At 42.8% G+C, this 122,571-nt stretch overlaps 1 protein-coding gene across 1 annotated transcript; it reads right to left on the bottom strand.

Moving 5' to 3' along the window:
• Positions 1-970: 970 nt before the first annotated feature.
• On the bottom strand, positions 971-76,859 carry TOP1 (DNA topoisomerase I). The gene is made up of 21 exons (XM_035121457.3): positions 76,705-76,859; positions 75,732-75,756; positions 43,468-43,570; positions 31,937-32,072; positions 30,608-30,663; positions 28,323-28,409; positions 26,805-26,880; positions 25,812-25,912; positions 21,406-21,521; positions 17,540-17,661; positions 15,430-15,552; positions 14,816-15,003; positions 13,503-13,647; positions 12,874-13,017; positions 11,963-12,148; positions 11,155-11,223; positions 9,313-9,427; positions 7,748-7,875; positions 4,470-4,564; positions 3,703-3,852; positions 971-3,531 (listed from the first exon to the last, which is right to left on the bottom strand). Exons 1-21 carry the CDS (start codon positions 76,735-76,737, stop codon positions 3,429-3,431), a joined length of 2,301 nt encoding a protein of 766 aa, XP_034977348.1. The 5' UTR covers positions 76,738-76,859; the 3' UTR covers positions 971-3,428.
• Positions 76,860-122,571: the final 45,712 nt, after the last annotated feature.

The following is a 122,571-nucleotide window of genomic DNA, read 5'->3' as shown; positions in this document are numbered from 1 at the left end:
GCAAAACTGCTTTCAGAGAACTTATAATATTTGCTGCTCTCACCAATTTTATCACTAAAGTTAAAAAGAGATGGGAAGGGGGCATCTCCCGAAGGAGATTTTAAAGGTATTATTGTGGAAAAGACACAGCTAGGCAGAAAGCTTCGCTAAATGCTTCTAATGCAGTGGTTAGATGCAAGGTAACTGGGAAGGAATTCCCCATTAGAAACAGAGGGATGAGCACAGCACCTTGGCTAAATCTGTAGAAGTGATGGGGAGCTGATGCACTCCAACTCCATCCATCCCTGGCCATTGACTATCACTATTGAATTACCCAAATATAAACCATGTCAACTGCTCCATTCAGTCCAAAGGTCCTTGCCAGCAACTTGAGGTTGCTACTTGCACTGCATAAAGGTGCAATGCCACTTGCTAGCCCATTGGGCAATGCGATGAGTAACCACAGTGATAGAATATATTCTTCATGCTGCACCAAGTGGAATCTGGAACAGAGGTGGATAAGTGTGTGAGCTGTGAAGTCACTGGCTGAGTGGCTTGAGGCAAAAAAATTTATGCCTCGCGATTACAAAATGATTGCTGACCTCGCCACCTCTGTTGTGTCTCTTCTGTGTGTTGGGAGGAGGAAGGTTTGAGCTATATGCATGTAAATTTCCTATGTGATTTGGAACCCTTGTTGTTTGTGGGAGAACACCCCAATAAGGCTTAAAATAACTTCTCATCTACAACATGGAAGCACTGACCTACCTTATCCGAATGTTGTAAAGATTACTGATAAGGAGAATATACTGAACCCTTTATTAAAAGGCATCAAAGCAATCCAGTTCCAGTGGTCAAGAGGTAGACAGATCTCCTGCCTATAGTTTCTCCTTATACCGCCTTCATTTGTCCTAGAGAAGGCTACTCTAGGTCTTTTATGAAATTCTGACTAACAAGCAAAATGATCAAACCGAGCAAGCATCCATAAAAACACTTGGTGTATAAAAAATTTATTCTGTTCACAGGGCTAGTATTTCCTTGTTGTGTAAATGGAATTTGTAGGAAGGTGAGGGAGGTACACAGAATACATACGAGTCTCGTTACCTTTACCTGTTTACATTACCTGTGATTCTGAAACATTCATTTCAGTATCTGGTTTGAATGTGCAAATTTAAGATAAACCAACCTCAAACAGGGATTTAAAAAGGCCCTAGGAGCTGCTGTCAGGCCTGATTCATTTTGGAGTGGCAGTGCCAAACAGCAGCAAGGTCAATGGTCATAGAATGCAGATGTGAAAAGCCATTTAGCACCTGTAATACAGCAAACTGACTGCTACCCAAGATCTGACAGCTATATATGGTTAGATGTGTATGGCCATTATTTCCAATTATTCACACCTTTGAATATTGTTGGTTTTGAGGCTCCAATTTCTTGCGATTTCAAGCATACCCGATTCCTGATGCAGGCCATAAGTGCCAATTTAAGAAAAGTGAACATGTGTCCTGTCTTTTGTACAAAGGCACAAGATGACATGCCAGTCAACTCTGTCAAAGCAGGTGGACTAGCGTTGAGTTCATGTTGGAGAATGCCTTAGCTCTCCAAACTCTTGAAAGCAAGACACATATAAGATGCGGTATTCTGAGGCTCTCCAAGTCAAGAAAGCAAATGGTTTGATCTCCAGAAAAAGTGTAGCTATAGTCTTCTTGAAGAATATAGCGCTTCCTTCCTAAACAATTGTCCTTGTTTGCTTCTAGAGAAGAGTGCCAAGAACCAGCCATGAAAAAATGGTTTTGGCTGCGGATTGGAGCTAGAGGGAAATCTTCAGAACCAGGCTGCCCCTAGATAACTTGATATATATGCAAGATCCAACATGCAAGGCACTGTACAAAAATACCCAGAGAACTGGCAATCTACTATTTGGCTGCCAATGTCTACGGTGTTGAAGGCCACATGGAATCTTGACTGCGCCTCCGATCCATAGTTCCTCAGGCATTTCATCCTGGAGCACCTCCACACCCCACATCCTTCCCCAAGGCATCTCCTGACAGCTATTGGCCTGCAGCCAGCCATTCAGCTCTCTGGGTACAAGAACACACAGATGCTGGCATTGCGTTAAGTTGTAGGAATTTATTTTAAATAACCTACAGTTGATTAAAAGGGGATTCATGATAAAAATAGAAGATACTTGTTGAGGAAAGACTGCGGGAAACTTGTTTTTGCACCACACTAAGCTAACAATGCCTCTAAAACTAATGGATTATAGCAAAAAAGGTTTCACATTAAAATTCTGCTTTAATTTTTTTTTAAAGTTTTTGTACACAATTACAAAAGAAAAAAATAATAAAAAGACCTAAGATCTTGATTATTTTTCCTTTTTTTTGGACCAAAGCTCACTTCCCTCAAAATTTTATTGACCTGTGAAAGTTCTTTTTACACAATAAAATCTTTCAAGTAAAAGAGAGGAGGGTGGAGTTTTCTTTTTTTAAAAAAAGGAGGGAGAAAAGAAAAACAACCCTGCCAAAAAAAGCAAAACAAAACCCACAAATGTGGATATTCCTGATATATATATATCTATATATATATATTATGTACTCAGAACAAAGTATGATGGGAAACATTTTGTTACCAATTTATTTGTACTCATAATGCATCAACCTTCCGCAGCCCATTCCTTCCTACCCCCTACAAAACTACATGATCTTTAAGATCAAGAAGAAGAAAAAGCTTAAATATTTTAAAATAATTAAAAGTAGTAAAAATTCACATTAACAAAAAAAGAAAGAAAAAGAAAATAACACTCAAGTCAGGAAGGATCTTCCCATCATGCTTTGCTTTGAAGAGATGTTGTATTTTTATTATAGGTTTTCAATACCATGATGGTGGCAAGTAAAAATGAAAACAACTGGGTGTTTCCATGATGACTGTTGTGGCCAGAGCCAGTGTGCTGAGGGCTTCAGTTGTGTTAAATTAATGAGGGAGACGGGGCGGGAAATTAAGGGAATCCATTTTCTATTAAAATATAGAAGTTATTGCAAAACCCTAACTGTAAAAACACACCAATATCTCATTGGATTCTGTATACAGTAGCTAATGATTTCCAAGCTCCTCAGTGTAATGGTGAATTTGCCTGGCAGAAGGTTAACAAATTCCCCCATCCACTTGTCCTCCCCCTCCAGAGACAAAAACACAAACCATACAGCTAGAATTTGGGTTTCTGAAACAGGTTTAAATAAGTTGTCCATAGGACAACTGGCTCAGCAACTCTATAATATTTCCAGGCCTATCTTTTCTCAAAGATGTTGGGTATTTCATCAGACACTCGCTTCCCCCCCCCAACACCCCCCTCCCCTCCCCCAAATATAAAGGACAAGTAAGGCTCACAGTTTTATCAATCTCCCTAAAACCAAGCTATTCCCCTTCTCATTCATAAGATTCAGCCCATTAAAATCAGCTTAGAACTCAAAATCTTCATCTGCCATGTCAATTGCCCAGGCAAATTTCTCCCGTTGGGTTTTGTTATAGATCTTCTCTATAGGTATTCCAAATTTCTTGCACCTGGAGAGAGAGGGAGAGAGAGAGAGAAAGGAATAAAAAGGATGAACAGCAAAAGGTGTTTACAGCCAAAAAGTGCATCCCAGCAGAACCAATGCCTCTTTTCCTTTCAAAGACTGAAGCAAGGCAACAGGGTGGAGGCTGCACTTTCTTCCCCAACAGGCAAGAGCTTACCAGGCAACAGAAATCCTAGGATCCAGATAATTTAGTTTGGAGGTCCCCAAGGCAATCTGCTTGTTTTCCTCCCGGTCTGTAGCTTGGACCTCCAATTTCATCAGCTGTTCTGCAACCCTTTGTACTGCTTTCTTCTTACTTTCTACGGTCCTGTGAGGGGCAAGGAGATAGGGGGGAAAAAATCTCAGGTTGGAACTCTAAATGGATTTTCTTTCTATGGGAATGAAGAACACCCAAACAGACCTGCTAGCTCAGACCAAAGGCTAATCTAGTCCAATATTCTGTTTGCCACAGTGCTTAGCCAGATGCCTCTGGGAAGCCCATAAGCAGGCCATGAACACAACAGCCCTCTCCCTCAGTTGCTCCACAGTTACTGGTATGCAGAGGCATGTGGTCTCTGATCCTGAAGAAAGACTACAGCTATCATGACTAGTGGCCATTGATAGCTTTTTTTTCATGACAGGCATGAATCTATTGATTCTCTTTTTAAAACTGTCTTAAAGTTGGTGGCCATTACTACATACTGTGGTAGCCACTAGGCACTGTGTGATAAAGTTTTTTTCCTGACAAGTAAGGGGAGACATGGTAGAGGTATATAAAATTAGGCAGGAGGTAGAGAGAAGGTTTTTTTCTTCCCTTCACATAGTACCATCCCAGTGACAAGGTGAGCCATTTAAACAGAAATATCATTCTGGGCAAAGTTGGTTGCCCTGAGCGCCATGCAGAAGTCTTTGGATACACGCGAGTGCCACAGCAACGTGACTTACTTTTTAGATTTCTCATCCCTCCGGACCTTGGCATCGGCTTTGGCGCTTTTCAGTTCTCTTTTGGCATCAGCCAGCTGTTCCTTCTTGGCATCAATCTAGGGAAGGCAAAACACAAACAGAAAGCAGGAGATGGAAGGTGTGGAGCTGACAAGCTGCAGTAGACTTTTGTCTCCATTGGAATTCTAGATACCAAGGCAGCGTCTCTGTCCAACACACTTCACTGGGTGTCCACAAGCCTTTTTTTTTTTTTACCTTGACTAAAGTTTCACAGAAGAGCTGGTTGGGATTTACATTTTTAGATAGGCATGCAAGGATCAAACTTGCAGAAGTGATTACCAGGACTTTAGATAACAAACTTATGGCACTGCACTTACAAAGGAACATTGATTCATTTACTGTGAGTGGCATAAGCAATTATCCATTTAGAGGGCTGTTTCTATTGATTTGCCCAAAGCAGGGAAAAGTGACTTGAATAATCTCCTCACCCAAGCTCCTCTGTGCAGTTTGATCCATGGCTAAGCTTGAAGCAAATTGTAGATCAGGCAGCCATCACGACAGACAATGGTGTGGCAGTAGCTGCCGCCCCGTACCAGCCTAGAAAGCCCATTCATGGTATGTGAGCTATTATTTGTTTCTCAGGTTGCCACGGGAGACAGAGCAACATGGGGAGGCTAGGTGAGATCTAAGTACAGGTTCCAAAGAAATATAAATGGTCATCTAAGCTGGAGGCTGAATGTTCTGAAGAATGCCTTTACAAATGCATACAGCTCTAAATTGTAAAGTTGGGCGAGTATAAATGCAGACAACCATGTTGGTACAGTAACATCAATAATGTCAATGTTAGTGGATTCCTGGATGCCCTAGTGACATTTGCCATGATCTGCAAAGGTATGGGCAAATGCTGAGTTTCAAAGGCTACGGAAGAAAAGTATATGAAAGAAATAAAAAAGAGTAAACCTGAGCACAAAGCCAGAGAAGAGAAGGAAATGAGAAAAAAAAGTTGTCTTTGGGCAACGGCAGGGACTAAACTGAAGGAGGCACTAGGGTGAGGAAAGCCTATACAAAAGTCACATGTTACGCCTGGGAAAATCAGGAGACACAACTCATGGGTGGGGAACCTGTGCTCCTTTAGATGCTGATGGACTCCCAGCTCCCATCAACCCCAGCCAGCATGGCCAAAGTTCAGGTGTGCTGGAATGGGGGAGTTTCAATCCAGCAACATCTGGAGGGCCACAGATCTCCCATCCTGGGCCTAGATGGATGCTTCTCAGGCCAACCTGAGAAGACTCAAGGTTTTATCCAACAAATACCTGATGTGTCACAAGTCCAACACTGTCAGACTAGAAGCCCTGGCCGGGGTGCCAAGTTTGCTTCTGTTGGCAGGAGAATCCTCTGAGCGGGGTGCCCCTCAAAAGACCCTGCCAAGTTGCAACTTTATTAGATCTGGGGGGGGGGGGGACGGACGGGACCTAGGGCTCAGGAAAAGTTTAAGACAAAGATTCACATGTACAGCTACACAACACAGAGCTAGCAACCCTTCATATGAATAATGGAATTCAGGAAACAAAGTGTACAACACAAATAGTCAATGGGTGACTGCTAGGTCACGTCAGGAAACCTTCTCGGCCCAAGCAATCATGGGTTTGTTCTAAAACATGGCTTTGGAGATGCTCTTGGATGCCAGCTCCCATCAGTTCCAGGCCAACAACATTTGTAGAGCCACAGGTTCCCCATCTCTGTTCTAATGGAATGAAAAGCAGAAGCTGTGTCATCTGCGGCAAACTAAGTAAGATGACCTGAAGCTGAAGGTTCGCAGCTCCGTTCACCTGAACTGTGACTGACAGACTGTTCAGCTCAGCTAAGAATAATGGGACAAGTGAGGGGGGGGGGCGGGGCGGAGAGAGTGAAAGCAAACAAGTCGTTATCATTCTGTCAAAGCTGTCAGTCCTAACAACTGAAGCAGCCAGGTTAGATATTATGAAAGCCAAAAAGAACACCCCACTAATTAATAAAATAGATTCAGGCTGTAAACCAACCTAACCAAAATGACCTCAGGGTTTTTGCCAGAAATAACCTGAAAAGTAAAAAGGTGGTTTAGACAAGCAAAATATAATCAAATACTCGATATAGATAGGTTTGCAATTTTGTAGAGGAGGAAGGTGGATAATTTTGTGTTAAACCACACCATTATCCTCAAGCCATTGTATATGGAATCACAAGATAATGAGAAAGTCATAGCCTTTAAGGAATCTTTAGAAAAATAAGACCTGAGCCACACAAATAGTTCATCACACGGTAAAATAATTTTTGGATCTGACCACTTCAGACTACAGGTGGGAGAAGGGTTGCACGTTCAAGCTTTTCTCCAGGAATGTGGATACAGAAAATGAACACATCAGAGAAACTGCTACGATTGAAACTTTCTGAATTTCTATTTAATTTTCTAAATGCAAGGAACTTTAGGCATTTGGAAAAAACATTCACTCAAATGATTTCTCCACCTGTGGGTCCAAATACAGCTTTGCCATGTGATTGACAGTTTGTGCAGACAAGCTGGAAGTCTCCCCTGAGGTCAACTGGTCAAGAAGCTTTCGAATTCAACTATAAAACTTTTCTTCAGCATTGATCTTTATGATGTCTCAGAGAAACCTCAGGAAAGCTCCCAAGCCTCTTGTTCTTTAAATCAAGTTATTCCTTTCCTCAAGAGTGTCTAAATACAGGTGGCATCCAGAAAACCAGGAGCAGAATTTTGCTCGCACAAAGGGGCTTTCACACCTTCACCCTTCCTGAACAACCCCCCCAAAAACTGTTCCTGGGAGTTGGTGGTCCTTCTCAAGCAGCATGGAAAATGGCCCAGGAGGTTAAGGAGACTGTCCTTATATAAAAGAAATGCTTTCTGGTCATGTAAGGGACTCTCTGGATTTTGCCCAGTATCCTGTGAGTAAATCAGGATGGGAAAATGTATCATAACATCAGAGAGCTGTCAGGAGCAAAAAAATAATTATGGTACGTTTTTGTGACCCCACTAGAGATGCTTTATAGATATTTCTCCTGCAGGACTAAAAGGCGACTTGCCTGATGTGCAATTCAGTCAGAAACAGGAAGGATTTTAAGAATGATTTTCTGTAATAAAATCAAGCAGGTTTGTCTTTCTAAAAGTCACAGAAACAAGCTTCACTAGTGAAGTTAGAGGAGAGCTTGAGACAGGTCAGCTAAGAAACAGAGGTAGCCAAATTAAGTCTTGGTTTGGGTTTTAACGAAAGGAAGCAGTCAGTTACCTTGCTCTGTAAATTCATCATGGATTTCTCAAAGGTCTTTGGAGGCGCCCTCTGGTGATTGCAGAGAATAGCAACAGCTCTATTGGCACGGTTATAAGACAGGATCTTTGCTGGGACATTATCATCCGCTAGAAAAGTTCAAAATTAATAAGTGAAAATTGCATTTCTGTATGGAAAAGTCTACCTCTCTCTTGGGTAATTTCACTTTTTCATGGGGATGAGAAATGAGCAGCTTGGCACTCAGTCATCTGTACCATGCTTATAATGAGATTGGGCGCTGTAGCTTAATAGTAAATAACATGTTTTGCATGCAGAAGGTCTGAGGTTCAGCCCCCCGCATTTCTAGTTAAGGATCTCAGGCAACAAAGGGGAGAGATGGAGTTCAGAGGGACGACTGCATACAGAAAGATTTGCTCTTTTGAGGAGAGTCCACAGCTTAGTGGCAGAGCATATACTTTGCATGTAAAGGATCTAAAGTTTAATCCTTGGCACTTCCGCTTAACAGAATCAGAGAGCAAGTGATTGGGAAGGTCTCTGCCTGAGACCATGGAGTGAGTAATACTGGGGGTAGATGAAAAAAAATGCCATGACTGGATGCAAAGCAGATTTCTACATTCCTTATGCAAGCTTGAAAATGCTAACGGTTACAACTTCTATTCTAGTGTATCAGCTCCAGTATTCAGTTTAAACGCCTTGCATTTCAATAGTTATCCATGGTCTCTGATCTAACCATTATTTGCCTCTAGCATTCCTTCTCTGCAAGCCCTGGCTTGCTGGATTTTATACGATTTATACGAACACCACAAACAGAACATCTTTATCTGGCAAAGCCTTGAAGCCCAGGGTCAAGCCTGCCTTCATTGTGGACAGAACATTATCTGATTGAGGTGCATATTATAGACATCTACTGTGGTGGGAGATGGGTTATAATTGTTTTCTCCTGGGAACTAAGGGAACCAAATAAATCCTGGAAGGCTGTGAGAGATTTACCAAGTGTCCTGGCTAGTTGTCTTCTCTCTGGCCTGGCTAATTTAGGGCAGCCTTTGTCAACCTGGTGCCATCCAGATGTTCTGTACACCTTCTTAGAAGTTGTAGTCCAAAACATTTGGAGGGCACCAGGTTAGCAATGGCAAGTCACAGATGCCATTCCTATGCACTAGTAGCTTCCTATTTTAAATGTTTCAACACACCTTTGAAGATCTCTTGGAAACCACAGTTGTTTAAGAATTCTGCGGTCTCCTTTGACATTCTTTGCCACTTGGCACTGCCTGACAAGCTGCCTCTGACCTAATTCAAGGTACTGCTGGGCACATTTCAAATCCGAAATGGACTTGGAAAGGCACAGATTTCAGTTCCTTCCTCTTCAGAAGGTCAGCTAGCCACAACAGCAACTTTGGAACTTTGTTCAATGTGGTTCAAAAATAATTGCCTCTGAACAGAACATGGAACTGTGGAGAAGCCCCAGTAATTTCCAGCCAGTGGCTCTTAAGCCTGCATTTGGATCGATGTTACAATCAACACAGAAACAGAAAAGTATGAGGTGTGCTAATCCAAAAAGTACTTACCAGTTGTGAGCTCCTTTAGCTGCTGCTGTAGCGTAATGGAGGCATTATACGTTCGAAATACCTTGGCTGTAAGTCCTTCCATAAGGTCTTGAAGATGCTTATTTAAGATGCTAGTCTAAGGGGACGACATAAAGGAGGCTTAAATTAATTCCAGCATTCATCAGCAGAACACCTCAACCTGTGCACCCTCCTTACTCTCGTAATTTGAGGAGATGGGAAGTGGGAGGATAAGCCTATCAGTGGCTGGTAGCCACCATGGCTTTGTTCTACCTCTGCTGTCCAAGGAAGTATGTCTCTGAATACCAGTTGCTGCGAATCACAAGTGAGAAGGGCTCTGCTGCACTCATGTCCTGTATCTGGGCATGAGCTATATGACAATTCAGCAGAAGCGACAGATACACTAACAGATGCAACTGGGGAAAATGGTTGTGGGCACAGCGTGGAAGCAGATAATATTATTACTACTACAGCAACGAAAAGGGAGAGTCTGCAGTTAGGGAGGTTGGGGTATTTTGTACAAGAAAGACACATTTCCTTTTCACGTGACACAGATACTCCAACTAAATTCCAAGAGGGACAAACTCATCTATTTAAGCTAGTCTTAAACCCTTTTCAGAATTTTTTTTTTTTGGGGGGGGAGACCACCTCCAGCCTGTGTGTCAAATTAAGCCCACCAGGTGAGCCAATTTGGTCCACGTGGCCATCTTTGGCAGGCCACACCTCCTTGTCACTCCCATGATGACACATGTGTATCAGAAGAGGCAGCTGCCAAGGAACAACTGTGAGTGCACATTTTTGGCAACTTACCTTCAGCACTGTTTAAATTTGGCACTGCTGACAATGTTGCACTCAGGAGCTCTGGAACAGAACCAGATCCCTGTTGCTTTCCGCAAGGCATGGATCCACCCAATGCCATATGATGTCAGGCATTTAACGTGTGGTGAACCTTTCAGATTCCACCTCCTAGAGCAATGCATTTCTCCAACTATTACGTAGGGACTTATGAATGCTTGGTGGGTGGGGAGATCATGGGAAAGTGTTTCTGCCTCCAACTATATGCATTCATTAGTGCAGGCACCCCCAACTCGGCCCTCCAGCTGTTTTGGGACTACAACTCCCATCATCCCTGTTAGCTAGGGATGATGGGAGTTGTAGTCTCAAAACAGCTGGAGGGCCGAGTTGGGGGTGCCTGCATTAGAGTGTTCTCTTCAGATGCATGTAGATCAGAGGTGGAGCCTGCTTTCCTCCCCGCCCGCCTAGTATGCTCAGTGTCCCCAGAATGAATGCCTGAAAGCGGATTTAGTGAACTGGTAAGCTGGGAATAACAACCCTCTGGCCCTCTTTGGACTACAGCCAGCTCCCATCATCTCTGACCATGAGCCATACTAGCTGGGGTTGATAGGAGTGGGAGCCCACAATCCCTATGGTCAACAATGGAGCTTGTGTTACACATTTTTTATGTGTTTCCAATCTTTACAGGGCACCCTATAACAAAAAGTTCTCAGGGCAGCTTATAGGATAAACGAAAGAGGAATGCAATCAAATGTGATGCAGCGCTAAAAATCAAACCCCAAATTAAAATAGAGAAACAGAAACAAGCCCACAGTACTGTATCCTTCTCTCAAGGATACATGTCAGTTTCTATGAGGGCAGATTTCAGTTCCATGAACTCTTCTGTTAAATACAAAACTGTCTGCACCATAAGCAGCCTGTTAAAAATCACACCTTTTTCCAAGCCAGTGTAAAGGGAACTATAATCACAGCAAGAATTCCCATTTAAAAACCCAGCCAAGGTTATCATTTATGATTAACTGTCAAGTACCAGGTATGGAAGGCACTCACATTAAGTCTATCGAAGAGGTCATCTTCAGGCTGTTTGTTTTCCATGAACAACTGAAGATTCTTAAAAACCTACAAGGCAAACGGATGAGAGAGAAGACGACCATTACAGAATGAAAAAAAGAAACTGGATGGACATCATCCCAAATTGATGGCGGTATAACATGCTCCTCACTAATTCACATGTCCATGCTTACATGTACACAAAGCAGAAGGAACACTGTTCTCTACTGGCTTACAGGAAGTGTGTTGGTGGATCCTGCAAACAAGAGATAGGAGTACGTAGACTACTATTCATCAGTGGTGTTGGGGGGAAAGAAGCAACAAATATTTTCCTGACTGAAGAGGTAAATCAAAGAATTGGGGTGCCTTCCCAATAAGAATAGGCTGAAAGCACTGAGGTAGAGAAGATATTGGGGGGGGGGGGGAGCGATGGAACTTTATAAAAACAATTAACACTATGGAGACAGTGAAGAAAAAGAAAATTAAAGAATGATCCATTAACCAGGAAGGTTCTAAACCTCCTTGTTTAGATGCAGTTGGTAAGAGCACGAGCCTCTTAATCTCAGGGTTGTGGGTCTTTGGGCAAAACAATTCCTGCATTGCAGGGGGTTGGACTAGATTACCCTTGTGGTCCCATCCAACTCTACATTTCTATGACTCCAAGATGTGAAATATTTATGTTCATATGGACACTGTACTTACTCAGGGTGAGACCTAAAGACTCACCAGAAGAAAGACAATTCAGTAAGGCGACTGAATTTTCAGACTCCCTTTCATTAAATGATAAACGCACAAGAAAAATCCTTACCCTTTTCTCAACGGGGACTTTGTTGTAGTATCGTATGGAATCCTTTCCAAGGAAGTCAAATTCTACCACATATTCCTGGCCATCCAACTCCGGATGCAAATTAATATGTTCTACACGGAGGGAGCAGCAGCCCACTGTGTCAGCCGTCTCCCCTTCCTCTTTCTCATTACCAGCTCTCAAAGCAAGCTGCAAATATGAAACAATGAAAGAGAGCAGAGAGATGTCAGAAATAGCACTCAAAACAGGAGGAGGCATTTTTAACCCCATTGGTTAGCCAGTGAGAAGCTGCTTCAGGATTCCTTGTGCTAAGAAGCTATCAGTTGAAACTCCAGAGCTGAGATTATAGCATTTGTAAATGCAACTGAAAGAATACACTAGGCTTGGTCCCATGTTATCTATTTGCTTAGGTGACTGGGGGCTTGTCTGTGTGCCATCCACATGCCTTAATGAGCTAACACGGGGCAGTGCTTATGGGTAAGTTAGTGCCACTTTTACCAATGATGCTGCAGCAAAATTCCATTTATCATCATTTGACTCCAGAATAAATCTGCTCACTTTGACTGCCATCTCCTAACAGCATTACAAAAGGTAAATTGTGTGTGCATATGCAGAGGCGTCCTGAGGAAATTGGGCAGAATTTTACCTGCACTCACATTCAGTCAGCTCACAGTTAAGCAATCACAAAAAGCAGTGCATTTGCCAAGGAAAGCTGCCTATCTCTGCTTCGGGAATATTTCTGGATTATTCAATTCCATTGGCACCTACTTCAAACATCTCTTCAGCACATTTAGTACCGTTGTGCTTAGAAACTTATCAGTTTCAAACCAATGCTTCAACAAGTCTAAGCTGAGGAGCCCTGCCTAGACAATAAAAAAAAAAAGGAAGGAACTGGAAAAGTGACAGATTCTCACTTTGTCAATGAAGTACAGCGCAACCGCCCTCTGCCGCACTTTCATCTCTTTGGACTTCCAGTCTTCTCGATAATTATTTCGAATCTTATCTACACATTTCTTCAGTCTCCGAGCAGTCTCATATTTCTGCCAGTCCTTCTCACCCTGCAGAGGCAATCACAAGGAACAACATGATGACCTGCTCCAGAGCATAAAGGCTCCAGTTTGGAGATGGAGCATATTTTGAGAATACTTTCCCAAGATTCCCTCATTGCCACCATACAGACATTATTCGACTTGATCATTACTGCCTATTTCAGAAGTGCCTCAGGGGTTAAGAAGTTTTAAAGACCCACAAAGCTGGCAGAAGAGTCGCAAAAAAGTAATGAAGTACTCTTTGGATCTTCCATTTAAGGACACATTGATTCCTTAGGAAAGGTCAGTAGTGCAGTAGTCCCTGGTTCAACTCCAGCATCTCCAGGAAGGGCTGGGAAAGACTCCCGTCTGAAATCCTGGAGAGCTGCTTGCAGTCAGTGTAGATGCTGCCGAACTAGATGGAGCCGTGCGTTGGCTTTGTACAGGCAGATTTCTAAGCTATAGAGCATTGGGCATGTCAGAAGTAGCTTGCAAGTTTTCAGACAAACATTCACCTTGATTCTAGAACTGGGATTCAACATGATGTACTTAATAGATCCTTGGATGTTCTCTGTCCATGACACCAACCAGGTCACCTTGTTATCATGCCGGACTTCTTTCCATTTATGTCCAGGGGGAGGGGGAGGAACTTTTGAATCTCTGTACAAGAAAACAAACAAACAAGAACACAACAATGGTTTCAAAACTGAAAAAGACTACAAACTGTGAATAACAGCAAAATACAACCAGGAGATACTGGTAATTTATTCAGTTTAGTTCAGACAATTGAAGCTGGCACCATTAACTGAAATGAAAGTCAGAATACGAACTGTCTAGATTCTCCAGATATTTATAGGCCTCAAGCCTGGCAATCAGAAAAACCAAGTGTGTAAATGTTTGCATCAATTCTTGTATATATCTGCTTTAAGAATCTTAAAGGTTTTACAGTAAACAAGGCCTATGCTATTCTTACAAATAAAAACTACTATGCTATTTAGACACTGTAATGTTTTGAAACAGCCCTGTCGAGGTATGTTAAGAACTCTTCAACCTTTACCCTGCCCTCATGCTTCTATAAATCACTTTTGTAGAAATACCAAACTGCCTAAGCAGCTGAAATCTTACCTCACTCCATCAACTCTCACCATCACCTTCCCCAAACCTTGCTTACTGAAGAGAATATTCTGCTCCTTAGGCAGACCAGGCTATCAATATTCTAAGGTCTCCTGAAAGTGGGCATGTTGCAATTGCTCTTTTGCCTTAAAATATAAGCTACCATGTCCTGAACTGCAGATTTTTTTTTCAACAGGTCTGACACGGTAAACATTGGGCAAGAGAGATCCCATGTTATTACAGTATACCAGGGACCAAGTTTGGATGGGGCTATACCCTCTACAATCTATTAAAGAGCTACGATGTAATCTGTGGTCTGAAGTGATATAAGGCAAGTGATTTTTTAAAAGCTAACAAAGTCTTACGCTGAACAGTAGAATGCCTGTTTGTCTCAAAGTAAGCTGCTTTGAGCTTACCAAAGGAAAAGGGAGGGTGGAAATGCAACCACCATCTACTAATATTTTAAAATACTTTTTTTTTAAAAGAAACAAACTAATGATGTGACCGTTGCTTGTGAACTACGGTGAAAAGTTCACAAGTGGCACTTGACGTGGTATGTACTGAACTTCAACTCTTGGGCTGCACTTATGTCAAAGGAGAAACAACGGATTCTACTTGGCAGAGAGGTTATCCAGAGCGAAAAGCCTGAACACAGCTGTTACGCATTATAACCAAATGTCTCTCCTAGCTAGTGTGTTAAATCTCCCATGCTCACTTGCTACAATTGATGATGATGTCTTCTGGCATTATCCGCCTCTTCAGCATGCCCATTTTGGGATGGTTTCCACGCCCTCTGAAGAGACCCGGAGGCTCAATCTTAAAGTTGGCAATTCTTTCCTTATGGTTATCCATGATACAATAGCCATATTCTTTTAATAACCGCTCGTTCTCCTCTTTAATTTTCTAGGGGAAAACGAACACCCACAAAAAAGGGGAAAAAATTACAACACAGTCCAAACCACACTATAAATTATTCAGAGCCAGAATTACAAGAAATTCATTAGCTCCATCCAGGTTGTGCTGCAAGAGGCAATTTTACAAGTACAGGAAAGCACAGTGAAAGAAAGCAGCTGTGATCTCGAGAGCGTTAATAGTCACAGGCCTACTAAACACAGTTCAGAAAGAACTTGAAATATCCCCAGCATTTCAAGATCCCATCCTTCCACCATGACTAGCCCATCTCAACCACACTTCTCATTTATCTGAAGTCTTATCTCTGGGCCAGCATTTAATCTCTTCCTTAACTCACCATTTAGCACCCCATCATTTTAGATTGTACCCTTTTGTTTGCACCTTGAAACAACAACAACAAATTCTAAATCAATTTACCTGTTTTTCCTCCTTGGTCATCTGTTTTCTGGCTTCTGACTGCGCTTTGAAATACTGGCTCATATGGTTAAAGTCACACTTGCTGAGGCTGGTGATGGTACTCTTTTCTTCATGGGTCATTTCCTGCAAAAAAGAAATCTGAATCTGTAAAATGCTTAAAAAGGAAACTGCACTCCACCTTGTTTTCAGTAAAGTCAGTTTGGATACTGCTATCGTATATAAGATCAGTGAAGTTACAACAAGAGCTATAAACCTATAAAAGGCGAAATGCAGAATGGAAGAACATCATGGTTTCATCTTTGAGAGTCACCAACATCTAATTAAGAAAGAAGGCATCCTTCAGCAAACCATACTCAGTGCTGAGATGAAACCTTCTCAACATTCTACACCAAAGAAGTCTCTGAAGTCAGGGACTGTATGTCAAGTATATTCCTATAATTTCATGTTATTTTCAAGGGAGCTTGAAATCCTGATTTTAAACCCCTTTCAGGGACAGAATGGGGAGCGCAGAACTGAATGGAGAGAGGGAGGTAAGGAAGAATTCCAGATTGCTGTGCAGAGTCACACGCCTGGACTCGGGAAGCCCTTCTTAGCTTTCCTCTAATTATTAAAATTTTCACCAGGCATTGCCAGGATGGATTTGATATTCGAGCTTTTTTGAAGAATGCTAAGACTCTCAGGGTGCCAAATACTGCACTTGAACAATGCTCCTGCAGGCACTATTTATTACAGAAGTATCCCTGTCTCCTAGGAGTCCAGAGGGAAATATAGGAAGCTCTCTCAGTTTATCTGAACAATGCTGTGAGGTATCTAGGCTGAGAAATGATTTCTTCCAAGGGGCTAAAGGCAGAATATGATACTTTACTCCAATCATTTCATCTTCATAACAACTGTGAAAGATAGAAGAGGTTGAAAAACTGGTCTGATGTCATCCAATGATACTACACTAGCTATCATACATTATTTTGATCATACTTGTTCCATGTTCCATGTACAGAAGAGAACGCAGCCAGCCTGCCAATCCTGTGTCACCTGTGACAGCCTATTTAATATACTTCATCACTTGGCAGATTGATTCTAGTCAGGAAAGCTTTTAATAAAAGGTTCCTGGTCCGCAGAGTTTAAGTAGAACGTGCCTGTGATAGACACATTTCACTGTTTCAGACAGTTTGTGGCCATTCTAGGACAGCACTTCAGACAAAGTAAATAATAATAATAATAATAATAATAATAATCAAGCCATTTCAACTTAACCAATGCATTAGGCAGCACTGCTATCACCAGGCAAAAAGAGTGGCCTCTTCTTCGCACGACTGACAGCTCTTGTAGTTCCCAACTTTAGGATACAGGTACAACAATGGATACCATACAATATGCCTCTAAGGCATTATTTAAGCTCCAACTGCTTAAATCTTGGCAACCATGAGCATACACAAGCATAATATAATTTTGCTTGCAAAATATAGATTTATTTAAAATCTGTATTTTAAACATTGACTACAAACTGGGAGGCACAAAATTTCTTTGATTAAGAAACTTAGCTGTGCATTCTAAATTCCCCAAAATTCAAAAGCCAAATGTAAACGCCACACATAAACAAATCAACCCTCCTGCTTAAACACTGCAAGGAAATTCTCTATTTGCCAAATGGAGGAGGGATGACTTCATGTCTCTGGCTTAGATTTCCTCTTGACTCTCCTCTTGCCCCCTTATAGCACAAGTAGGAATCTGCTTTCTTCATTTCTCTTCTTCTCCTTCCTGTTGTAGGAGTTTCTCTCTTTTCTCAGCCAAACAAAATGTAGCAAATCTGTTCTATTCCTCCCCAGAACATTTCAAATTCTCTCTTACTCACTCACTCAAAGTTGCACGTGCAGTAATAGTGACTGGCTGTTGGGAAACAACTAAGGCAAACAGAAGCAAATTTCCTGCCCTTCCTCAAGCACAGAACCCCAAGTGTTCACTGAGGAAGCAAAGAAGCAAAGAGCCATCTGCTACTACCATAAAAGCAACAATTTAGCAGGTGTCCAGGCAAGTGGCAAACTGCATGCCTACTTTAGCTACGGTACCTACGGAACCAAACACTCCCACCCTTCCATAACATTGTCCATACCTTTCTCCAATCTTTGAAGAAGTTTTTCCTGAAGATGTCCTTTGTAGTGTATTCGTGATCAAGCATTTTTGCAAAGAACGTTGCTACTTCTTCTGCTTTGGGACTGAGCTTCATAACTTTACCTACAATGGAGAAGGCAATCCATGAGGAAACAGGAAAAAAACGAGGTGGCATCCTACAGACACTCAGCCCCTCAACCAGCCTACTCCTCTTACCTCAAAGAGAAGGGATCCAGGAACATCCCTCCCCAGCGTTGGCCCTCTGTGGATATACAATGCATAGCCAAAATAATGACCCTACAAACAAGTTATTGAACATCCTTGTGTTTCAGGAGAAGCCAGGGGTCAGGAGGAGGAGGGCTGTAACCAAAGTCACACACTGGGCTCCAAAAAATTTTATTGGCAGTACAATTTTACCTTACATTCACTAACCTAACCCAGCATCTCTATATCAGTTAGCATGAAAATAGTGTTGGGTCTGATCCTAAGTTTTTTCAGAAGAGAATGAAATCAGGTACTCCAATTTTGGGTTTCTGTTTCACTTTTAAAGAGAAAGAGCACAGGAATTTTTGCTCCTTTAAAGAGGGAGACTCTGGAACCGTGTTAATATGCGAAATGACCAACATACAAACAAGGAGAGGAGGAAATAGCTCCCAAAACAACCAAGGGAAGAGGCCAACAGTAGAAAGAGCACACTGAAGAGGAAAAGGCTAAGTTAAGAAACTCAGCAGTCACAGATCACAGGGAGAGCCAGACTGGAAGGGGAGGGGGAATTCCCCTGGAGAGGTGGTGAAAGGCCTTGAAGACGCTGCCTGTCTAATCCAGTAGGGGGAGCTATCCCACTCAGGAATGTGCTCCAGCTCTGTCCTTGGGAAGAAGTGCAATCTCCAACAAAGTATGGCATTAATGTTTTGAATTTATCCATTGAGTTTTATTAGCTCTCACTTCCTTTTCTGGGGATACTTAGAGTCACACCATCCCATTCCCACTCCCCTCAACTGTCAGTCTGCAGGCATTGAGCACATTCAGGGTTTGTTTGCAATTTCGTTGTTCCCGCAAGGGGACAATGACAATAAAGATTTATCTTATCTTTGGGGTTTTTTTGGAGAGGGGTGGAGTTATTCCTTCTTAGTTCCTCTGCCCAAGTCTTCTTGCACTTCTGCAAACCTCAAGTGTACCCCGAGTTTGCCAACAACATCCTCCTGTGTGTGGCTTTCACTATTTCCAGTTAATTTGCAACAGCATTCAGATAACTGATTTGGAATTAGAATACAGGATGATGGAATCTCTTAACTCTTCTCCTGTGGGTGTACAGTGAGACTCTTCTCTGACTACAGCGAGTTCAATCCTATTATTCTACAAGAGGTGAAGCAATCAAAGGATTCCGAAGGGTGAAGAGCATCATTGGAGTTCAGCTGCATGCTCCCGCATAACAACATTGGTTTGCCATGAGGCCTGGTGGGGCCGACCCCATTATATGCATAAAGCAAGGGATAAAGGCATTAGGCTCTCATGGCAGAAAAAGTAATAGCTGACATGCCCATCATCAGACTGTCTTCCTCTTTATCCTGTTCTTGAGGATCATATAACTGGCACAAGAGTCCTCCATACTGGGCTGATTTTGTGCTATGTGAGGGGACGCTGGTATTTCTAACTCCACTGGCTTAAAAAGTTGTTGTTAAAAGGCTGCCTGCTTGATATACCAGTGATTCGTGACTGTCCTCTTTCCCCTTGACTGAAGAATTGTAATAGAGGCTCAGCATGAAATAACTAGCTGTGCAGAAAGGCAGATTTTCCCACAGCTCAAGGGGGAAGCAATTGCTGCATCAATGTGATGCAGACCCAACATCTCCCCCTTTCTAACCAATGTGACTAATGTAGGCCCAGACCATGCTAACGTCACACCAGTCCTTCAGTGCACCCAGGGAAGGTGCTTGCCAGCATTCCACAGCAATACCAAACAGGAACAAATATTTCACTTGCCAGCAGCCTAAAGAGTTGGCATCGTTTCAGAATAATGGTTTCCTGTGAAATCCAATCCAGCCACTACTTGTACTAGTATAGTTAAGTCAGACAGAGAAGGCAATATGGAGTCTTCTTGATGCATAGGGTGTACCCAGGGTGAGGGTGGGGAGAAGAGGAATTTCCCATTAGCTTGAAGGAACTAGAAAAGTACTACAGAAAACTACTAAGAAGAGTATACTTCTGAATGTTGTAAAAGATATATGGCCATCTGATCTATTTTGGAACATCTATTTTGGAAGATTAGGAACATCGGAATGATGTTCACTTGACATTTTGTGCTCTGATAGGGATATCAAACTCACAAGGGCATAGAGGTACAATCTGAGGTGTGTCCTTTCGAATATTCAGAAGCACAATCAGAAAGGGACTGGTTCCCCTGCTTCTATCTATCTTTGAGCATGAAGGAGGTAGAAAGTGGAGAAGGGAGTGTACAGTCCAATGCCTGTGGTCTCATAGTGCTAAAACAAGGTTTAACATAATGTCTGGATGAGACCAGTAACTACATCGAGTGCCAGAAGTTCATGTGCTATTAAGACAGTTTCTAGGATGATTTGGTAGGGAGACTGAACATAAACCATTTGGGGATTTTATACATTAGTGGCAGCTTGGTCAAACTGCATTCAACTGATTTCATTGTGATAGGGCCAGAGGTGTTTATTCCCCCCAAAATATAAATATCAAGTTAATTTAAATTGCTCACAAACTTGCTTGGGGAGATTACTTGGGCATAGATGCCATAAGCTTTCAACTAACTCATATGGGCCAATTAATCTCTCTCACATTTCATATTTTAAAGGAACTTGAAAAGGTAGTTTCTAATGATGGCAGCAATCTCCGGAGCCAGCATAAATAGTCATGTCAACCTCCTTTCCAGTAAATTTAATCTCTCAAACACTGGAAAGGGTCCAACAGTCATCACAGATGAGTCAGAACCAGGAAATACAACAGGGATAGGGCGGGAAGAAGATATGGATAATCTCTGAATTGACCTTTGGTCAATGGGCAGGGAGAGTATGGTAAGTGGCAATACCTTGCTCTGGAAGCAAAGGACCCTCAACCAGCTTTAGCAGTACAGAACTAGAAGTGGCCGTCAATGAGAACATGCCTTGCATTCTAACTGGGAAGATGCATGTAGGCAATGAATGCACATCAGTTGCACATGACGAATCCCACTGCCAAAAATGGCACTGGGTCAGACTTGAGAAATAAAACCACTTTAAATGAAAATATTTTTTACCAGACAGCGCTCATTGTCATTTAAAAAAAATGAAAGGGAAAAAAAGCATTATCTCTGAACAACTTTCGCTGATGTGAGAACCCACCACTGAAATGCATTCCACTTTCTCAAAAGAAACCTCATTTAATATGACTGGATACTTCACAAGTGTCTTCCTATGCAATTCTTTCATTCCTGCTACTAATGCGTTAACATTTCTAAAGGACACTGCATTCACAGCTCTGAGAATGATCCAGCACTTCCGTGCAGACATCAGGGAGCACAAGGGAACACTGCATCCTGTCTCTGTACCAGTAACAGTTCACTGTCCACACAGGGGGACAAGAGGGTTAAGGATTGCCACATCACAAGCCTTGAATGGAGGAGGAGGAGGAAAGGGAGATGGACAGATCTTTACTCAGCAGCCTCCAGAATCCAGTACTGGTTGCATGGTTGTGCAGCTGAAATTCCAACCACCTCCAGAGAATATATAAACCACCAGCTGCATTTTACCAGCATGGGACGATCCTCCCTACAAGGTCTCCCAGTATGGGCTTTTTCTGCCTCATGAATGCTCATTATAAGACACCTATTTCTTCACCAAACACCAGCCTTTAGTAGCTTACCATCATAGTAGAATTTGACATTTTCAGGCACAGGTTCATATGGTGGTGCAAACACAGGGCCTTTGTGTTCCAAGAATTTCCACTTGATACCTTCAGGATAGCGCTCTTCCTCCCACCTTTAAAAAAAGGGGGGTAGGGGGTGGGAGAGAGAAACACATGCTCATTCAAATGCCACATGCGCGGATTCAGAATCTACAAACGGGGCATCATGAATGCTAAAATTAGTCAATTCAGCAAATTCAACAACCCATCCTTTCATTTACTCCATTTACTTACTTCATTTTTATAATGCCTAAGACACTCAATATAATTCAGCATATTAGAACAGGAAATGGTACAAAACACTCTCAACTTCCTTGCCTCTGACTTCCCTGAGAGGATATAGGCCTTTCTTAAAAAGCCCCAGGGAAGGCTGCGGTGGGGCTGCCCCAACAGTTCAGACTTGGTGGTTATATTCTTCCTCGCCTGGGCTCCTCGTTTCCACCTTCCCTCAGGGCACATGGGTTTTATTTTGTTTTATTTATTCACACAAAACTTCTACTATATTTTAATCTAGAAAGCCAACCCGTTGTGCTACACACATTACCCATGTCTGCTTTTATCAGCCAGCACTTTCTGACCACCTCACAAGCAAGACAATATATTCCAGGCTTCTTCACAACAAAGCTAGCATTGTTTTTTATGTCAGTTTAGATGTATGTCTTATTTGTATACACCACTTGGGGTGTTAGTAAAAGCAACAAGGAGACAAAATCCCCAGAGTAACCTGTACTAGGGTCAGTGACCTCTCCTGTGGTCAGCAGAGGGAAATGATGATTAATGTTGCTTGAGGTACAGAAATGGCACAGCCAAACTCATCCTAACTTAAAAGTCTATTGGGTTGTACTGGCAGCAGCGGATGACACTTTTCTGCAATAACACTAAATCCAAACCTGTAAGGCTCAAATTCTCAGGTAACGTACTTGTCAAGTTTCTACATAAAAACCTGAAACGGGCATTTTTCCTAAACCAGGTACAAGGATTCTCATATCTTTCTTCCTAGATTCACTCAGCAACTGGCTTATGTGTTTTCTCTATCTGTACTTCAAGCGGCGGAACTGAAGGTCACTTAATATCTTACAGCAGAAGCAGCCACTGGGTAAAGGGCGGGTAGATCCTATTTTTAAAAAGTTTTGTTTTCATTGCGTGTAGAAACATACAGAGAGCAGAGATGCTCCTCAACTTTTTTCTATGGTATATACCAGGCAGGAAGGGAGCGAGAAGGGGAGAGGATCTTTTAGCTTCCACTTTATTACTGTGTGGAAAGAGCTCTTAGTGACAGTTTTTAAGGTGTCCTGCAGCTATCACACACTGTGTGAAGTAGCTCCAAAAGAAATAGTGGTTGGATAGGGATACAGAAAGATCCTAAAATATAAAAAAGAAACATTGGAAGCAGCCCAAAGTATCATAAATTACCTCCATGCTAGTTTCACCAGCTCTACCACTTGGAAAGAGTTTGCTATGACTTAGATCTTAGCCATTTTCACCCCTAACTATGTGGGAATACAGAGAGACTTCATTATCTACCACTACAACTAGTGTTGAGAACAATAGCTTGGTTTCTCATATTACTTATCTGAGAGGAGGTTGGCATTACTCCTCTAAAATCCAATCCTCCCAACCAAACAGGTTTCTTTTAAAACAACTAGCATCTCTCCACCCCTGCAATAGCCCCTGGTCCAGAGGCGGGAAGCCAAGATGGCGTCGTTAGCAGCAGCCCCATTATGAGCTCTGCGTTAGTAATGTGGTTTTATCAATGTGGTACCCCCTGGTCCAGGCTTCCCCAAACTAAGGCCCACCGGAAATGGCACACATGTGGTGACCCGGAAGTGCATCATTTCCGGCACATCCGGGCTGGAAGAGGCCCATGCGCACAAGCTATTTCTGGTGTTCCGGTGACCCGGAAGTGTGCTGAAAATTGTGTGCGCGCCCATGTATGGGCGCGCGCTCCTGCGCACTCCGGCCCGCAGCACGATCGGCCCTCGGCGAGGCAAGTTTGGGAACCCCTGCCCTGGTCAGATCTGCTTGAGGTGGGCCGGGGGGGCATCACCAGCTGGATAATTACATGCAAATTTCTGGGAGTTAATTGGGCAATGTGGGCTAGCAGTTTTCATTTGAAAGCAGGATCACTTCAAAAGTGTGGCTGCTGTGCTCCACAGGGTACAAGGGTGGGAGTGGGCAATGGTAAGAACCAGCAATAAAGCACTCACTACTTGCATGGATGAACAACTCTACATTAAGCTTAACATATTTGCTTGGCCATGTGTTTGTTTTTTCCCCTAGAACTCTTACATTTATCAGCTGGTGTTAGGCTGTAAAACAGTGGTGGGCAGACAAAGCAGCAATGGCCAATCGTGGCTCCCTGACATGTGCACATATTACATTTTTTAAAAATATATTCCTTGCATTTGTATTTTTTTAAGTACACAAAAGTAAAGACAGAGTGCCCTGCATTGTAATGGACATTGTGTTTCACGATAAAACACAGAAACAAGAAGCATAAAGCGAAGAAAAAGTAAGGTGAATACCACAAGCTCTTCCTCAGAACTATTTTCTATTGAAACTGCCAACAAATTCTCAATGAAAATGATCCTCAGGTTTTGAAGCCATAAAGTATGTTTAAATAACTGCTGGAATGTTTTCACTTAATCAGTTTGTTGACACAGCCTCTCTCCAAGGAATGTATCTCGAAACACTGGGAGTTGGCTAGCCAAAAGTGACAGAACTAAAGAACAAAGTGACAGAACTAAAGAACAAACAAACAAAAAGTTATTCAAAACACACTGTTGTATAAAGTGGATTGCAATGCAATACACCATTACAACGCTGTTAGCATCGTGTCCATTTTAAGCAAAATTCAGAATCAAATCAGCCTTGATCCAGAAAAGCATGGAGGGATGCCATGCATGTAGTAAGGCCTTGAATTTTCAATCATAGACAGTTGCTTTCACAGGCTTCTTTTAAAATTCCCTGTGGTATGAGGTTGGCTAATGCTCAGGAATGTTAGTAAAAAAGACGACTAGCTTTACATCCCTGTATATGCCTAAAAAAGGTTGGTTATGTTTGTGGACTGCAGCCTGAAAGGGTTAACGTTTTGAAGGAAGGCTAAGCAGCATTTTCTTAACACAAAAGCAAGAGTCATGAAGACCGATTCTCTTGCAAAAGGCATACTAGTTTGGAAGGTAAGAAAATAAGCAGAACTACAAAAAGCATTAAGGTATTATGGTTCAAAGGAGGTAAGCTTTCAACTGTTAAGATTTGTCAACAAAAGCTTCAGTGGATTAATTAGTAGAGTCCAACTTTAAAATTAGGTGCCAGGCTATTTTTTTGCAGGGCTGGGGAATAAGAATGTTTCAAAAACCTTCCTTGGAAGTTTTTAAGCAGAGGTTGGATGGCCATCTGTCTTGGAAGCTTTAGCTGAGATTCCTGCATTGCAAGGAGTTCAACAAAATGACCCTCAAGATCCCTTCCAATTTCAAGATTCTATTATTTCACCTGCTCGAAAATGATGAGGCAGTGTTTTCTACCCCTTGATAAAAAGGTGTAGAGGGAGGGGGTCTACTTGCTAGTGTAATTCAAGGGACCATTGGTCTGGCTGCCTCAGCAACAGGGACACGCTCCCTTAGTCTAAGCAACTGCTAACTGGAAGAACAAAATGAAGGTAAGAGCCCTGATAGATCAGACGGAAAACACCAGCCAGTCCCAGCCTATGGGAAACTCAAAAGCAGAACCCGATTGCAGCAACACTGTTCACACTTGTGATTCCCAGCAACTGGTATAAATGAGAAAGGGCTAATAGTCCTTGATAGACTGATGCTCTGTGAACAATGGCATCATGAATAATGAACAGTGGCTGTGATGTACTTAAGTGAAGGGTAGAGGGCTTTTTGAATGAACATTTTCACTGCTCCTAACTGGCAATTTTTGTTGAGCAAATATAACTTTATGAAATCAGCACAGCGCTAGTTGTAAACTTCACTTATTTTTGTGATACTTTTTGCTGCTGGTGAAATTGATATAACAGAAAACAAAAAAAACTACAGTTAAACATTCCATTTAATAACAGATAGACATTCCACCTAATAATAAGAGAAACGAAAGTTATGACTTTAGTACCTCAGGACTTCTAACAAAATGGATACTAAATTTTTGTTCCAATGATAGATCAGTTGGTTGAAAGCCAATTATTAACCTAACAAATCCTTAGCTAGTTGAGAGCTCGAACTGGGGTTCTCCTTTTCCCTTTAAAATGGAAGATAATCCTGTTTGCAGCTTTGAAGTTCAACCACATAGAGCTTTCAGTCAGCATTTTTTCAGATATAAGAGGAAGCAGCCAGCCACAGGCTGAAATTTTAGAGGTGTGTTACCATTTCCATTTCTGCTCCTCTTCTTTTTTTGTTTTCTTCTTCTTCATGTCTCCTTCAGGAGGCTTCTTATCTTTGCTCTTTATTTTCTTGGGTTTAATATCCTGAAAAGATATTTTTTTAAAGAGAGAGATGCTATACAGGGAGTAGTTTTACAAGATACTCTTACATTTAAAAACAAATAAATTTTGTAAGAAACCATTTGAAATGTGCTTCTCACAAAAATGGCCCTTGGTCTGAATCAAACTACAGTGGTACCTCGGTTTAAGTACACAATTGGTTCCGGAAGTCTGTACTTAACCTGAAGCAAACTTTCCCATTGAAAGTAATGGAAAGTGGATTAATCCGTTCCAGACGGGTCCGCGGAGTACTTAAACTGAAAGTACTCAAACCGAAGCGTACTTAAACCGAGGTATGACTGTACAGTGGTGCCTCGCTAGACGAAATTAATTCGTTCCACAGGTCTTTTCTTATAGCGAAAAATTCGTCTAGCGAATCCCATAGGAACACATTAATTGAATTTCAATGCATTCCTATGGGAAACCGCGATTCCCTAGACGAATTTTTCGTAAAACGCATTCGTCTAGCGAGGCAACCTCCGCTCGAAAAATCCTTCCGTTAAGCGGAAATTTCGTTAAGCAGGGCATTTGTTAAGCGAGGCACCACTGTACTTATTCAGAGAAGTGAAAGAGCATAATGTAGAGAAAAAAGGAGATGAGTACCACTTAGCCCAAGGATGGAGGATGAGTTGCAACTTTTTGGTGAGCAGAGCCCAGGCACCAGTATGGTCTCTGCATGAATCTAGCCAAAAATCAGGATCTCTACATACTGATCTTAACATGTACTCTAGAACGAGACATCATGTGTTTTTTGGTGAATGTTTTCAGATGAATGCTAAATTAGATATTCTAAGCAAATTAAAGTATTCTTTCTCCACAGTTGTCACCACAACCTGTTATTACCCCAGAGATCCAGAAAATATAAATTCAACCAAACCTCCTCTTCTTCCTGTTTCCGCTTCTTTGATTTTTTTATATCTTCAGTTTTGATCTTCTTGGGTTTGTAGTCGACACTGAAACAGATCCAACAATTGTAAACAAATCATTTATTTCCAGTTCCGGATTTTATTACTCTCACCCTCCACCCACAAATGTTGCCGCTGTGCTGCTTGTAGCCTGTATTCCAAAAGCACCAACACCCCAATTCTTGCGACTCGGATAAAGCCTACTGCTTGACTTTATGAGTTATACATTTCCTGAAGCCCCTTCCCCTTCTGTAAGAACAGACACAACTACTTTCCAGCGTCTGTAGACAAATGCCAGTTCTCTACCTGTGCTACGCACACACTGACACCATATTACACATGGCTGCTGCAGAATACAATCAAGAAACATAATCTGCTATTTTTGTATTGACGCAACCTGTTGCCCCTCATTTGCACTGATCACTTTTCTTCTCTTTGCTGTTGCAGGACGGGGGTGGGGGGAAGAGTTTAAATTCCCTTTGCAGCAGAAAGGGGTTACAAACTAATAGGATGATTGATACTGGCCCTGACCCAGTGTGAATCCCAGTGGTCCCAGATGGAGTAGCGGGATCCAGATCACTGTGATACACACATCTGGTCCACAGTTGCTTCCATATTAACATCTCCCTTGCAGGATCAGGGCAATTCACTATAGAAGACAGCTGGGGTTCACAAAGTATTATTAGCACTCACTATTCATTCAGTCCTTAACATTTTGTCTCACTCATTATTCTTTTACAGGTAGGTAGCTGTGTTGGTCTGAGTCGAAGCAAAATAAAAAAATTCCTTCAGTAGCACCTTAAAGACCAACTAAGTTTTTATTTTGGTATGAGCTTTCGTGTGCATGCACACTTCTTCAGATGTGCATGCACACGAAAGCTCATACCAAAATAAAAACTTAGTTGGTCTTTAAGGTGCTACTGAAGGAATTTTTTTATTTTGCTTCGACTCAGACGAACACGGCTACGGTACCTACCTGTAACTAGAACTATGGAAGGCACCACATTGAGCCGCATGAAATGGAAGTCCATCAACCTCTGTGTATCTGAAGAAGTGTGCATGCACACGAAAGCTCATACCAAAATAAAAACTTAGTTGGTCTTTAAGGTGCTACTGAAGGAATTTTTTCATTATTCTTTTGTTTTATAAAAGCATTTGTCAGCTACCTTTCAAAAGATCAAGGCAGCTTACATACATAAAATGAAAACGAACAAAAAACTGCGCTATTAAAAAAAAGTACCCCCCCCCCAATGTGGCCCACCCTCAAGGGTAATTAAAAGCATTCACTTTTCACTGAGTGGCATGATGAAGTCTGAGTGACAACTGATATCTGGAATGGGCAAAAGAACTTAAGCCCTTAAATCCATTGATTTCAATGGGTCTACTCTGAGTTATGACTTAGCAAGATACTATAGTTGCTTCCTATAGAAAGATCCAAATGTCCCATTATTCCCACTTTTCACTGTAGGTAATGTTCACAAGCTACTCACTCATCATCCTCTCGGGGTCTCTTTAAGGGCTTATAGTCTTCTTTGTAGTAGCCGTCGTCATCCATTTCTTCTTTAATACAAGGTGGGCTAGAGAGAAAAGGAAATGAGTTTAGTCAAGAACATGAATACTAAGCTTCAGCGTGTAGCCTGACTTCACCTACCACTTCAACCCACGCGAGGAGAACTCTCTCATTATCCCTGCCATATTTAGAGTTGAACAGGATGTGTGACTTTCATATAGTTTCAGCTAAACTGAAAATGGAACACCATATTGCAGGGCTGGTGGGGTTCTGCCCCCCACCCCCACCCCGATTTTGGTGTTAGCAAAAAAGAAAATTTAAATAAACACATTCCGGAAAGTAGATCCCAACACCCTGATGGGGATACAAATAACTTCCCGCTTCTTAGCTGATCTGTTTATGGTTTCCTCCAAACTCTCTCCCATGACACCCTACTAGGTTTCTATTAAGGCTGCATAGAAAAATGAGGGGGGGGGGAAATCCTACAACAATGGGACAATGGATTACAAATCCTGAACACAAACTTGTAGGTATTGGCAAGTATTAAGTGTTAAAGATGTGCCAGATCCAAACTACTTGATTGCTTTTTAGTTACAACAATTCAAGTTTTAAAATTGTTTTAATAAATCTACTCTCCCTGAAATATTCACATACTGGATATTGGGGTATTCCATAATATAAATTACTAGTTCTATTTTGTTTTACCTACAGGTATGCATGGCATTTTTGTACGGTGTGTGCGTGTATTCTTATTTAAAGAGAATTTGTGGCTTGCCCTTTCAGTGAAAACCATGGTGGATCAAAGCATATAAAACAATGTAACAAAAAGTGGCTGTGTTCAAACATCACATTGACCCAGACGTCCTACCTCACCATGGTTTATCAGGAATGAGCAGCATGCTAATGCACGCTGCCTGATCGCAAAACTGGAAAAACTCAGCAGTGCTGGCAAATACACCTCTCTACAGTTACTGGGAACAAACGCATGCTGCTAAAGGAGCCATCTTGATGGAAGTCACTTTATAAAGCTACTCAGGAGACCACATTTCAGTCATTGAAAGCTAATTTATCGCGTTGACTCTAAAAACACACTTTTCCCAAAGGCTACAATTCTGCAGCTATTTTGCGCTGAAGATTGCTTTCTGTGGAATACAAAAGATCTTAGAGCTGCAGTCTGCTTGGATGTTTCAGTGCAGTGCAAACTCCACAAAACCCAAAAACACTGCAAGCAATGAGGTCACCTTCTGCAGTGCCATCTCTCGTCTAAAAAGATGTAGCCTGATCTGCTTTCCACTTCAAATATCTAACATTGATAAGATCAGCTGGTAATACAAGACAGCAGAGTAAAATACTTGTGCATGGAATGCCAGTATTTTAAAGTACAAAGGCACTGCAGATTTTTAAAGGCTGTGTTTTAAATCAATCCAGCATTGTGCCTCAAAATGCAGGCGATTGCTGGAAACAGGCTGCATGATAGTGGAAAAGTCTGGTGTCAGTTCCACAAGGTATTTATGCTGAGCATAACTGCTGCTGGCTTTTTTACAAGCGGGTTTTACATTCTTAAGATTGCAGTTCCAAGAAATACCAAAAGGGGTCCTTGCTTTCTTCTACTAAGAATCAAGTAGTTTATATATGCTTGAATACTGTTTTAGAAACAGTGCACAGGAGGAACAACTTTAGTTTGACCCTAAATTCCCAGTTCTTCTACTGAGCGTTTGATATTGATAGGGAACAACTTTAAAAGTCAATGTTATTTTAGAGGAGGAGTTTGGATTTGATATCCCGCTTTATCACTACCCGAAGGAGTCTCAAAGCGGCTAACATTCTCCTTTCCCTTCCTCTCCCACAACAAACACTCTTTGAGGTGAGTGAGGCTGAGAGACTTCAGAGAAGTGTGACTATCCCAAGGTCACCCAGCAGCTGCATGTGGAGGAGCGGAGACGCGAACCGATTATGAGTCTACCGCTCTTTACCACTACACCACACTGGCTCTTTATCAGGGCCAAGAAGGTTCTATGTCTACATTGGATTAAAAAAGAGAAGTGCATAAGAGAATCCTTTACAATCTTATTTCTGTCCGTATAGCTGGTTTTTAAACACAAAAAAGCTTTCCCATCTTTGATTTTAGGTTTTCTTTATGCCAACAGAAAAGAGGATCGCAGAACTCTCAGGGATCCCACTGAGAGAAATTCCACTCATCTTCTGGGTACAAGTCAAAACTAAAAATCTAACAGTCTTCTTCACACAAGGCTCCCAGTTGCATACCTGGAGAAGCCATTTTCTTTTTCCTTCTTTATTTTCACTTCACCAGATGATTTACTCTGAAAATAGAAGTGAGAGCTGGTTAGTAAGCTATAAAAGCACTGTCATATCTTCCCTGTGCATCCAAATGCAACTGACAAAAGACCCTTGTACCAGGAGCAAGTGCACCTCTAGCTATTCCTCAGAAATTATTGCATTATGAGTTATTCCTCAGCATTACTGGATCCGGCAAATCCCAAATACGTGCTCTATCCTGCTGTTTTCCTATCTATCTAGATCAGGCATCCCCAAACTGCGATCCTCCAAATGTTTTGGCCTACAACGCCCATGATCCCTAGCTAAGAGGACCAGTGGTCAGGGATGATGGGAATTGTAATCCAAAACATCTGGAGGGCTGAAGTTTGGGGATGCCTGATCTAGATGTTCTCCTCAAGTTTTTCCTTTTGTCTGGCCACAACTGCAGAATTTGCTATCAACTCCTTAGCCAGGTGGCGCTGTGGTTAAAACCACTGAGCCTAGGGCTTGCTGATCAGAAGGTCGGCGGTTCGAATCCCTGTGACGGGGTGAGCTCCCGTTGCTTGGTCCCAGCTCCTGCCAACCTAGCAGTTCGAAAGCACGTCAAAATGCAAGTAGATAAATAGGAACCGCTACAGCGGGAAGGTAAACGGCGTTTCCATGTGCTGCTCTGGTTTGCCAGAAGCGGCTTTGTCATGCTGGCCACATGACCAGGAAGCTATACGCTGGCTCCCTCGGCCAATAATGCGAGATGAGCGCGCAACCCCAGAGTCGGTCACGACTGGACCTAATGGTCAGGGGTCCCTTTACCTTTACCTTAGCTTATTTAGACAAGGCTTCTGCTCGTACTGTTACACTGCATAATTATGCACTTTGCCCAGACATGAACAGATGGGGTAGGAAAATTATCAAGGTACTGTCTGTCCCTCTTCCGTCTGTCAAGGCTGGGCTAAGGTGTGCACCTGCATCAGTGCAATGTTTGTAATATCCTGCATCAAGTTACCTACAGATTCAGAATCCCTTCTCATGTGGAACACAACGTGTGCTGAAATTCGGCTTGTAGCTGCTATGAAGTTTAACATGACTTTTATTATGACAAGTTTACAACAGCCATTTAAACAGACACTCAGTGATGTCATCTAACACCTAATGCCACGGCTCTTATACTCATAGCCTTGAGTTTCTGTTGAAACTGTACATGGGGTTTGACTTGCAAAACAGCTTTAAAATGTCAAAAATGTGAAGCTGCTCGTGTCTTTATCCACAACAAAAGCCCATTCCAAAGCAGTGCCATTCAGCCCCACCACCACTCTGTACCTTTTCTTCCTTTCGTTTCTCCTTGTCTCTATCTTTGTGTTTGTCTTTGTGTTTGTCGTGTTTCTCTGAGCTGCCATCTTTGTGTTTGGTTTTCTCCTTCTCTTTGTGTTTCTTCTCCGAGGAGTCTTTGTGCTCACTGGAAGATACAAGAGTCAGTTCAGAGAAGAGGCAGTTGGGACAGGATGGGTAGCAACAACCAAGCAGATTGAAGTGCCAAGCCCTAGGAAATTCTCTGTTAATATGAAGAATCACACAACCGTAGCAATAAGGAACATAGTAAAGTCAAGATGCCTCGGGGACACCACAGACTAATGCATTTTCGCCTGGAGGAGTTTCAACAATATACAGTCATACTTCGGGTTATAGCCGCTTCAGGTTGTGCACCGCACCAAACCCGGAAGTCCCGGAATGGGTTACTTCCGGGTTTTGGCGCATGCGCAGAAGCACCAAATTGCAACATGTGCAAATGCAGCGCTGCAGATTGCGAAAGCTGCGGGTTGCAAATGTGCCTCCCGCACGGATCACGTTCACAACCCAACCGTCTACTGTATATGCACTGTTCAGTACACCCTAATCCCAGTACTAACATCTTGGCATTTATGCTTTCGACAGCAGACATTAACTGGAACCTTCAGTGGATTTGCCCCCCCCCCCTACTGAGACAGGGGTAAGAAGAAAACAAATACTGTAGTTATAACACCAAACATCATATTTATGGCTCATACTGATATTGATTAATTTATTAGATGAGAGAAACAGAGGTACACTGCATTTAAGCAATGGGCTGTGATTCACTCAATTCAGCCACTAGGGGAGCCAGAAATTGAGTTCAGGAGTTCTTTCATGTCTAGTTACATGCTCCTCCTGTTAGTGCAATTTAGAAACCAATGATACATGTGCCATATGACCTTTGCCAAGCCTCACTTCTTCCCTCTCCCCACCAGTGGCCTGTGTCACTTATGAGGGAAAGAACAAATAGAAGATATATTAGGGCTAAAAAAATGGATGGGTTTTCATTACATCAGAAAGAAAATGGTATGTCTCTAATTCTATTCTAATGCCAAAATCAAAACAAAACCAGTCTCTTTAGAAAGTGGTCCATTTCCCAATTCAGTGGCTGCTTAGATCACAATAAGCAGAATTAAACTTGTAGATTACAGTGATGAATTGTTGAAAAACCCTTGAAGATGTGGTATATCCTGCTAGGGACAGATTTAAGGCTCATGTGTGATTACATTATATCCAGGCACATGATAAAGAAAGCAGCTCTTAGAGAACTCCAACATTGTATTTTGAGAAGTCAACTGCAGCCTTCTCCTATTACACTCATTAGGTTACCTTACTTCATTATCTTGCCCCTCAATGACTCTGCAAGCTAAGTACTCTGGATTCCCCTTTCATTCTTCCCACTTGCTAGTGCCACTCTATTTCTTATGGTTTGATTCTCAACTCCCACAAGCCCTTCCAATGTGACTTCCTGCTTCTTGAATCTGGAAAATTCTCCGTCCTTAATGTAGAGACATATACCACAATAAAGTCAAATAAGCAACTACCTATATTTATTACATTTTTATTCTGCCCATATCCCAATAATGTATTTTAATGTACTTTTTCTTGGTTTTAATGAATGTATGGTATTGTTTGTTTTTTGTAAAGTTGATTTAAGTTGCCTGCGACAAGAAAAAGCATCTAATAAACTTAAATAACAACAATATAGAACAAGTGCACGTGCTGCCTCCCCATATTTCAGCTCACAACCACGCTGAAAAGGTTAGACTAAGCGATAGTGACCATGCACATGAAAGCTTATACCCAGAAAAAACTTAGTTGGTCTCTAAGGTGCTACTGGACAATTTTTTAATTCATTTCGACTGCGTCAGACCAACACAGCTACCTACCTGAATCTAGTGACCACCTATGCTCATCAAATTAACTTCATAACCAAGTGGGGATTTGAACCTGGGTCTCCCCAGGTCTGGTTAAACACTATATAATACCAGCCTTCAGTGTCGTATATCTTTTCCAAATGCCCATAAAACATTTAGTCCTTTTAAAAATGGGGGTGCAATTTCTTCACGTTTATGAGTCACTTCATCATATGTATTTAAGACAAGAACCACTACATATAAAGAAATCATATTTACCAAATACAAAAAGATGGAATTTTACAAATCTTACACAGCAGGGGTGGCCAACTCCAGAGACTGTAATCTACTCACAGAGTTAAAGACTGGCAGTGATCTACCTCCTTTTTGGGGGTTCAGGTCAAAGTTGTTGAGCTTTCTTTAGGAAGGAAATCCATGTATTTTGGGGTTCAGGTCAAAGTTACTGAGCTTTTTTAGGGAGGAGGAAATCCCTGTTTTGGGGGGGTGCAGGGTGAAAATGTTGAGCTTTTTTTAGGGGGGCCAAACTTGTTGAGCTTCTAGTGGGGAGCCAGTGATCTACCACAGACGTCCAGTGATCTACCGGTAGATCACAATCTACCTGTTGGATGTGCCTGTTATACAGTATAGATATAAGTAATATTTTATTTTGGTACTTAAAACATAAAATGAGTCCTATTGGTCACGTCTATCTAATACAGGCACCCCCAAACTTTGGCCCTCCAGATGTTTTGGACTACAATTCCCATCATCCCTGACCACTGGTCCTGTTAGCTAGGGATCATGGGAGTTGTAGGCCAAAACATCTGGAGGACCGCAGTTTGGGGATGCCTGCTCTATAGCTTCAACAGAAAGAGAAAATAGGAAACAGAAAAAAAAAAGAAATTGTACAGGTGCAGTAAAGAATTAAGAGAGAATCAATACTGGCCTGACTAAGTATGCTAGTTTATTAACCAATGTTAAACCAGAGTTCTCTGATATACGGTAGTTTGGGTACAACAGGGAATAGGTTTAATGAAGTCAGGATCATTGCACCGAACAGAGTGTTTGATAGTGAAAGGGAAGAGACCTCTGAAACCATGGTTTATAAAACAATGGATACCCTGTTTCTCATATTTTAAGGCATCCCCATAAAATAAGCCATAGCAGGATTTTTAAGCATTCAAGGAATATAAGCCATACCCCGAAAATAAGACATAGTGATAGGAGCAGCAGCAATGCCGGCCGCGGCAGGAGGAGGAGGAAAAAAATAAGACATCCCTTGAAAATAAGCCATAGTGTGTTTTTTTGAGGAAAAAATAAATATAAGATGTGTCTTATAATATGAGAAACACGGTAATTAATCATCAAAACCTGGCCACTATGATTCAGATTAATTGCTACTATGCTGTGCTCCAACAGACATGGACACCACCAAAAAGTAAGTTTTTAATTGCAGGAACACAATAAATTTTTAGCCAGCTTTTAGTCATGGCACATTAAAGATTCTCCACATTTTTTCTACTGCCAAAAGCTCCTCTGATCTTTTCCCATTACTTCTACCTGGGTGTATTAAATACAACTGACACAAATTCTTGTCACCTGCAGCACTACAATCAGTTTCCCTACTTCAGTCACAAACACATGCACCCCACAACTATACAAATTGACAAGTAAAAAAGACAGACACAGTAAGAACTTTCCTGGTAACAAAATACTTATTTAGAGAACATACAAATACGAAACGTCACCACAAGCAAACTTCTCAACAGGAAAAAAAAGGAGATTTAATTTGCATGACAACAGAAAATAGGAAAAAACCCACCAACAAATGGTATGTGTCCCTGAAGAAAAAAACCTCAGAGACCAGTACAGCCTCTAATAAATGAAGGTAAGCAAATGGGTCATTTAACTTAATATCGTTTTGTAATCAGATAAGAAATATTTGGAGCACCTCACATAAAGACATAAGCCCTCATTTAAATGATGCTTGTTTGTCATGAATAAGATCGGTAAACTAGCTTATGTGCCAATAAAATCAAAAAATCAAAAGATTGCCATCCTGTGAAAGAGAGGACATAATTTCCCTCTTTTGACAGGTGGGAAATGGATGGCAACCTGGACCAATACAGTTGACTCAAATCTACACTGCAGTCCAGTTCTTACTTTAAAAAGCATGTTCAGCATGTGCAAGCAATCTCCTGCTGGCACAGACAAAAACTGTTCACCTAACAACTAAAAAGGTGGTGTTTTGCTGCCTGAGGCAAAAAGCCCCCATTCTACATACAGAAGCCAAGGAGATTGGCAGCTGGATCTATCAGTGGTAATAGGACAGTGTCTTCCATGGCTCTTGAGGACAACATGCTAATTGAGAGGATGCAGGACAGGCTGTGAGGCACACACAGCTCTGTCCTCCAACACAGGTGAATGCTGCCCCTCAGCATCTACCACCCGAGGCAGCAGCCCCACTCTGCCTAATGGTCGGGCCAGCCCTGGCTCTCCTGTGCAAGCTCTAGAATTCCTTCCTCCACCAATGTTAAGAACAAGTACCGTGTTCCTCATATTTTAAGGCATCCCTACAAAATAAGGCATGGCAGGATTTTCCTGAGGTGGAAAAATATAAGGCATACCTCGAAAATAAGCCGTACCGGGTGGTGGGAGAAGGTCTGTGGCAAAGAAGGGTTACTGCTGCCACGTTAACCCCCGAGACCTGGCTGAAGCCTCAGCGCACAGCGCGCGCAGCCCCAGAACCCGGCTGCAGCCTTTGCGCACAGCGCGCGGACACCCGGGACCCGGCTGTAGCCTCAGCGCGCGCAGCCCCAAGACTCGGCTGCAGCCTTTGCGCACCGCGCGCGGACACCCAGGACCCGGCTGCAGCCTCAGCGCGCAGCCCTGGGACCCGGCTGCAGCCTTTGCGCACGGACACCCGGGACCCGGCTGTAGCCGCAGCGCGCACAGCCCCAGGACCCGGCTGCAGCCTTTGCCTGCCGCGCCCGCAGCCCCAGGACCTGGCTGCAGCCTTTGCCTGCCACGCGCGAAGACCCGGTGGGAGCAGGTCTGTGGTCTGTACAGATACCGGTACCTAATTAAAAAATAAGACATCCCTTGAAAATAAGCCATGCTGTGTTTTTTTCAGGAAAAAATAAATATAAGACGTGTCTTATAATATGAGAAACACGGTAGGGAAGCTTGCAGTGCAAGTTAACGTATGAAATTACTTTCGCCTTTTTTCAAGAAGATAACATTGCAGCTGCATTCACTGCTTAATTCTCAACTTGGCCAACAGGCACAGACTACTCTTTTGGAAAGCAACAAGGACTTCCTTGCCTTCTCTAGTGGGCAAAGCAACTGGCCCTAGTGCAGGCTTCCTCAAACTCAGTCCTCCAGATGTTTTTGGCCTACAACTCCCATGATCCCTAGCTAGCAGGACCAGTGGTCAGGGATGATGGGAATTGTAGTCTCAAAACATCGAGGGCAGAGTTTGAGGAAGCCTGCCCTAGTATAACACAGTTATCTTCCCAGATGTAGGACAGCTGTGTGTTGCAACTACTTTTACTCCTCAGCCTGGGGCAGGATGATAATGAATGGTTAGTTGTTCTCTGAGAGCCTATCCTTCAGCTAGATCATAGGAAAGGACACTCTGCTCCCTTCAAACATAAGCTCACAGCTTGCCACCGAAAGCTGCATTATGTAGCTTCCCCTCTGAATCATGAAGGATGGATCTAGTCTATGCACATATCAGGTTTAGAGGCTGTTGCATGAATCAGTCATAGCTGAGCTGGGATCACAACTTATATCATTTTATATTTACACCTCACCTTTCCTCCAAGTTGTTCAAGACAGCGTACTTGGTCTCCTCTCCTTCATTTTATCCTTGAAACAACTCTATAAGGGCCTTAACAGCCCAATGTCTAATGACCTGGTTTTTAAGGGTTGCCTACGTTTCCATGTGCTGCTCTGGTTTGCCAGAAGCGGCTTTGTCATGCTGGCCACATGACCTGGAAGCTATACGCCGGCTCCCTCGGCCAATAATGCGAGATGAGCACGCAACTCCAGAGTCGGTCACGACTGGACCGAATGGTCAGGGGTCCCTTTACCTTTACAGAATTATTATTCCGACAGAGTGCATAAGACAACATGCAACTGGTGTAAAGATTGAAAATTGGAGGTGGCTCTTTTTTGGGTCCACCAAAGTGGAGACTCAGATTCAGCACAGTAATCTGAAAGGTTCTTTGGGCCAATTATGTGTGGAGAAACATGGTAGAGCTGGAAAATGATATTTTTGCTACTGTGGAGTGTTTTACTCAGTGTTTGCATCTGATTCTGCTCCATGTTCCTTGTTTTCATAAAAGCTTTTGATTTGATTCACAGGAAGCAAAGTATCTTGAAGATTTATTCTGAGATGTACTTAAGAAAAAAACCTCTGCAAAAAAGCACTTTACTTTATTAGTAGATTGATGCACAGCTATTCCTTCAGGAAGTGTTTCCTTCAAGTAGCCATCACTGTACTCTCTGGAAATTGCTCACAACATTAATGGCATTGCTAGAGTTAAGACGTAGCTCCTTGTCTGGAGACGAAATAAACAAAAAAACTGCACTGAATATGACATAGCAAGCCACTCTAAGCCTGATCCTTGTGGCACTTATGTATTGTACTGACTTTCAGCAAGCTATATAAAGAACCATATGGACTGCAATAAACCAAAACTGATTACAATAGTTACAGGCCCTAGTTATGATACCAGCTAAAATTATTTCTCCGAGTTTACAGGATGTGGGTGGCACTGTGGTCTAAACCACTGAGCCTCTTGGGCTTGCAGATCAGAAGGTCAGTGGTTCGAATCCCTGTGACGGGTTGAGCTCTCGTTGCTCTGCCCCAGCTCCTGCCAACCTAGCAGTTCGAAAGCACACCAGTGCAAGCAGATAAATAGGTACCATTGAGGCGGGAAGGTAAATGGCTTTTCCATGCGCTCTGGTTTCCGTTATGGTGTTCTGTTGCACCAGAAGCGGTTTGCTCATGCTGGCCACATGACCCGGAAAGTTGTCTGTAGACAAATGCCGGCTCCCTTGGCCTGAAAGCAAGATGAGCACTGGACACCATAGTCACCTTTGACTGGACTTAACCATCCAGGGGTTCTTTACCTTTTTACCTACAGGTAACTCTCAACTTACACATATTATACTTATGCTTTGTGCAGGGGTGTGAGTGTGTGATGAATAAATAAATGGAAAGCAGAGGAAACCCACCATTCCCTCTGCTCCCCATTTATTTATTCTTCCCTAGCCACCTGCACACAGCTACAATCGCAGGCTTACAAAACTTTGGGGAAGCAGTGGAAGGGCTCTGGGATGCTGCCAGAGCCCTTGCACCGCCTTCACAAAGCAGAGTAATTTTGCTCCCTTAATGGAATAACTTTATAAGTATGAAAACAGCTATAGTACCAAGGCAACCCACACCCCACCAAAACGTCAATATGGCTAGCCCAAACACTCTGGTTTGCCCATGATATTTTCTCACACTTCACCTTATGCAGACCTAAACTATTCTACAGGAATTAGGCCTGTCTCTTTGGCCAGTTTTTCCACTTCCTGGATCATATTAAGTCATAGAATCATAGAGTTGGAAGAGACCACAAGGGCCATCCAGTCCAACCCCCTGCCAAGCAGGAAACACCATCAAAGCATTCTTGACATATGCCTGTCAAGCCTCTGCTTAAAGACCTCCAAAGAAGGAGACTCCACCACACTCCTTGGTAGCAAATTCCACTGTCGAACAGCTCTTACTGTCAGGAAGTTCTTCCTAATGTTTAGGTGGAATCTTCTTTCTTGTAGTTTGAATCCATTGCTCCGTGTCCACTTCTCTGGAGCAGCAGAAAACAACCTTTCTCCCTCCTCTATATGACATCCTTTTATATATTTGAACATGGCTATCATATCACCCCTTAACCTTCTCTTCTCCAGGCTAAACATACCCAGCTCCCTAAGCCATTCGTCATAAGGCAGGAGTCCCCAAACTAAGGTCCGGGGGCCGGATGTGGCCCAATCACCTTCTAAATCCGGCCCGTGAACGGTCCGGGAATCAGAATGTTTTTACATGAGTAGAATGTGTGTTTTTATTTAAAATGCATCTCTGGGTTATTTGTGGAGCATAGGAATTCTTTCATATTTTTTTTCAAAATATAGTCCGGCCCCCCACAAGGTCTGAGGGACAGTGGACCCTGCTGAAAAAGTTTGCTGACCCCTGTCATAAGGCATTGTTTCCAGGCCTTTGACCATTTTGGTTGCCCTCCTCTGGACACGTTCCAGCTTGTCAGTATCCTTCTTGAACTGTGGTGCCCAGAACTGGACACAGTACTCCAGGTGAGGTCTGACCAGAGCAGAATACAGTGGTACTATTACTTCCCTTGATCTAGATGCTATACTCCTATTGATGCAGCCCAGAATTGCATTGGCTTTTTTAGCTGCTGCATCACACTGTTGACTCATGTCAAGTTTGTGGTCTACCAAAACTCCTACATCCTTTTCACATGTACTGCTCTCAAGCCAGGTGTCTCCCATCCTGTATTTGTGCCTTTCATTATTTTTTGCCCAAGTGTAGTACTTTACATTTTAACCCTTGTTAAAATTCATCTTGTTTGCTTTGGCCCAGTTGTCTAATCTGTTAAGGTCATTTTGAAGTGTGATCCTGTCCTCTGGGGTATTAGCCACCCCTCCCAATTTGGTGCCATCTGCAAACTTGCTCAGGATGCCCTCAAGCCCATCATCCAAATCATTGATAAAGATGTTGAATAAGACTGGGCCCAAGACAGAACCCTGTGGCACCCCACTAATCACTACTCTCCAGGATGAGGAGGAGCCATTGATGAGCACCCTTTGGGTTCGGTCGGTCAGCCAGTTACAAATCCACTGAATGGTAGCATTGTCTAGCCCGCATTTTACCAGCTTCTTTACAAGAATATCATGGGGCACCTTGTCAAAGGCCTTGCTGAAATCAAGATAGGCTACATCCACAGTGTTCCCTTCATCTACCAGGCTTGTAATTCTGTCAAAAAATGAGATCAGATTAGTCTGACATGACTTATTTTTCAGAAACCCATGCTGACTTTTAGTGATCTCAGCGTTTCTTTCTAGGTGCTCACAGACAGTTTGCTTAATGATCTGCTCTAGAATCTTTCCTGGTATTGATGTCAGGCTGATTGGGCGGTAATTGTTTGGGTCCTCTCTTTCCCCCTTTTTGAAAATAGGGACAACATTTGCCCTCCTCCAGTCTGCTGGAACTTTGCCTGTTCTCCAGGAATTTTCAAAGATTATTGCCAGTGGTTCTGAAATCACCTCTGCCAGTTCTTTTAATACTCTTGGATGTAGTTCATCTGGCCCTAGAGAGTTGAATACATCTAAACTAGCCATTCAGCAACCTGCCTCACTAACATGGGTGTATGCTACAGAGTTCTATGTAAGCAGAGACACTGCTTGAGCAGTGGAAGATTTGCTGCCGGGCCAAGTTTGAGGTTTTACTATTACTATATAAAGCCTTTTATTTATACAGGTTCCAGTAATTCAACTCTTGACATAGAGTTCTGGTCTCTCTCCCTCCTTAGTGCAGGACTGAGCGCAGGTATATTTATGAGAGGGAGGCATGTGATTTCAAAATAGAAAAGGAGGAAGATGGGAAAAAGTGACAGAATTTCTTCATTGATTTACCATATTCCTGTTATACACAGCAGGGAATGTGCACCTCCCCTACTTGCCCTCTCAGCATGCCTGTCCCACCTCCTCAGACATCACCAGACAACTTCTAAATATGGTACATGAATCCAACCCTAAAGCATGTGGGCCAACATTGCAAGAGCAACATCTTAGAAAAAATTCTAAATTAAAGGCATGATCCAAGCTATGTACTCAGTTCACGTCGAGCCTCCATACAGGTGATCTGCGGCATAAGAGGCACGATCCACTCATATGCTTGATGCCCTCCACACACAGGGTAGTCATCTCAGTATACACTTCCTGATCTAGCACATGAAGTGCTTCAAATTGCAAATATTATGTCCTCAATGAATCTATTATAATTGAATCATGCCCATTACACAGTGCATGCTTGGATGGGACAAGGCAATTTATTGTGTCTACTCAGAAGTAAGTACTACTGAATTGAATAAGGTAAAGGGGCACAGTGTGCTTTCTAGAAAGTGCCAAAGTATTGTGTTAGTCAGCGCAGGAAATCATCATGAATAGGTAGCCCGATAAGGAATATAAGGTGATTAGTATATAAATATGTTCATTTAAAATGCCTCTAAGGTTTAGGAAACTGTAAAATATGAATACAATTACTAAGCAATCATACTTGAAAAGCTCTACATACCATAATTAATTTGTCTGCATACAAATTCTAACCAAGAGCTCCTCACTTGGGCAGAACTGTCACTAAAGACAATTCATTGAATGGACACAAGTAAACATCTGCATGCTGAATAAGGTGCTAAAACCTGTGGCAATGTCCACCCCTTATCCACTGTGTTGTCACTAATAATAATTTATTATTTATACCCCACCCATCTGGCAGGTTTTGCATTATGCCATGCAAAGAGTCCCTTTCTAAAAGGCTGTAAGCACTACAATGTGGGTGGAGGAGAGAAGAGAGTTTCACAACAATTTAGGAACATTTAGAAGCACAAGGTGAAATACCACCCCCATTCCCTGCAAAGTGTGTTAACTAGCATTGCCGGGATTTAAGCAACCAGTAAAGTATGCAACAGCTTAGCCAATACATTTACAGCCTCTGCCTCCAAGGTCTATGGATGTTGTAAGTTTTGGAGTTATGTTGGCTCAGAAGTATCTCCCATCTATCACAAATTGGAAAATGAAACGGTTTATTAAAATGTATTCAAAGTTTAGAAAAAAGCACAAAAGGGATCAAGGTGTTAAACTTGTTAAAAGGTTAAATTTGTTTAACTGTTTAGGTACAAAATAAGGCTATGTGAATGAAAGGGGGGGCAGTCATATATACCATAGAATGGCAGCCCCATAATTTGATATCTGGAAGCTATTCACAGGTTTTACCTCGGTAACATTAACTTACATGTAACTTGGTTAACCTTCAAACAGTAAAACATAGCTGTCTTGAATTTACCATTTCAAGTGTCACTTTATGACTCGAGAAGATTATTAAAACAAGAGTTCCAATGAGAATGGCCACCAATTTATGTGGAGACCTTTGAAGTAGAGAAAGGAAGCCAGTACCAAAAGCACTGCTATGCCTATCAAGAGCAAAGCACTATTGGCTTTAATTTGTGGTGAACTAGCTTGCATCTCCTACAAAGTTAAAGAGTGTGTGACCAAAAGTGATTAAAGCAGGCTTCTTGCCTTGCACAATACTTAGGCAGCCAATGTACTGATTGGCATAGTAGACACAATATTATCTGACCAACAACAGCCTGACTGGGCTAGCCAATCTCTGAGATCTCCCCCAACTATGGCTGGAAATAGCTGAGAAGTATGCCAATAGCCCAATCAGATGGGATCACATGAAGCAAGTTCAATGTGTGCAACCTCCCCACTAGCCAGCTGACAAACACTCTGACTGTAATCTTGCAACCCCATTCACATGATTCCAGGCCTAGTTTTGCATGTCAGGACAACAAACCTGCTGACAACAACCAGCAATCTCACCTGTTACTGTGCTTCGATTTCTCTCGATCTTTCTCTTTGTCCTTCTTGTGCTCTTTGTGTCTGTGTTCCCGGTCTTTGTGTTTATCTTTATGTTTGTGAGAATCTGAAAGCAACAGAACAGAGAAACGAATTAGGAAATTGCTGAGAAGCTATGAAAATTTCTAGTAAGTAGCTTTGTATTTGCTGCCACAAATATGCAACCTAAACATCCCAGTAGCAGTGATAATAATAATAATAATAATAATAATAATAATAATTTATTATTTATACCCCGCCCATCTGGCCGGGTTCCCCCAGCCACTCTGGGCGGCTTCCAAAAAAACAGAAATTCTAAAATACAGAAATCCATCAAACATTAAAAGCTTCCCTAAACAGGGCTGCCTTGAGATGCCTTCTAAAGGTCTGGTAATTGTTGTGATGCACATCACTTCACTATATGTATGAAATTGGCATCAATTATCAAGCAAACCCATGTGCATCCTCTACTGCAGGGGTCCTCAACTTTTTGGGGGACAATGGGCCTTGGCAAGTGCCAAGAGATGGGTTTTTAAAATGGTTTTTAATGCTGTAGGCCAAAACATCTGGAGGGCCGAAGTTTGGGGATGCCTGCTTTAGACAGTTGTCTACGTAAGCATAATGGCGAAGTATAAGACCAATAAACAGCAAGGAGGAAGCAAATAGGAAAAGAATGTGAAAAAGAGAAAGGCTTGTGAAAATCTGAGATGTTTGGAGTACAACTTGAAGTGAAATACTTGACAGGAAATATAGTATATACAGTAAAGTTTACAATCAACTTTTTGTATTATGGGGTCAGGAGGCGCACACTCTTTTATACACATCATACATAGGGCTGAAAGTGTATTCTGCCATACAAACCGGGGCCCTCACAACTGATCAGACTCCATAATAGAGTGTTGACATCATCTAGTAGTAATTTTGAGTTAGGCTAGAGTGCTTGTACTACACTGCATACAAATATGCACATTTACATGTTATATACACACAGAGGGGAATCACTCACTTAAAAGTGGAATGACTCACCTTGAAATCAATTTCTGCCCTTCATTTATTGTAGAAATCATTGCCATTTTTTTTTACCATACCTAGATTAAATTTTGATACAACCTCTTGAAGCAATAAGAGTACAGGTGGGTGTTAAATTCTGCCCCCTTTTATACAGTGGTACCTCTGGTTAAGAACTTATTTTGTTCCGGAGGTCTATTCTTAACCTGAAACTGTTCTTAACCTGAGACACCACTTTAGCTAATGGGGGCTCCTGCTGCCACCATGCCGCCGGAGCACGATTTCTGTTCTCATCCTGAAGCAAAGTTCTTAACCCGAGGTACTATTTCTGGGTTAGCAGCGTTTGTAACCTGAAGTGTTTATAACCCAAGGTACCACTGTACTACCAAATAAAACGTAAAATGTGGAGACAAGGTGAGAAATGGAAACAATAACCACCACCCCTCACAGGTCTCAGTGAATCCTGTTATCCCTGAACAAAAGTAAAAGGTGTCCTCTTGATCTATAGTGCAATAGAAACAGGTAGGACACCCTGGAAACCTTTATTTCAGCATTTTAAAATAAACAAAAATGAAGCACATAGAAATGCACAAATATGCAATTTATGCATTCTGTACAGACAGCACAATCAAATGATTGTCTAATAAATGGGGAAGTGGAAAGCAAAAGAAAGTTAAGCAAGCTGAAAAATATTGTAAAGACTCGGGCGAATGGGAGGGAGGGGCATATGAAGCAAATGCTTCCAGTGAACACTTTTCAGAAAACCTTTTTGCAATTCCAAGCAAGGATCCCAAGCATTTCCTTCTTCCAGCTCTTTCTTATAATTGTTTTACTGGCCCAGTGCCCTATTAGGTATTAGAAACACTCATAGAATATTTTGAGAGTATTCTGGCACCTGTCATTAGAAAGTCTACGAAGGGAAACCATTTATGCTTATTTACAAATATAAAAATCACTCTAGAGATCTAGAGACTTTGAACTCAGATTGGATTCCAAGGTATCTTGTAAAATGGGGAGAGGGATTAATGGAATTATGTGAACAAGTTGGACTGAAGCTATGGGTTTGCAGGCAGTAGCACTGCCCTCAAAGAGTTTATTTTATTTTATTGTAGTTTAGTGTAGAAAACAAGCTGAGCACCTTTTCCCACAGAATTACACACTACACTGTATTTCGCCACCTTGTAATTTCATAATTATCTCTCCAGAACAAAGAGTCAATTTTGCTAGTGTATTCAGAAAGCATTTGACCTTCTGTAATTTCACTTCATTGTTTCAAGGTTCCAAACTCCTGGCCGCCAGCACTATCTGGGGGACACACTTCATTTCCTCTAAATGTTAGCCACACATTTGCAAGAGTTTTAGTCTGAAATATAAAAGCAGGAATTGCTTCTATTATGGTAGTTGTTATATGCATGATCTCCATGTTAAAACTACTGAAGCACGTCTCAAAGCAATCTGTAATACAACTGTTCTTTTAGTAATCTTTGGCACCCCTCCCCAGACAAAACTAGTGGCTTAGGAATCCCATCAATGGAATATCCAAGGGCTGCAGTATCCAAAGCCACAAAAGTGCCATTTCCTAATCCTTGTAAGCACTCAAATGTAAATAATTGTAATAAGTGTGAAGATTTTCACACAGGCACAGCTCAGATGCCAACAGGCCTGGTGCCTGAATTCCAACAGGCTAACCTCAACCCCAAAGGTGCACTCCTCCATTGTCTCCCAAGAGGCTAGAAGCAGGTGTTTCCATGATAGATTCCCCTCCTCCACAGTCAGGATGGAAACCCAGGCTACAAGCCTAACTTTAGTAAGCTAAGCATTTGGTTTTTTACTTCCCTACCATGCTCCTAATTTATTCTCTCTCAAACTTACTTGCCGGCCTATAAAGTGCAAATAACAGCAAATAGCTCAAGATGAGGCACTGCGATTAATTTGGAATCATCACATCAATGTTCTCTTGAGAAAGTATTCAAAGTGCAATTTGAACGTAAAATAAAAGTAAATTCCCAGAGGTATTATGGCTTAGGAAATGTAAAATTGCAGTGACGTTTGTAATCCCATCAGGGATAAGACTGTAACATAGAAAAATGGGAAGAGCTGTCAATGCCGACACTGAAGAAGTCTTGACCTTTGTTAAAAGACTTGTACAGAGAGAACAGGAACCAAACCCAATTGGATGTATTTTTAAACAAATCTTGCTGGATTCCAAAAAAATATATAGCTACATATAAGTACATCTAGGGAACTGCATGGAAATCAATGGGATTGCCTTCATTTACTTGTGAGGCTAAGGAAGGCACATATGGGTTGCCAGCCTCCCTCCCTCGTGCCTTAAGAGGATGTGGTGGAAGAGGTCAGCTCTATATTGATTTTTCCCATTATCTTTAGCATTGCCATGAATTTCTCACAATGTAGAGAAGACAACCATTTGACAGAGGAGCACTAAAACATGCAGCAAGAGATGTTCTGCATCCAGCTTATTGTGCTAATATAAATGTAAAGGTAAAGGTACCCCTGACCGTTAAGTCCAGTCGCGGACAACTCTGGGGTTGTGGTGCTCATCTTGCTCTATAAGCCGAGGGAGCCGGCGTTTGTCCGCAGACAGCTTCCGGGTCATGTGGCCAGCATGACTAAGCCGCTTCTGGCGAGCCAGAGCAGCACACAGAAACACCGTTTACCTTCCTGCCGGAGCGGTACCTATTTCTCTACTTGCACTTTGATGTGCTTTCGAACTGCTAGGAGGGCAGAAGCTGGGACCGAACAACGGGAGCTCACCCCGTCGTGGGGATTTGAACTGCCGACCTTCTAATCAGGCAAGCCCTAGGCTCAGTGGTTTTGACGATATAAATGAACTTCTCATATAATACCAAAGTTCTATGCTATAGGCTAGAAATATTTTTAAGCTAGTTCCTGCAACCTGCCACTGCAATACTATACAAAAGCTCTGTTATCTATCCTCCTTCATAAACTACAACTGTGTAATGCAACTATTCACAAAACAGTTTTCTGTTTGAATTGCAAGACTTTCTACATGGTTCTTTTATTTAAAAAAAATCCAATAATTTTACTGGTAAAAGTAGGCAAGATTATTTACACACATATTACAACCATAACTGAATGGTAGAAGAGCCCCTGGAGCAAACCTACACATATTTCACATACTTTCCCCCTGCCTTGAGTCCTGTCGGGAGAAAAGGTGGGGTATAATAAATAAAATAATAATAATACTTCAGCCAAATGGAAAACCTGCAGAGGTATTTGACAACTGTCATATACAAAACAATGGTGCCAGTACTGAACTTGGCAAATGATTTCATTCCCTGGTAGTGCAGCACAAGTTGCTTTGTGAAGCACTGCTCCTGCTGCAGATTACTGCCAAGCATCTTCTTAATGTACTCAGGAGCTGCCTGGCAACTTGTGTTTATCTACAGAGGCCTTCTTGTGGGCTTCTTCTCCCCAATCAGGAATTCCAATGAGACCAATATATTGCAAAACCTACTGAATAGAGCAACAGCCAATTTTAATGGGACACAACACTCAGGTGTTATTAATACTTGCTAATAATTCTCCCAGAGAGGACTGTGTGTTGGAGCTGGCTTTATTTAACAACACAGATTTAAGAGTGCTTTAAGGACTTAGAAAGAGTGCTATATAAATACTATATTCTTACTGTCTATAATCACCCTTCAACCTTCTATTCTTGAAGGCCTCATCAGGTTAATAATAATAATAATAATAATAATAATAAATTATTATTTATACCCCACCCATATATCTGAATGTTAAGGAGGAGGAAGTGCCATAGACCTTTCCCCTGAAGAAAGACATTTGTAGGCTGGAAGTACTCTTGGAGTCCAACTTATCACTGGAGTGGCTTCTGTAGCTAGGAGTGTTTATATGCCCAGCTCAAGCTTTGTCACCAACTGTGATTGTTCCTAGATTGGGATAGCCTTACCTGAGTTGCCCATGCTCCCGTGTAGACTAATGTTAAACACTATTATTTGGAGCTGCCCTTGAAGACAGTACCAAGTACAGAAAAGAACAACTTCCCCAATATCAACCATCTCAGATCTTATAATGGGCAAGTGAGGCCCTGTTGGTGCCACCATCACTGGATCACAGGCCATCTAGTTCAACATCCTGCTCTCACACTGGCCAACCAGATGCCTTTAAGAAGCCTACAAGCAGGACAAAGTGCAACAACCCTCCTTCTGCTGATGATTCCCAACAACTATATACAGAGGCTTACTGTCTCTTATAGTGAAAGTAGCCATTTAAGAAAGTGTCATTAAAGACAAGCTACAATTTAATTCCTTTTAATATGCACTGCCGCACCCTAGTGGAGCAGAACTCTACACTAATGAATTTATGAAGCCTGTCCCATTTAATTTTAGTGAAAGCAACAGCCCTATTTTCTGGTTTACAGAAAGGGAGGAGGTAAATATTCTGAGGTCTAGAACACTTTTTGATTAGAAAACAGGAACCCAGATAACTTGGAGAAAAAGATTCAATTTCCGAGGCTACTAACATCTTAAGCAAGTGCTACCTAGCATTACAGTGCAATTATTTAGCAATCTAAGAAAAGCAATTTAATCATGTCAGTTGCATCACTGCCTGAATCAGCTATACCCTGGGAAGAAAGAAGCAGAGGAAGTAAAATACTGATTTTCACTAAAATGCTTTCACTAAAGTAGACCTCACTTCACACTAAAACCTATCTTGCATCTTAAGTGTAAATAAAGGGCAAGTAAATGTTCAAACATCAAACAGAAATTTATGTCACAAAGGATCATTCCAATATCTCACACCTCAAGGAAGATATTGCATTACAGTTATACTTTGCACTTTTTAACCCTCCAGAAAACCTGAGGGAGTTCAAATTCAAAACTCCAAATAGAGTTCAAAACATGCACACCAGCTTTCATCCAGATAGCTGTCTTCAAGACAGACTGAAAACAGGTGTAGAGACCAAGGTAGTATGCAAACTTCAAATGCAGAAACAAACTGGAATACTTCTGTTATGGAGCAGCTATATAAATTAAGTAGGTAAATAAATAAAGATGGTGAAAGCAAAATGTCACTTTGGTGAAGAATCTAAATATTGCCCTTGAAGCTTCAATTTGTTTTACTCTGAATTGTTTTATTTGATATTTTAATGTGTTGTAAATCGCTTTGATTTTTTTCTTTAACATATAAAGCGGTACAGAAATGAAATTAATAACAATAACATTTAGATTTCCAGTCCAAATGGACTGTTGAGCAATTGTGACTGGTGCTTATTTCAAATAATGGCTTGGGCTGGAGTAGTCCTCTACTCACCTGTGAGGCTGAAGAGAACAACTGCAGGACCGTAGAGGCTGTGTAAAATGTGGTGGTGTATGTATGTATACACATGCCTAGGCTTCTTCCACAAATAGTTCCTGCATTTGCAGTTCCACACTTAAGAGTACCAAACATGCCTCTCATTTGTTGCCAATACGACTATGAGCCAAACTAACACAAAACAAATTACAATGTATCTGCTTATTACCAAAACCTCAATATGTACGCCTTTTTATTATTCAAGAAAGTTTAGTAACAAAAGGGAATGTCATTTTATTTCATTATTATTATTCCTATTACAGGGCTACATCAGGACCAAATTAGATTTTTTTTAAAGTGCACTGATAAAAATAATCCAATGTCAGCTAATCAACTAAGACTGTTACTTTATTCATTCTTGCCTGAAAGAAAGCCCCATTCCAAGTAAACATACAGAGGATTGGGCTGTGAATCCCACTCAGATATAAGAATAGCAAAGTCATTGCCAGAAAAGGCTATATAAAATGAATATTTATTCATTTTCATCACTCACTTCTCTCTCTGTGTTTCTCTCTCTCTGAAACCTCATAACTTGTGAACTCCTTACAGGTGTTAGCAGGTGACATGCAAATACTATTTGTAGAAGTTGATGCAAGATAGGCAGCCTGCACAGGTTGAGCTGTTACTTTAACTGCAGCCATCAAACAATGAATTTTCATCTGTGAATTGAACTCATCTCTGAGATGACTGAACTGGACAAGGTCACAAATCTGTGTAGGTAACTTGCAACTTACACACATTTAACTTGTGCGCATTCAGGTTTACACGCCTGGTAAAAATTGTTTAAAAAATTAAAAAGTAGGCAGAAAGGGGGGTATCCAGGGGAAAAACTTAGGCAATCTCACCCGCCAATGAATTAACTGTGTTTTGACTATACAGTAGTACCTCGGGTTACGAACACGATCCGTTCCGGGTCGCAGTTCGTAACCCGGAAAGGTCGCAAACTGAGTGCCATTTCTGTGCATGCGCAAAGCGCACGCGTGACAAAAACACTTCCGGGTTTGCGGAGTTCGTAACCCGAACTGTTCGCAACCCGAGCGGTTCGTAACCCGAGGTACGACTGTACATGATTTTGGCTTTAGCACTATCCCTGGAAACATCAGGAAGAACTTTCTGACAGTAAGAGCTGTTCAACAGAGAAACAGACTCCCATGTATGATCTAGTTGATATTCCTGTATTGCAGGCAGTTATAAACTCTCAGTGTCCCTTCCAACTCTGCAATTCTATGAAACGTAACCCCGGCATAAGTTAAGAGTCACATGCACCTGGTAAAAGCAATATTAGCAGCCAGTGGACCATCTGCATTTTTCCAACAAGCACAAGCTTTTGCTTTTCCCCTTGTGCAGATTCAAATCTTCATCCTTTACAGTCAACTCCTGCCCAAGTGCTAATTCCTGAGTCAGATGCACTTGGACTTTGATTCAGGTTCAATACACACACACACACCAGAATGCATGCAGTCATTCTAACCAAGTTATCTTGTGATGTTTTGTCTACAAGCTCTTAAATGCCATGGTAAAGAAAGCTAGTAGTAGGAAGTGTTTTGCTGTCAGCAACAGTTTGTAGCAAGGTGGATTGTGATACTGATCACACCATTTACTAAGAGCAATTTCAACAAGCTACTTAAATCCTTTCACAGGCATTAGAAAGTGAAATCTTAATGGGCTTCTTAGCAGTTCTTTCCAGGGCCAAGATCAAGCACAAGACTAGCGCAACTGAAAGAAAAATGCTCTGACATTAAACAAAGCAATAGTAATTGAGCTTTCTAAATAAAAGTAATGTGTTAGTCTCAGCTCAGTTCAACACGCAATCTTTACTGAATGCAAAACAATGCTTTCTTGCTTTCCCCTCCACTTTGTAAGAATTGGCTTAATTTTTAAAAAATCTTTCCAGGGAAGAGGAATCTTTCCTACTCTTTGAAAACCTAAAAATGGGAAGTTAAAGATGTTGGCCATTAAGAAAAAAAGTAACAAATCCATACTAGGACAACACCTTTATTAGATCTAACAAAATTCCACAAAATAGTGCACATACAAGTTTCAAGTTCTCCAAACCCCTTTCATGAGGTGATATAAGCTTTTACCCATCCCAGAAGGCCTGGGTACCACCTGAAACCTGCAAAACACCTGAAGGGGCCTCCTCCAACATTCTATCGTGAGGTTTTTAGGACATGCAGGCATAGATGTCTCAAACAACCTTTCTTCCTCCGCTCCAGCCCCTTGCTCGTCTTTACCCAGAGCAGTGACTCAAAAGGCAGCTTCCGCAAAGGAGGAAGACGAAGACAGCAATTCCAATGCAGAGGTGCAACCTGGCCTCCAGAAGCAGGTAACTGGGAGCCCAGAATAGATAATCAAGCAGAGATGCAGCAGGCAGCTTCTGCTGTGGATACTTGGGACTCAAAGGAATCTTTAATTATGGAACATATTTTCCTGCTTCCGAGAGCAGGAAAAGGCGACTGAGACCACTTCACAAGCAGTACGCCTCACACTGGTGACGATCCTGTTATCTGCTGGTTTCATGCAGTCTGTCCTTACAAATGGTTGCTGACTTTTATAAAACACACAGAGGAATACACTGGATATACGCAACTCAAAAAGCTTTTTGATTCATTGCTTTCTCCACAGGACACCAGCATTTGCTGGATAGCAATAAGGACAGCTTGCTAGAGAATACACACAGCTTAATAATATTATCAAGTATTTATATAGCACTTCTGAGTGTTCAAAAGCACATAATGTTATCTCAGTAATTGTTAAAACAACCCTATAAACTACTCAAGTATTACTGTCCCCATACTACAGATGGCAAGGGTGGGAGGATACTAAGGCTGAGAGAGAGGAATTTGCCTAAGCCCATTTGAGCACCTAAATACCACAAATGAAGGTACTGTAACAAAATCTCAAACATTCTCTTCCAAGGAAAAACAGCTTCATCAGAAACAGATGAGCAAGTGGGTTAAGAAAGGGGTAATAAGCAGGAAGGGAGGGCTCAATCCTTCTCTGTGCCACCCACCCAAGCATGTTTACGTGGTAAATGAATGTTTGGAACCAGTGCTTTCATTTCCCACAGAAAATTTCCCATTTCATAAGATCACTAGCCAGGTACCACTTGTAAATATATATTATCCCAGGCATCCCCAAACTTCGGCCCTCCAGATGTTTTGGACTACAATTCCCATCTTCCCTGACCACTGGTCCTGTAAGCTAGGGATCATGGGAGTTGTAGGCCAAAACATCTGGAGGGCCGAAGTTTGGGGATGCCTGTATTATCCAAACCTGGCCATTTCAAAGTTGTTAGCTTTGTTTACTAAATATAAGTAAATTAAACATGCTCATTAGTTCATTCTCTAGGACATCAGAAAACTTTCCAGTGCAAACTGATATGTTTCCAATTCAAATTACAGTACCCTGATTTAGGCTACATAAGAATGTTTTTGAAGAAAATTCACATTACTGTCTCAAACTCCCTGGAAGAAGCAACCTGTGAGGAAGGGCTTACATTGGGAAAGTGAGTCAGGGAAAGTGTTAAGCACCCTGGCCACTTCTCCATTTCAAACAGCCAACCAGCTGAAGCCATTCCCCCCTACTTCAACAATAGAGCCAATAGGCCACTGATACACACATTTGGTTCCACAATGTAGTTTGGGCATTGGTGAGTTTATAAGGCGTCATTTGAACTAAAGTCTATCATTACCTGTATTACTTGACGCCAGCTCTTTTCTATAGATTTGGAAGCAGAGGAGCAGAGTTCTTAACCACTCTACTCTAGTCCCATGCCACTCTACTCAACTGTTGTGGGGTAGGCAAAATTGGAAGCGAAGCCTGCTGGGAGAGTTGGCTCTTACATGTTCTGTAGATCACAAATAAGTATCGTAAAAACGCAAACAAATTGGCAAGGACCACTGCAATAAATGGAGCAGCAGTTTCTCTAAGTAGAGCACTGTTATCCCTCCCCTTCAAGAGGCGCAGACTGTTCAGTTCTCCAGCACTGTGACTTAAGTCACTTAATGTTTGAAAGCTACACACCTCGCTATGGCATGAAGAGATTCCTTTGTGTGTATTCGTTAAGTAAATCCTTATGTTTTAAGCTTTCTTGGAAATACATGTAACAATGGTGTGATTTATTGCATGAAAAGGTTATAACACTGGGTTTTTAAAACGATAACCAATTATTTTTAAATATACAGCTCTACCACCAAGAATTAACACTGCAATGTTTCTGTTTTGTTTGCATTTCAAGAAATTAAGTGTTGCTAAGAGGACAGCAGCAGGATGAACAAGACAATATATTGGCTCCCACTGCCCTGGGATGAAATATGTTATAGAAAAATTTGCCAAGTTCTCAGAGTGCATTCAGCCCTAGGACTGCCAGATCCTTGAATGGAGAGATTCATCCCATAATTAGGCTGCTAGGGTAGGGTGAAAGGGTGCAGGTTTTCCACTGGTCCCTTTCTCCAAATCTCTTTCCTGCCTGCTTTACAACAGCAGGGATAACCTTGACTTTACCCTGCAACAACTGAGGAGGCTGGGTGGGATTTCCAGCAGCCCCATTCTCTTCTGCTTCCTCCAATTATTGCAAGAGACAGCTATACTCTCAAGGTACAAAACTGACAAAACAGGTATGTGGCATGTTTAAGAGAAATTTTTGAGTCACTATGAATAAGCGTTAGTCACTAGCCCTCTTCTGGCATTCAGCTCAACATGCAAGGGCAGAAAGTGTGCAGTGGGACAGTGGCTTGTCTGCGATGCCTGGAGATAGTCCCATGCTGCTCACCCTTCACATTTGGTCTGAAGTTCTGAAGGGGGCTTACAAGCATGTTTGTCTGGATGTGCTTACAAGCCTCCTTGCAGTTAAAAACACTGATAAATGATCAGGACACTGGGGACAGGGCCAACATATACACTCTACAGTTTTGCCCCCAGGTGTCCAAGGCTGGAAACAAGACGACTACAAATTCTAGTTAATGCTTATTGTTCTGCAGGTAAAACATATTTCTCACTTTCTTGGTTTCTAAGAGAGACGCACATGTGTCATAATATGCATAAACTTGGAAGAGGGATCCCTTGTGTAAGAGAAATGGGGAAATTGCCTCTTAAGGTGTTTGCCGTCTGCAATTTATCTTTTAACAGGTATGTCTGTATAATGATCATCACAATCTTTAACCAGTAGCATCTATTTTAGTAATGAAAATGTTGTGAACTTCTAGCCCATGAGCTAATCTTAGCCCATTAGGGGTCCAATTTGGCCTTCAAAACCATTTCCCTCAAACCACACCCATTCATCAGCTGGCATCACCAGTGACATCAGCTGTTGAGCGGGAGGAAAAGGTTTAATGCTGTATTGGTTGTGTGCCCTGTTCCCAGTATGGAACAGGATACGTATTAGTCAAGGCAGCAAGATTTCCTCCCTTATCAACCGATGAGGAGGGATTAAAGCAGGGGTCAGCAAACTGTTTCAGCAGAGGGCCGGTCCACTGTCCCTCAGACCTTGTGGGGGGCCGGACTATATTTTGAAAAAATATATGAACGAATTCCTATGCCCCACAAATAACCCAGAGATGCATTTTAAATAAAAGGAAACATTCTACTCATGTAAAAACATGCTGATTCCCGGACCATCCGCGGGCCAGATTTAGAAGGTGATTGGGCCGCATCCGGCTCCCGGGCCTTAGTTTGGGGACCCTGGATTAAAGCCTTTTGCAAAAGTACTGTTTGAAGCAGCTTGTGCTTTTCTTTAAGCAAGTGGGTGAACAAACAGTAGAACAGTCTCTATCACACACCCCACTGCCACCTGCCAACTTGAAGCGCAAACTGCTTCAAGCTGCATTTTTAGGTAGCCCCGACAATCCAGTTTCAGCCTGAAATGGGAGCAAGGAGTTTATCTTAAAGGCTTTGCAAGTATCATCACAATTCCCTTTTAAACATCTCAGATTGGGGGCTTAAAGGGGAAGCGAGAGGTGAGGAGACTAGCAAAGTCGCAACAGGAATTTTTGGCAGGTGGGTGGCCACTTCCACCAGTAGAATGTTGACAATCATTCCTCACCAGTTTAAAAATCTGTTAGTTTGTTATATCGAAGCACATTCTCTTTTATATCTGCGGGTATGGCAGTGGGTGTGCTGGACCATTGTCTTGCGGGTGGCAGCATAAGAATGGGCCTTTTCTGCAGCAGCTCCCCATTTGTGGAATGCTCTTCCCAGGGAGGTGTGGCTGATGCCTTCCTTATATACCTTTCAGTGCCAGGCAAAAACATTCTTCCTCAACTAGGCCCTTAGTTAATTAACATCCTATACCCTTTTACATGTGGGTGGGGGAGAGTTATTGTTTTGTTTTGATTATGTATTTTGTGTTTTTATCTTGCATTTTTATGCTGTGAACTGCCCTGAAATCTAGGGAAGAAAGGTGGTTTACAAATTTAATTAATTAATAAACACCCCCCAACCCCCTAAAGCAGATGGCAACAGAGAATCTGGAGGGGAAGGAAGCACATTCAGTGTATCCAAACAGATACGGTATGCATGAAGTTGCTCATTCATGCTGTCTCTGAAGTTTATTTGCAAAGTTTGTAGACACAAGCACTTCTTCAACATTGACATGTATTGACCACAGGAGGTTAATTCCACAGTTTGAGCCACTACACCACACCGCCTTCAGGGTACAGATATTTACACATAAAAAGGATTATGAACTTTCTAGGTTTTGAAGTCTAGATTGAGAGGTCAGTCAATCCTCACTAAGCCTTGTATCTGCATTCAGCATGCAGGAAAGAAGTTAGAGCCACAGGATTCCCGTGTATGAAGAACTGAAAGGCTGAGTAAGCTTCTAATTCATCCAGGAATACCTCTATAAAAACTAGATCTACTGTTTTATACTGACTAATATTTATTTCCCCATACATAACCCACTGATCAGGAGTGTTAACTGATAAATCAACACTTGCTGACAGTAAAGGCAAGTAAAATAAAGCAGAAAATAGTTTTGGTTCATAATAGAGCAAATAAATGAAATTTAAAATATGAATTTCATTTTAACAAGCTTAAACTACTCTTGCATATTGTTGGATTCTATTCTATTGTTGGATTCTATTCTACAAACCTGAATTTCAGATACAGTGAAATCTAACGCAAGGAAAAGCTCAAAAATAGACCCAAAGTACAAAGCGAAGTGAAGATGGGTTACCTTCCATTCTACCCCTGAGCCTCAGAACAGAGGTGAGGTGTTGAACCATCTCCACTCCTCCTCCCCACATGCACACATGATACACATGTCTTGCAGGTGCTTCAGAAACAAATCCTTACAGCATGGATAGGGAACCCATGGCCTCCTCAAGTTGCTGCACTCCAAGCAATCCCAGCCAGCAATGACTGCTAGAAGGCCATAGATTCCCTATCTCCGCCCTGCAGGATACCTCAGAACATGTTGGACTCTCCTTTATTAGATGTTTTTAAGCAGAGGCTGGATAACCATCTCTCAGGGATTCAGGTCTATTGGATTTCCTGAAGTGGCAAAGAGCATGGATGCTGCTGGTGCTTTGATGTTCCTTTGAACTCTGGATTCTATAACATCAGACTATGGGAGGGGGCATAGCTCAGAGCAAGTCCCAGACATCTCCAGTCAAAAGAACAGGTTATGCAGACAGTCCAGAGTACATGGGCAAACAATTTGACCAGGTATAAAGCAACTTCCTTTGATGGCATTTTGAAACTCCTCAGAGATACCACCTCCTCCTCATTAAGTCTTCCTACATGCTTCAAAAGTGGCCATTTGTTAATAGGCTGGCCTAATGTAATACCCAATTATGAAATCCTGCATACAGTTAATTGAACAAAGTCCCACTGTGTTCAATTCAGTTTACTTCCAGGTAAGCCTGCACATGACTGCAGTCTTGAATGTGAAGTTTTCTTCTCTTAGCCAACATTCCATGGCTACTGAGTCCTCACTGGGCTACTCTCTCTCCCATTTTAGCATTATTCCCCCCCCTAAAAACTTTATGTACTTCTGAAAACCTTGTCTATATCTCCCTCATGTGTGTTAAGTGCTGTTGTTTAGGCTACACAAAAGCGGTTACTCAAACCTATATATGATTATTACATACAGCATAAACAACCCTATCAATATTACATTTAACAAATGAGCAGATGCCCAAGTCTGCCTTTCAAGAGAAGCACAGTTCTCCCCGTTTTGCACAAATTGCTTGTATTATAAAGTCTCATACCACCACCACCACATGGAGATCTCCAGGTTGTTCATGTTTAAAACTTCCAAGAATTTATAAAATTACCACCTGTCTTGAAATGAGCTTTTCTAGACACGTTAGAACTGGTACATGCCCAATTCCAGTTTTTCCACTATACCAGTCTAATGAGTTTATTACTGAATCATGAAAGCGTAGTTTAAAAAAATGTTCCACATGGACACTAGTCAGGCTACTAAACTGCAAGGCATTCAAACAATTCCAAGGCTAGTAAGCATTACTCTGGCCACAATTCTTACCCTTAGTTATTCTGAGCAGGCAACATTGCTAGAGCAAAATAATCGCCACCACAGAAGAAAGTGCCTTATGCAGAGTCAGAATATTGGTCCATTTAGCTCATTCTTGTCTACAATGACTGGTAGTGGTTCTCCAAGGTTTCCGACAGGGAACATTACTAGCCAAACATGGAGCTGCCAAAGATTGAACCTGGGATCTTCTGCATGCAAACAAGATTCTCTCTCACTGTGCTGCAGCCATTCATTCAATAACAACAAAGGGGTGAAGGAGATTCTTGGATGCATTAAAAATGTAATTGCCCCAATAATATTTTAAGAGCATTTGCCATGCTTATTAACTAGACTTGTTATTGAAAAAATAGCAAGTAATCCGCTACACAAGGCAGGAAAAAAGAGAAACTACCTGTCCTGTCCTCCTGAGCAACTGATCCAGCATACCCTAGTTATGTACAAGACTACTTTTGACGCGGGTGGCGCTGTGGTCTAAACCACTGAGCCTAGGGCTTGCTGATCAGAAGGTCGGCAGTTGAAATCCCCGCGACGGGGTGTGCTCCCGTTGCTCGGTTCCATCTCCTGCCCACCTAGCAGTTCGAAAGCATGAAGTGCAAGTAGATAAATAGGTACTGCTCCGGCGGGAAGGTAAACGGCGTTTCTGGTTCGCCAGAAGCAGCTTATTCATGCTGGCCACATAACCCGGAAGCTGTAGGCCAGCTCCCTCGGCCAGTAAAGCGAGATGAGCGCCGCAAACCCAGAGTCGTCCACAACTGGACCTAACGGTCAGGGGTCCCGTTACCTTTACTTCTGACCATTACTAATTTATTACTTTTTCATGTCTTGCATTTATCTCCTGCCTTTCTTCCTAGGAATTTTACAGCAGCGTATCTCATTCTCCTACTCATCCCCATCTTAACCACATGACAACTCTGCAAGGTAGGTTAGCTAATAATAATAATAATAATAATAATAATAATAATAATAATAATAAATTTATATCCCACCCTCCCCAGCCAGAACCAGGCTCAGGGCAGCTAACACCAATAAAACTACAATAAAACATAAAAGAAAAAGAAAAAAGTTACTTAATGTATGGGTTAAAATACAATTTAAAATGCAGCCTCATTTTAGTCCATTTAGCCCATAAATCAAAACCATAAGGGGAGGGAGACGTAAGGGTCAGACTGAGTCCAAACCAAAGGCCAGGTGGAACAGCTCCATCTTGCAGGCCCTGCGGAAAGATGTCAAATCCCGCAGGGCCCTGGTCTCTTGTGACAAAACATTCCACCAAGTCGGGGCCAGTACTGAAAAGGCCCTGGTCCTAGTTGAGACCAATCTAACCACCTTGTGGCTCGGGACCTCCAAAGTGTTGTTATTTGTGGACCTTAAGGTCCTCTGTGGGGCATACCAGGAAAGGTGGTCCCGTAGGTACGAGGGTCCTAGGGACAAGCCCAAGGAAACCCAGTGAGCTTCACAGCAAAATGGGGGTTTAACCCCAAGTCTCTCTAGGTCCATTTAGCTAGTCTGTTTAAATTCTATTGACATCAATCTGATTTAGACCATTGGTGTGAAGTTCTGCACAAGATAGTGTGAAGCAGCATGGTTTGACTGGTATCCATTTCATTTCTCAAACAATGCATTAAGGGGTATGTGAAATTGGACAGTAGAAAAAATTACATCACAGCAAGTTCGCAATAGGATTTACTATCCTTTTGCATCATCACATTTTTCTTTTACTTGTAAAACAAACATTAGAAATGCAGGTAATGAAACACCAAGCTTAGTGATATTCAGAATTTCTTTAGCTGCCATTTAAAAATGAACAAACCCCTGGAAAAATATCCCTGGAATTATACAAGCTGCATTTACTGCACAACCTATCCTAAAGCCAATGTATGTTTGTCCATCACATCTAAACAGCCCCTCTCTAGAACAAGGAACTGCAACCTCAGAGGAAACCAAACAGCTGTTTCAACAAGCTTTGGCTGTTGTTCAAATACTGAAACGTAAGCTCTGACCAGGAATGCATATCTGTCAATGAAGAGCCCAATTTAAGCCATGCCAATTTCTTGTAGGGGTAAGAAAGAAGTAGTGAGCTTTAACGGACATATCAAATTTGAGAAAGAACTGCTGTTCGCTAGTATAGAAATAAATAAAATAAAGGGCAAATTCATACATTAGGTTTTAAACTAATGTGAGTCTCTATACATTACTTTTATGCCTCAAATCCTGAGACTGTAGGATTTTGTCCACCTGCTCACTTCTAAGACAAATTATGATCAATTTGTTTGAATGGGTTGCTGTTCATAGTCCTCTTCAGAGCCAACCCTTAAAGAGGGGAATGGGGAAACACCAGCTGACCCCACCGCCACTATCTGTCAGGAATGCTGTGTATTTATGCCAATAAATCAATAAATCATGTGAACAGTTGGATCTTGCATTGTAGATTCTGCCTTGAACAGGGGGTTGAGCTAGATGACCTCCAAGAGCTGGGTATGTTTAGCCTGGAGAAGAGAAGGTTAAGGGGTGATATGATAGCCATGTTCAAATATATGAAAGGATGTCATATGGAGGAGGGAGATTGTTTTCTGCTGCTCCAGAGAAGCGGACACGGAGCAATGGATTCAAACTTCAAGAAAGAAGATTCCACCTAAACATTAGGAAGAACTTCCTGACAGTAAGAGCTGTTTGGCAGTGGAATTTGCTTCCAAGGAGTGTGGTGGAGTCTCCTTCTTTGGAGGTCTTTAAGCAGAGGCTTGACAGCCATATGTCAAGAATGCTTTGATGGTGTTTCCTGCTTGGCAGGGGGTTGGACTGGATGGCCCTTGTGGTCTCTTCCAACACTATGATTCTATGATTCTATCCAACTCGATAGCTGTACGACACATCATCACCAAGTTCACTTAATTCAACAAAATCTGCTGGCGAGGGCGCTTGTGCCTCTTTCATAGAAAAAGAAGCACACCATATAGGCAGCTTTCCTCAGCATCAGCTAAAACTTACAAAGCAAGCTGGTTTATCAACGGTTCCTGAGTTCCTGCTCTGCATAAGTGGGACAAACAGGGGTTTATCATTAAACTGAATTTATGTTGCGGTTCACTTTCTAATGATGTTCTAGGCTTTAATTTTCATTGTATGTCACTTTGGGAGCTAGGTATACACAGAACATGAAAGCGATAAAAAAGATAAATGGCTATGCTTACCTTTCCACAGATGCTACCCCCGACCCTGGGGTGCTGCAGTGTTAGGCCTTCCAATGCACAGACCTTTGCATATTACAAATTTTAGGCTCCAGAATGAGCTCTAGGAGTGCTCCCACACCTTACTATTATAAAGGGAGATAGAACTTGCCTGGAAAGATTTCCATTTCTTCAGTTTCTTATATGAGAGCACCATCCAGACAATAACAGTACAAGGCAAACTATAAGTTATTTTGAATGATTTGAAGGATTTTAACTGATTTTATATCTATTGCTTTTTGTATTTTTACTGTAGCTACGATAACTGCTTTTGTTTCTGATGTTTTTGACCTGTTTTATATTTGTTATATGGTTCTCTTTTGTAGGCTATCTTGGAAATCTAATTAATAAAATTATTATTTTTTAAAAAAAGACTCATCATTTTCGCCATGCAATGCTACAAAACCAGTGCTCTCCCAGAGAATTCTCTGTATGCTCCGATGCACATATGACACTCCACTGCAAATGACTGTGCACAAGGATCAAGTCCAGAGGAAAGCCACTGCAGGAGTTCTTTTCATACAGGAGATTCTGGTTTTTCATCAAGTCACTTGTATTAGTAAAACTTAAAATAGTTTCTGCCATAGGTTTCTGGTGCTTTGTTAATATGGCTGCATACAAAAGCAGGACTAGAGTTAAATTCCTACATGGATACAATGGTACCTTGGTTTGCAACCGTTTTGGATTACAACCACGTCAAACTCGGAAGTGCATGTCTCTTTTTTTGGATTACAACCCATTTTTTGGGTTACAACCCATTTTTTGGGTGGAGGCCCCATTGGCGAAACCACACCTTGGGTTACAACCTGTTTTGGTTTACAACCGGACCTCTGAAACAGATTATGGTTGTAAACCAAGGTACCACTGTATAGGGAAATGCAACTAGCTTTACTTTTGGTTTTGCAAACAGCAGTCAACTTAAAACAAGCTGATTAACAACCGGAACAGATTCCAGGCAGTGTTGGCAAAACAATTTTTAAAACCATTTATCTACATTGCAGAGTCTAAAGTCTTTTTCTCACTTGTTATTTCCAACCTGTGATTCAACAACCTTCTGCTGGTAAGATTCCCAACTATTCCTATGGAAGCTACTTAAGATGCTAAACAATATCAAGAACCAGTGATTGAGAGGTGGAGAAAATGACATAAAATGGGAAGAATTGGAGGATGCAAAGCTATTGTCTACTGAAGCTGATAGTGAAAGTCCATTGATTTTAAATACGAACATTTTTGGATTTAACTACTGTATTATAATTAAAGGAGAAAAGTACAAGTAATATCATGCAGCCAAGAGAAATTATATTTAGCATAATGGTTAGATCAGGCATCCACAAACTCGGCTCCCCAGATGTTTTGGGACTACAATTCCCACCATCCCTTACCACTGATCCTGTTAGCTAGGGATGATGGAAGCTGTAGTCCCATAACATCTGGAGGGCAGAGTTTGGGGATGCCTGGGTTAGATCTTTCAAATTCTTTAATAGTTAATATCCACTAATTCAAGTGGTGGGTGTGGAATATGGCATGTCTAAGGTGATAACAACAAGCTTACCATGAAACCAATATAATGGTAAGGAAAAATAAAAATGCATGTTTGGGTCAATAGTGGATCCTGGGTCTGAAGAGGTTGAAGGCTCCTGCTCTAACTCTTAAGAAGATAAGTGGAGGGGGGGAGCCAGCAACATGTCTTTAGCTAGGGCAATTCAAGTACACAGGCACCTCTTTGAAAGGGAGATCAGGTGTGATCTAGCAAGACATGTGATACACCTAAGTGAGAAGCTTTGAGTGAGGCTGCAAGTACACTCTCTTTTCCTTGAGGCAGGAACTGGTCTATATTTAGTCATCTAGTAGCTCAAATCTGCGCAACACAGCAAATCTCTGGCAAATATTTTTAACAGCTTTGTAGCCTTAGCAATCATTCAATGTCATGACGACAGAAATGTTCACACACCTCAATAAGGAACCGCAGACAACTTCTTTCTTAGGAGTTTGCTATTTAAAGAGAAAAGGTTGATTATATTCTCAAGGGCATGAATTAGGGAAATGAATTGCCTTGTCCTCTCATGAAAACAATGTCCTATGCTGCAGAGACTGACAGACAATTTTTTATTTTTTAATATTTGCAATGGTGGTTTCTACCAGATGTAGGTATTTATATAATTTTAACTAGATGAGCAAATGTTTTCCTTTGACAGGTGCTATGCAGATCTGTAATGGTGGCCCCTCTTGCCTTTAGCCAAGCTTGTGCCCCAACATGTGCTAACTCAAGTGAACACACAACTCCAGATTTTTGTCCTGCCCAATTGTTTTCTGGTCAACAAATTACAAGGCCCTAAATGGACAGATATCTGCAGGAGCGCCTCCTCCACTACCAGCCAGGGGGGAGGGAAGGTGACTTGGTTTGCAGTCCCCACCAAGGTTCCTGGTTGAGGGGACAAAGGAAGAGCATTATCTGTTGTAGGGTCCTGACTCTGGAGTTATCTCCCATTAAAGGTCTCCCTTCCTGCAGCGCCCCACCTCACCACCATTACTGGTTTTGATGTCAAATGAAGACATTTTTATTCACCCAGCCTTTGGCAGTTTGATAATGAAATGTTTAATTCCCTGCAGCAATACGTGAGTCACTGTTTTGATGATATTCTACTTTAAAAACAAGGGTTTTATTCAATGTTGCGCTAAGTAGTTCTGCCTGCACATAGTTTGTTTGCACAATGGAAGCTTGTCTGCTCCCCTCCTCTGTGCAACCTCTTAATCTGTACTAGAGGTTACCCCAATCCTCTGGAGCAGATCTGGGGAGGGTGTGGCACACACACACACGGATAGGAGGGGGGAGTCCTATTGTGCTATTGGTAATCCTTGCACTGGCAGGATGAGTTAGTAGAATAGTACCCTGCGTCTGCCTATTTTTTCTATTTTGCCTTTACATTTGAGACCCTTTGAATGAAGAGCCATTCACAAGTACTCAACATAAATAATAAAACGATCTTTTCAGGGAATTATTTCTGATACTTTTTTTAGCTCACTTTCAAACTATGCAAGAGCTAATTAATTTTGCAAATAAAGCTATCAAGTCTCATGGAAATAAATAAATTGGAGACAAGGGTCTCCAATCATATTCCTTTGGCCAATACACAGATTATGTATGTTTGGTTCAAGTTTCTCCTTAGCTACATGCAGCTGTACATAAACAGTCCAAACATCTGTGACCAAAAATAAAAAAGATTCACTACACCATGCATGCGCTCCAATATATACACCATTTCAATATACAGTATATACTGCGCTTACAAGCCTATCAAAGGGAGAGAGGAAGAAGGGAAAAGAATTGCAGATACTCAAGAGATTACAACTTAAAAAGCTTAAAAGTAGGTGGTTCCTGGAGTATACATTCTTCACAAGAACATAGGGCAACTTGGCCTTTATCTAAGGCGTGTTTTGAGAATATTTTCACTGCATGTTTGTGATAAAGCTTTTAGAAGTTTCTGATAGCCTGCTTACTGCCTCTTTGCTGTTCTTCTCTTGTACTCCCTTCCATACCTTATCTTTGCTCTTTCATTTCCATCTGATGGGAAACCCTGACGCTGACATTCACCAAACACCACAAACTTTGCTTACTTGTTTCTCTGGGGTATCAGAACCACAAAGATTGTTCTCTTTACCCCACTACTCAATAGATTCATAAAACCAAAAAGGTCTAGTTTTCAAAACGGCAAATATTGGATGTGAGCATTCTGGGGTATTAGTGGTTTTGTTTGAGTAGGTCCATTGCGATCAGGGAGCCTCATTAGTGGAATTATGTGGATTTTCAAAGATCTTGAAAAGGGTTGCTTTATATGTTTTGTTTTTAATGTGTATTTCTTATAAAACTGTTTTGTATACTTGCCAATATCATATCTGAAGTGCATACACATCTTCAAGTTCACTTGTCAAAACATGTAAGTTGGGCCTGTTGTAGCTCCCTACATCATTGTGTCATTGGTGCATCTTATTTGTCACCTTGTACAGAAGCTGAAAACATGTTCGTTTCAAAAGGCACATAAAGCAGGTCTGCAACAAGCACCCATTTAAATTGTGTGGCATTAAGCATCCCTCAAAATGACACAAAGAAAATTGAGTGAGTTATAGAATTATGGGAGTAAAAGGGGCTATCATTTGTTAGGCAAAGGCCTGTTTCACACATTACACAGCAATAGACCTGGGTTTATAACCAGGGTTGCAGCCTCTCCTAGTTCTTTGATGAGTGAGCCTACAAGGTGCACATATTTTCAAGCACTACTTGTCACACTTGCACTTTACATTATCTAATGTACAATGTGTATCTGGACAAACCTCTAATTTTGTCAAGAGACTCAAAATCTGTGGAATATCAGAAGGTACCATGTTGTTATGAATACAAGACACACAGTTCATGCATTACATTTCTATGTGCAAATCTGAGAGAAACACCCAATGTCTTGCCAAACTTCAAAAAATTGCTGGGAGGGAACCAGAACCAGGATACTTTTAATCACTATAAGGGTAGATACATTATAGAACTCTTATGATAAGTTATTTCTAGGGTATTGTCTAGGTGGGAGTCACAGAAGTGCAACACCACCATTATAATGTAACATAAGAGGCAGCCAAAGTTACAAGTTTTAAAGAAGTTCAGCTCAGTCCTTCCAGAATCCTACCAAGTACAGATGAATCCACTGGTCGGAAATTACCCTCATCCAACCAACCACACATTCCTAACACACATCATCAAGGATATGAGGAAGGACCATTTTCTGTCATTAATTCTGACTACCCAATTGCAAACAGTTTACCAGTCCATTGTTGCCTTTGGAAAATCTACAACAACAAAAAGTAAAAACAAAACTATCTCACCAAGCTGCAACCCTACACATGCTACCTTGGGAATTCAATTTCACCCAACTAACTGAAATGATGATGATGATGATGATGAACTACAGCAGTAGTTCCCACAACTGGTAGTCCATGAACCCCAGGAGGGCTGTGTAACCCACCCAGGGGTCAATGGCACCATTCACATAACAACTACCACAGAAATGAACCCCTGTACTACAGTATTATTATTTAAATGTATTACCCACTCTTCTACATTAAAAACAGTGTAATACAACTTCTAGGTTGTATGTATCTTAATGAGGACAAGACACATTTCAACACTTACATAGCTAAATATCCCAACTAATCATCATGCCAAAAGAAAATTATGCTAGCTATGTTGCTGTTCCTGTCAAATCAAGTAGAATTAAAGTGTCATGATCTGAATGTGCAATTTAAAGCACTCTTTAAGATATATGTAACACTCCATAAGAGATAGGGAGGGAGAGAAAAGATATACAACACTATAAAGATACTCATTTTTCATGACACAGGCTGTGAGAACCCTACTAAGGCAGCAGATTTAAAGTCTGTTAAGACAACAATCAGTTTCAGCCAAATTTGTAAAATGAATGAAAAATTCCTAAGCTGATCTTCATAGACTTCCTTTTCAAAATACAAAATAGCTCTTCTCTTAGGACCTTATGCTCCCATTAAAAAACAACTAAGTAGAGAGTGATGCAGATGCCAACAACACTGTAATTCACACGGTCTGGTTTGCACAATTATTCTGCAATGAAATTAATAGAACAGTTAACATGAATTACATGTCAAGTACATATTGTAATTTCCACGCTTCATGCTGACAGTGCAACTAGGAAAAGGAACAAAATCCAGTGGGCTACCCAAAAATGCCTGAGGGTACAAGTGTACTCTTTGCTCTTGTGCAAATACTTGAATTTGTATGTAGCTTTGTTTGAGCTAAAGAGCTAAAGATTTAAACTTTGTGTAAATTCTGATTTACCGTTTAGAGTGCAATCTCCCTTGTGGGGTTTGGCCACTGAGATATTTATGTTCAGTTAGTTCCTCATTAACCCTATTATAGTTGTGCATTTCTAACAGTTTATCACTGAACAGTTGAAATTAACATATGTTCTAATCTCACAAATATGGATTAAAAGGGGGGGGCAAACAGTTCTTATCACTAGCTGGCCGATTGCAGCTTACATCAAATCATGAGTCACTATGAAATGGCCTTTGTATCACCTAAAGTTCTAAACACACTAGTCAGTAGCGGAAAGAAAGCTTGGAAGTGAGGGAAAGGGGTGATTAAATGTTACCTGTTAACAGCCATTATTTCCTTGAGCTGCTGCTTTGGCACCACTTTTGTTTATTTACTAAGCCCATCTTTCTTTGCTGTGTGATCCTAGTCAATCAGGGATCATGTAATGAACATGACACTGCAGCATCAAATAGCCAATCAGATTTGTCTTCATGGCAACTTTATTGAGGGGGAAACCAAGCCATGCCCTTGCACTTTCTTTCTTTAGGGGGGGGGGGAGAAGAGAGAGCACACTAACATTGCCAAGGCAACCAAACTGGTGCTGATGGTTTCACTGCGTGCTAGCGCTGAATGGTTTGCAATACAGTACTTACAATTCACTAGTTGGGGCAGGGTGCAGATGGCACCAAATCATCCCAAAGTACTGCCCCAACTGGTCAACTATACATAACAGTAAACATAATCATAAAACCATTTTCTCCATCCATCAGATGATCTCAGCCCACCTCAGTGAAAAATGCTACTTCCTCTCTATAAAGGAAAACAGAAAATACAGCAGAGAACTGCTCACATGACTTTAAAAATACTTTCCCTTTTGATGATGAAGAGGCAAAAGTACTTGTGGACATACACATACATGACCCTGCACACCCCAATATTAAATAATACAAAATGTTATTCCTTAATAAGCCCTCTCAGTAAGTAAGCAGGCAGGCAGGCAGGCATAGTTTTCAGTGGAGCAGTAGGTCAAACTGAACCAAACAAAAACTTGAGCATGCTTTCAGCAGCCACTGACCAGGAAGAAGCACTAGCCAGTTAGCCAGACGCACAAGAAGGACTGTGCACCAACATTTTTTATAGATGGAACAATAGCAGAACAAGGCAGATGAGCAAGGTCTTATCTCCAAAATTGTACTAAATCTGAAGCACCTTCAAAGTTCAGCAGACCTGCAAAGATGAGTGCCTGCACGCTGGGGGAGGAGAGGGAATTATACCATATAGTGGAACTGGTTTGTGGATTCATACATTAATAAGCAATACAGTGGTACCTCGGTTTATGAACACAATTGGTTCCGGAAGTCTGTTCATAAACTGAAGCGTTCATAAACTGAATCAAACTTTCCCATTGAAAGTAATGGAAAGTAGATTAATCTGTTCCAGACGGTCCGTGGAGTACTTAAACTGAAGCGTTCATAAACTGAAGCGAACTTTCCAATTGAAAGTAATGGAAAGTGGCTTAATCCGTTCCAGATGGGTCCGCGGAGTACTCAACCTGAAGCGTACTTAACCCGAAGCATGGGTGTAATTGGTTCCGGAAGTCTGTTCATAAACTGAAGCGTTCATAAACTTAAGCGAACTTTCCCATTGAAAGTAATGGAAAGTGAATTAATCCGTTCCAGATGGGTCTGCGGCGTTCGTAAACAGAAAATTCATAAACAGAGGTGTTCATAAACAGAGGTTCCACTGTACATGAAGGCAACAGGATTCTGGAGGAAAGTGTTTATAGTCCTTCTGTACTATTCACAATGATTCTATCAATTTTGCTTATGCATGGCTCCAATTTCTATTAGTGAACAAGTCAATGATATCAAAAGGCACTAAGAGATCAAGTTATAGAACACATCAACAACAGTTACTCAACAAATGTGAGACTCTTGGAAGCAAGCTGTACTCCCACAGCCCATCACAATTATTTATTGAGGATGAGGAGCACATTTCTGAGCCAACCTGAGTGTAATCAGTTCACTAAAGAAATGCCATCATTTGCAATGCAAGGGCACAGGACTTTTTTTAATAAAACTGTTAGATAATACCACACAGTAGGAACTACAACAACTGCAGTAATACTATTGTAAACAAGTACATAAGATCGAAGCACAGATTTCCTTCAGTGTAAGGGCATGAAAATCTGACACTCAGTTTCAAAACCAATGCTTGCAGCTGTATAAACTGCTATTTGATATGAAAGTTGTGTATGGTGTTGTTGAGTGCTATTAATGCTACATTTTGAAACTAACAGCACTATGGAAGAAATGGGAATGACTGAAGAATGGTTGGGTTCGCTTTGAACACGGTACACAAATATTTACTTCGGAAAATGAAAGAAAATGTGTGGACAGTATCTCCTTGAATTGTACAAGATAATGAGAATGTATATACAATTTGTAATCAGCTCAAGTAAATTGTATCAAAGCTACCCAACAACAGGAAACAATGCAAACTTCTATCTCATTTGGAACTCTGACCAGAGAAGTTGCAACACTAGCCAGAATTTATAATAAAAATGCTACTTCAGGCTACTGCCAAGCATTCAGCCAATGAGCTCAACAACATCTACTAAAGATCTTAAAGATCTTCAATATTTTTACTCACTTAGACTGCAGATTAAGCTTATCCACAATTTAAATGTGAAGAACTGAGGCAAAGAACTTAAGCAGCTTGCCAAAGGTCACATGCTAATTCATCTGCAAAGACAGATAAAAGGAAACTAAGGAGACCACACCTAGAGAGAGGGGAAGATCAGAATTGCAAACCCTATTACCGTGTTTCCCCTTTTTTAAGACACCGTCTTATAACTTTTCCACCCCCCAAAACCACAGGGTGTCTTATTTTCGGTGGGGTGTATTACCTGTATTTTTTTTTATTACCGGTACGGTTTTTATTACGGTATGATCTGCCCGACTTCATGATCTGCTCCACGCTGCAGCCGCCTGAGGGAAAAGAAGCTCGAGGGCGGCGGCGGCGGAGGCGGCTCCTCAGGGGCTGCTGGCTGGGAGGCAGTTCCGGGCTCGCTCCTTCCTGTATACGGAGCCCAAACTCCAAGGAGGCGGAGAAAGCGACCCACCCCTGGCCGCCTGTTCCTCCGCGTTTGCTGCGGCTCCTTGCACCTCCCCGGGGCCAAGGCGCCCAGCGGGAGAGAGGGAGAGAGGAGGCGGCGAGCAAGGAGCTTCCTTCCCTTCTCACCCACCTTTTTGACCATACCACCCCTGGGCAACCGGCCACCTCTGTTTGCCTCAGCCGTCGCACACCCTTTCCCCGCTGCGTGCCCCGGCTGGAGGAACGCGGGCAGCCGGCTGGGGAAGAAGGGGCAGTTGAGGGAGGGGAGAGCAGCGGCGGGGCATCTGGGGGTGACTGAGGGGAGAGAGCCCTGGTTTGGGCAGGGCGGTGGCCGGCGGGGCGCTTTTCCTTCGCGAGGTGGGCGCTTCAAACGGCATTTTTAAACGCCATTTTCCCTCCTCAGGGCTGACTTTGCTGCGTTCCTCCTACGCGTGCGCTCCAGCTGAGCCAGGAACAACTAATTCCCGCGCTCCAGCTGATCAGCACCTCCATGTTCTTGCTTTGCCCGCGCCTGGGCGCTCTGAGCGCTCCATGCTGCAGCAGCCAGTTTCAGGCCCCGAGCTGGCAGACATGGAGGTATGTCTTATTTTCAGGGTATGTCTTATATTTCTCAAATGCTTAAAATTGCTGCCCTGGCTTACTTTATGACTATGACTTAAAAAAGGGGAAACACGGTATTCTTGAGTATATTTGGCTTACCATACCTGGAGTTCACAGATCTTATTAGAAAGGAACAGGTTTCCCAATAATTGGCTGATACAGGAAAATAAGAACAAGCTGACATTTCCCAAAGTCATTTGTTTCCTGGCAACATTAAACAGACACTTGCTACCAGAACCATAGTCCTTGGAGGTTGATTGACTAAACTAACCTATGTCATCTTTTAGAATTTAAAAGTTTCTCCTTTTTTATTTAGCTATTGTTTACTACAAATGCCTAGTTCAAACAGCTTAAAACTAAATAAACTATTTCATACATCTAGATACTGCTATTTGTAAATGTTATTAGACCTGAATATTTAAAAGTCATTTTTCTACTCATTATGCCCTTTAGCATTTTGAGCAATAGAGTTGAACCAAAATTGTCATATAGAAACATTTTTTGTGGTGTTACTACAGATTCTAGAAAGACACTAAACTTATTTCTGAGGAAGCAAACGTACTTCAGTGAGAAGTTCTCATCCAACAAGCCAGAGGTTTGTAAAGTTGTCCTCAAGCCTGCATAACATATTTCACTCCTACTCCACAGATGTAGGCCTCTAATCTCTTTTACTTCCAATATACATTCTCACATTGACCAAAACAAAAACTTACTCAATGATATATTTTACTGAGGATTTGTTATGCAAGCCTGCCAGGGAATATTGAAAGCAAAATCATATCCTACATGCTACAAAAAGTTTATTGTAGGGCACCAGGGCTTTTGCTTCTTAGTAATTACCCACCATATCTAAAAATCTTTACTTGTATAAAAAGAAAACAGCTATGTTTTGCATTGTCTAACATGTACACTTTTTGGTAGTGGTGGGAGAACTAGCAAGTTGAAACAGATTTTAAGACTTCAGTACAGACACAACACTGTTCACACAATTTTCCTCTGCCAAATATACAAATGCGTATAGAGAGCCTCAAACCCACAGAACTGTTGGAAAATATATCACACAAGTTCATTTCTTCATTAAACTGAGTTGCTTGCTTTCAGATGCATGCAACGTGTTCATTTCTGTATCAAAGCAATATTACATGAGTTCAATCCTCCAAGCTTTCAAGTCTTGGGATAAAATACAGCTACAAGATATAAAGGGGGGAGCCTGATGTGACTATTGTAACTGAAAACTTTTTTAAAAAATAAAAAGAACATTTTCTTAAAAGCAGCATAGGATTGCTAGTTCTGGTTATACTTTACCCTGCAATTTCTGGATGGCTTACCCTGGAAAATTATTTTACATCATGGACAGATTCAAAAATCTGCAAAAGCACATGGTTACAACCCTATCCGATCTGTACCATGCACCAGCTAGTTGGGTGAATGACATCTGAATGTCAAAGAGAAGAGTACGTGTAAACTAACCTTAACTGTGGCATGTTAACTCTCTATGTGGAAAGTGGTGGTGGTTGTTCTGATGAGAGCATATCAGCATGTACTACTACTGCTGCTGCATTCTGAAATAGTAAGCCATGGGATATACTTTACCTGAATGGTTAAACTGGCTCTTTGAATTGGCCCTATTCAATTGCTGCATGTAGTGCAGGAGAATTATTTTGCAAATTATGAACAGGAGACCCTTCTAAACATGGTGCTTAAGATAGTGCTTATAGATCAGGCATCCCCAAACTTTAGCCCTCCAGATGTTTTGGACTACAATTCCCATCTTCCCAGACCACTGGTCCTATTAGCTAGGGATCATGGGAGTTGTAGGCCATAACATCTGGAGGGCCACAGTTTGGGGATGTCTGTTATAGATGGTGCTTAAGAAAACACAGAAAAAATAAAACAAAGTCACAAGTTTGTAAAAAATAAAGTACCAAAGTGAAGCATAAAGCAGATTTATTCTACAGAAGTACCTAAGCAGATGTTTACAAGGACAATCTGGTTAGGATAGGTATTGATACTTAATGGCCCATGGCAGGCCAAACTTATGCTTGACAGCACTGTTTCCCAAACCATACTAATGCATGAATTTAGTTCTATTCACAGGAAACAATACTATGCATTAAACCAGTAGTATTCAATGGGTGTCTCCCATCAACTTGAGAATTTCTACTATTCTTTCCTTAGCTTTTGAGATCTAAAACAATTCACACATGGTGGCACAGCTGTACATTATCCCAAACTGGCTGCCTTCATCAATACATATGGTCTTTACGTACTCAATAAATAGAAATATGTAGTTTTCATCAGTGCCTTTAAAAAAGTGTGAATGAATAGACAATAACAGTTCACTACTTTTCTGTTTAAACACTTTTTCACCTTTTTAGAACTGTGTGCTTGAAGCTACATGAATGGACGATCTGGGAGACAAGAGGAACTAGCAAACTTTGTTAAGTATCTGAAGAAGTGTGCATGCACATGAAAGCTCATACGGTAACTATGACAAACATAGTTGGTCTCCAAGGTGCTGCTGGAATGAATTTTTTTATTTTGTTTTGTTACATACAGTATAACGAGATCTACTGAACTAAAGATGCTTTGTATGGGGTTAATTCTATGTCTTCACTGCTTTACTTAGAATAAAAATGGATATTTAAGACTAACTTCAACATGCAATGATTCTGACTCAGAAGTCAGGAACACAATAGTGTAAGTAAAAAAAGGGCATGAAGGCAAGTACTGTACAGCCTTAGTGGCAAGGTCAAAAAGGATGTGACTATTGGCGCTGTTATTTCTTGAAGAATAATCAAGAGCCTGTGGCTGAAGAATGATTGCAGTGAAATAATAACTAAAGAAAGGCTGGAGTCAACAAAAGGGGAGAAAGCCATCCTCCAAAGCCATCTTCATACTTTATTTAGTCAGTGATAAATATTACTTGTTTGTGAAATAATAAATACCCAGGCTAGGAAAATGTTTCTAATACCCAAGTATTAGACTGAAAATATTAGATACCACCACTGTGTTAAGGCAGGATTTAAGTTTTAGGTGCCCAAGGTAACCAGATACTCGAGATAGACCTGCTCAGTACACACTTCAAAAAGAAGTCGGCATAGGGCAAGAAGCCAAAAGATTCAACACAATTGCAAGTATATTGTGATTCAAACCAAAACCCCATCTTCAGCACAGTCTTAACACTGAACTGCAAACCCCTATAGAATACAACCACTAATATTTTTATTTTCTGTATTTGTAATAGTCAATGGATGGCCATTACAGAGTGGTTAAAAATATTTGTGCTTATTTCTTAGCAGTTGGGGAGGTTCTGCACATTTTGTACATTTCCGAAAAATCAAAAGGTCTCAGCAGAAATATTTCAACATACAGGGAGAAATACCTGCATTACATCAACACATATTCTTAATCACAGGTGACTTCATACTCCTTATACAGGAGCAGAAATTCAGAAGATATGACTGCTCTCAATCCAGTATGCAAACATGCTACGCAGAACACTGCAATGTTTCATGAAAGCAAGACAGCCAGTATCATAAAGCCCCTAGGAGTTAAAAGCCAAGGTGAAATCACCTTTCAAAAGGTGGGGGAAGCAATCTTGGCATTTTCTGACTGATATGCCATTCCAACTCTACATCCCCTTCCCCCAGAATCTATTTTCTCCTTTAAAAGGAAGAGGAAAGCTCTCTATGCAACAAAGGCATATATAGCAGAATCATAATCCCCCTCACACACAACAGATTTTTTAATTTAAAAAAACTCACATGTATAGCTTTTATAAACTGAACACAAACATACACCATCAACTACCAAACTTTAGCAAAGTGATACTGAATAGGATTCTAGAACTGCCTGTGCTGTTTTATTTTTGCTTGTTTTTAAAATCCAAGAATAAAACCCCTGTTCCTGCATCCAGATCTTAAAATATGCTGTGTATTCAAATGGATGGAGAATCAGTTCAAGAGCAACATGTTGCAACCACCTTTCTACAGGGGAAGGGATTCAAAGAAACAGAACTGGGGGAGGAGAAAGAGAGGACGAGGTGGGAATAAAAAAGCAGCGAGGCAACTAAACCAAGCTTTGAAAGAACAAAACAAAAGCAAACGAACAAAAATGACGGTTTTCCCTTTTCGGAGAGAATATTTGGAGCTGGGGTGGTGATTATATCGCATGTTTTCACTGCAGGAGGCTTCTCATGGGCAGCTCGAGGGAGGAGGAGAAGGAGAAAGACACACACAGGGAAGAGACAGAAAAAGAAAATGGCGCAGAGACTAAGTCCCGACCGTCGACAAGGCGACTTTCCAGGGGGGAATCGGAGCCCAAAAGGGCCTCCGAAAAACCAAGCGAGACCGGATTTGGGGTCTCCACTGTCCTCACTACCGAGATATGGGGTCGGATGGGCTGAGGGCCCTATGATTTCCGAGTATTAGGAAGCTCGATGGGAACAATGGGGCCGATGAGCGAGGAGACGGGACTTAGTCTCTGGGACGCCATGTCTGTCCTTTACCATCCTCAGCGATACAAGAGAAGGGGAAAGAGAGGGAGAAAGGAGAGAAAGCAGGGCAAATCCTACCCACTCCCCAGTACAGAGGGACAATGCACTTACCGTTCGCTCGGAAATCTGGATCGATCTATTGGGGGGGGGAAGGAAAGAGGAAAATATATATATATATATATTTTACGAAAACAGGACCTAGGTATGGTTTTATCACACACGCGTTTTCCTCCTGTTCAAGGAGCCGAGCTGAGGAATCAACCCGGTGGCCCTTAAAAACTGATTTAGGGTTATCCCTTAGCAAAAGCGAGGGGGCCAAATAGAAATCCCCCCCACTTTCCCCACCCCACCAAAGTTTTCCCATCCTATTTTAATTGCCTTCTTTTTCCTCGTGCGTGGCTCTGTATTCCCAGCAGGATTTTCCCTCAACCTCCCCCAACTCCCCCCCCCTCATTTAAGGGCCCTACGTGCCCTCCAAGCGGTAGGGAAGAAAACGAGAATAGGGGGGGCACACATTTTTCCTCCCCCAAACCCCCCTTCTTTCTGGAATGAGTTGGGGAAGATGCGGGTTAAGAGAAATGACGGGGGTGGGGGTGGAGATGATGGATTATAGACAGAGTGTCTACAGGGAACTTGAAGGAAGCCCTGCGAGAGATTAAGGTGTGACTCTACGCAGGCAAAAGGGGTCACCCCTCAAAGGGGTCTGATGGGATGCGACGGTTTGGGGGACCAGAGAGAGAATAAGGAGAAAGGCCTAACTACTATTAAAGGGCCGCAGCCAAATAATTCCGGTAGGAACTGAAAGCAACGAGGCTCTCTCTCCCAGAGAAAAGAAGCCCCCCCAATCCCTTTTTAGCACCCCTCCACTATTAAGGGAAATACCTGCTTTTGAGGAAGCTGCGGCAAAAAACACCCTCCCGATATTTATCGGAAGGGCCTAAGTTATGAGAGTGAAGGGTTCTCTTTCCCCTACACCTGAAGGGGGGGGGGAATCCTAATTTTTCCCCTCCAAAGGAACTTTAGGCCTCGGTCTCCATCCACTTCCCCTTAAGTACTATAAGAATAGGAGCCCCCCGCCCCTTACCTGGGAGTCGTTGTGCAGCTGATCCCCACTCATGCCTGTAAAGCAAGGGGGGCGGGAAGGGGTAAGCCTAGTAAGAGAGCTTGGGGAGCAGGCAAAGTCTTGAGGCCGAAGACAGAACGCAGCCCCCTCAAACAGCACAGTCAGTTGTGTAACAGACTAAGTCCTCATTTCCCTTTACTGCGCAGGCGCCGCGACTTTTAAATCGAGGGGAGGGGCTTAGCGAACAGCGGGAGGAGGGAGGGCAAGTTCGGAGGAGAGAACGCCTTCGTTAACATGGCCCAACCCTTCCGCTGCCTCTCCTCCAATCAGCAGGCGCCGTGGTTTGGATTTGCATGCCAGCCACGCCCACCACCTCTTGGTTGGACTCGGCTCCCCGCCCCGGCTACACTTTGTGCCTGATTTGGCCACGCCTCTTCCTTCTCCGCCGTTTACGAAAAATGCCGGTTGCTCCCCCCCTCCCCCTCGCGCGTCTCTTCCTTCCTCCCCTCTTCAAAACGCCGGGTTCTATTTACATATCCGGTCACGCCCCTTCCTCCGGCACCAATGAGGCGGCACGAGGCGGCCTCGCCTTATTAACATATACAGGGACGAGTTCTTCCCGCTGCGAGAAAGGTACTTTTTCCGCAGCACGTTGTGCAAGACCCATGGGCGCAGTGCGCCTGCGTGCCCTTTCAGCCTCCCCTTCCAATGGGGGGGGGGGTTCTATTAAAAATTCACCTCATCTAACCCTCACCCAGTTTTGGACACCTGTTAGCCAGTATGTAAGGTGGAGGAGCCCTATGTCGGAGCCAGACCGCTTCTCAGACGTCTCAATGCTGAATTATACCTACAAAATATCTTTTGCAAAATTTCTTCTTACCTCTGTTGTGAACCACATTTTTTTCTCCCCCTCCCCCTTTTAGGCCCTTTCTATGAGCCAATTACTATGGTTTGTTTTATTATTGTACCTGTTTTGATTATGTATTTTGTGTTCTTATCTTGTATTTTTATGCTATCAACTGCTCTGATTTCTTGATATGAAGGGTGATATTCAAATTTAATAATAATAATAATAATATGGCCATATCCCCACGTTTCTTTTAAAGCACACTTAGAACAATTTAAAGCACTCTTATAACCACTTGGCTTCCCCTAGAGAATTCTGGGACCTATGATTTGTTAAGGATGCTGAGAGTTGTCAGAAGTCCCCTATTCCCCTCACAAAGTGTTACAATTCCCAGAGAGGCTTAACAACCTCTTCCCAGAGAATTGTAGCTTTATGACTGGAATGCATGACGGGAAACTATGATTCCCGGGGTGCTTTGGGGAAAACCATTACTGCCAAAGAGGTCTGCTAGTGCTTCACTAGAATCATAGAATCATAGAGTTGGAAGAGACCACAAGGGCCATCCAGTCCAACCCCCTGCCAAGCAGGAAACACCATCAAAGCATTCCTGACACTAGTTTTGTGCATGTGGCCTGTACTTTAGAACAGGGGTGCACAGATAGCTCAATTAGCCACAGTGGCTAATTGAAGAGATTGGGAAACTTTAGCTATGGTTTTTCTGCATCATTGGCTGACCAGATCCTGCTCCAACTCTTACAATCCTAAACCTTTGAGCACATTAACAAGTCAATATGCAAGAGGTATGTAGTGGAGAGAAAGTGCCGTACCAGTATAGAGATCAAATACTCTTTCCACAATTTTAGAAGCTTCTTAAAGCATAGAATCAGAAGATTCTGTGAAGTAGGATAGCTGTTTAAAAAAAAACCACCATATTTGCCTAGCACAGCAGGATGACTGGCATTATCTAAGGGCGCATTCACACCATACATTCCAAGCATTATTATATCACCGACATTGATGTTGAAATCCAGCACCGCCTGAGCTCTGCGAGTCAGAGTGTTTGAGGACAGGGACATTCGCAGGGAAACCAAGATGCTTGTTTACAAAGCCATTGTACAACCAACCTTACTGTATGCTTGTGAAACATGGACCACTTTCTGCTTGCTGATGGCATTGAATGCTGATGGCATTGGCTATACCGTAGTTACGTCTTGTATCTTAGATTTTTATGTGTTAGATTTTTGGGGTTGGGTGTTTCTTTAAGGTGTTTATATACAACTTTTCAGGCGGGCCTTACAATACAGTTTACATAGGATAGTTTCCTATAGGATAGGCATGAATAATTGACAAAAGGAAAATTACACATTTACAGTGCATTCCTACACACACACAGAGAGAGAGGGGGGGGTGTCTGATGGAGCTTACTCACAGGTGAGTGTGTGTAAAATTGTAGCTTAACTGTGTGAACGGCAGGATGCCATGCACAGAAATATGTTCTGCTGATTTCAGCTCATTTTACTTCCATGTAAACATGCGTAAGATCACTGCTCATGTAAAGTTGAGTTAGCAATAGTATCTGAATTCATTCACTTGCTCCTTGACAGTTTAACATTGTAAACACTTCGAGTTATATGCTTCTCTTCTATTTGCACAAAGCCCTAGGCAAAGTTTACAGCATTGTATAAATAATAGCAATATCTATACTGTAAACTGCTTGCTTCCCATTGTGTTATTTTCAGAACGCTTCTTCTAAAATGTGGCACATAATCTGAGCTGGTTTTTTCCACTCCATTTCTCTGATTTTATGCCAGAGCAGCTCCACTGAAGTCAACTGTGCAGTGTTTAGCGCAAAAGTATTGTTAACACAGCAGAACGGAAGCCTCTCTTGATTTCTGGTAATCCAGTTTTGAAAATTCTCTATCGTCTATGATGGAGGCTCATCGCAATAGAGCATTTGTTCACAGAAAGGCCCAGCCTGCTACAAAATGGCGCACTAGGCACTACTAGTGTTGGACATATTAGAGACATTGCGGAAAGACTGAATATGGAAGCCCATATTCTGAAGACTTGCAGAGCTCTGGTCCACATTCCTTTATCTCCTTACATTCACAGAGAAAATGACACTATTTTGTCTGTGAGGGAGAGAGCATGGCTATATTCGCTGGTCCTGGCCCCATCATCCATATGGTTTGAGGCAGTGTTTCCCAACCAGTGAGCCTCCAGATGTTTTGGGACTACAACTCCCATCATCCCTAGCTAGCAAGAACAGTGGTCAGGAATGATGAGAGTTGTAGTCCCAAAACATCTGGAGGCACACTGGTTGGGAAACACTGGTTTGAGGAATGGTCTGAAGGGAGACCACAGTATACAGATAAGCTCCCCACTGCCTAATGGGTGGGCTGGGTTGAAACCAATTATGGCAAAGAGCAGGCAGTTTCCAGTGCCAAAGAGATGGGTAGACCTATTGGTGAGCTGAAAGAACTGATAGGTCTTCAGCAGGAAATATGGAGGCGTAGTGAGAGAGCTTCTGCAGAAGCAATGAGATCAGGTTCCCATTTTAACAGCACTGCTGCAAGGCTTAATGAGACTATTGGAAGACAGCAGCATTCAAGTGGATTCAACATGGTGAGCACCGTCATGTGCTCCTCGTGTAGTGCCATCGGTCAGAGTTTAAAATATTCTTCACAACTGTGAGCATTTATTTCATTTCATGTGATGCCCTTGAGTTTAAAATCTCCCAGGGCAGCTCGCAGTGGTTAAACCTTTTCATCCTTTGTGGAGAGGGTAAATATTTTGTGCTGTTTTAGACTACCTTTTCTTCAGTTGAATGTTTTTGGATATTTTATTTATATTTGTAATTCTGTATTGAATTTCTTGAATGATTCAAGAAATTGAATACAGATTTACAAATATAAATAAATACGAATCCAAGTCAGACCTTTTAACATCACAGTAATCCAAGTTTATGCACCAACAACTGGTGCCGAAGAAACTGAAATTGACCACTTCTATGAAGAATTACAACACCATCTAGACATGACACCAATGAAGGATGTTCTTCTCATTATAGTGGATTGGAATGCTAAAGTAGGGAGTCAAGAGATAAAAGGAACAACTGGCAACTTTGGCCTTGGAGTTCAAAACAAAGCAGGGCAAAGGCTAAAAGAGTTCTGTCAAGAGAACAAGTGGGTCATCACAAACACTCTTCCAACAACACAAGAGATGACTCTACACATGGACATCACCAGATGGGCAGCATCGAAATCAGATTGATTATATTCTCTGCAGCCAAAGATGTAGAAGCTCTATACAGACAGCAAAAACAAGACCTGGAGCTGACTGTGGCTCAGATCATCAGCTTCTTATAGCAAAATTCCAGCTTAAACTGAAAAAAGTAGGAAAAACCACTGGGCCAGTAAGACACAATCTAAATTAAATCCCTTGTGAATACACAGTGGAAGTGAGGAACAGGTTTAAGGATTTAGATTTGGTGGACAGAGTGCCTGAAGAACTATGGGTGGAGGCTTGTAACATTATACAGGAGGTAGCAACGAAAATGATCCCAATGAAAAGGAAATGCAAGAAAGCAAAGTGGCTGTCCAAAGAGGCCTTACAAATAGCGGGGGAGAGAAGGCAAGCAAAATGCGATGGAGATAGTGAAAGGTACAGGAAATTGAATGCAGATTTCAAAAAAAAAATAGCAAGGAGAGACAGGAGGGCCTTCTTAAACGAGCAATGCAAAGAAATAGAGGAAAACAACAGAACGGAAAAAAACAGAGATCTGTTCAAGAAAATTGGAGATATGAAAGGAACATCTTTTACAAAGATTGCCATAATAAAGTACAAAAGTGGAAAGGACCTAACAGAAGCAGTAGACATAAAGAAGAGGTAGCAGGAATACACAGAGGAATCTTACCAGAAAGATATGGAGGTCTCGTATGCCCCAGGTAGTGTGGTTGCTTGAGCCAGACATCCTGGAGAGTGAAGTCAAATGGGCCTTAGAAAGCACTGTTAATAACAAGGCCAGTGGAAGTGATGATATTCCAGCTGAACTATTTAAAATGTTAAAATATGATGCTGTTAAGGTGCTACATTCAATATGCCAGCAAGTTTGGAAAACTCAGCAGTGGCCAGAGGATTGGAGAAGATCAGTCTACATCCCAATTCCAAAGAATGGCAGTGCCAAAGAATGCTCCAACTACCACACAATTGCGCTCATTTCACATGTTAGCAAGGTTATGCTTAAAATTCTACAAGGCAGGCTTAAGCAGTATGTGGACCGAGAACTTCCAGAAGTGCAAGCTGGATTTTGAAGGGACAGAGGAACCAGAGACCAAATTGCAAACATGTGCTAGATTATGGAGAAAGCTAGAGAGTTCCAGAAAAAAACATCTACTTCTGCTTCATTGACTATGCAAAAGCATTTGACTGTGTCGACCACAGCAAACTATGGCAAGTTCTTAAAGAAATGTGAGTGCCTGATCACCTCATCTGTCTCCTGAGAAATCTCTATGTGGGACAAGAAGCTACAGTTAGAACTGGATATGGAATAACTGATTGGTTCAGAATTGGGAAAGGAGTATGACAAGGCTGTATATTGTCTCCCTGCTTATTTAACTTATGTGCAGAATTCATCATGCGAAAGGCTGTACTGGATGAATCCCAAACCGGAATTAAGATTGCCGGAAGAAATATCAACAACCTCAGATATGCTGATGACACAACCTTGATGGCAGAAAGTGAGGAGGAATTAAAGAACCTTTTAATGAGAGTGAAAGAGGAGAGCGCAAAATATGGTCTGAAGCTCAACATAAAAAAACCAAGATCATGGCCACTGGTCCCATCACCTCCTGGCAAATAGAAGGGGAAGAAATGGAGGCAGTGAGAGATTTTACTTTCTTGGGTTCCATGATCACTGCAGATGGTGACAGCAGTCACGAAATTAAAAGACGCCTGCTTCTTGGGAGAAAAGCAATGACAAACCTAGACAGCATCTTAAAAAGCAGAGACATCACCTTGCCGACAAAGGTCCGTATAGTTAAAGCTATGGTTTTCCCAGTAGTGATGTATGGAAGTGAGAGCTGGACCATAAAGAAGGCTGGTCGCTGAAGAATTGATGCTTTTGAATTATGGTGCTGGAGGAGACTCTTGAGAGTCCCATGGACTGCAAGAAGATCAAACCTATCCATTCTGGAGGAAATCCATTCTGAAGGAAATCAGTGCTCACTGGAAGGACAGATCATGAAGCTGAGGCTCCAATACTTTGGCCACCTCATGAGAAGAGAAGACTCCCTGGAGAAGGGGACAAGGAGGGCACAAGGAGAAGGGGACAACAGAGGATGAGATGGTTGGACAGTGTTCTCGAAGCTACGAACATGAGTTTGACCAAACTGCGGGAGGCAGTGGAAGACAGGAGTGCCTGGCATGCTCTGGTCCATGGGGTCACGAAGAGTCAGACACGACTAAACGACTAAACACACACACAAAAAAATTCTTAGGTATCTTGTATTTGATTATTGTAGATCACTTTGGGATGCCTCTGTGTCTGTGAAGCAATAAACTAGCTCAGTCGGTAGAGCGTGAGATTGTTAATCTCAAAGTCATAGGTTCAAGCAAAAGATTCCTGCATTGCAGGAGGTTGGACTAGATGACCCTTGGGGTCCCTTCCAATTCTATGATAAACTAAACTAAACTAAACACTAAAACTACTACTAAGTTCCTTTTTACCTGTGCACTCATTCTGAATTAAGAATGTTTCTAGCAATTATTTTTTAAAATAAATAATACTAAAAATAATTTTTAGAACAACTTTCACACTGCTTGGTGCCTGCATGTTTCTTCATAACAAAGTTCAACTGTGTGTGTGAGAGAGAGGGAGAGAGAGCACTCTCTCTTATACCCTATGGACAGCCTTCAGATGCAGGCACACAGTGGGCTTTTAGTATACTTTATCTCATCATCATTATGTTACAGATGTGTAGACTAAGACTCAGAGAATCATTTCTTGCTTCAGGCTATCTAGTGAATTACAGCCTGGGTGTCACAGATCCAAGGTGTCCTTGCATGAGAATTACTTGACGTAATGTTAAATGGCAACTAAGTGCAGGTACAAAGATCAGTGGCTTCTACGCAATGAATGGCTATAATTATGAGCCATAGGCCAATAAAGACTTTTAATCATGAAGTATAGAAAAGAATTGCCATAGACATGCTGCAAGAAAAACAACATGTGGTTTCTCTCAGGATAAAGGTAAAGGTAAAGGGACCCCTGACCATTAGGTCCAGTCGTGACCGACTCTGGGGTTGCGCGCTCATCTCGCATTATTGGCCGAGGGAGGCGGCATATAACTTCCAGGTCATGTGGCCAGCATGACAAAGCTGCTTCTGGAGAACCAGAGCAGCACATGGAAACGCTGTTTACCTTCCTGCTATAGCGGTTCCTATTTATCTACTTGTATTTTGACGTGCTTTCGAACTGCTAGGTTGGCAGGAGCTGGGACCAAGCAACGGGAGCTCACCCCGTCACAGGGATTCGAACCGCCGACCTTATGATCAGCAAGCCCTAGGCTCAGTGGTTTAACCACAGCGCCACCTGGGTCCCCTTTCTCTCAGGATAGCTAGCATTAATGTGAGGTGTTATCTCTAATGTTAATGATGGCACAGTAATTCTTTAAAAAAATATTTTTTGTTTGTTTTGATTTCTTTCTTTCTTTGTCATGTTTGTATTTTGAAAATTTATAAATAAAAAAATAAAAATAAAAGATAAAAATAAATCCCCCTGATTTTTTCATGCATGCAGTTATTTGTTTGCTATGCTGCTTCTGGAAACAGGAACCATTGTACAAATAAATTATTATAATTATAATTATTTCTCCAAATGCCCAGTGCCACATTTAGTCTCATGTGCATAACATGGCCTACAACAGGGGTAGGCAACCTAAGGCCCGTGGGCCAGATGCGGCCCAATCGCCTTCTCAGTCCGGCCCACGGACGGTCCAGGAATCAGCGTGTTTTTACATGAGGAGAATGTGTCCTTTTATTTAAAATGCATCTCTGGGTTATTTGTGGGGCATAGGAATTCATTCATCCCCCCCCCCCCGATATAGTCCGGCCTACCACATGGTCTTAGGGACGGTGGACCGGCTCACGGCTGAAAAAGGTTGCTGAGTGCTGACCTCTTGGCCTACAACATGAACATTGGAAGGAGGGCAGTAGCAGGATCGTGCCAAATGATCCTGTTACCTTCCAATCCCCATTGCATTCAATCAGAGGCAGATTGAGGTGAGAGAGACTGGTTCAGTCACACTGGGTGTGGAGCCTTGTGGGTGCTGCAACTATGATGTAGAATGGAAGGCAAGAGGTGGGGGCACACTGAATTTTGGTGTCATGCAGGGTGCCACTGAAATTTAAGACCCCATGGTCTGCCGCTGATTCAACTGACTTCATTTGAAGAATCTACCTGCATGTATATGAGGAGGTTGTGTGATCTGTGTGGAGGTTGTGCCTAACTAACCCCATTCCCTACTTTTGTTCAATATGAAAATGTCATATGAACAGAGCTATTGCTCTTCCTCCATGATCTGACAAGCACATGTATTTCATTAAATATGGGGAAGTGAGCATCATGTCTGGTAGCGTTATCATCATCATCATCATCATCATCAACAACAACAACAACATCATGCTTCGTATACACGATGTTACAGAACTCTCATTTCATTCATTCTTGCAGTACCTTTATGACTGAGAGTGATTTGCCCAGGGTCTAGGGTGGCCACTGTGGGATGTGGGTGGCGCTGTGGGTTAAACCACAGAGCCTAGGGCTTGCCAATCACAATAATAATAATAATAATAATAATAATAATAATAATAATAATAATAATTTATTATTTATACCCCGCCCATCTGGCCGGGTTCCCCCAGCCACTCTGGGCGGCTTCCAAAAAAACAGAAATTCTAAAATACAAAAATCCATCAAACATTAAAAGCTTCCCTAAACAGGGCTGCCTTGAGATGCCTTCTAAAGGTCTGGTAATTCTAAAGGTCTGGTAATTGTTCTCTTTGACCTCTAGTGGGAGGGCATTCCACAGGGTGGGTGCCACTACCGAGAAGGCACAAGGTTGGCAGTTTGAATCCCTGCGACGGGGTGAGCTCCCGTTGTTCAGTCCCTGCTCCTGCCAACCTAGCAGTTCAAAAGCACATCAAAGTGCAAGTAGATAATAGATACTGCTCTGGCGGGAAGGTAAGCAGCGTTTCCGTGTGCTGCTCTGGTTCGCCAGAAGCGGCATAGTCATGCTGGCCACATGACCCGGAAGCTGTACACTGGCTCCCTCGGCCAACAAAACGAGATGAGCACTGCAACCCCAGAGTTGTCCGTGACTGGACCTAATGGTCAGTGGTCCCTTTACCTTTAGGATGGCCACTCAAGCTACGCATCACCAAAATAAAAAAGAAAGAAAAGAGGACACATGTTTCCATGAAATCTGCATATGCTGATTTACAGTATATGATAATACTGTACAGTGGTACCTCGGTTTAAGAACAGCCCTGTTTACGAACTATTCGGTATATGAACTCCACAAAACCGGAAGTAGTGTTCAGCTTAGCGAACCTCAGTCTAAGAACAGAAGCCGAACAGTGGAAGGGCACCGGTGGCGGGAGGCCTCGTTAGGGAAAGCGTGCCTTGGTTTAAGAACGGATTTGGGTTAAGAACTGACTTCCGGAACAGATTAAGTTTGTAAACTGGGGTACCACTGTATACAGGTGCAAATGGGGAGAGGGGGGGGAGAATATTATAATTTAAATAGAAACGTATTTCACCATATTGAGGAAGGGTGTGACCAAGTGATCTGTGTGTCTACTCAGCCAGCTTTCTAGGTGCTTATTGTATATCAGTGGCATAGTGTGGATTGCCAGTGCCCGGGGCAAGGCAAGTATTGTGTCCCCTAATCTATGGACCATTAGCACTCCCTGAGTCCCTTCCACCAGTATATAAGTTGTTGTTGTTGTTTAGTCGTTTAGTCGTGTCCGACTCTTCGTGACCCCATGGACCATAGCACGCCAGGCACTCCTGTCTTGCACTGCCTCCCGCAGTTTGGTCAAACTCATGTTCGTAGCTTCGAGAACACTGTCCAACCATCTTGTCCTCTGTCGTCCCCTTCTCCTAGTGCCCTCAATCTTTCCCAACATCAGGGTCTTTTCCAAGAATTCTTCTCTTCTCATGAGGTGGCCAAAGTATTGGAGCCTCAGCTTCACGATCTGTCCTTCCAGGGAGCACTCAGGGCTGATTTCCTTAAGAATGGATAGGTTTGATCTTCTTGCAGTCCATGGGACTCTCAAGAGTCTCCTCCAGCACCATAATTCAAAAGCATCAATTCTTCGGCGATCAGCCTTCTTTATGGTCCAGCTCTCACTTCCATACATCACTACTGGGAAAACCATAGCTTTAACTATACGGACCTTTGTCGGCAAAGTGATGTCTCTGCTTTTTAAGATGCTGTCTAGGTTTGTCATTGCTTTTCTCCCAAGAAGCAGGCGTCTTTTAATTTCGTGACTGCTGTCACCATCTGCAGTGATCAAGGAGCCCAAGAAAGTAAAATCTCTCACTGCCTCCATTTCTTCCCCTTCTATTTGCCAGGAGGTGATGGGACCAGTGGCCATGATCTTGGTTTTTTTGATGTTGAGCTTCAGACCATATTTTGCGCTCTCCTCTTTCACCCTCATTAAAAGGTTCTTTAATTCCTCCTCGCTTTCTGCCATCAAGGTTGTGTCATCTGCATATCTGAGGTTGTTGATATTTCTTCCGGCAATCTTAATTCCGGCTTGGGATTCATCTAGTCCAGCCTTTCGCATGATGAATTCTGCATATAAGTTAAATAAGCAGGGAGACAATATACAACCTTGTCGTACTCCTTTCCCAATTTTGAACCAATCAGTTGTTCCATATCCAGTTCTAACTGTAGCTTCTTGTCCCACATAGAGATTTCTCAGGAGATAAGTTATAGAAGTCTATTAACCCCTGTCTCAGTTTGCCTCACAATCCAGGCTCATATGTGACTCGGTGCCATATTTTTTTGGGGTGTGTGTGTGGTTTTATCGTTATAGGACACCCCAAGATATAGATGTTCCAGCTAAACTGGCTATTTCAATTACAAAGATCAGCAGAGAAGATAATAGTCCAGTGTGATTATGACTGCTTACATGCCAAGACTGCTAATGCCCATTAAGATAAAAGAGGACATCCACACATCATATTTCTATAGCATTTCTGCCCTCGCTGACTCAACAAGGCAGCAGTGTAGCATGCTCATTTAATTAAGTCCAGGTGATAGCTTTGGGGGGAAAGGGGGAGGGAATGAAATCATAAATATAGTCCCACCTCAAAACTCACTTTTTCCAGGAACCCTTTGGAACAGATTATACCCTATTGTAACTAAGCAAGAGTGCATGTAATTGAAATAATTGCACATTTCCCTGCAATTTACCCATGCCTATCTCTCTCCCCCCCCCTCTTGTTTTCTGCGTCTATTTTAAGATTGCAATCCCCTTGGGTAGGAACCAGTCAAACTTGTATGTTTGTATATAATTATAAAAGTGAATTTATGTAGTAAAAAATCCACTGCAATAGGGAGATCTGGATTTTTTTTACTTGCTCACATTTAAGATTTGCCCCCCTCCAAAAAAAAAAATGTGTGTGACCTTTTCAGCCCAAGTGCCACTCTGGAGTCACATGCCAGTGGTAGGCAGGCCCAGAGGCAAAAGTGGGTGGAGCATTGGATGTGACTCTTCCTACATTCTTACTGCATTGTAGCAGCAAAGTTGTTAGTTACAGGTTCTCCGCCCTTTGTTTGGGAGAAAGGGCTGTAGTGTAGAGCTAGAGCACCTGCTTTGGCTGCACAAGGTCCCAAATTCCATCCCTGGCATCTCCAGGTAGGACTGGAAGAGATTCCTGCCTGAAACCCTGGCCAATGTAAACAATTCTAAACAAGGTGGGCCAATGGTCTGACTCAGTTTAAGGCACTTTCCTGTGTTCTTCCTATAGATTCTGATGTTAGGGCTCCAATAGCAAATAACCTGGACCATGTAGGCTTGCATGAGTGTGTATGTGCATGCATTCTTAGTGTCAGGAGTGTCAGGAGTCAGGAGTAGGTTTTCCCAGCCTCTCTGGGCGGCTCCCAATCACATATTAAAAACACAATACAGCATTAAACATTAAAAACTAAACAGGGCTGCCTTCAGATGCCTTTTAAAAGTAGGATAGTTGCTTATTGCCTTGACAGGTGCCAGTACCGAGAAGGCCCTCTGCCTGGTTCCCAGTAACCTCACTTCTTGCAGTGAGGGAACCGCCAGAAGGCCCTTGGCGCAGGCCTAGTGATCACAGCAAGGAGGTCTTTTGCCCCAATGAGGCAGTTGCAAGGACAGAAGGTCCCTGGTTTCCCACCACTTTCTTAGGCTCCTCCCTGAGTTCCTTCCCCAGCAGTCTAAGGCCCCGTCCTCTTGTCTCTTGTCGCTCTGCCCTCTTCATTTCTGTGTGTTCTCTGGGATCAGGGGGAAAGGGAGCTGGCTGCAGCAGGAGGAGGAGGCTCTCTGGATTCTTCAGTAGCCTGCCTCCACCCAGCCTCTTGACCCCCCTCTGATTCTGCAACACTCTCTGCCCAGCCTCTTTCTGCTCCCTAAACCCTGTTGCCTCTTCAGCTTCCAACACCTCCTCCTCCCAGTCTGCTCCCGCTTCTCCCTCTGAACACTCATCATCGTCCCACCACCAATCCCCTGGCTCTGAGTCGTCTTCTCCTGGGGGTTCCCTTGGGGTCTCCCCAGCTGGTCCCTCCCACCACTCCTCTGCAACCAGCCAGTGCATGACACTTAGGCAATAAGCGTTTATTGCAGGAGAGAGGAGCAATCGCTCTGGAATAATTTGAGGATTCAGTCCTTTGTCAAGTTCACCATGGCGCCAGCTATTCTAACCGTGTTTACAGCATGCCGCCTTTGCTACAGCTAGTAAGTAAGGTAGCCATGCGGTCCAACCCTTTGATAGCCCCATGCTTCACAGCAATTCTCAAAGGCCATCTTTTAATTACTGAGCCGCAGTCTAATATTATGCAATTACAAGTTTGAGAGTAATAGCTAATATTGGCAAGACTATACCAAACCTGTTGCAACAGCAGGCTAGCATCCCTTTCTGTGAGGATGACTCACAAAGAAGAAATGACTTTAAACATGGGAAGGGTGAAAACAAGAGCCGCTGATGTGTCCTCATTGAATTAAGCAGCATCTCATTAGGCCACATAAATCCCTCCCAGGTATTTTATAACAAATTGGGTAGCACAATTATTGCCCAATAGGTGCAAATATTTTGGTGTAATGACTAGAACGTTCAGCTATGATTTAGGAGACCCAGGTTCAAACCCCTGCTCAGGTGTGGAGTCCACTGGGTGACCCTGGGCCAGTGACTGCCAGCGTAATGTACCTCACAAGGTTGTTCTGAAAATTAAGTGTGGGATGGAGGAAGGAACCCTATATACCAGCCTTGAGGTTCATAGAGGAAAGGCACAATCTAATGGGATGGATGGATGGATGGATGGATGGATGAATAGGAATGCTTAATTGGGCCTTCTGTGTGTTGTTTCTTAGGAAGACATTTCTCAAAGTGAGAACAAGAAATTAAAAGTACTATTTCCCCCTAATATACACTTTTGTGTAATGCAGGTTTTGTCTGAAAACACACATTTTTGCAAGCAGTTTCCACAAATATTTGCGTTTTTAGGCACACTTTCCCCCTAATATACACATTTTTGCACATGCAATTTTGTTGGAGAACTGGCTCACAAAATCTGGAGAAGTGCAAATTTTGATGAATACCTGTGTATTATTTCACATATTGTTTCAAAAGGTGTCAATAGCTAGGTTTGCATTAAAATCAAAATCCTACCTGAACCAAATTACTCCTTCATCCCTAGCATTGGGATTTGGCTTACTTGGACAAAATATTACATTTTTTGTTTTCCTTCGTATCAGGAGGCATCAGGCTGTAGCAGTAGCGCTGACATAAGGCACAGAACAGGAAGCACCAAAATAAAGAATTAGTTCCTCTCGCAAGATTTAGAGCAGGGGCAGGGAACCTCGGTCCCAGGGGCTGAATAGGGCTGTTCTCTATCCTGGCCTTCAGACCAATTTATCTACCCCTAGGCCAATAACTGGGAACCTCAGATCCAGTGGGCAAATGTTGCTGGAACCAAAAAGCTGGTCTTGGCCTTTAAAGCCCTGTATGACTTGGAACCACTATACTGAAAGGACTTCCTTTCCCCATATGAATCTGCCGAGAGCCTGAAATCTGTATCTGAGATCATTATGAATCAGACTTCTGTAACTTCAAGCTGAACTTGGTGAATTTGGAGTGGAGACTTACCTTTAATCCTTGTTCCTTGCTTGTTAATTTTAATGGCAAAATGCATTTTCACCCATCTCATCACACAGATGCTGTCCAGATAATGTTTGTTTTGTTTGTCATAAAGTAATCAGCACTTTTAAATCAAAGTGACTGGTGTTCTAATTCAGCACTCTCCAATGGTGACGTGTGGAAGCTCACTAAGGGAAAAGGAGGGAAACTCATGTAGAAAAGAAGCACTACCGGTATGTAGAAAAGATATGGTACTGACCTCCATTAACACCAATCAACTGACTAGTTCTTGGTAGGGTCTCCCAGCCCAAGCCCAATATCTGAGAGCAGTTGTTACAGTGTCGGAATACTAGGGCCTGGGATGCCAAGGTTGAAATTCCTGCTCAGCCATGATGCTCACAGGTTGGAATTAGGTCGGACATTGTCTCTCAGCCTAACCAACCTCACAGGGTTGTTGTGAAGGTGAAATGGGGAAGGGGTGGACCATGTAGGTGAACCTTGAGCTTGCAAATTTAAAGTGCCAGGCAGGAATCTGCCCTCCAATGGCAAATATTTGCATCTTGTTGGGGAGGCTAGCTTACTTATGCTGTTAGAATCACTGCTCTTATACTGTTAGGGCTACCACCTGAATTTCTGAGAGTCTCTGAATTAACATCTGTCAATTTCACTTCTCTTTTTTGGTCAGTTTCACTTAATCTGGCAGGCTTGCACAGACTTCTGCAACCTGGTTTCTACCAGCCTCAACCAGCATGTGCTGGCTGGGATTGATGTGGGGTGTAGTCCAAAACAGAGGGCACCAGGTTGGCAAAGACTGGGCTAGCATGATGTCCTTTGACACTGCCAAATCCATTGTTTCAAATATCAAAAACTGGGTAGGATTGACATTTCTAAAAAAGGAGAGATGAAGAATCTAAAGCCTGCCTAGAAACCACAACTTCTTGAAACCCCTAATACCAGATGTGTGGGGGCTGGAGGGAGTTATTCAGCGAGGAGAGAAGGAAGGAAAGAAAGAAGGAAGGAGAGAAAGAGACACTTTTCACATTTTCAATGATATTATTATTATTATTATTATTATTATTATTATTATTATTATTACTACTACGGCATGTCTTCCAAAGCAGAGTCCTGGCATTCATACCAGTCCAGATGGCAACTCTAGAAATGGGTTTCCAAAATTAATAGTTCGGGAAGGACAGCTCTTCTTTTCTATTAGGCCTCTGACACCCTGCCTAGAAACATCTGAATCCATTTGGTGCGGATTAAGAAAGAGAGTGCAGAAATAAGAAACTTCAGGGTGCACCTGCATCAGCACAACCAGGTGCCTCCATCTACCCCAGCTGCAATAAAACATGTCTCTTCTGCATTAGCCTCCACAACCAAAGTAGGCGCTGTAACTCTCCAATGGCTTGACAACACACCTGAAGATGCACTTTTCCATTGCATCCTGAGACAGATGAATGCCAAGAGAGAGAGAGAGGTAGATCTCAAGAGCTGATAGTACAAAACTAGTATTGCTTTATTGTTGCTGGTCTAACAATCTCAAAGGTTATTGATTACGGTAGTTATACAGTAGTTATGCAGTAAGCATGCAAAGTACACACATTTAACATGTGTGCATTCAGCTTTACATGCTTGACAAAATTATTTATTTATTTTTTAAAGGGGGGAGAAAGGGGCAGGCACCCGGGGGGAAAGACTTTGGCCATCCCACCCACCATTGAACCCATTATGTTTTGACTGTACCCGATTTTGGCTTTAGGCGTGATCCTCGGAATATAACCTCTACATAAGTTGCAGGCTTACTGTACGATACAACGTTTTTAAAGCACAATCGAATGCACGCTTATGCAGAAATCGCAGGAAGTTCAATCAGAGCTACTTTCAAGAAAATGTGTATTGATTTTGGGAATTTAAAATGTGGGCAGTCGCTCAGAGAAATCCATACCTTACCTTCTCCAATGTTCCATATTTGGACTGACCTAGGACTAGGGTAGGAAACATTCACCTCATACATTTAAAGCCCTCCTATACCACTTTTAACAGCCATGGCTTGTTAGTAGTAGTTGGGGAGACCCCTTACAGAGCTGCAATTCCCAGCACCCTTAAACTATAGTTCCCGGGAAACTTTGTGAGGCACCATGATGGTTAAAGTGGTATAAGAGTGTTTTAAATGTACGGTGTGGATGTGGCAATAGATTACTGCTCCATTCTTCTTCACACGGTTCAGCTTGCCTTGGGTAGTTTTCACTAGCATTCTTGGGAACTACGGTAATAGAGGGGAATTTTGATTCATGAATTGTTTGCCTCCCAGGAGGTCAACATGGGATGGTGGTGGCTTTAAAATATAAAGGAAGTTTGCATGATATGGAGCTCTCAGTAGAGACATTGGCTTGGCTCACATATCTAACCCCTATCCAAAAAAGCTGTTTTGTTGAGGCTAAAATGGTTTACATTCCTCATCTAAATAGGGTAGCTACTACACTCCTTTCCTTGTCCACCTACAGAATGCAGAAAGGGGCACTTGACTCCTCAGCTAGGTCCCCCAAGCCCTGTGTCATATGTTTGAGGACAAAACTGTTCATCTGTGGTGTTTTACTGCCATTGAGCTCACCAACCCGAGCAATTTCTAGTCGTTTGTCAGGGAGCACCGACATCATGGCCATGTGCTTTGATTTTTGATGAGCAAATTTATGCCAATATAGATGCAAACGGCTCTCCTGACAAGTTATCAACACAGGGACATGTCACAACCTCCAGCGAACAGAATGGAAAGGCTCCCACTGACTTCAAAGGGCAGTGGATCAAAATCATGGCATGCTCTAGACCTCTTGCCATGAAATATAGAGCGATCGCTGATGCTTGCTGAAATTCAAATTCTCGGCTAGGAGAGGCTTCAGCTAGGCTGTAAAAATGAGGCAAGGAGGAGGTAGAATGGCTGTATAAACCTTCAAAACAAAAGAAAAGAGAATAGACATCAGTTTGATTGTATTTCAGCCATCAGCCAAAACAAAAAAGCAACAGATTGAAATAAGGGCAAAACCAATTAATAAAAGCAGACAACAAAGATTAAGCCAAGCCATTTGTGACAGAAGCGTGTTAAGCATTCTAAGAGGACCTATCATATATCCTTGAAACAAGTACTTAAGTAATTGAGCTCGTAATCGGATAGTGCTCAAAAATAAGCACCCAAATTACCACTGACATGTAAATCAAAAACAGTTTGCGGCTGTCAGAATGAACTCCTTGCGTGTGTAGCAATAATTTCCAATATAGAAAAAACTTATAACTGTAGCATACCCTCCAACATTTCTACAATGAAAATAGGGACGTCCCATTCCATAATGATAATTTTACTGTTTATACCCCACACATCTTACTGGGTTGCCCCAGCCACTCGGGGCAGCTTCCACCATATATAAAAACATAATAAAATATGATTTTTTTTAAAAAAAACCTTCCCTATACAGGATTGCCTTCAGACAGCTCGGGGGTTGGATAACGCCAGGGGTAGGCAACCTAAGGCCCGTGGGCCGGATGCGGCCCAATCACCTTCTCAATCCAGCGTGCAGACGGTCTGGGAATCAGTGTGTTTTTACATGAGTAGAATGTGTCCTTTTATTTAAAATGCATCTATGGGTTATTTGTGGGGCCTGCCTGGTGTTTTTACATGAGTAGAATGTGTGCTTTTATTTAAAATGCATCTCTGGGTTATTTGTGGGGCATAGGAATTCATTCATTCCCCCCCCCAAATATAGTCCCGCCCACCACATGGTCTGAGGGACGGTGGACCGGCCCACGGCTGAAAAAGGTTGCTGACCCCTGGATAATGCCATACCATCCAATAATTCGCCAATGAAAATAAGGAAATCCTAAGGGAAAGTGGGACATTCCAGGATCAAATCAGAAACTGGAATGGTTTCTCTAAATCAGGGACATCCCTGGAAAATAGGGACACTTGGAGGGTCTGCTATAGGCACATAGCAAACACTCCACTTGGCTTTGTAGGCTCTGGATCATAGAATCATGGAATTGGAAGGGACCCTAAGGATCATCTAGTCCAGTGATGGCGAACCTTTTTAGAGACCAAGTGCCCAAACTGCAATCCCAAACCCACTTATTTATCGCAAAGTGTGATTTAGCCTGTATACTGAGGTTTTAGTTTAGAAAAAAACAACTCATACATTAACATCTTTTGTCTTAAACGAAAAAGACAATAACAGAGCTTTCAATGATAAAAACAATTTTTAAATTGAAAGGCAAAAGTTTGCATTTGGCATGCTTTTGAACAATTGATGTGATTTTTGCTGTCTAACCTTGCTGAACTCAAGGCGGCTTACTCCCGAGTAGGAGCAACAGATTGGCGGGAGGCCCTGGTGCATCAAAAGTTGACACCTGCTCAGCCCCTCGCTCACTCGCCAGGGCTACCACAACTCTAAATGCACCCGAGAGCAGAGCAGGAAGGCGGGTCGGGCACAACCCAGCTTGATGGCGGGGAGGTGCAGCCAGCCCAGAGGCAGCCGTTAGGTTTGGTTGCGGTGGCAGATGGGCTAGGTCGGTGACTTGAGTAGCGGTGCCGCAGGCTTTGGATGGAGCGGCAGTTTCCCGGTGCGAGTCCTTCTCCCCCCCCCATCCCAGTGCGGCCCCAAGGGTGAAAATGGTGCCCTAGCAGTGCTGGGAATTTGCTGGAAGTGGCCAGGAACCTCCTGCATCACTGGGGCGTCAGTTTCACCCCCTTGCTATGGCCCTGCTGGGCCATGGTGGGTGTGCCCACAGAGAGGGCTCTGAGTGTCCCCCCCGGCACGCGTGCCATAGGTTCGCCACCACTGATCTAGTCCAACCCTCTGCAATGCAGGATTATGCAGCTGTCCCATAGGGGGATCGAACCTGCAACCTTGGCATTCTCAGCACCATGCTCTAACCAACTGAGAGAAATCCTATACGCATTTTCCTGGGAGCAAGTTCCATTAAACTCAGTGGGACTCACTTCTGAGTAGACATGTATAAGATGAAATATAACTGGATGTGTATGAGCACATCAAAATAAGCATATTTTTGGGAGGTATGAATGTAGATTTCCTGAGTGCTATTCAACTCAGTCATACTCTGGAGAGACCCATTGAACTAAATGGACTAAAGTTGCTTCTGACTGACTTGTTTTAATGGGTCTTAATAACATAAGAAGAGGCTGCAGCATCAGGCAAGTGGGGGACCATCTCTACCAGCATCCTGTTCCCACAGTGGCCAACCAGATACTTGTGGGAAGTCCAGAAGCAATGCTTGAGCACAAGTCTGTTTCTGACCTCTTCTCTGAGATGACTTAGAGAGCAAGCCTAATAACGCCAACTCAGAAATGAGTCCTATGGACTTCAATAGGGCTTATTCCAGGTAAGCGGGCTTAGGTTTGCCCCTTCTCTCCATCGTCAACAATGCATGTAAATATACAGTTCATTTACTGGGTTTGTGTGGCGGGGGTTTCTCCTCACTTCTCTCGTAATGGAGGCAGGGCACCCCCAGGGGCTTTGCCCCACAGGATTCCACTGTCCAGGGCGGTTGCCTCAGTCTACCTCACAGGCGTGCTGGCTCTGGGAGTAGGATGCAGGAAGTTACTATAGTGGCTTTAAAGTTATAATGCACTAGGTCCACATTATCTGAATTATTCCAGAAGGAAAAGTGCTTGGCAACTTTTCTTGTCGAAGATGGTCTTGCTTTGAGGGGGTGGAGGAATGACTGTTGGTTTTGTTGTCATCGTTATCACCATCACTATTAAAGTATTTCCTTCCCACCTTTCTACCATGAAGATGTCCAATTTACCGTAGCTAAAAATACAAAAGTGAAAATTAGCAAGAATCATTACAAGTAATTGAATACATCATCTGTACTACCCGATGATTTTATGGTAATGTGTCAAATATTTGATGTTAGCTACTGAGCCCAGTTTTGGCCAGGGAGAGCGGGGCATAAGTAACAATAACAACAACAACAACAATAATTACCAATAATAAATCTGTTTACACAGGTTCTCTTCACCAGAGCCCCCTGTTTTAATTGACATATTGTTTTAATGGGATTGTTTTATGGTATATTTTAATTACAGATGTGTATATTTTAATATTTCATTGGGGATGTTTTACTATACATTTCAGTTATGAATGTTTGTACTGTGTTTTAAATATCTGCATAACTTCTTAATCTCAGGGTTGTGGGTTCAAGCCCCACATTGGGCAAAATACTCCTGCCTTGCTGGGGGTTGGAGTAAATGCCTTTGTGACCCCTTTCGACTCTACATTTCTATGATTTTATGACAGGCATAGGCAAACTCAGCCCTCCAGATGTTTTGGGACTACAACTCCCACCATCCCTAGCTAGCAGGACCAGTGGTCAGGGATGATGGGAATTGTAGTCTCAAAACATCTGGAGTGCCGAGTTTGCCTATGCCTGTTCTATGACACAAATATTATACTTTGGAGACTGTTTAGAAGCCTATGTTGGCTTCAAGTGGCATATACATAGATTCATACATACATACTAAAGCACACACATTAAAAGCAAAAGGGAAGTGATTTACAACAATGAGTTGTGGCAGTTTGATAACACATACGCCAGCACTGAGTAACAAGCAGCTAACATAGAGTACCATACCAGTGGCGTACAGTGAAAAATTCCATAGGCACTAGCCTATTGGGGGGATGGACGTTGTGATGTCCTGACATTGTGCGCATGAGCATCATGCCTCCCTCCCTAAGCCAGGCAGAATTTCCCCAGGCTTTGGGAAGGAAGCGCCAGCAGGAACATTTAGTGGACTAGCCTAGCGCCCTTACTCTACTGACTGCATGCCACTTCCCAATCCATATGCCTTTTGGAAGTAGGGTTAGTAGTCAATGATAGCTTTCTCCTCCGTGAATTTGTCTAATCCTCTTCTAAAGTCATCCAAGTTGGTGACCTTCGCTGCTTCCTGTGGGAGGTATACAGTATATGCCATAGTTTTAACTGTAGGCTGTGGGGGAGAAATACTTTGTTTTCTTGTTTGGAAGGTTGCCCAGAAGGAATGTGGCCCTCAGTATGGGGGGGAGGGGAAGGTTCCTTACTCCCGGCATAGACAACATAGTGAGCTAGAAAGAACAATGGCGTGTGTGTTTGCATGTACAGTATTCAAATATTTCACAGGGGGCCATAGCTCAGTGATAGACGGTCTAGCATGCAGAAGGTCTCCAGACCAACCTCTTCTACATTCACTTACACCAAATTTGGAGAGCTGCTGCCAGGCCCGGTAGACGGACCAACCATCTGACTGAACAAAAGGCAGCCTTATGCGTCCGTAGTCTCCACTCGTCTAAGTAAACAGGGGCTCCACGCATATGCCGAAGCTGCTCTCTTTAAAGTCTTCCATCCATATCTTAATCCAGGGCAGCCGCCTTGATTTAATTCCCAGCCGTCTGGGGAAGGCCTGGACTTGTTGCTGAAGCAGGGGAGACTCTCTGGCAAGTGATTTGTTAAATGGAAGCCCTAGCCTGAATACAGATGCGAGGAGAATGGCTTGCAGTCGACTGAATTTATTGCCCGTGCTGCATCACCACCTTGGGAGGTGCACGTTCTAAATCTCTCCGGTCCTGGGGAAATCTCAGTGCGTGAGCCTGACGTTGGCTCTCCCCCTCTTTCAAACTATGGATTTAATCGTTCAGCTCCCAGACTTTTCTCCACTCGTCCATTGTTCCTTTTATGAGGTCAACGGCACATCCCTCCCCCCCCCGCTTTCAACATGCAGCTAATTCTATGCACAACGCCCAAACCACCAACCAGCCCCCTTTATGCATCTCAGACTGTGCACTGGGCAGCAGGGGAATGACCCTAACCTTTGAGCTCAAGGAGCGGAGGGGAAGGGGGGGGGGAGGCGGCAGTGTGCAGTCTGCTCCGTGTATGAATGTGCGGCAGGTTATTAATATTCATCAGGAATGAAAAGTAGCTGGTGGAAGAAGATCGGGATAAATAGGTATATTTATGCGAAGGCCAGACTGTGGGCCTTTGCTGGCATCCCACAGACCACTTAGGGAATTTCATAATCCTTACTTGCCTCTCCATGAAAATCAGGAAGAAGGTTGTTGATGTTAAGCAGCCGCACCAGGGTATAACACTAATAAGTAAATCCAATTCCATGTGCAGAAGGCTAAGGAGTTTGAATAGATTTGTCTGGCCTCCCACACAGCTTCTTCCTATGCCTGTTTCTGCCAACCAACAAATTCTTGCAAACCAGAGGATGACAGCATCGTTATACCTCTGAGTATGGATAGGGGACAAATTCAATTTAGTTGGCATTTAAAAGCAAACTTATGGAATCCACATTTTTCAGAACAATACGTGAGCCGAAACACAGCCCTCCTTCAAAATTCACACTTCTCTGAATTTTGTCTCCAGCCAAGTAAAGTGTACAAAAATGCATATACCGAGATAAAGTGTGCATATAAATGCATATGTAAGTGAAAATAGCATACATTAGAATGCATTATATTTTGCTTTGCAAAAGTGTGTATTTGCATATAAAAAGGTGTACATGTTGAAAGAAATGCTGTTAAAATTTCATGACTTCATGAGTCGCAAAAACAAATTAACTGAAAAAGCCTAAAAAACAAAAACACAATATAAATAGCAAAAACAAAAGCACCAAACTTAATCTGTTTCGGAAGTCTGTTTGACTTCCGAAATGTTCGAAAACCAAGGTGCAGCTTCTGATTGGTGCAGGTGCCCTGGGAAACAATAGCCGACAACCGTATTGGATGTTTGGCTTCCAGAAATCATTCGAGAACTGGAACACTTACTTCCAGGTTTTCGGAGTTTGAGAACCAAGGCGTTTGTGAACCAAGGTACCACTAGAGCAACACTGACTGAAGTCTTACTGCATTCAGTGGGACATACTTCCTACCAAGTGTGTTTAGATTGCAACCTAAATTCTGCAGTATTTCAGAGCAATTAAAATATTTTTTAAAATATAATAATGGTGCCTGGAGCTGATGACTGGAATTCCCTACCATGCGTTTCTCTAGGGGTGTCCCAGACATTTTGTTGCCTGGGGTGAAGGACAAGATGACACCCTTTCATCCCACATATGGAATCTGACTGGGCTGACAGCTGAATTTTATTTTGACACCAGCAATGAGACAGTACCTTCCAGTGCATTCCATCCGCAGGGTAGCTGAGAAGGTATAGAACAAGCTAGCTTAGGGAACTTGGGGAGAATGGATGAAGGACTGTTGCCACCCTCCAGAATTTGCCACCTGAGGCAGCTGCCTCACTTTGCCTAATGGTAGGGCCAGGCCTGCATGTTCCCAATCAAAATCATGCCTCCCCACTTGCTGTTTTTAAACTGTGTCCCCCAATACCCACCCTGAAGGGCAAACAGATGAGGAGGGGACTTTTAATCAGAAAAAGAACTCAGGATAAAGAGTTACCCATCCCACTGCAGTGGGAGAATGAATGGAGGTGCAAGCCAAAATTCAACGGGAGCAGATTTTCCTGAAATGGAGATGAAGTATGGGAAAAACTGCACCTGGTGAATTTCTGTCTGCTAGGCAGCTCTTAAGAGCACAAGCAACTAAAGGTAAGCCTACCAATAAATGGAAAACAGCTTCTCTTCAGCTATTTACAATAATGTTGCATAACTATGACATTTTATTTTTTTAGATAAGAGAGAGAAAGATAGGCCTCGTTTTCTTGAAGAATCAGTAAAATTCTGTCTTTCTCAGTGGGAGGCTTGGAGATTCTGAAGCCAGCTCTGTATTGACACATCTCCACAGATTGTCACCAGCTGACAGATGGCTTCGGAGACAAATGAGAAGAATCTCACCCTGCCATCCCTCTTGTTTGTACTCAGCTTGATTGTTCATAATGCAGCTTTAGAGGTTTTCAGCAAAAAGAAGAAGAAAAAGACAGTAAAATCTCAAATCCTCCATCAAAGGGCTCCACGTTAATAATAAAAATATGTTTAGAACTGATGCAACTCCTTCAGCACCCGCAAAGCTCTTCGTGTGTATTAAGGCTATGTACACACCACACATTCAAAACACAGTTAAAGCACACCTCTTCCCCCAGAGAATCCTGGGAACTGTCATTTACCCCTCCCAGGGCTACAATTCCCAGTGCTTTAAACAAACTACAATTCCCTGGATTCTTGGGGGGTGGGGGAAAGCTTGAAATGTGCTTTAAATGTAGGGTGTGCACGTAGCCAAATCCGTACTAAGTTGCATTTATCATATTTGAAAGTGGACCATTTTTTATATAGTCATACCTCATGTTGCGTCCGCTGCGGGTTGTGTTTTTCCAGGTTGCAAACGCGGCGAGCCCGGAAGTGCTTACTTCCGGGTTTAACTGCATGTGCATGCGCAGAAGCGTTCTGTGCACTTTGCGCAAAAGTGCTGCTCAGGTTGTGGACTTTTTGGGGTGTGAACGGCACCCCGGAACGGATCAGGTCTGCAACCTGAGGTACCACTGTATATAAAAAAAGCCATCTCTAAAACTTTGTGAAATACGTTTACATCTTAATAATTTTGCTTTTGTGCACAGATTTCAGCATGGAGACAACAATGTGGATCTTATTTCAATATTTACTGTGCTTTAAAAAAAAAGAATCAAAGGCTTACATTTTGAAAACATACGGAGCTGAGTGACTTTGTCCTCAAGATGCGTGTTGTGCTCAGGTTGTGCTGCTGAACTCGGGTTCTGCTTGTGGGCATGTCATTGGCCGCCATGAGACTAGATGGGCCTTTGGCCTGTTCCAACCTTTGTCTCCTCCTATGTTATTCTGTCTGTGGCTACCTAGGAAAGAGATCCCTTGTGGAATGCTGAGTGAGAACATCTTGTTCTTACCAGGCTTCCGTGCATTTATAGCTGCGGCATGGAACATTTTCTAAGTGACAAGCGATCACTTGTAACCACCTTCTCTCTGCCACTGCCACAGAACATGATGACATCCAACTGCAGTTGACAACTGGCCAGAATTTAGTGAGTCAGGCAGAAAAGGAGCATGCAAAGCCTAAAGATGTGTGTGACGCACTCTTTCCGCATCTACCTGCTTTCTACACGATGCAGCTTTAAAAAGAGAGAAAGAAAAGGAGACCTTGTATCCTTCAGACAATGGCGGCACACACATGATGAAAAGCGCTGTTCTTAACCCTGATTTTTAAAGGGTGGTAAGAGAAAACACACTGGACGTACAGTACTTTTGCTCTTAGATCCTTTTGGAAGCATAAACAGAATATTTGTTTTGCCCAGGTGCCCAGAAAGCCAGCACTCCGCACACACTGCGAGAAGGCTTCTGTCAGAGGTGCCCTTAAAATTCACAACAAAAGCTGCCAAGGCGACTGAGCGTCCAATTTAACAGACTGCTAAACGGGATGGCGGCAATTGATTGCTTGGGAAGCAAGAGACATCTAGTGGGCAAACATGTTAACTGCAATAAAACAGCCAAAAAAGTCCCACGGTTATGGAAAGAGAGTTAACATTGAAAGAGAGCCGAAATATTGAGAGCCACAAGCCACTCTGCTTCAAACCTCTCCTTTCAACATGTGAGGGGGGCAGGGGGCATGGCCAACCGGGGAGGTGAGAGGAGAGTCAGTTAGGAACAGTCTCTGGCAAAACAGGAGCAGTTGGAGCATATTAAACTCACCAAGCTTTAACACTAAAGACTAAATTTTGCCCTGTGATTATTCACTAGTGCTCGTAACACCAAAAATGTGGCGACTGGTGGTGACTTTCAGAGGATCTGCTCACTATCCAGAATGTCTGAGGTTATCTTACATTTTGCATGCTTGAAACTTTTACAATTAATTTTCCAAGCAAAACTGAGACTTCTCACGAAAGCTCATACGAAGAACAAATTTAGTTGGTCTCTAAGGTGCTACTGGACTCTCTCTCTCTCTCTCTCTCTCTCTCTCTCTCTCTCTCTCTCTCTCTCTAACAGTAGTATACAACTCAATTTTTTGTGTACACATTATTTGTAGACACATTCAATGTAACATGTGTCTCTTTCTGTAATAATAAATAATAATAATAAACCTTTATTGTCACTACACCACCTGTGTGCAGTGAAATTAAACGAGCCCCCCCCCACATACACTTATTCTTGTTCGCACTCTGTGTGCTTGTCGGAAGTCAATTGCACCACTATTCCCCCCCCCCATTCAGCAGCCCAACAGCTCACGGACAAAAACTGTTCTTTAACCTGTTGGTGCGGCTGACTATACTTTTGTATCTCCTGCCCGAAGGTAGGAGATTAAAGGGGTGCTGGCTGGGATGTGAGTCGTCCTTGAGACTTTTCCTCGCTCTCCTGAGGCAGCGGTCTCCTGCGATGTCATCTAGCGAACTCAGGGGACAGCCCATGATATCATGTGCTGTATTCACCACCCTCTGTAGGTACTTCCTGTCCGTGGCTGTCAAACCAGCATACCATACTGTAATACAGTATGAAAGGACATTTTCTATTGTAGACCGGTAGAATGATATCATCAATTTTTGTTTGACATTGTTCTTTACTCAAGACCCTGAGCAAATGGAGTCTCTGTTGGGCCTTCCTAACCACCTGGGTTGTATTGATATTCCAAGTGAGGTCTTCACTAAGGTAAACTCCCAGGAATTTAAAGGAAGAGACTCTCTCCACACAGCCCCACCTTGATATACAATGGGGCTAGTTCCCCTCTCTTCCTCCAAAAGTCCAACACCATCTCCTTTGTCTTACTGATATTTAGGTGCAAGTTGTTCTCTAGGCACCATGTTGAGACTTTTTGAACCTCCTCCCTACACTTGGACAGTGTTCTCGAAGCTACAAACATGAGTTTGACCAAACTGCGGGAGGCAGTGGAAGACAGGAGTGCCTGGCGTCCTATGGTCCATGAAGATTCGGACATGACTAAACAACTAAACAACAACAACCCTATACGCTGATTAATCTCCACCTATAATTAGACCCATTATATGTGGTATCATCTGCAAACTTAATAATTACAGTGGATGGATCGGATGTAATACAGTCATACGTACCGTATACAACGAGTACAGGTAGGGAATCGGCACACATCCCTGTGGGGTGCCAGTGCTGGGCTTCAAAGAGGTAGATGTGACAGGCCCAATCCTCACTATTTGTGTGCAATCCCTCAGAAAGTCTTCAATCCAATCACAGATGGTAGAAGAAAGGTCCAGGTCCACCAGCTTTTTAATAAGAATGTCCGGAAGGATGGTATTAAAAGTCGAGCTATAATCAATAAACAGCATTCTGACATAATTCCCCGGTCTCTCCAGATGACTCGCTGCAAGTTGATAAGCTGTGGCTATGGCAGGCTTCCTCAAACTCGCCCCTCCAGAAGTTTTGAGACTACAGTTCCCATCATACCTGACCACTGGTCCTGCCAGCTAGGGATCATGGGAGCTGTAGGCCAAAAACATCTGGAGGGCCGAGTTTGAGGAAGCCTGGGCTATGGCTTCATCTGTTGACCTATTTCTCCTATAAGCAAACTGATGTTCATCAAAATCCAGTGGAAAACATGTCCTAAGGTGTTGAAGAACCAATCTCTCAAAGCATTTCATCACTACTACAGATGTTAATGCAATGGGTCTGTAGTCATTTAGGCAGGTAATTGCTGTTTTCTTTGGGACTGGGACAATGGTGGCTGCTTTCAAACATGATGGTACACAAACAGTCTGTAGGGAGATGTTAAAAATCCTTGTCAGTGTGTTTATTAGGGCTGAGCACGCCATTTGGCCCCAATCCACCACTCGCTTCACACCCTGTGTCAACATACAGTTAAAATAAGATTTAAGAATATGTTCCGGAGCGGGTGGGTGCATATCCTCTAACTTATCAGCTGCTAAGCAGGAAGTTCCAATCATGCGTGGCACTGCTTCAGTGTGGCACTGATCCACAGAGCCAAAGAAAGGCCTGTGCAAGTGGTTTGATGGAGGGACACTAAAGAAGGATGTCAAAAATGCCCAATGAAAGTTCAAACTTACAACACAGCCTACAGAGTCTTGCTGCCATTACAGACTCAGGACGGACACCGGAACAGCAAGCATTTGTCATGACTTGTCAATACCCGGGGAAACATTGATACAAAAAAACAACATACGTCAGTTGGGCCAGAACCTCCCATCAGTTCACCTGGCTGATGAAGGCAAAGTTGGCAGGCCTCCAAGTCTTACAGATAGCTCCCTTCCCTAGGCCAATAACCAGAATAGCATGACATCAAAGCAAGCACATAAACATAGGTGAGCTCATTCTGGCAGCAGCTACCAATTCGCCCCAGGGTTGACTACAAAGGTGGCATTTACAGGCTTTCCAGAATATTTTCACTGTTTGGTTCTACACAGGGGGCAGGAAGGAGGAGATGCTTGGCAGGAAAATGGAGAGGCCTGGCATCTTTCCCCCACAAAGATGCAGCTGCCCAACAGGTCCCTTCTTCTTGCAGTTTCTCCTTCTCGCTCATGGCTATCTCTCTATCCTGTCTGATGCCCAGTGGTGAATGGTGCCGCTTGGCTGCCCGGGGCAGCACAGTCCGCCCTGGCGTGTGCGTCATGATGTCACAATGCAGCCTGACACATGCGTCCTGACGCACGCGCCAGGATGGAATGCGCATGTCCGCACATGTGCAGTCTGTCTGCAGTGGCTGGCGCGCTGGGCTGGCGCGCTGGGCCGGAGGAGGTGAGGGGCGGGCCGGGGGCCGACGGTGCTGCCCCCGTGCGCTGCCCCCGCCAGACTGGAGCTAGGGGCGGCCCGCCCCCTGCCCCTCCCTTGCTACGCCCATGCTGATGTCTGCCCCCTGACAAACCCGAATGGCCTTGGGCTGCTCACCCAACCTGTAGTGACCATGGGCTGTCTCAGAGCGACTCAAATGAGGCCTAGAAGAACTGTCTGAATAGGCCTGCTTTGGCTGGCAGTTTGGGCCTCAGTTGAAACCCTTGTATTTATTAGCTTCTAGATATGCAAATAGATATGAGATGAGGGTAGGGCAGGGTGGGTCCAATGGTTGCCAGTGTCTTTTGGTGACTCCTGAAAGCAGGGGAAACCAGTCATTCCGCCTCTGCCCTGGGAGCATCTGGGTGATCTTTTACCATCAATGACCCGAAAGGCTACTAGCTCTCCAAACGCAGCCTACTACCTTTTACTCAACCCCATCACTCTATTTCTACAGAGGTTATTAATATTATTAACATGCCCTCAAAATGGTTCAAGTAGAGATTTGGACAAGCTGACGGGCAGAGTCACAGACACGTGGGGCACTTTAAATAGACAACTGTATATGAAAGTCATTTGCATTTCTGTTAAGCCAGGTAAAAATCTATCCAGCTGCTCCTTTGGTAACCATCCACCTTGCAAAGATGCCCCTGTGACTCTCCCTTAAATCTGTCAGCCACTAAATATCTTGCAGATTAAACTCTTTCTGGGCAGCCCTTGCCTTCCCTCTCTCCATCATCACAATGTCCTCTGACAACACTATCATTCTCCTTAAGTGTGTATTATAGATGCTATATAAAAATAAAATGTGTCTTTACTGATGATACAAAATTCCAGTCTTAAAACGTAATTGATGACAATGCTGTAAATTGTGAACAGCCAGCATTGCTTTTTTTTGCTAACTCATGAGAAAAATCCATGGTTCAGAAATCTTGCCGATGGGGTTATTAGCTACGATCATTCTCCTGAAAACTGTGTGGTGAATTTTTCTTTCCTTAACTTACTTGCTTGTAGTCATTGCTTTATTAATTATTTCCCCAGCCATCTGTATTATATTTCCAGCTGCCTTTTTGGGTGATCTGAAGTCACAAATGGCTCTGTTCCCTTACTCTAAACTTCATGCTCCTCTTTTTCATTTGATCTTAAGGTGTGATTGTTTGGTGGTTCTTCAGACTTTCTAGCTTCAGGGACCTCCTTGCTGCATTCAACTCGCCCACTGAGCGACTTCTGCTTCTCTGCCAGGAAGTAAAATATAAAATTCAGCTTTAAAAGAGCATAATTGACAATAGAATAAAGTTCTGTTGCATGGGGTCCCTTCCAACTCTACAATTCTACGATTCTATTGTTGTTCAGGAGCCAGGGCAGCCAAAAGTGCAATCTCCTTGATTCAGAGACACTGTCGGTACTATATAATGGGAGAGAAGCACAAGGAAGTAGATTTGGTGGTTCCATGTGTCAGTGTGCCTGGCTGTTAGCCAGAAGGTTGGTGGTTCGAGTCTACCTAGGAATGGCTGTGGGCAGAATTCCTGCATTGCAGGGGGTTGGATTAGATGAGCCTTGGGATTTCTTCCAACTCTATGATTCTATGACTACCAACACACCACGGGAAGCTGGGCAGCATACCAATACAAATAATGTGATCTCTATCAAATAATCTGGGGTGTTATGGGCTGGTCTTGAGGGAGATAAGCAGCTTGCTAGTCATCCTAGTATGTTGCTCAACTAAGAACTCAGGTGAGCAAGGTTTGGTAGGGCAAGTTCCAGTTCTTCAAAGCAATAGGCATTAAGTTTCCCTGCTTGTTTGGGGCCCTAAGGATCAACCACAATCAACCTTCCTATGAAATAGGATGCGGGACTAGATAAGGACAGCCATCCCACACACATTCCATGTACTTTTGCACCACATTATTATTATTATTATTATTATTATTATTATTATTATTATTATTATTATTATTATTATTCTGCCCTATACCCGGAGGTCTTAGGGCAGTTCACAGAAAAGATCACAATATATAAAATCAAAACAAAAACAGTAACCCATTAACACCCCCCCCCCAAAGAGCCACATTTTAGGAGGGTATATGATCTCAATCAGATTAACCAAAGGCCTGATTAAAAAGGAAAAATTTTGCCTGGTGCCTAAAAGTGTATAATGAAGGCGCCAGGCGAACTTCCGTTCTCGTGTTGCCACCGTCCAGACTTCTTGAGGAGGAGGCACATGAAGGAGGGCTTAAGAAGATGATCTCAGCGCCCAGGTAGGTTCATTTGGAAAGAGGCGGTCCTTGAGGTATTGTATTCCTGAGCCATTTAAAGCTTTTTTGGTCAAAACCAGCACTTTGAATTGGGCCCAGAAACTAATTGGTAGCCAGTGCAGCCGGACCAGGATTGGTGTAATATGCTCAAACCGTCTTGCTCTGGTGAGCAACCTGGCCTCTGAATTCTGCACTAGCTGAAGTTTCCGAACCGTCTTCAGAGGCAGCCCTACGTATAACGCATTGCAGTAATCTAACCTTGAAGATACCAGAGCATAAACAACAGTAGTTAGGCTATCTGTGTCCAGACAGGGGCGTAGCTGGGCAACCAGCTGAAGCTGATGGAAGGCACTCTAGGCCACTGAGGCCACCTGAGCCTCAATTGACTGCAAAGGATCCAAGAGTACCCCCAAACTAGGAACCTACTCCTTCAGATGACGTGTAACCCCATCAAGAGCAGGTAACCTCCCAGCCGTCTGTTGTTGTTTATTGTTATTATTCATTATTTAATAAATTTAATAGTGCCCTTAATCCAAAGATCACAGGGTGGTTTACAATATACAGTGGTACCTTGGTTCTCAAACTTAATCCGTTCCGGAAGTCTGTTCCAAAACCAAATCCTTCCAAAACCAAGGCACGCTTTCCCATAGAAAGTAATGCAAAATGGATCAATCTGTTCCAGATTTTTAAAAACAACCCCTAAAAGAGCAATTTAACATGAATTTTACTATCTAACGAGACCATTTATCCATAAAATGAAAGCAATAAACAATGTACTGCAGTCACACGGTCAATCAATCAGTAGCTGAACTGGGTTCCACACAGTCACAAAAAAAGCCGCAAAAACAAAAACACAAAATAAATAAATAAATAGCAAAAGCAGACAGACCTCAGCGTAACACTCAAAACGGAAGTGTGGCACTCAAATCAGAAGTGTAACACTCAAAACGGAGCATGTTTGGCTTCTGAAAAAAGTGCGCAAACCGGAACACTTAACTTCTGGGTTTGCAGTGTTTGGGTTCCAAGTTGTTTGAGTACCAAGGCATTTGAGAACCAAGGTACCACTGTATAACCACAAAATACATATCATAATAGCAAACCAAAACTATAACACCCCACACTAGATGTGCAGCTATACACAAACATGGAGATCGAAACCGCACCTTACACATTGGGCAGTATCCAACTAGCGTGTCCCATCAGTGCAAGGATTTGCACTTGCAAAATGGAACTTACCCTCTCTCCTCCCCCTGAACCCCCACTTAATGTGTTACCCCAACTCTCCAGAGCAGATTGGGGGAGAGTGCAGGGTGCACAAAGATGCAGGCAGTTCTGCTGCACAAGCTTAAATCCTTGAGACACATTAGCTGCATGCCATATATACTGAATGCAATTCGTATGTAGATCCCAGTCTTGAAATATGGAAGAAGCAGCTGAAACCCCAAGCGGAGTCAGGGGAAACCTGTGGTCTTCCAGCTATTGTTGGGCTCCATGTCTCAGCCACACCAGCCAGCAAAGCCAAAGGCCAAGGATCATGGGAGATGTAGTCCAGCAATATCACAATAGTCACAAGTTCCCTACCTCTGCTTTAGTCCAATCTTCCCCTATCTGGTGCCCTCTAGAGGTTTCTGGACTACAGTTCCCATCAACCCATACCATTGGCCTTGTTGACTGTTGTAGTCCAAAACAGCTGGAGGGCACCAGGTTGGGGAAGGCAGGTATACACTAATAATGATTTTAATTGCTTTTCCAGTATCTCACCAAAAGTGAAAATAGCAACTATCCGAAGACAATATTGTTCCAAGGATAGATAAATAGGAATAGCATGAGTGTATAGAAATAAACTTAGCACAGATAGAAAAAGGACAATACTGGAATTTCCCTGGAACATATCATGAAATTCTTTTGCACAAAGCAGGCAGAATAAACAAATAAATTGGGGATGGGTTGGAATAGAGGTTTGAGTGCCATCTTGTGGCAAAATAATGAACCAAACCCATCAGATAGGTTTTGCATACAATCCTATTATTATTATTATTATTATTATTATTATTATTATTAATCTGCTTGTCCCAGAAAATGTGATACATGAAATAAGGATACATATTTTATGGAGTTTACTGCATTCCTCTGGAAGATGAACTATATGAACTTCAAAACTTTGCACACCTGCTTCAGAGAAGTTGCGATGGTGTTGCCTTCCCTTTACAACACACGCATTGCCTGCTTCAGGTATTGAATGATACCACAGTGCATCGGTTATTGGAATGGCAGCACACTGCATGCAGAAAACCAAGTACAATGTGTTGAAACCACATGGTAAGCCAAGAGATCGACGTTTCAGCATCTCCGCGCTATAATTCTATTGCTCTTCGCTTCCATTAACATCTGCACAAAGCCTGTCCTTCATGTACGTTAAACTATATTTATAAAGGCATTTCTTTTTGGCTCTGAAAAGAGCCCCCCCCCAAAGCAGGTTTCTATTCTACAGCTCCATCTGCACTGTACATTTAAAGTGGCATCATACCACTTTAAAACAATCATGGCATCCCCCAAATCCTTTGGGAACCGTAGTTTGTTAAGGGTGCTGAGAGTTGCCAAGAGGCCTCAATTCCCCTCCCAGAGCTGCAATTCTCAACATAGTTTAATAGTCAGTCCCTCTTCCTGGGGAGCTCTGGGAACTGGATCTCTGTGAGGGGAATAGGGAATCTTCTAACAACTCTCAACACCCTTAACAAAGTACAGCTCTCAGAATTCTTTGGGGGAAGAAGCTATGCCTGTTTAAAGCAATAGCCATACTGCTTTAAATGTACAATGAAGACAGGGCCCACAACACTAGGTAGTGTTCGCTTGACACTTTCCCCCGTTTAGAAAGTAGAACATCTCTCAATCGTCCAAGATGTCTGCCCAATGCATGACTGTGGTGAAGGGCTGCTGTTGCGTGATAAACTATCTGCCTTGCATGCAGAATGCCTCAGTTTCAATCCTTGGTATCCCCGGGAGATATATTTTTTTAGAGTTCCCTGTGAAAAGGGATTGAGTGTTACGCCTCTCTGGAAATGGTAGCTTTGTGAGGGGAACAGTGGTCTCTTAACAACCCTCAGCATCCTTAACAAACTACAGTGGTACCTCGGGTTACAAACGCTCCAGGTTACAAACTCCGCTAACCCAGAAATAGTACCTCGGGTTAAGAACTTTGCTTCAGGATGAGAACAGAAATCGTGCTCTGGCGGCACGGCGGCAGCAGGAGGCCCCATTAGCTAAAGTGGTGCTTCAGGTTAAGAACAGTTTCAGGTTAAGAACGGACCTCTGGAACGAATTAAGTTCTTAACCAGAGGTACCAATGTACAGCTCCCAGAATTCTCTGGGGGAAGTTATGACTGTTTAAAGTGGTATTATAGTGCTTTAAATGTACCATATAGGTGAATGCGTCCCAAGTTGTTCTAGCCTGGATGTTGTCATCAGCTCTGGTCCTGGGTTTGATGTGTGGAGAAGAGTGCTCCAGGGGAAGGACTGCTTTTTATCAAGGGCTGGACAGCCAGAACCACCGCTAGCCTGGGCTATGGTGCTTGAGCAAGTTTCAGAACTGGTGTTTGAGCTTGCTTTCCCCTCCTCCCTCCCATTCCATTTTTCCTCACGTGCTGTGTCTTTTTAGATCGTGATCCAGAGGGCAGGGCCCGTCTGATTTATGTAAGCTACTCCAAGAGCCTTCTGGGCAAAAGGGTGAGGTATAAATACTGTAGATAAATTATATAGATACAGATGCATGCACAGCTTCTTTTGGGAGGGTGACAGTGAGATGCATAGCATCTCAATTCTCATGGATGGCTACTTCCAGTCAGCAGCTGATGAGGCAATCCATTCATGTGGGGAATCAAAAGGTTGATGGATATAGCGATGGTCACATCACTCCCTTGTGTAGTGCTAGCTATAAACTGGCATTCTTAATGCATAATTACCAGCCTGATGGGGTGGGCATATATACTTGGCTGCCTTCAGAAGGAAAAGTGGAGGGGGGAAGAGTTAGAAGAAGGAGAACTTTTCAGCAGGTGGCGCTGTTGTTCTTTATAACACCAATAACAACAAAAAGGACGGCTTCATTTTTGCCTCTTCAAAGATAGCTTCTTGGTATGTTGATAAATAGCTCCCAAGTTCCGTCAGGTTCTGTGATTTAGGCTCCTCCAAATAGTGAGAATGTAGAGTTTTCTCAAAAACTTATGAAAAGAGAGAAAGATGAAGGTCTGCATTTTCTTTCCCCCTCTTAACAATCTTTGTTTGGGATTTGAGAACCGTTCGGTTCATCTTTAACCTGTCACTTACTTTTTAGGAACACCTGGCTCTTTCTTGGTCTGATCTGGATCTGATCATGCCTTCAGCGTTGTTCGCAGTCAGGGCAAATAATTATTCCCACACAGTGGGCTATGTTCAGCCCCCAAAGCCACATTCACACCATACTTAAAAAAGCACCATGATACCACTTTAAACAGTCGAGGCTTTCCGTCAAAGAATTCTGGGAGTTGTAGTTTGTTAAGGATGCTGACAGTTGTTAGGAGACTCAATTCCCCTCACAGAGCTAGAGTTTCAGAACAGTTGAACAATGAAACCCATTTCACAGGGAACTCTGGAAACTGGGAAGGAAACAGGAGTCTCCCATCAACTCCCATCAACTCCCTACACCTTGAACTAGCCACAGGCCCCCCCCCCCAATTTCATGCCACATCCCAATGGCAGCTGTGTGTCATGTCGTTTCCCCTCTATAATATCAGACCCTCCAAGTGCCCCTATTTTCCAGGGATGTGCCCGATTTAGAGAAACCGTCCCATTTTCTGATTTGATCCTGGAATGTCCCACTTTTCCTTAGGATGTCCCTATTTTCCTTGGAGAAATGTTGGAGGGTATGGAGTTATCTGACAGTGGTGATCTTTGCTTCTTCCAGTACACTGATATTAGTTTGCCTGTCTTCCCAAGTGATGTGTAAAAATTTCCGGAGACACCACTGATGGAATCTTTCGAGGAGTTGGAGATGGCATTTATAAGTGGTCCATGTTTCACAAGCATACAGTAAGGTTGGTAGTACAATAGCTTTGTAAACAAGCATTTTGGTTTCCCTGCAAATCTCCTGGTCCTCAAACACTCTGCACTTCAATCGGGAGAAAGCCGCACTCGCGGAGCTCAGGCGAACTCAAATACATACAGGATTTTCATGTGCTCCCTTCCTTGATCACACAGACAGGAGCCACCTGTGTCTAAATATGCATGTGCAAGTTTCATGCACGAGGGGATGCTGAATGCCCATGAGGCCTCATTTATTTATATTTATTGCATTTATATCCCACCTTTTTCTCCAAGGAGCTCAAGGTAGTGTACTTAGTTGTTCTCCTCCTCAATTAACCCCCACAACAACCCTGCGAGGAAGATTAGGTGGAGAGGCAGTGGCTGGCTCAAGGTCACTCAGTGAGCTTGACCACTCATGGTTGAGTGGGGATTTGAACCCTGGTTTCCCAGATTCTAGTCCACCACCCTAACCACTACACCACACTGGGTCTCTTTGGGGGGTGGGTCGGGGCTGTGATTCTACTCACCCCTCTGTGTTTTTAGATTGCTAGCCCAGTGTTCTAGTAAATAAGCCTCACAATTTCAGCTACGTGCCTATCTGTGTTTTTTTTTGTAAGGTAGATGTTTTGAAGTTTTGAAATGAAACACTTTAAAGGCTGCTCACCCATCCTTCTTGAATATCCATAACAATCTGATACAGACGCTCAAAGAGGACAAATGACACCATATAAAGCTATAGCAGGAGACTGGCATGGTGGCAGTGTAATAAGCTGAGCAAGGATGTAGCCAGTATACGAAATGCTTAAGGAACGCAGGTAATTGAATACCTTTGGACCCTTTGGCTTAAGAGGAAATTAAATCACACTTCTGGTTTGGAGCCACTCAGACTATGGCATACAATTTTAAAGCACCCAGCACAATAGTTCTCAATGACTTTCCTTAGAAACCACCCTAGGTCCTAGCTGTAACATTCTGGAACAAAATTAATACAGCAATTGAGAGGATCAGGGGCTTACAATTACATTGAGAACCATTAATCTTCTTGTTAACTTATTTAAGGGATATACCATTTAACTATCATGAATTAATTTCATACATGGGTTACTGCTGCCATGCAAAAAGAAAGAAAGAAAGAAAGAAAGAAAGAAAGAAAGAAAGAAAGAAAGAAAGAAAGAAAGAGAGGATATTGTCCATCCCATTATGCAATTGTGTCAAAATTGACAAGTTATACAGTGAGAGGAGCAGGCAAAGATATAACAATTTTGTTCAGATTGGACTTCCTTTGTTAATTACTGGCATTTTCACAGTTCTACAGTTGTGAGACTCAAAGTTTAATTTACTGTAAAAATATTGCTATAGATGCATGTTTATCTTGTACAATTTGTGTATTTTGTTTCTTTTTTATATTACAAAGTTGTCCATTTTAGAATGTTGCTGTTGTTTATAAAAAAGGAAGAATCCTAGGTCCCAGGACTTAAATCAGAATATTAGCCCGGCTCCTTTCCCTTTAGACCTGTAGCTCAGTTCTGGGCACCACAGTTTAAGAAGGATATTGACAAGCAGGAATGTGTGCAGAGGAGGGCACAGAGGAGGAAAGGTTGAGGGAGGTGGGTATGTTTAGCCTGGAGCAGGAAACCCCAAACTGCGGCCCTCCAGATGTTTTGGCCTACAACTCCCACGATCCCTAGCTAACAGGACCAGTGGTCGGAGAAGATGGGAATTGTAGTCCAAAACATCTGGAGGGCCGCAGGCTGGGGATGCCTGGCCTGGAGAATAGAAGATTGAGAGATGAGATGATAGTCATCTTCAAATATCTGAAGGGCTGTCACATGGAAGAAGCAGCAAGCTTGTTTCCTGCTGCTCCAGAGGCCCAAACCAAGAGATTCAAATAACGAGAGAGGAGATTCTGAATAAAAATTAGGAAGATCATCAGAAACATTTCCGATTGCAGGGACCATGTCCCTGGTAAATTGCTGCCCCTATTTGTGCCCCAGTGTTTGACTTTAGGGGATGCTTTGTAAAAACGCTGCTCATGGGAGATGCTGGATTTGCCACTTTTCACATTTCATCCCACGTGTGTCAGTGCACAAGCAGGAACGAGAAGTAGGATGCAGGTTTACCATTTCACATGTTGGCAAGCAGGGGTGCCAACTTGAATAAAATATTTGGGGGGGCAGGTAACCCCCCCCCGCACAATCAATCACATGACATGGTGCATCCACACCATTTGAATGGCAATGCCCATTAACTTGGGCGGGGGTGGCCCTCTCAAATATTTTATTGGGGGAGCTGAAGTCTCTTTGGCCTCTAGAAGTTGGCTCCTATGTTGGCAAGAGTGCACCTTGAACTGTTAATAACAGAGAGCAGGACAATAATGTTTCCTTAGACTATATTAAATCTATAGTACAAATACCTTCTTGGTTTTAAAACAGGTACAGTAAATGAAATACCGTAACTTCCAACAACATGTAACAGGGCAGAGCGGTGTGTGTGTGTATTTGTGTATGTGGGCCAGACTGTGGTCCTTGCAGTGAACATAGAGATGTTACAAGTGGGTCCTTGTTTCTATTTGGGAAAAGTTGGAAGATATGCAATATTCTGTCTCTCCTCCTTGAACCACCTCTTTCACAACAGAGAGTGAAAAGGGAAAGGAGAGCAGCTAGCCATTCCACAAATGAATCTCTGGGGGTTTCTTATGGAAACTCTTTCCACCAAGCACATTTGACCCTACTTGAGTGTGCTTCACATAAGGCTCTTATAGCACTTTAATGACATATGTTCCTTAGGGTTCCTTCTCCCTCTCTCCATGACAAACAGAAGTGATGTTTAACTTACAGTAAGGACATGGGAGTGTGTGGATCTGGTTCCCTCAGCCTATTGCACACATCCAGTGCTCTACCCAAATCTTCTTCTGGCTCTGCCCATCACTTGCATGTGGCCTCCAAAAGTTCCCTGCATGGCAGTGTGGCCCTAGAGCTGAAAAAGCTTTCCACTCCCTCCCAACACACTTTGTGACCCTATGCTGGATGCCGGAACCAGGCAGAGGACCTTCTCAGTACAGTCATACCTCGGGTTACAGATGCTTCAGGTTGCGTCTTTTCAGGTTGCGTCCTGTGCCGAACCCGGAAGTACCTGAACGGTTTACTTCCCGGTTTTGGCGCTCACGCATGCACAGAAACACTAAATCATGCTTTGCGCATGCGCAGAAGTGCCGAATCGCAACCCATACATGCGCAGATGCAGTGCTGCGGGTTGTGAATACTGTGGGTTGCGAACGTGCCTCCCACACAGATCACGTTTGCAACCCGAGCGTCCACTGTAGTGGCAGCCACCCTGTGGAACGCCCTTCCGCCAGATGTCAAGGAGATACAGAACTACAGAACTTTTAGAAGACATCTGAAGGCAGCCCTGTATAAGGAAGCTTTTAATGTTTGATGTTTTATTGTGTTTTTATATCTGTTGGAAGCTGCCTAGAGTGGCTGGGGCAACCCAGTCAGATGTGCATGGGAAGGAGGAGGAGGAGGAGGAGGAGGAGGAGGAGGAGGAGGAGGAGGAGGAGGAGGAGGAGGAGGAAGACTGCTCTTCCCGGGGAGGCTCACTTGGCACCTTCTTTGTTACATATCTTTAAGTGCCAGGCAAAAACATCCCTCTTCTTCCTGACTAATTAAAGAATCAATGGCCTTTTAAACTGTGTGTGTAGGGTTATTGCTTTTGTTTGTCATTATGGTATGCATTTTTTGTTTTTATATTGTAAACTGCTCTGTGATCTTCGGACGAAGGGTGATAAAGAAATTTAATAAATAATAAAGATGAACAGGGTGGTTCTCTAGTTCCAATCTTAGATGATACTTTTGAACACATGAGTGTACAGTCCCCCCCCCCCCGAGCTGTCCTTTTCTCCTTGAGGATTACATGATTAGGCATAGTTATTTAATAGAGTCGCATCAAAATGCCTTTGAGCTAGACAAGGTGACTGACCACAAATATTTGTGCCGCTAGGGGACATCTAGAAGTGTGCTTAGGCCAGTTTGCTGGATTGCAAACTTTATAAAGATATTTTGATGGATGGAAGCTGAAACTAAGGAGAGATTTGGGGGCTCTGAAGTTTACTTCTGCCCCTTGGTTTTTCTGTTGTTCTGCTGAATCAACACATACTTTACAGGACAGTAGAGAGCGGGTAGCATCATCCAGACAAGTTAAAACATTTTAAAATCCAGCTACTTTCAGTGGGAGAGTTAAAGTATATGCTCAGTCTTCCTGCTGAAATCAAAGCAACTTAAATGTGCTCAACTCAGCTCATGACTAAGGGCACAGCTTGGATAGATGGTGGAAGACCTGTGATGCAAGAGTAGATCTAAGCAAAAATACATAGAATCATAGAATTGTAGAGTTGTGAGGGACAATAGGGTGATAGCTGATATGTCATACTCACTGCACAAAAATAAATGAAAAGAAGTCATTATGTGGCAGGTATTTCTTGGTTTGTCTTTAAATCGAGGTTGCTTTTGCTTTTGCATTTATTTTCAAAACCAATTTGAATGGAATAATATGGATGTCAGTGACCATTTCAAAGCGCTCCCCTAAAGTGTTCACTTTTTCCAAAGTGAAGTAGAAAGTTTTCTAAACTATGCTAGGAGAAAATAAGCTAAATTTGGTAGTTTCAGCCATTTCTGAGGGCGGGGGTGGGGTGGGGTGGGAACTAGGCTTTTAATAGACGGTCTTGCTGATCAGAAGGTCGGAGGTTTGAATCCCTGTGATGGGGTGAGCTCCCGTTGCTTGGTCCCAGCTCCTGCCAACCTAGCAGTTCGAAAGCACGTCAAAGTGCAAGTAGATAAATAGGTACCGCTACAGCGGGAAGGTAAACGCCGTTTCCATGTGCTGCTCTGGTTTGCCAGAAGCGGCTTTGTCATGCTGGCCACATGACCTGGAAGCTATACGCCGGCTCCCTCGGCCAATAATGCGAGATGAGCACGCAACCCCAGAGTCGGTCACGACTGGACCTAATGGTCAGGGGTCCCTTTACCTTTACCTTTATTCCCATCCTATATGGAATCTGTGGCTGAGTTCCTTGACACAACATACAGTAAACTGTGAAAGAGAGAGATTCATTCTGTCTCTTGAATTCCTGACAAACAAAGCCATCTGGTTGCCTTAATCAAGGCAGCATATTATGGGCAGGTCCTCTGACTAAGTATTAAACATACTGTACAGTGGCATTATTTATGACTTGGACCACTACTATATCACTCTATTATCCATACTTATAGAAAAAGACCCACTGTAAGTATAATTAGTTAATAAATCACCATGAGTGATAAACAGAATGATGGATGCAGGTTTCAGCTGATCACTTTTTTATTAAGGAGAGATAAATCAGCATCATATTGTTGCCGTAAACCTCTCAAATTGGTCAAAAATCCGGCGTGCCAAAATGCAGCAAGGGAGGGTGATTAACGTGTCAATTGTGCAGCAACAAATTGTTCCCGATAATTGATATCAATCAATCCTTTTAATTTCGCCACAGTCTAATGGGTGTCATACGTCATGCCTCTCTTCCTTCGCCTGCAAGCCGGCGCCTTTTGTTTCGGTCTTCCTTGGAACCGTCAGAAAGTGCTCTTTCCACGCAGCCCAAATTAGTCCTATGTTTGATTAGCACAAGGCAAGGCAGGAAGCTGGTTCTTGCTACATGTAATGCTGGGGTAAAATGGTGATTGGCTGTCTAGGGAAGTTCTCTCCATTATACCATTGCCATTTTGTGGTGCTTCTGCTGCAGCTTCTGGGTTCTGCATGACTTTTTGTGTGTTCCCCGTGAGTTCAAAGGCCTGCTTCCTGATATATTTGCAATGAGTTCGCCTTGTGTTTTCCCACAACGTATAGTTATGGTTACAGTGGTACCTCGGGTTAAAAGACGCTTCAGGTTACAGGCGCTTCAGGTTACAGACTCTGCTAACCCAGAAATACAGTGGAACCTCGGTTTACGAACACCTCGGTTTACGAATTTTCAGTTTACGAACGCTGCGGGGCCATCTGGAACGGATTATTTCACTTTCCATTACTTTCAATGGGAAAGTTCGCTTCAGTTTATGAACGCGTCAGTTTATGAACAGACTTCCAGAATCAATTACACCCATGCTTCGGGTTAAGTACGCTTTAGGTTGAGTACTCCGCGGACCTGTCTGGAACGGATCAATCCACTTTCCATTACTTTCAATGGGAAAGTTCGCTTCAGTTTATGAACGCTTCAGTTTAAGTACTCTGCGGACCGTCTGGAACAGATTAATCCACTTTCCATTAATTTCAATGGGAAAGTTCGCTTCAGTTTATGAACGCTTCAGTTTATGAACAGACTTCCGGAACCAATTGTGTTCATAAACCGAGGTACCACTGTAGTACCTCAGGTTAAGAACATTGCTTCAGGATGAGAACAGAAATCGTGTGGTGGCACAGCGGCAGCAGGAGGCCCCATTAGTTAAAGTGGTACCTCAAGTTAAGAACAGTCAGGTCAAGAACGGACCTCCAGAATGAATTAAGTTCTTAACCCGAGGTACCACTGTACATTTTTATGTAACAGGAGACTTGCCCTTACAGGACAGTGGGGTGGTCTCCCTCAGGAGGTGATAGACTCTCTTTCCTTGGAGCAGAGGTTGGATGGCAACCTGTCATGGATGCTTGAATTGAGTTTCCTGTGTCGCAGGGCATTGGACCAGATTGACTCTACAGTTCTATGATTCTATGACCCTTCTCACCCAACTTCAGTGACGAAAAAGGCCCAAATAATTCTCAAGCAAAGGCATGGAAATCAAGGACACACTCCCATTCCAAGGATAGGGAATACCCCCATTGCCTCAGCATAATGCAATTAGTGCAGGAACTTGACTGAGCTTCCAACAGTATTGGTTGGGGGCCAATGGAGCTGGTACAGCTGAAGGCAGAGAACCCAAAGTTGACGCCAGAGCCAATGACAAGGACAGTTTGGTGAGGGTGGTGCACCATTCATTCTAATGGACCAGCCTCCATTGGCTTCTATTAGGAAAGCACAAATGTGAACCAGAGTAACACCACATTGAAGAAGGAACAAGGCAAACTGTTGTACAGATACAGTATTTGAATGGAGCTTGAACACAGCTTTCGTTTATTCATAGAAAGTGGAGGATAAGCTACAGTCTCTGTTTCATCGAAACCCAACACCCTTCCAACGATCGCCCACTGCCGTGGCACCTCCGTGCCGTCCTCCGTCACGAGGCACCACCATTCTTCTCCATGTACATCTTATCTGTCAGGTATAATATCCTGCTGACATAGCGTCCTTTGCTATTATACTCACCATAATATAGGGACGATGAATATCGCCCCATAAGTGCCTCTTAAGTTAATGTAAAACTACATCTCGCAACATCGTGCATTCAACAAGCTGTCATTTCCCTCGTAAATCCTGGAGAGCGTTTTTTGCTTCCTGAAACGATTGGCTCGCAGATCCGCCTGAGAAATAATCACAACCCATGGCCTACCCTGAAAGCTGCAGCTGTAAATCAATCTCAAGGGTTTGTGACCGCTCGCATTCCCCCCCCCCCGCATCTGTCACTCTAGTTTACAGGGATACGCGGCACTATTTAAAGACCAGGCATCTGTGTAACAACCAAGCAGGTGCCAGCATGTATATGCACAAATTTCATCGCCGCCAGAAACCATGGTGGCAAAAATCGAGCTAAGAGCTGGGTTTGGGAAGGTAAGAAAGAACTCTGTTGTATCAGACCAAGGGGCCATCAGTGGCCAGCCAGAGGCTTCTTGGAAGTTTATTAGTGCTGTGCAGAAAATTTCTCCTGCATTAAAAAACAAAACAATTCTCCATCAGTTAATGAGAAAAGAAATTGCATTTGGAAATTAGCAATTGGAAGATAAAATTATCCTGGGTGCGTGTGTGTGCAGGTTTTATGTTCTCCTTATCTTCTATTTAAGGAGGCCGAGAGATGTCTATGGCTGCCCTTGCTTTCGCCAGCTCACCAGTGGTTTGCACTCAGCAGTCCTTACAGGGATCAATGAAAGCTCAGAGGAATTCATCCCAAGGTAATAGTAATGTTGTTGTTGTTTAGTGGTTTAGTCGTGTCCGACTCTTCGTGACCCCATGGACCATAGCATGCCAGTAATAGTACTAATAGCACTAATAGTAATAGTACCACTGTATTCTGCTCTGGTCAGACCTCTCCTGGAGTACTGTGTCCAGTTCTGGGCACCACAGTTCAAGAAGGATACTGACAAGCTGGAACGTGTCCAGAAGAGGGCAACCAAAATGGTCAAAGGCCTGGAAACGATGCCTTATGAGGAACGGCTTAGGGAGCTGGTATGTTTAGCCTGGAGAAGAGAAGGTTAAGGGGTGATATGATAGCCACGTTCAAATATATAAAAGGATGTCATATAAAGGAGGGTGAAAGGTTGTTTTCTGCTGCTCCAGAGAAGTAGACACGGAGCAATGGATTCAAACTACAAGAAAGAAGATTCCACCTAAACATTAGGAAGAATTTCCTGACAGTAAGAACTGTTCGGCAGTGGAATTTGCTGCCAAGGAGTGTGGTGGAGTTTCCTTCTTTGGAGGTCTTTAAGCAGAGGTTTGACAGGCATATGTCAAGAATGCTTTGATGGTGTTTCCTGCTCGGCAGGGGGTTGGACTGGATGGCCCTTGTGGTCTCTTCCAACTCTATGTTTCTAACTCTTCCCATGGTAACTCCCATCATCCCTAGCTAACAGGACTAGTGGTCAGGGATGATGGGAATTGTAGTCTCAAAGCACCTGGAGGGCCGAGTTTGCCTCTGCTTGGTTTAGCACTTAAAGGTGGATAAGAAACAAACGAATAAATGGAGATGGAGTGGGGTGTATATGAGAACATAAGAAGCTGGATCAGACCAAGGGGTCTGTTCCCACAATGCTGTTCCCACAGTGGCCAACCAGATGCCTATGAGAAGCCCACAAGCAGGAGCTGAGTGTGTGGTCACTCTCTCCAGTTCTGATTCCCAGTAACCGGCATGCATACTGCCTCCAACAGGGCAGGTAGAACATAGTCATTGCAGCTAGTAGTCACCAATAGCCTTTATCATTGGTGAAACTTGCTCATTCCTCTTTTAAAGCCATCCAAGTTGGTGGGCATCGCTGCCCCCTGTGGTAGCGAATGCCATAGTTGAATTTTGCACTTTGTGAAGATGCCCTGAATCTTCCAACATTTAGCTTCTTTGGATGGCCCTAGGTTCTCTAGTATCATGAGAGGAGGGTGGGGGGTGGAATACATTCAGCAAATATAGGCTTCCTAACCCCCATCTGGCAAGTGATACCTGCTGAAATTGCATATTGTAGAGGTGCTGGTGCCCTGTCCTCCTATGTATGTGATCACCCTATTTATTACTGCCATGATATAAACAGCTGCTGAAGACAAACCTGCCTATGAGCCCCTTGGAAGGAAGAAAGGATTTTCCCTATCATCCCCGAAGCCATTTCTCCACAGAGATGCCTTTGGGAGCCTTCAATAACACCAGCTCCCTTCTGCTTCCAAGTACCCCTGAACGAATGACCCTGCTAGTGGTGCAGTTTTTCCTCTCCCTCTCTCTCCCTCCTTTGCCCTCCCCTCTCCCCTAACTTT

This window comes from Zootoca vivipara, chromosome 7 (genome assembly GCF_965207765.1).
Source record: "Zootoca vivipara chromosome 7, rZooViv2.hap1.1, whole genome shotgun sequence".
NCBI classification, from domain to species: Eukaryota; Metazoa; Chordata; class Lepidosauria; order Squamata; family Lacertidae; genus Zootoca; species Zootoca vivipara.
This window is presented reverse-complemented; position numbering and strand designations above follow the sequence as displayed.

What these genes read in the sequence shown, in the direction of transcription:
- TOP1 (XM_035121457.3), bottom strand. Translation starts at nt 76,737, where the DNA reads ATGAGTGGGGATCAGCTGCACAACGACTCCCAG. An exon ending in AGCTGCACAACGACTCCCAG is followed by an intron (nt 75,757 to 76,704) that starts GTAAGGGGCGGG and finishes CCCCCCCAATAG; the next exon opens with ATCGATCCAGATTTCCGAGC. An exon ending in GAGGAGCAGAAATGGAAATG is followed by an intron (nt 21,522 to 25,811) that starts GTAACACACCTC and finishes CTTTTTTTAAAG; the next exon opens with GTGGGAGGAAGAGCGCTATC.